Source organism: Pristis pectinata, chromosome 22 (assembly GCF_009764475.1).
Source record: "Pristis pectinata isolate sPriPec2 chromosome 22, sPriPec2.1.pri, whole genome shotgun sequence".
Lineage (NCBI taxonomy): Eukaryota > Metazoa > Chordata > Chondrichthyes > Rhinopristiformes > Pristidae > Pristis > Pristis pectinata.
Window position 1 is genome coordinate 15,094,949 of NC_067426.1, and position 144,179 is coordinate 15,239,127.

General features: G+C 42.3%; 2 protein-coding genes across 2 annotated transcripts; one reads left to right on the top strand and one right to left on the bottom strand.

Annotated features, from left to right (window-relative positions):
- The first annotated feature begins 10,263 nt into the window (after positions 1-10,263).
- LOC127581653 (prolyl endopeptidase-like) lies at positions 10,264-35,824 on the top strand. The gene is made up of 15 exons (XM_052036225.1): positions 10,264-10,524; positions 14,725-14,799; positions 15,783-15,916; positions 17,117-17,247; positions 18,870-19,079; positions 23,332-23,453; positions 25,643-25,748; positions 27,116-27,307; positions 27,390-27,587; positions 28,998-29,101; positions 31,018-31,154; positions 32,100-32,194; positions 32,910-33,041; positions 33,850-34,006; positions 34,502-35,824. Exons 1-15 carry the CDS (start codon positions 10,483-10,485, stop codon positions 34,791-34,793), a joined length of 2,127 nt encoding a protein of 708 aa, XP_051892185.1. The 5' UTR covers positions 10,264-10,482; the 3' UTR covers positions 34,794-35,824.
- Positions 35,825-43,583: 7,759 nt separating this feature from the next.
- LOC127581892 (protein lin-28 homolog A-like) lies at positions 43,584-107,496 on the bottom strand. Its single transcript, XM_052036721.1, has 4 exons — positions 107,377-107,496; positions 94,677-94,846; positions 51,998-52,182; positions 43,584-43,956 (listed from the first exon to the last, which is right to left on the bottom strand). The coding sequence occupies exons 1-4, from the start codon at positions 107,477-107,479 to the stop codon at positions 43,584-43,586; spliced, it is 831 nt and encodes a 276-aa protein (XP_051892681.1). The 5' UTR covers positions 107,480-107,496.
- Between the last annotated feature and the right edge of the window lie 36,683 nt (positions 107,497-144,179).

The following is a 144,179-nucleotide window of genomic DNA, read 5'->3' on the forward strand; positions in this document are numbered from 1 at the left end:
GGAGGTAACTGGAAGCTGTCACAAAGTGTCTACTGCTCTCAAGGTGTTAAAGTTATCAACCTGGCCGCACGCCTTGGACAGCAGCAAGAGAAAAGGCTGGCAGGTGCAGTAGGAATGCCTAGCAGAGTCACGGTGCCCAGCAGAGTCATGGTGTCCAGGGGAGTCACGTGCCCAGGGGAGTCACAGTGCCCAGGGGAGTCACAGAGCCCAGGGGAGTCAGAATAAGCAGATCCTTCTCAGACTCGATAGATCGCCAAAGATCAGTTCTCATCCCTCAATTATTTATAATTTACATCAATGATCAGGAGGAGGGGGCAGAGTGTTACGTATCCAGGCTTGCCAATGTCACAAAAACAGGTGGGAGGGCATGTTGCAATGAGGAATCAGACAGGTTGAGAAAGTGGACGAAAACTTGGCAAATGGAGTTTAATGTGGGAACGTATGAGTTCATGCACTTTGGTAAGTGGAATCTAAATGGAGAAAGATTGTAGATGAGCAAAGGAATCAAGGTTTTCTTGTGCACAGAAGTTAACAAGTGATGCAGCAAGTGGTTAGGTAGGACAAATGGCACGTTGGCCTTTATTGCAAGAGGGTTAGAATTTAGAAATAAGGAAGCATTGTTACAATTGTACAGGATAGTGGTGAGGTCACGCCCGGAGTACTGTGCAGTTTTGGTCTCTTCATTTAAAAAATAATATACTGGCATGGGAGGCAGTCTGAAAAGATTTGCCAGGCTAATTCCTGGGAAGAGAGAGCTGTCCTATCACCAGTGCCGAAAGAAAGCAGATCGATATTCTTTGGAATTTAGAAGAATGAGGGGCAATCTTACCGAAACATGTAAGATCCTGAGGGGGCATGACAAGTTTCCACTCGTGGGAGTATCTCGAATCAAGGGATATGGTTACAAGGGGGTAGTTTCCTCAGAGATGGTGATGAATCTCAGGAACTCTCTACCCTGGAGGGTTAAGGAGACGAGATCACTGGGGATAGTTAAAGATGATGTAGGTACATTTTTGAAAGATCAGGTGAGTGCTATGGGGAACCTGCTTTGAAGAGATGAGACCTGGGGAAGATCAGCTATGATCATATTGATGGCAGGGCTGGTTTGAGGAACCAAGTGGTTCACTGCTCCTACCATCTGATATTCTTATAAAACCCTGCTTGGAGCTTCAACACCAGGATAGACCCATCTCACCAACCAGCCTGTCATCATCTTTCCAAATTCTATACATTCTGGAACTGTTCCTGTTGGTTGAAGAATAGCAAATGTGACCTCAGAAGAAGGGAGAGAGAAATCGGGAAACTACTGACCTGTGAGACTAATGCCAATGGAAGGGAAAATGATGCAATCTATAACGAAAGATATAATATCAGAAGAGCTTGAAAATAATAAGAGGATTGAGCAGAGACAACATGAATCTATGAAAGAGAAATCATGTTTGTTTAACCTCTTGGAGTTCTTTGAAGTTGCAGCTATTGGAGTAGATAAGGGAGAACCAGTAAATGTGGTGTATTTAGATTTGCAGAAGGCTTTCAAAAGGATTCAAGCAGGAGGTTAGTCAACAAGGTTGGACCACATGGAATTGAGGTAATGTACTGGCATAGATTGAGAACTGGTTAATAAACAGAAAGCAAAGAGCCAAAATAACTGAGCGGCACGGTAGCGTTGCAGTTAGTGTAACGCTATTACAGTGCCAGCGACCCGGGTTCAATTCCACCGCTGTCTGTAAGGAGTTTGTACATTCTCCCTGTGTCTGCGTGGGTCTCCTCCAGGGGCTCCGGTTTCCTCCCACATTCCAAAGACGTAAGGTTAGGAGCTGTGGGCAGGCTATGTTGGCGCCGGAAGAGTGGTGACACTTGCGGGCTGCCCCCAGCACATTCTCAGTAACACGAAAAGACACATTTCACTGTGTGTTTCGATGTACATGTGACTAATAAATAAATTTCTTATCTTATCTTCATCAGGTTGGCAGGCTGTGACCAGTGAGATACCACAGGGTCAGTGTTTGGAACCCAGCTGTTCACGATTTAGATGAATGATTTGGCTGAGGAAAGCAAGTGTCACATTTCCAAGTTTGCTGACGATACAAAACTAAATGGGATTGTGAGAGGAGAATGCAAAGAGGCTTCAAGGAGATATGGGCTAGCTAAATAAGTGGGCAAGAACATGGTGGGTGGAATATAATGTGGAAAAATGTGAGGTCATCCATTTTAGTGCATGAAACAGAGAAACAGAGTATACGTTGAATGAGGGACTGAGTAATGATAATGTTCAAAGGGACCTTGGTGTCCTTGCACGTGAATCACTGAAAGCTAACATGCAGGTAAAGCAAGCAATTAGAAGGAAAATGATATGTTGGCTTTTATTACAAGAGGATTTGAGCATAGGAGTAAAGATGTTTTACTGCCATCACATAGAGCCTTATGAGACTGCATGTGGGTTATCAATTATAGTTTTTGTTTCCTAGCCTAAAAGAGGATACATTTGCCTTAGAGGGAGTACTGCAAAAATTCAATAGGTTGGTTCAGAGATGGTGTGTTTGTTGCACGAGGAGAGATTGAGTGTACTCGGCCCATATACTCGAGAGTTTAGAAAAATGAGAAGCACGATCATTGAAACTTACACAATTCTTACAGGGCTTAACAGGCTGGATGGAGGGAGGATGTTTTCCTGTCTGAGGGGTCTTGAACTAGGGATCACAGTCTCAGAATAAGAGGCAAGTTATTGAGGGCTGAGATGAGGAAATATTTCTTCACTCAGAGGGTAGTGAATCTTTGGACTTCTCTACCCCAGAGGGCTGTGGAGATTCAGTCATTGAATTCATTCAAAACTGAGAAAAAATACATTTCTAAAAATGAAGGGATTTGAGGGATAAGTGCAGAAAAATGTCGTAGAGTAGTAGATTCATAGAAATACAGCACGGTAACAGGTCTTCATCCCACCAAATCTACACCATCAACCACCCATTTACACTAATACCACATTAATCCCATTTTTTTTCCCACAGTCCCTACATTCCCATCAACCACCCCCCCTCCCCACCCCACTAGATTCTAGGACTCAACTGCTCATTAGGGACTATTTACAGTGGCCAATTAACCTTCCAACCTGTGCATGGCAGGAAACCAGAGCACCCAGAGGAAACCCACATAGTCACAGGGGAGCAGGCAAACCCCACACACATTGCATCCAGAGTAAGGATTGAACCCAGGTTTCTGGCACTTTGAAACAACAGCTCTACCAGCTGCACCACTACGCACACGTCACTGAGGTAGAAGATCAGCCATATCCTCAATGACTAGTGGATCTGGCTCCAAAGTTTGGCTGGCCTACTCCTGCTCCAACTTTCTCGTGTTCTTTTGTTTCCAGGTAGTAAACTGAATGGAATTCTTTGAGCCAACGTTGAACACAGAGTCAATGGTACCATCTCCAGGCAGAAGTGGAATTACATCAGACAGAGCCAGACAGGATCCTCTGAGGGAATGTAATCTCACAAAGTCGCAGCCTACAAGACAGCAACACACTATGAAAGAAAGCTTACACAGTGAGAACATGCTGTGGGAAACAGACTGCAATTGGATCAGTGTCAATTTCTGGGAACAGAGTCCTCTTCTCTAGAAAGAAGAAGACTGAAGGAAGACCTGAAGGAGCTGTTTAAGATTATGAAAAGGTTTGAAAGGTCAGATGTACAGATGCTTCTACTGGTAGAAGAGTCCAAATTTGTAGGACATAAATATAAGCTCGTCATTAATAAGGAGAATTTTCTTTACCTAGAGAGTAATGAGAATATCAGACTTGCCACCACAGGAATCTCTGAGATAAATATCATAGGTGCATTGAGTGGATAAGTACATGAGGAAAAAGGAACAGAAGAAACTATTAATAGAGGGAGACAAGTGAGGGGGAGAATACATATAGATTTGATCGTTTCTGTGTTACATTGGCAGATACTTGGCAGGCCAATTCTAACTGCAAGATATGTTGATTGATCCTCAGGTGAGAACCTTCTCCTTCGCAGCTCATTAGTCCTGGTGGAGTGTGGCCCTCCCTGTTATCTCCTCCAACCCTACAACTCAACTGTTTCTCAGCTCACCACAAATTTTGGACGACTGCACACCCCAGTCTTAAGTGCTCCACCATTGGCCACCGTGCCTTCAGCTGCATGGACCCCAAGCTCTGGAATTCCCTCCACAGATCCCTCCAACCCTCTCTCTTCCATAATAAAAATTCATCTGTTGCAAGTATTTCATGGGGTCAATGACCAATTTTGGATAACAATCTGAGGTGCTGGATGTGTTTTTACTACATCAAAGGTGCAGCATAAATGTTGTTTGTATTTTCAGCCACACCATTATACAGCCCTAAACTCATGACTCAAGGGACAAAGACTGCATCAGAGACAGGTGGTGGGAATTCTCCAACTAGACTCTCCCTTCTCCCCACTTCTCCCACATCCATTGTTGATGAATAATGAAGCGATGTGGAAACCCTGGGAAACATGACAAATATCTCAACAGTATAATTTTTTTGTGGCTTTTACTACATCAGAGGGAGAGAACCATATCTCCCACACATGTGCCTGCTACATTCAGGCAGTAATAAACACTAATAAAGGGCAAAAAGTCCCTTATTAGAACCTACTACATTAAGACACTAATAAACAAACGTCCAAGAACATTTTCTCAGATATCAAAATAGTTACATTTCCATGAACCTCTTCTGCAGGTTTGTAATAATGGAGATATTCTCCTCAGGTTTGAGAGTGTGGATTTCAGGTTGGGTGTGACTGCTGTCTCGTATCCAGTAGTTAAGCATTAATCCACACACATCACGGTAAAGTAAACTGCCACTTAAACACATTTATGAGTGAGGATTGAGGGTCCAAGACCCTTTCTAGAAACGTAAACACACAATCTAGGCTGACATCCCCTAACAGTACTGAGGGAGAACTGCACTTGTGGAAGTGCCGATTTTCAGGTGTGAGGTTAATCCATTCTGCCTTCTCGTCTAAATGTAGGAGATTGCAGAGTAAGATTTTTGAAGAACAGATTTCTCCTGGTATCTTTCCCAATATTTATTCCCTTAATAAACTTAAGCAGATAAGCTGTTTTTGAGCTATTATCATATTACTATTTCTGGGATCTTGCTGTATTCTAATTGGATCCCAACGTTATACAACAATGACTACAATTCAAAAGGAACTTCACTGTAAAATGAATTGGAATGTTATGAGGATGTGAATGGGGCTGGATGAATGCAAGTTCCTATTTGCTTTGATCTTTCTTGCATTTCGCTATATCATGAAGGGTTGCCCTTGAATATGTCAAAGTTTAAGCATTAAATGAGCTAAAAACAAATAGCCTTCATTTGGCCTGTTATATTAAGATTATGTGGAAAAAAAACTCAACAGTTTTCCAACAGGATAATACCCAGCACAAAGCGACAAACTGTTGTAATGCTGCTCATGGCCACATGATGTCACCACACCACCATCTAAGATTTGCAGATAAAATAGAAAATCTTCCCTCACCACCAACCTGTGGCCTAAATCATTCTCATCTCTCACACACATTTCCTCCACCGAGAAAGAGAGAAAATCTCACTCCCTCAACATCTCACAATGATTTAGTGCCTTTGGTATGGAAGACCAAGGTGAGGCTTTTTACAGAGATGGGCTATTTAAACAGCACTCAATGACAGTTTCCTACATTGAAGTTGGAGGTTATAGCCTAGAAATAAGATTGTATAGTGCTCAGGTGATGTATAAAATTCCTTCACATCCAGCTGTGCAGGTCCACCTGGACTGATTCTAACACATCAGTGAGTGAATCCCTGATCCTATTAAGTACCTTACTACAACATCTGTTCTGCCTGTTAAGTTTGACCCTACTTAAAGAATAATGACTTAGATCATAAGACATAAGAGTAGAATTAGGCCATTCGGCCCATCAAGCTTGCTCCGCCATTTGATCATGGCTGATTTATTTTTCTCTCTCAACCCCATTCTCCTGCCTTCTCCCTGTAACCTTCAACACCCTTACTAATCAAGAACCTATCAACGTCCGCTTTAAATATACCCAATGCCTTGTCCTTCACAGCCGTCTGTGGCAATGAATTCCACAGATTCACCACTCTCTGGCTAAAGAAATTCCTCCTCATCTCTGTTCTAGAGGGACGTCTTCTTATTCTGAGGCTGTGCCCTCTGGTCCTAGACTCTCCCACTACTGGAAACATCCTCTCCATGTCCACACTATCCAGGCCTTTCAATATTCAGTAGGTTTCAATGAGATCCTCCCTCACTCTTCTAAACTCCAGCGAGTACAGGCCCAGAGCCATCAAATGCTCCACATATGTTAACCCATTCATTCCCAAGGTCATTCTCACAAACCTCCTCTGGACCCTCTCCAATACCAGCACATCCTTCTTTATATATGGGGCCCAAAATTGTTCACAATACTCCAAATGTGATCTGACCAATGCCTTATAAAGCCTCAGCTGTACGTCATTGTTTTTATATTCTAGTCCTCTCGAAATGAATGCTAACATTGCATTTGCCTTCCTTACTACTGATTCAACCTGCAAGTTAACCCTTAGGGAATCCTGCACTAGGACCCTCAAGTCCCCTTGCACCTTTGATTCCTGAATCCTCTCCCCATTTAGAAAATAGTCTTCACCTTTAGTCCTTCTACCAAAGTGCAGGCCGTTCACTTCCCTACGCAGTATTCCATCTGTCACTTCTTTGCCCATTCTCCCAACCTGTCCATGTCCTTCCACAGACTCCCTCCTTCCTCGACACTACTTGCCCCTCCACCTATCTTTGTATCATCTGCAAATTTGGCCACAAAACCATCAATTCTGTCATCTAGATGATTAACATAAAATGCGAAAAGTATCAGACCCAACACCAACCCCTGAAGAACACCACTAGTCACCGGCAGCCAACCAGAAAAGACCCTCTTTATTCCCACTCTTCTGCCAGTCAGCCAATCTTCAATCCATGTTAGTACCTTTCCTGTAATGCCACAGGCTCCTATCTTGTTTAGCAGATTCATGTGCAGCACCTTGTCAAAGGCCTTCTGAAAATCCAAGTAAACAACATCCACTGACTCTCATTTATCTATCCTATGTGTTACTTCCTCAAAGAATTCCAACAGATTTGCCAGACAAGATTTCCCCTTAAGGAAACCGTGCTGACTTTGGCCTATCATATGGTTCCAAGTACCCCGAAACCTCATCCTTAATAATGGATTCTAAAATCTTACCAACCACTGAAGTCAGGCTAACTGGCCTATAATTTCTTGTCTTTTGCCTCCCTCCCTTCTTAAAGAGTGGAGTGACATTTGCAATTTTCCAGTCCTCTGGAACCATTCCTGATTCTAGTAATTCTTGAAAGATCACTACTGATGCCTCCACAATCTCTTCAGCTACCTCTTTCAGAACCCTGGGTCCATCCGGTCTGGGTGACTTATCCACCTTCAGACCTTTCAGCTTCCCAAACACCTTCTCCTTAGTAATAGTGGCTACACTCACTTCTGCCCCCAGACTCTCTCGAATTTCTAGCATGTTGCTGGTGTCTTCCACAGTGAAGACTGATGCAAAATACCTATTCAGTTCGACTGTCATTTCTTTGTTCCCCATTACTATCTCTCCAGTGTCATTTTCCAGCGTTCCAATGTCCTCTCTTGCCTCTCTTTTACTTTTTATATATCTGAAAAAACCTTTGGTATCCACTTTTATATTATTGGCTAGCCTACCTTCATACTTCATCTTTTCTTCCCATATTGCTTTATTAGTTGCCTTCTGTTGGTTTTTAAAAGCTTCCCAATCCTCGAGCTTCCCACTAATTTTTGCTTTTATGCTGTCTTTGACTTCCACTCTGCAGGTGTAAACATGGATCAAGAGCTTGAGCACCTTGAACTGCTGCTCAGCAATAATGATAGCAGCTGAAAGTGACACAAATCACAACCTATTGATAAGACTGGCAGCAGTGGACAGGCAGATGTGTTAAAGGTGAATTTAGCAAGCTAATGAAGTTCACACTCACTCAGTGATGAGAATTCCCTGATGGAACAACAAGTGATGCCCACTTTAAGCCATTACACCAATTACTCGTTTCAAGTACACAATGGGGAAGAAGTAAAGTCTCAGCAATAGGAGCACCACATTTCACTCAGCTCAAAACTGGATGTGATCAACCTACTGCAATGAGTTCCTGCACAGATAACTACTTTTTATTAATGTTCTGGCACCTATTCTTATCCTTACAATGCTGCACATAACTGGGTCTGCTAGGGAACAGTAAACATAGAGCAGATGTTTCAGACAACTAGGTAACAATAATCCTACACCTCAGCCTTTCTTGGAGGTTGCCATTATGGGTACAGAAGAGCAGATCAAGCAGGGAGAAGTCAAGAGACAGGAGTCCACACTCCACTGGAGATCACATACCATCAATGCCAAAATAGCATGACAGCCATGGCACTAGTCTAATTATTTCACAATCACATAATCCACTGCAGTAAGATTATCATTTCCAATGGGAAAGCATCACTCAGTATCTAGAAGGATCAAGGTTTTCCTTGGGTATTGACACGAAATGCAACCTTTATATGCAAGGCACTGCAGAGTATGTATCAATGCCAGCAGGAGCCACACCTATGTGACTTACCTCTGCATACCAAAATGTTATGTGCTCCCAATGAGAATGGATTGAAACACTTCTAGTAACTTGAGAGGCATTTGTGACAAAGCAAATTAAATAATGCTTAAATGGAATACATTTTTCCCTAAGGTTGCACACCCTAGTGCCTATTCCCACTTGACAAACTTGTAGGTAGGTCTCAATGCCCAAACACTGTGTGACTACTGTTTACTTGCTGGAAGACTGCTCCCTCCCGCTTTCAGTCTTCAGTAACCCGTGGGACTGACTGCTGCCCAGGGCTAACTGAAGGAAGCTCAGATGGCAATGGAGGACAGGGAGTGGGTTACCTGAAGCCATACTGGAGGCAAGTTGTTGCCCAGGTGACCTCTCAGGTACTGGGTAGACAGTGGTGTTACGATCTGTTGGCACTCAGACCGGTCCACCCCCAGATACAAGAGCCGAGCCAAATCACTGGTACCTGCCTCCTGCTGTTTTCACTCCTCCTCTTAGAGTCACTCTCTGTGCTATCTCAGCACAATGAGGGTGGGTGTGAGGACAAGGGCATGCATCTGCCCCTATAGAACAGTTCCCGTGTGCCACGTCTCTGCTCCTGCAGGAGAACATTCTGCTAATGTGCAGCATCTCTCTGTTCCTGGAGAAAGGCGAGCTGCAGAAATGCAGCAACCCATCTCTGCAGGAGAAATGCAGTGACCCACCGCTGCAGGAGAAATGCAGGGACCCACCGCTGCAAGAAAAATGCGAGCTGCCCAGGGGCAGTCTGTCTGTCCACTGAGAACAACAATCTGCTCACTAGATTTCCTACACTTCATGCCAGAATGCTCCCCATGACCTGCATTACTCTAACCTAATGTTGCTCTTCCCTCCGTAACGATCGTTGCGATGGGGCTGTGGGGAGTCAGGTGCAGGAATGCACCTTTGTCATCGACAGCCTTCACCCCCTGCTCCAGTTCATGACGCTTTAATGAGAGGGAGCCAGAGGGCCTCTCCTCATATCCTGCAAAAGACTAAACAGCAGCTAGTCGCAAAAACAAGCTGTGCTCATAACTCCTCCAGCATGTGGACTGCCGAAGAACTCAACGATAGATGTTTTTGTAGCCAATGAGGAGGATTGTCTCCTTCAGACTGGTGAGACACTGAACTAGAGTCCCTCTCTAATGTTGCTTCAAACTTGTTTTGCCCAATTTCCCAGTATTCTTGAGGGACTGGGTTTAGCACTATTTGACCAAAAAACGTTGAAGACCAGTCTTTAGAGGTAAGCATGTGACTGGGTGAGGATCCACCTCAGCAGAAGATGCTCAAGGTTCGGTCTCATGTCCCCTTAAGTTAAAGCAGGAGGGTTGGTTACCTGGTGTGACCCCAGCCTCACCAACCCCATGTCCCTATCCACCCCCAGCCTTCCGCTCTCTCCTTCATTCCTTCCCCACCCTCACCATCACTTCCACTCACCTTGCCTCCCCCAAGGTCAGTCTCTACACCCCACCCAGGTCATTAATTTTGCCCAAGTAAAAGCAGAAACATGTGCCCCCCCCCCCCCGGAGAATGTGGAGCCAGGGACGCAATAACGTCACTCAACATAAAGGTGATCCATGGAGGTAATGAAGGGGGCAGATCTCTGGGTCAGGACTCACACCTGACATGTCCTGGGGAAGGACGAAATAACCGTGTCCCGTTCTAGCCCGGCTGGGACGGTGCTGATCTCAGCATCGGATCCCGGGTCACAGGGGGCGGTCCCGTTCCCGGAAGGCGGTAGCCTGGGCCGAGCTGAGCCGCTGTGCATCGCTGAGAGTTGGGCTGATACCCCCGGCTGAAGTGGGTGGCAATGGAAATCCGGTACCCGGAGCCAGAGAGGGACGAGAGCCGGGTGAGAGGGGGATTCGGGGCGGAGGAGGGTGCTGGGTCGGCGAGGTCGCCCTGAAATATAAAGGGCATGGTGCGGGATACTTTCACTTTCCATTCTCTGCAGTTACTGAGAGGGGGGGAATGAAATCTCCAACAGGAACAATGTAACATGTGGATATTTTCAGCTGCTCACTCGGTGAAAATATCACAACCTGATCCGAAGGTTTGACGCCCCAAACTTCACCGTACCCCTACTCCAATTGGCCACGCCCTAGCCTAACGCCAGACACGAAATTCGCTGCCCCAACTAACCCCAGGCCTGATCCTGACTCCAATCCCAGCCGTAAACTTTAACCCCCTACACCCGACGCCCAGCCATCACAGACTCGTGGTAGCAGCCCTCCTGTCTGCCGGTCTCCCTGTGTTGGTCCCAGACCCTGAAAGGGGGAGCAGGGTCTACCATCAGACCCAGCCCAATAATCATTGTGGTTGAGGATCCGCAGATAATATGTTTCATGCGCCCCCAAGAAACTGGTCCTATTTAAACGCCGGTGCTTACTCCTTCTGACAAACGTTAGCATTAGTTGGCAGTAGTGGATGTGGTAAAAACACCTCAGTGCAACTCATAGAAAGATTCTATGACCCATTTAGTGTAGTGTCTGTAGGTCTTGTTCTGTAAGTGTCACCTGCTATAATGAAGATGAAAAGAGTTAGCAACCAAACATCTTTCATTGACGGAAATCAATAGTCAGCCAACAGCAGTGGCTGCTGTTACAAGATATTGAAAGTTCTTAAAGATAAACTCATTCGTCTATTCCACACTGCTTCCCCTTGCTGAAGGAAAGACCCATGCTTATCACCAATTATAGCCTCCATATCTGTCTGCATACATGCAATGAGACACAGGTATAATACTTAGATATAAATATGCTATTATAAATTAAATTCAATTAATCTATGTTTTTTTTAACCTCTAAGATGTCACTAACTCTAAAGGCATCTTTGTCAACTTTTTTGTCTTCACTCCAGTTTTGAAGGATCATCACCAGCAGACTGTGTGCCATCTCCTTCGTTTCAGGTCTCTGCTGCTTCCTGATTCATGCCCTGCCCACCAGTGGCTTCTTCCTAGAACTAATCCAGTAACGTAACTCCAGGGTCATCCTACACAGGATCTCAATCACCACCTCCTTGGAAACTGCTTACATGCACCAATTGATCAACATAAACATATTTGACCTCTGACACCCATCTAGACCATTTGGTCCCTGACTCTCAGTACTTCTATAATGTTTACACGGCTCCATTCTGCCAATCCTTGGAGCACGCTCACAGTGCCCCCCCCCCCCCCCACCCAAAACCATCTCTCCTGACTTTTGACGTGTTTATCTTTCTGGCTGCTCTCCCTCTGTCATCCTATCAGGTTAGGCTGCATGAAACTCAACTGTGTCCACGTCCAGCACCCTATCAGCATCTCAGCTGATGGTGGAGTGCAGGCTGGTTCCGTACTTAAGCAGAAACAATGCCAGCCAATGACTTGACTAATAGCAGTCACTTCATTGTGTTCTTCACCATGTTTACATATGGTTCAACTACCCCATTTGATATTGAATAGTATAAAAACATTAAGATATGTAAGATTCTATTAAAGTAGAGGGATGTAACAAATTGTTCCAACCTGGACTGGCTCATCATTGGAAGCCAGTTCCAGAGAGAGGCCCTGTGTCACAAAACCTAACCTCAAAACTTTAATGACCCATTGTGCAGACAGGTGCATCACCCAATTAGCAAATCCCAACCGTTTCAAGTGACTATCAGCCAGTGCAAGAGTATTATCCATTCCCAGATGAAGGCAGTCAATAGGTACCTACAGGAATGGATGGGCTGGCCACCCATGTGATAACCCGAGCAGGACTTCACCAGATAAGTGCTTTAATCAATCCCAGGACAATACATGCAACCTCTGGCTATCGGTACAGAAACGATTCTCATGTGTTGAGCATCAATGCCCTCCAGTGAACGTGCCTGTAGTCTCTTTAGGTGTTCCCTCAGGATGAAGGTAACTTTCTTCCACTTCAGATCTGTGGGTTCTGGGGTGACTGACAAGGCCACTGTAAGAACTGCAGACAGGTGGAGCCATTCCACATATGGGGCAAATGGCTGAGACTGTTCATATCTCTCAAGTTTATTGATATGTCAGCTAACAGCAGTGGCTGGTACAACTGTGTACCAAAAGTCATACCACAAGGTAAACAGTTCTTAAAGGTACACTTGTAAATACCTCGGGATGCATTTTCAGAGCAATGCAAGTTCAGTCAGGTTCCAAGTGAAGAAATCTTCAGAAAATAATTTTTAGTTGCACTAAGACTTGGTGAAGATCCTCCCACAGTGCTGTTGATAGTCATCACCATCTCTAACTACCTGTTCCTACTCTGCCTCTTGGAGTTTTCAAACAATTAAAGAAATTATTAAACTAGAAAGGCACTGTTCCCGAGGACATAACAATGCGGCAGATGTTCTGCTGTCTGGAGATCTTCGGTCATCTGTTCCAGCATAGTCTTCGGCTCCAGGCACATCAGAAAGCCAAGAGCAGCACAGGGCCTTTCCTGATGCAAGTGGCCGGCTGCAGTAACAAAGGCATTGAGGGCCGATTGTTCCCCAGCGCAACGGCTGTCATACCTGCCGTTTGCATTGAATGTTTGTGAACGTCTTTGTCATTCAAAATCACTCATGCTCTGTCAAAAATTAAAATATTAAAAATATTCAAATATTTTAATAGAGGGATACGGACCATGTGCAGGTAGATGGGATTAGTTAGACTGGTATCATGGGTTGGCACAGATATGGTGGGCTGAAGGGACTCTTCCTCTGCTGTTCTGTTCTGTGTTCTAAAATGAATAAGAATAGCAATGAACTTAAAGACTAAATACTCACACACTTAAAACAATTAAACCATTCAAACTAAATCAAATGAAATACTCTATTTATCTTTCTCCCAACAGCCAATTTCTCCCTTGGAGTGGGCTACTGTTTTTGAGCTGTTAACCTGACACAGGTTCAGTGGGTCAGTTTCCCAGCCTAAGAGCTGGGAAATCCTCAGAGGTTTGTGCTGCTCCTCTCTTGTCCAGAGCCAGTGGGACCCACCACAAACTCTGCTCAGCAGTTGCCCTGATGCTGGCGTGGCCATTGGCAGATCCTTCAAGGATTGCAGCGGGAGATTTGCCCCAATCACATTAGATAAAAGGTCATTCATGAGTAATATCGGGAGGTTTCTTCACTCACAGGGAAGCAGCAATCTGGAACTCAACCCAAAAAGAACATTGTGAGTCAATTGACATTTACAACATTGATATCAGAGTTTTGTTAAACAAGGGCTTAAGAGTCATGAAACCAAGCATATTAATGAAAATAAATTGCAGATCAGCCATGATCTGATTTAATGGTTTGCGATTCAAGTTTTTTTTACATAAGAGGGTGGTAGGTGCCTGGAACACGCTGCCAGGAGAGGTGATAGAAGCAGATACAGAATCAGGTTTATTATCACTGACATATGTTGTGAAATGTGTTGTTTTGTAGCAACAGTACAGTGCAAAGACATAAAAATTACTATAAGTTACAAGAATAAGTAAATAGTGCAAAAGAGGAATAACGAGGTAGTGTTCATGGGTTCATGGACTGTTGAGTACAATAGCAATGTTTAAAACACATTTAGACAGACAAGTGAACAGGCAGGGAATGGAGGGATTAGTTACATGGGATTAGTTAGATTGTCATCATAGTTGACACAGACATGGTGGGCCGAAGGGCCTGTTCCTGTCCTATACTGTTCATGTTCTGTGTGTTACGTCAACAGGTTTGGGAGGCTGAATGGCCTCCTCCACTCTCTCTTGTTTGCATCAAGTGTCTCCTGAGATGAATCAATACTATTTGTTTCACTCACTCTGACAGTGAATGCCACATTCTCACTGTTGTAGGTGTAAGTCAACTTCTCCCAAATCCTTCCGTTGGTTAATCCATTAGTTAATATCTCATACTTATAGCCCTTGGTTTTGGACCTTCCCAGATGTGGAATGAGTTTCTCTGAAAACATTCATCATTTTAAAGATCCATATTAGTTCTCCTCTTCAGTCTTTGTCTACCTCTTAATGCAGGGTTGGGGAGTGGGGTGTATTGTTTATATGTAATGATGTAATGATGCAACTGAACAAGACTTATAATTTTTCAGGTGGATGATTACCATGGGGTTAAAGTACCTGACCCCTATGTCTGGCTTGAGGATCCCAACAGTGAACAGACCAAGGTGAGCAGAAACCCGGCACCTTCAGTGTGGTCCTACTTCCTCACTCTTAGAGCTGGTTCCATTCTATCAGTCCTTCTGTACACATGCCATATGTATGTATAGTATATAGAGTATATGGGGCCAGATCATCTTTGATCCATTTACCCACCTGCACTTCATCTCCCGCATTGGTTAAGCAAATGCATTAACTTTTTGTTGCGACACGGCTTCTTGAAGCCTTGGTTCCACTGTCATTCCGTGAGCGGACTGGAGCACCACCTGGCGACCGGGCCTCTGGTTGATAGGTCCTTAGGCCTCACCACCAGTACCACCTTGGTGGCCTTCAGTGCTTCACTGCTTTTAAGTGTCTTTGATAGTCAGAGACATTCAGAAAGTTGGAATTGATTGAAATAATAAACAAAAAGAAAGAAAAAATAAAAAGTAATAAATTTATTTGAAATCACAAGATTACAATTAATTAGTTAAAACATAAATTTATAATGAAACAAAGAGAAATAAACTTAGCTGACTTTAGACACAGAGTCCTACTGCATAATCCAGGAGGCTCGTCAGCTCAGTAAGGTACAGAACACCCCTGGTTTCACTATTGAATTTGGGGGGTGGAGGAAGAGGTGGCAGATGCACCTGCATCAAATCACCAGGGGTTTCCATACTTCAGTGCTACAGTGTACAGTCATGCAAGTCCAAAATGTGCTTTGAAGATAGCTATTGGCTCTCTGTGGAATCCACCATATTGTGCAAAGATTTTGTATGCTTTGCAGAGTATAAATGGTGCATAATGTGTGAATAGTACATGGAATGCGTATTTCAGATAGAGTACACATGTTTTTCCCATTACTTGTTCTCAGGTCAGGAGCAGAAGTTGGTTAAGTGTTTAAAAACTGGCCCCAGTCCACCAATAGGAATGCCTCTCTGTTTCTTCCATCAGTGAGAGAAACAGATTGACGTTCTATTCATAACCTGCTGATCTCTTTGCTTTTCAGGCATTTGTTGAAGCCCAGAACCAGCTAACCATGCCTTTCTTGGAAAAGTGCAGAGTCAGAAAGAGACTCAAGGAGCGCATGACTGAATTGTTTGACTACCCCAAATACAGCTGTCCTTGCAGGAAAGGGAAACGGTGGGCGTTATATCAGAATGTGTTGTAACTGCTTGAGATCGTCTCATTGGTGACATTATTTATTGTTGATCATGTTGAAAGCCACAAGCAACTAGAGTTCCTTCACTCTGGGTATGACAGTGTAGTGGGTATGATATTGTAGTGGGTATGCTATTGGGTTAGAAATTCAGAGAGCAAGTGTTCAATTCCCACTATGGAGTGTTTGAGAACTTGAATTCTGTTTTTTAAAAAAAAATTCATTTGGGACCTACTGAATTATCATAAAGCCCAGATGATAGCTGAATGAGGTTCAGAACTGGAAACTGACATGTTTACCCAGGATAGGTTTATACGTGACTCCAACCCCACAACAATCTGGTTGGCTCTTGGCTGGACAAGCCAGAGCTCAGAAATAGCAGCAGGAGTAGGCCATTCAGCCCTCAAGCTAGCTCCACCATTCAACAAGTCATGTCTGATCTTCTAGCTCAGCACTATTTTCCTGCAGAATCCCTATATCCTTTTATTCCTTTAATATCCATTCGATACCTGTTTCAAATGCAATCAGTAACTGAGCCTCTGCGGCCCTCCAAAGTAGGGAACTCCAAAAATTCTCCATCATCTTCATAAAGAAATTTCTTCTCATCTCAGTCCTAAGTGGCCGACTCCTTATTCTGAGACAGTGACCCCTAGTTCTAGATTGCTCTGCTACTTGGTTGTTTTGGATTGGTTCAAGATGCACCATATTCTCAGGACAATAAGGGATGAGCAACAAATGGTGGCTTTGCCAGCAAGGCCCACACCCTGTGAAGCAGTTAAGTAAAAAAACATCTGGAGACATGGAAGGAGTTTGGTGCCAGGTGGTGCTAGCTGTTGGTCAGCTGTTGTATTCTTCCTCTGACATGCACTGTGAGCACCAGCCTTGAACTGGTGCTCAGAGCTCCATAGTGGGACTTAAACTCAGATCTTAAGGGCTCAAGAGACAACCCACTGAGTGATGGTCGGTTCCTCAGGTGATGTGAGGACAGAATTGTGCTCAGTTGAGATGCCCCAGTTGGCTAAATAGCCCACTGATAAATGAACCTAGGTGCAATACTGGGGTCAGGGTTCAACAGGAGGTCCAATTCTGGGGACAGGGCTGACAGCAGGGAAGGGAAACTTATTGGCTAAGTCTGCTCTGAAAATGCGGCCAGATGTGCTGAAGGTCATTTTTCTTATTTCCAGATATTTTTACTTCCACAACTCTGGGCTGCAGAACCAGTACGTGTTGTATGTCCAGGATTCCCTGGATGGAGAAGCTCGGGTGTTCCTGGATCCCAACAAGCTCTCTGAGGATGGGACCGTAGCCTTGAAGAGTAGGTTATCACCAAGGATGGGGTCTCAATCCTGATGCTAAATTTCACTCTTTAGAATGCAGAGCATTAGATCAAACAAGTTTTTCAGTGCCTTGTTTATTACTGAGGAGAGGTGTGGGATTTAACTGATCATAAAAGGTGCTCTACTAACAATAGTATGTCTATTTCTGTTCCGGGGTCAGGAAGGATATCTGGGCTTTGGAATCCATGCACCGTAGATCCACCAGAATAACCCTAGGGCTAAACGATGGGACAAGTCACATAAACTTGTTTGTTCTATTTCCTCAAGATTGGAAGAATAAAGGGTGACCTAGACCAAGTGTTTAAAATGACAAAAGAGATTTTGTAGATCAGATATGGAGAAGCTTTTGGTGGAGGGTCATTTGGTGGGAGACAATCTTCAAATTAGAAGTACTTCCAGGAGCGCATTTAACAAACAGTGAAAATGCCGAGTATATTTGGAATTTTGTCCCCCAAGAGGAAGTGGACGTGGGGTTCAGTTGGAACTCTGAGGACTGATGTCAATATACTTTTGAAAATCAAAAAAAAATCTCACATGCTGGAAATCTAAGGCAAAACAGAAAATGCTGGAAATATTCAGCAGGTCAGTCTTTGGAAGAAGAAATAAGAGTCAATGTTTCAGGTCAGAGACCCTTCGTCAGAACTGTTAAGTATTTCCAGCACTTTCTGTTGGTGTCATTATACTTTTCTTGGATGTGGATATGTAAGGGACATGGGGCAAAGCAGGTAAATACAGTTGAGGAACACATGGGCCATGATCATATGTAAGGATGGAACCAACTCGAAGACCAAATGGCACCCTTCTGTTTCTGTGCTTGTTCACAACTGTTGATCAGAAACTTAAAGAGCAGGGAATGTCCAGTTCATGTCACTAAACACAAGGCTTTGACTGCGAGATAAAGTTCAGTTCAGAAGATTGTACAAACCTCCCTTCAATGTCAATGCAAAAGGAAATAAAGAGAGTAGAAATAGGCTTCCAGATCGCCACTGGACATTTCATATGAGTGATCCACACCAGTTTATAACCCCATGTAGCTGTTAAATGTTAGCAAACTGGTCTTTAAATTGTGTCTATCCAGTTCACTTTGTTTAAAAGTTTACATGGGAAGCAGAGAAGGGAGAATAATCGGGGGGATTTGTTCAAGCAAGCAAGTAAGGAAAAATGTGTCTCCTCTAGAAAGTGCATCTGTGACCGGAGACCCTAGGTTTAAAATAATTGGAAAAAGAAGCAGAAGGGAAATGAAGAAGCCCCAAAGGGTCATGGAGCCGGGAATGCATCACTGGAAGGTCATGGAATGGCACTTTCACAGGCCAATTCACTGAATATCTGATGAGGTCTAAACTGCACAGTAATGGGGAAAAGCTATTGGATGAGACGAGATTGAGAAGCTCTCTCAGTGCTGGCACATGCCCAATGGGCCACATGGCCATCCTCTTTGCTGTATGATTCTGTGATTCATTCTATAGTTATTGTAAAATAGAGGTCTCCTCCTGTTCCAATGATTAGGAAGAATTTGGTTAGCACTATGAGATGGATCCTCTGATAGTCTTGAGTTCAATTGACAGCAGAGTTGTCCTGACCTCTGATTGTGTTTGTGTAGTGCTGGCCTTCTCCGAGGACAATGAGTTCTTGGCATATGGACTCAGTAAAAGTGGATCCGACTGGGTCACAATCAAAATCTTAAAAGTCGAAGGTCCTGAAGATCTACCGGACACTCTGGAAAAGGTGAAATTCAGCTGCCTATCCTGGACTCATGACGGAAAGGGAATTTTCTACAACCGCTACCCAGAACAAGAAGGAAGAACAGATGGTATGTGGGAAGAGTGTTGTGGAGAACATTCAAGATAGAGAGTGAAAGATTTTTGGGTCTTAAGGGAATTAAGGGATATGGGCTCAGTACCGGAAAGTGGTGCTGAGGTAAAAGGTAAGCCATGATCTTACTGTATGACGGAACAAGGATAAGGGGCTGAACCTATTCTTCTATATTGTGTGATGTGATCTTATAAACACCAAGGAATGTATTTGAAAGAGACCCTACTGCCCTGACACCACATCAGTGGACCAAGTAAACTTGGTCCTCTTCAACTAACATGGAAGGAGCCTCGGCTCTCCAGTGTGAGGCCTCAAATATGTAAATGCATCTTTCCCAGATACAAGAGAATGTGTGCTGCCTGTTCTTTGACCTCGCTGCAGGTGCCCAGTAGCCCCTGTGGATCACACACATCATTGGACCAATGGACCCAAATTTATGTTGTAAATACACAGATACATAGGCATAAAAATGATTTCAGATAAAATGCAGCCACATAACACACACTTGAAGGAATTTTTCAACCTGCGTTTTACTCTGAGAAATACATGAAAAATGGCATTTTATGTCCTTCAAATGAGATCTTAAATTGAGACCCTATTTGCCCACTTTAATGCATGGAAAATACCCCATGGTATTAGTTAAAGAGAGTGAGATAGTTCTTCCCGATCTCCTGGTAAAATCTACAGACAGATTATGTAGTCATTCTCTCTTGCTGATTTGGGAGCTTGCTATGCAGAGATTATCTGTTGCAATTCTTATATTTTTAACACTTTGGTAAAGTACTGGTTGTAAAATGGTTTGGTATTTACTGATTTCATGAAAGGTGCAGTATAAATCTGAAGTCCTTTTATTAATGTCTTTTGTTGTGTTAATTATATTATTTCTTTAAAACATCATGCATGCATTACTGGTTCATCTCCAAACTCTTCTTGTCTTAACTATCAATCACATTACATTTTCCAGCCCAATTGTCTTTTGCTTTCAATAGTTAGGGGGACAGATAGGAGGTTCTGTGGGAGAGATCGAGAATCCCCAATGATCTGTTGCCTCCCTGGTGCCAGGGTCCGCGATATCTCAGATTGAGTTCTCGATATTCTCAGGAGGGAGGGTGAGCAGCCAGACGTCGTGGTCCATGTAGGGGCCAATGACGTGGATAGGAAGGAGGAGGAGGTCCTGCAAAGAGAGTTTAGAGAATTAGGTGCAAAGTTGAAGGACAGGACCTCCAAGGTTGCAATCTCAGGATTGCTACCCGTGCCACAAGCTAGTGAGGCTAGAAATAGGAGAATCTTGCAGCTAAGTACGTGGCTAAGGAGACGGTACAGGAGGGTTCATGTTTCTGGACAATTGGGCTTTGTTCCAGGGAAGGTAGGACCTGTTCCAACAAGGCGGTTTGCGCCTGAACGAGGGGAACTAACATACTTGCGGGTAGGTTTGCTAGTGCTGCTCCAGGGGGGGTTTAAACTAGATTTGCAGGGGGAGGGGAACCAGAGTGTTAGAGCAGATAGTGAGGTGGAGGAGGAAAAAGGTCATGCGAGGACTGCAGGTATAGACAGAAATCAAAGGTTTGTACGTGATAGAAATGTTCTCAGGTGCATCTATTTCAATGCAAGAAGTATTGTAGGTAAGGCAGATGAGTTTAGGGCGTGGATTGGCATGTGGGATTACAACATTATTGCTATTAGTGAGACTTGGATGCCGGAGGGGCAGGACTAGCAGCTTAAAGTTCTGGGGTTCCATTGTTTCAGACTTGATAGAGAGGGAGGGATGAAAGGGGGAGGAGTGGCATTACTAGTCAGGGAAAATATCAAGCTGTGCATAGACAGGACAGCCTGGAGGGCTCGTCTACAGAGGCCATATGGGTGGAGCTGAGGAACAGGAAAGGTGTGGCCACACTAATAGGGTTGTATTATAGACCGCCCAATAGAGAGAAATGGAGGCACAAATCTGTAGTGAGACAAAAGACTGATGTAAGAAACAGAAAGTTGTAATAGTAGGGGATTTTAACTTTCCACACATTGACTGGGACTCCCACACTGTGAAAGGGCTGGATGGCTTGGAATTTGTCAAATGTGTTCAGGAGAGTTTTCCAAATCAATATATAGAGGTACCAATGAGAGAGAATGCAATACTTGATCTCCTATTAGGGAACCAGACAGGTCAGGTGACAGAAGTATGTGTAAGTGAGCATTTTGGGTCCAGTGACCATAATGTCATTAGTTTCAAATTAATTATGGATAAGAACAGGTCTGGTCCTCGAGTAGAGGTTCTAAATTGGAGAAGGGCCAATTTTGTGGAAATGAGAAAGGATCTAGGAAGAGTGGATTGGGATAAGTTGTTTTCTGGCAAGGATGTGCTCAGTAAGTGGAAGGCCTTCAAAGGTGAAATTTTGAGAGTGCAGAGTTTGCATGTTCCTACCAGGATTAAAGGCAAAGTTAACAAGCATAGGGAACCTTGGTTTTCAAGGGATATTGGCGATCTGGTTAAGAAAAAGAGAGAGGTGTATAGCAGGTATAGGCAACTAGGAACAAATGAGGTACGTACTTGAAGAGTATAGAAAATGTAAGAAAATACTAAAAAAGGAAATCAGGAAGGCAAAAAGAAGACATGAGGTTGCTTTGGCAGATAATGTGAAGGTAAACCCGAAAGGTTTCTACAGGTATATTAAGAGTAAAAGGATAGTAAGGGACAAAATTGGTCCCCTAGAAGATCAGAGTGGTCGTCTATGTGTGGAGCCTCAGGAGATGGGGGAGATCTTAAACAGCTTTTTTGCATCAGTATTTACTCAGGAAACTGGCATAGTGGATATGGAAGGAAGGGAAACAAGCAGTAGTGTCGTGGAACATATAGAGATTAAAGAGGAGGAGGTGCTTGCTGCCTTACAGCGAATAAAGGTAGGTAAGTCCCCCGGGCCTGATAAGATATTTCCTCAGACATTGAGAGAGACTAGTGTAGAAATTGCAGGGGCCCTGGCAGATATATTTAAAATGTCCTTAGTCACGAGTGCAGTGCTGGAGGCCTGGAGGGTAGCTCATGTTGTTCCGTTGTTTAAAAAAGGATCTAAAAGTAAACCAGGTAATTACAGGCCAGTGAGCCTGACATCAGTAGGGTGGGTAGATTATTGGAAGGTGTTGTTTGTTGTCTATATCAATGATCTAGATGATAATGTGGTAAATTGGATCAGCAAGTTTGCTGATGATACTAAGATTGGAGGCGTAGTGGACAGCAAGGAAGGCTTTCAAAGCTTGCAGAGGGATCTGAACCAACTGGAAAGATGGGCCAGAAAATGGCAGATGGAATTTAATGCAGACATTTGTGAGGTGTTGCATTTTGGAAGGACAAATCAAGGTAGGACATACACAGTAAATGGTAGGGCACTGAGGAGTGCGAAGGAACAAAGGGATCTGGGAGTTCAGATACATAATTCCCTGAAAGTGGCGTCGCAGGTAGACAGGGTTGTAAAAAAGGCTTTTGGCATCCTGGCATTCATAAATCAAAGTATTGAGTATAGGAGTTAGAATGTTATGGTGAGGTTGTATAAGACACTGGTGAGGCCAAATTTGGAGTATTGTGTGCAGTGCTGGTCACCTAACTATAGGAAGGATATCAGTAAGATTGAAAGAGTGCAGAGGACATTTACTAGAATGTTGCTGGGTCTTCAGGAGTTGAGTTACAGGGAAAGATTGAACAGGTTAGGACTTTATTCCTTGGAGTGCAGAAGAATGAGGGGGGATTTGATAGAGGTTTACAAAATTATGAGGGGTATAGACAGAGTTAATGCAAGTAGGCTCTTTCCACCTAGATTAGGAGAGATAAGTACGTGAGGACATGGCTTTAGGGTGAAAGGGGAAAGGTTTAGGGGGAACATTGGGGGAACTTCTTCACTCAGAGTGGTGGGAGTGTGGAACGGGCTGCCATCTGATGTAGTAAATGTGGGCTCACTCTTAAGTTTTAAGAATAAATTGGATAGATACATGGATGGGAGAGGTCTGGAGGGTTATGGACTGGGTGCAGGTAAGTGGGACTAGCAGAATAACTTTTCAGCACAGACTAGAAGGGCCAAATAGCCTGTTTTCTGTGCTGTAGTGTTCTGTGGTTCTATTTACTTTGATTTTTACTTCACACTCTGAGCTGACATTTCTCTTCACTTAAGAGATCCATTTGAATATTTCTTTATTGTATCTCAGACTCTCCTGCTTTTGTGTAGTGATTATATTTGATGCATGATGTACTGATGGTCCATCTTTACCAGGCACTGAAACCACATCTAACATCCACCAGAAGCTCTATTATCATGTGCTTGGCACCAACCAGACAGAGGACATCCTGTGTGCAGAATTCCCAGATAACCCCAAATGGAAAAGTGCAGCCCAGGTAATTTATTAATATCTACAGAGTGTCGGCTTGGCAGGGTGGCCTATTCTCATATCCAAGAATCATAAAGTTGTGGATTGACTCCCACTCAAGAGGTTTTAGTAGATAACCTAAGCTGATATTCCCACTGCAGTACTAAGGAAGCACTGTGGTACTGGCCATGTCATCTTTAAAATGGGATGTTAAGCTGAGGTTTAGTCTTTGGATGGGGAGATAAGAAATCCTGTGGGAGTATTTTGAAGAAAAGACAAGCCTTTTCTAGTGATCACTCTACATTTTCTTTAACAGAAAAATTCGCTGGCCAATTGCACCATTGACCCTGTGCAGGACCTAGGAACCTAGCCTCATTTTGATGATAATGAACTCTTTTGAGATGGCAAAATGTGTTCAAGTTCTGTATGAAGGCAAATTATTTTTAATCTATATTGTCACCAGTGGGGACATAAGTATCAGATAATAACCAATAAATTTAGTCAGGAACTCAGGAGAAACATCTTAGACTGTGGAAGTCACTGCTGTATAAAGTGCATAAAGCAGGCATTCAGCATAGAAGCAAAACTGGACAAACACATAAGGAAGAAAGAAATAGCAACTTGTGCAGATAAAATTAGATAAAGAAGGCTGATATGAATACAAACAGCTCCAGTGACTGATCAGATGAAATGGTTTGTTTCTCCACTCTATTTACTTAATCTGTCAGTTTTGAGTTATTGTTGTGAACACTTTTGCTTAAGTAACAATAAAAACTGTATTTCAAATAATTCTCTGATTATCAGCTGTTTGCTCAAGGCACAAACACTGCTCCTCCCTTCAGCAAAATCCCAGTATGTTCCTGGACAAATACAAAGCAAGCAAAAACTTAGGGTCACAGGGTTATCCCTCTTGTTTGTGCCTGCCACACTGGAAATGTTTAATCAGTCCACCTGGAGGATGGGGGGAGGCGTGCGATCATTTCCAGTTGACCAGTTAATGATTAGTGATTTGGATGAGTATGATTAGTATGTTTGTGGATGACATCAGAATTGGTGGTATGGTGGACAGTGAAGAAGCTTGTCTAAGGTTACAACAGGATCTAGGTCAACTGGGAAAGTGGGTAAAGGAATGACAGATGGAATTTAACTCAGACAGTGTGAAAGTGATGCCTTTTGGGAAGTTAAAACCAGGACAAGACTTGCACAGTGAATAGCAGGGTCCTGAAGAGACCTTGAGGTACAAGTACATAGTTCCCTGACAGTGCCGAAACAGTTATAAAACGAAACGAAGGAGAATGGCACACTTTCCTTCTTCAGTTGGGGCATTGAGTAAAAGAGTTGGGAGGGCATGTTACAGCTGTACAAGACATTGGTGAGACCGCACTTGGAATATTTTTATAAGATATCTTTACTAGTCACATGTACATCGAAACACAGAGGGAAATGCATCTTTTGCGTAGAGTGTTCTGAGGGCAGCCCGCAAGTGTTGCCATGCTTCCGGCACCAACATAGCATGTCCACAACTTCTTAATCCGTACGTCTTGGGAATGTGGGAGGAAACCAGAGCACCCGGAGGAAACCCACACAGACACGGGGAGAACGTACAAACTCCTCACAGACAGTGGCAAGAATTGAACCCGGGTCGCTGGCGCTGTAATAACGTTACACTAGCCGCTACACTACCGTATATTGTGTGCAGTTCTGGTTGCCATGCCATGGGTAGGATGTGATTAAGCTGGAGAGGGTGCAAAAAAGATTCACAAGGATACTGCTGGGACTGGAGGCCTGGGGCTGTTTTTCCTTGGAACGAAGGAGGCTGAGGGGTGACCTTATGGAGGTTTATAAAATTATGAGGGGCATAGATAGGGTAGATAGTCACAGTCTTTTTCCTAGGGTAGGGGAGTCTAAAATTAGGGGGCATGGGTTTAAGGTGAGAGGGGAAAGATTTAAAGGGGACCTGAGCGGCAAGTTTTCACACAGGGTGATGGGTGTATGGAACAAGCTGCTAGAGGAAGTGGTAGAGGGGAGGTACAATTACACATTTAGACAGGTACACGGAAAGGATTAGAGGGATATGGGCCAAATGCAGGCAAATGGGATTAGCTCAGGTAGGCACTATGGTCAATATGGTTGAGTTGGGCCTGTTTCCATGCCCTATAACTCTATGACTCTAACTGAGAATTCAGAAGTCGTTCATTCCTTTTTGTCTTCATTCAGGTTTCTGATGATGGTCGCTATGTACTGTTATCAATTCGAGAGGGTTGCCAGCCCAAGAACCAAATCTGGTACTGTGACCTGCACCAGCTACCAAGTGGCATAACTGGTGGGTACCTGCTTCTCCCAAATGCTGATCAAATCACAAGAATGAGGCAGGAAATCTGCTGATGCGGTGAATCCCCTTCTACAGGCACACTGACTTTCATACAGTGACAATACTTTGGACTGGACCCAAGATCAAACATGGCAAAAGAGACCTCCAGAGAAGGGGCAAGTGGAAGTAAAATTGTGTGTCAGGTGCTCTCCCATATTTCTTTATGACGTAGAAGGCCATTCAGCCCATGGAGTTTATGCTGGCACTCAGAGCATTCCGATTCCCCCAATAATTTTCCAATTGACCTATAACTTCCCAGATATCTGCCAAATGTTATGTGACTCAATCTCTTCCATAACCGCTTCCCAGCAGCAACCCATATATGTGTACTGCTTTACATATGCGTGGGGACAGTACTTTAGTGGTTATGTTACTGGACTAAGTCCAGACCAGAGGCCCAAAGTATCAATTAGATAAATAAGTTCAAAGAGCACAGCAGCTAGCTACCAGAAGTTGTGATGTCACAACATATATTCCACCACCCACGTGAAGTGGCTGAAATTTTGCTTTGTGGATAAGTTCAAAAGCCCTACTTAATGGCAAGAAGGTGTGGAGATCAGACAGAGGACTTTTGGCATTGGGATTGCAGAAACAGAAGGATACCACTTGGCCTTTTTCACCATCCCGTGAGATTATGGTTGATCTATATTTAAATTGGATCTGGTCTGTAAAAAGTTTGGTTAGAATACTTGTATCCATTCTCAGTCCCCATGAAACCCAGTTCACTGATCACCCTTGCACTTATTGAGCAATGTTAGTCTACATTAATGCCCTAGTTTTAAAGCTCACTCCGTTTTGTTCAGATATCACACTATCTCTATTCAAAGGAACTGCAAATAAGAAAAACACCTAAAGCAAGATCTTTCCGCTGTCACACAACCCTGAAATGGAACAATGCAAATTAACTATCTTGAGTACTGAATGTTTTTCAGAATATGGACATCTGCTAACCGCAATAAACGATTATTCTTTAACCTCTTCCAGCTCCCCAGAATGACTGCGCACTTCCACCATCCTCTGAATCCCCGTTTTTCATTGCTTTACCATTGGTAACCATATCTTCAGCTGTCTGAGTTCTAACCTCCAACCTTTCCACTGAAAACCTCCCTGCCTCTCTTACTGCCTCTTCTCCCTTTAGATGGACATTAAAATTTATTTCCTAGTCTAGGCTTTTAGTTCTAAGCTCTCCTTTGTGTCAGTGCGGTATTTAGTTTGATAATGTTAACTCTTCAGGCTGTTTTACTGCATTAAAAGCAACACATAAATATGAGGTCTTCTTTGTAACTTCACCATTTTCAAGAGTTTTGTTATTTTTACAGGCCTCCTTCCCTGGGTTAAACTGACTGACAACTTTGATGCAGAGTATAGTTATCTCACAAATGAAGGGCCTGTGTTCACATTCAGAACGAACCTCGATGCTCCTCGCTATCGAGTCCTCAATATTAACCTGGAGCAGCCAGCTATGTCACAATGGAAGGAACTCATTCCCCAACATCAGAAGGATGTCTTGGGTAAGATCTTTCAGGGCACCATACATTGACTGAAAGTTTGTACCAAGAATGTTTTATCCAATCTTACTCTTCCACATTTCAGACTGGGCAACCTGTGTCAACTATAAGTTCCTGGTCCTGAATTACCTAAAGGATGTGAAGGATACCCTCCAGCTGTACGATCTTGCCACAGGAGCCTTCCTTAAGGACCTCCCCCTTGATGTTGGCAGCATTTCTGGATACAGTGGGCGGAAGAAGAACAAGGAAATCTTTTACCAGTTCACCTCCTACCTGACACCAGGTACAGTTCACAGAGGGGTTGACTGTGGACGGATTCACAAATCACAAAATTAATATCACTGGTGGCTTGAGCCACTAAAAAACATTAATCAAGCCATGTATTGGGGACATTTTCTAAAGAGACAGATTGGAAAAGTCGAGAGGTTATGTTAGTTTGTACAGAGACTTGGAACACTGAAAAATTCTGCTCTCCAGATTACAATAAGGATGTAGAAGCACTGGATTAGGTGGAAAAAAATAACTTGTGAGAATAACCCATCATTCTATGACCCTTCAGCCAATGGGAATAGCCCATCTACTCTGTATCCTTCATGATTTTAAGATACTTTCTATCAGATGCTGTTCCAAGGAGAAGAATGCCAGTGGCTCCAGTCCATACTCATAACTGAAGTCCTTCAATCCTGGAATCATTTTCGTAAATCTCTTCTGTCCCCTATCTACATCCTTTCCTGAAGTATCGTGCCAATACGCCAATTGTGGGTGAACCAGTGTTTGGTGAACAATTACCATTACACCCTAGTTCTTGGACTGAATGCTTCTGTAGAGAAAGCCCCAGATCCTGACCCTTTTTAACCACAATTTCAGCCTGTCCTGCTGCTTTCATTGCACATACACCCCAGATCTACCTGTTCTTGTACCCCTTCACAACTGTGCCCTCTAATTCATATTTCCTCGTTTCATTCTTCCTAACACAACGTAAGACTTTCTCTACCACCTATCTGCCTACTCCACTGTCTTTGTCTCCTTGTCATCCATTATTATTCACCCTTTAGTATACTACGCCTCCACATTTTATTACATCTGTCAATTTGGAAATTGTCACTGTGCACCCAAGTCCAAGTCATTACTCTATATTAAGAATAGCAGTGGTCCTAGTACCTATTTTTATTTATTTTTGTAACTTATAGTCATTTTTATGTGTTGCACTGTACTCCTGCCACAAAACAACCAATTCCATGACATATGTCAGTGATAATAAACCTGATTCTGATTCAATCCCTGGGTACTCCACTGTATACTTCCCTACTGACAAAAAAATACTTTCAATACAATTTTCTTTTTTTTGTGACTTTATCTGTTTGGTAGCACCTTAACAAATATCTTTTGGAAGTCCATATCAGGATCCTCTGACATGCAAAGTGCCCAAAACAGTATTTCAACAGAGTAATTTTAATAGCATTTATATAACATGTTTCACAACAGACAATAATACCCTTTTCCAGAGCAAAATCTTGGGATTCCAGCATCTGCAGTCACTTGTGTCTCCATACCCTTTTCTAGTCTAGTCACTATTGTAATCTAGAAACCCAACATCCTGTGACTGAGTAAAAGAGAAGAGAAATTGTTGATTGAGTGTATCCTGAAATGAGGCCCATGGAAGTTTCACAGATTATTTTACATTCTCTGCCAGGAATCATCTACCACTGCGACCTGACTCAAGAGGTGCTGGAGCCTAAAGTTTTCAGAGAAGTGGAGATCAAAGGATTCAACTTCTCCGATTATCAGACAGTTCAGGTGAGACACGAAGGTGCTGAGACCAGGTGAATAGTTGCAGGTCCCAGGAGATAAGGAAAAGAAATATCAAGTATCATTACTGGGTGGGTTTAGGTGCATCTCTTATGTGGCACAGGTAGTAGAGCCTGTACCTCACAGCTTCAGCTCCCTGGGTTTAATCCTGACCTTGGATGCTGGCTGTGTGGAGTTTGCACGTTTTCCTTGTGACCATGTGGGTTTCCTCTGGGTGTTCTGGTTTCCTCCCACATCCCAAAGGTGTGTAGGTGAGTGATTGAATCTGAGGGCTGTTAATAGGAATGTGGTGTGAATAGAATGTGATTAGTGTAACAGGGTGCTTGGTGGTCAGTGCGTACTCAGTGGGCCAAAATGCCAGTTTGCTCCCTGTATGATTTTTTTGGACTACTGAGAATTGCCAGGGAATTTTTTATTTACAAATAAGGTCAGAATCAAAGTTTGAATTCAATTTATTTTGTGACGCCTTTGGGTGTCTAATTTAACTTGAGGTCCCCGACCTCTGTAAGGAGGCCCTTCACTGTACTTGTTTGGAGCAAAGGAAGGATGCACTGCTCACAACCTTGGGACAATCCAAAGTCCTCTGCTCAGATATAAAATCCAAACCTGATCTGAACCCAATCTGAGTCCAAGTACTTATCACGATTTCTGCACCAGACCCATATTGATACAGACACATTTGCAGAAAAGTAAAGTTATGCTACATGTACATTGCTATGGGTCAAGAGAAAAGGACAATTGCAGAAATACCAAACCAATCATCCTGACCTGGATAATGTACTGAGCAGGGCTGGCACAACCCAATGTGACCCTAACCTCAACCCAGCTTAACTGTCTGTTAATCAGAATTAAATATTTTGATCTCCAGACTCTGAGAATTTTAGGCTCCAGAACCTCTTTGGTCAGAACACACACCCATCCTGCCCCGAAAATCATATTTGTAATCAGGTTCCATTGGGCTCAGGTCAAATAGCCAGACTGTATTCCAATCTGTTTTACAACTCGTGAAGTATTTTTTTGAAGTGTACTTAAGCTTGTAGAAAACACAGCAGGTCATTTGTGCACAGCAGTATTCCAAAAGGCAATATGATAATGACTATTCATTAATGTAGGATGGGGTATAAGTATTATCCAGGGCACCAGGAAGGACTGACCTTCAGAAATTACTACATTTGGCTCTGTGTGATTGATTTTTGAAAATAGATGATATATTTATGCATAACAGCAAACAAAAGCCATCAAAATAGTAGCATCTGAGCAGCTTCAGGGGTCTGGGATCCTCTTGCTGGACATTGACAAGGGCATTCGCCTGGAGCAACTAAATACTGGCTCCAGATCAGAGAGAAATGTCCACAATTAGCTTAATTATTAGATTGAAACTTCTCCCTATTTGTAAAGACCAGAATGCCCCCAATTTTGTACTCAGTATTTGTAGGCCATCCAATTACAGTCATGAGAGTAATAGGACTGTACAATTGGAACTAGTCCTGGCTTAGAAACAGGAGGGATTGGCCATTGCCTTATTACTTCACGGTGTCCCGTGACCTCCCATATGTGAGAAAGAAGTTTGCTAAAGCTGGATCCAACTATGATCTCCGAACTGATTAACAGTGTGTCGTCATTTAGCAAGAATGTAAAAGGAGTGATATTGAATCACTCAACTGTCATACACTCTTCAGCGTTAACTTTTCCACAACGTTTCCTTTTTGCTCAAGGATGGTCCAACTATTGGCGGGGCTCTGCCACATGTTGAACGGTGACTTGCCAAGGAGTTGGCAACGTCAGGATGGAGGGAAAATGTGAGAGAGTTGCTGGCAATACACAAGGCATGGCCATATAGGTGTCTGATGATTGGTTCCTTTTGGATGCTTGCTGTATCACATCTGTTAACTTTTCTCACAAAGGTTTTTTACCCGAGTAAAGATGGGACAAAGATCCCAATGTTCATTGTCCACAAGAAAGGGATAAAACAAGATGGTTCCCACCCAGTATTCCTGCATGGCTATGGAGGGTTCAACATCTCGATGGGTCCATATTACAAGTAAGTTACAGGTGCTGTCTGAAGATGGCAACTTAACACATCCCCTTTTGAACATGGGAAACCATGTGCAACAAGTTTTGTAGTATGTTTTTCCTTTAAAGGTGCACAGTAGCAGGTTGTTACTGGGTGCCTGGGATTATACATCAAGAACATTCATTTTTGCATTAATCTGATTTAACTTAAAAAGAATTCTATTTTTACCTGGGAAAGGCCCAGCACGGATTCACAGAATGAGACCGGTGATAAGCATTGAATTATAACTGATATGTTATGAAGGATTCCATGGTGTAAAGAAGGAATACATTTCCCACAGTGGGAAAGTTTGGACAAGGGTGTAAAAATCCTTAATTTTAAAGCTAGCTTGTTCGAGAGCAAAAGCAGGAAGCATCTTTGTCAAAAAGATTAGAAAAGGATGGATATGTGGAACTCTCTGCACTAAAGCACTTGCGTGATGTGCAGAAATAAGGAACCTGGCTTGATTTTTTCTGGCAAAGGGGCTGTAAGCCAAACGGTGGCACCTCCTAATGGCAACTGTCAAAGAAATACATGGGATTTCTCCCTGGTGTCCCAGCAGTATTTATCCCTCAATCAACACCACAAAGGCAGATTATCTGTGCGTTCATCTCATGTTTGTGTGTAGGAGCTTCCTGTGAGTTAAATCAGTTGCCACACTTCCTGCATACCAAAAGTGATGCACTTCGCATTAAGGATGCAGTAGATTTTTTTTAACTCGCCAATTAAGATTTAACAGCTTAAATATATCTCAACTGAAAGTAGTTTCAGTCATCAATTATAATTATTGATAGGCTCAAGATCTTCAAATCCAGATACTTGCATTTGGAAGTCTAGATTCATATCCAGTTACCCAAAGTAGTTCAAACACCTGTTGTTGATATACAATTCCTGTGGTTTATTTAATTGCTCCTTTCCTACCTGTGTTTCCAGTGTGGCATATCTGATCTTCATCAGGCACTTGGGCGGGATCCTTGCTGTGGCTAATATACGAGGAGGTGGAGAATACGGAGAAACCTGGCATCAAGGTAGGAGCTGCCTGAAAATCTGACCTTCACTTCAACTACACTTCTCTTAATTCTGTACGTTGCAGCTAGGTAAAGGAATATAATGATTGTGTTATTAGAAGTCTGGACTAACTCTCCAAACAATCTGAATATAGTTTCATATCAGAACAAGTGTTTTAAGCCATCAGACTGATCTAAAACTCATTTTAAAATCCAATCATTCTGGGGAGGAAACTACTGTAGCTGACTCAAGGTACAACATCTTGAGTCAGCTCCTAATTCAGTGTCTCACACAAGAATCTTGAGCTATTTGCTGTGGCAGAGCAATTGCAGTGGTTTCCATTTGCCTCCCTCGTGGCTTTCATCTGCTTGTATCTGGGAATGGGCTACCACCAAGGTTAGAGATCTTCACCTGTCCTTTACAAAGGTGAGTCAGTGGTTGCCTTACTCACATCCATTGGAACTCTGGTCTTCATTCACTGCATCTGTTTGATTCTAAAGGGTTCTGACTTAATATCAATCCTTCAGAATCAAGAGGTGAGATTAGTATTCTGAATTCACTGCATGGATGCAAGTGTGCTATTTTATGTTAGCCCAATGCTTAGAGACCAGATTCGAGTCTTTATTTGTTGAGAGTGTCCAGCTTGATCTCCTCACACTGAAATTCAGTGATAGTAATAATGCCAAACTTGTCCCCACTCTGTGTGTAATGAATTTTGTTTCTTGTTCTCTGCAGCTGGGATTCTTGGTAACAAGCAGAATGGGTTTGATGATTTCCAGAGTGCAGCTGAGTATCTGATCCAGGAAGGATTCACCTGCCAAGAGAAGCTGACCATCAACGGAGCCTCAAATGGAGGCCTGCTCGTTGGTATGGAGCCCCAGTCAGATATATTTGTGTGAGAGTTGCATTGATGATATTAAGGGACTGTATGACTGGTATATTACACTCAGCACTGCACTGTAACAGTTGCCTAAATACGATGTCTCTGGAATGAGAGCTAAATCCAAAATTCTGACCCAAAGTGCTGACCTGCACTACCAGATCAGTACGTTAAGACTGAGATTACCATGCTGATGTTGTTTGGTCGTCACATCATTACGATGACCAACTCTCACCATGGGGGCAAAGAGCAGTAGCCCAGCCTTGGATATAATGTGGAGAAGAAGCACAAAGTTAATTCCTGTCGTCAAGGAACTCAATTATGGAGAAAGGTGAGAGAAGTTCCTTTTGATAGGCAAAATTGTAGGTGTGTGCAGAGGCCCAAGTGGAGACGGTCACTGTATGGGTTACTGCCAGGCCACGTCCTCATTGTGCATTCACAGTTCTTAAACATGGCCCAGCAGGCGGTCATCATCAAAATACAACCTGATTTGTGTGTTGCCACAGCTTCAATCTGGGAATGAGTTCTGGGTCAAGAGGGAGGTGTGTAACTGAACACTAATTCGAGCCAAGGACAGGGAGATCATACAATGAAAGGCCGGCTCAACAACAGAAGCACCAGACACTGAAACTCAGTGTGATAGGGAGCAGATACTAAAGTCTGGAGTTGCTTCAGAGAACGTTGTGAACTGTGATGGATGAAAAGTAGTTTATGTGAAAGGATGTGATGGATCAAATGGCTCCTCTCATTAATTTTGGTGATGTATAAGCCTGATGACTGTTATCTCTCCCACAGCTGCCTGTGTGAACCAGCGGCCTGACCTGTTTGGCTGTGCAGTCATTGAAGTCGGTGTGATGGACATGCTCAAGTTTCACAAGTTTACCATTGGCCATGCCTGGACTTCCGACTATGGCTGTTCTGACAAAAAGGAGCAGTTTGAGTGGCTGATGAAGTGAGTAAGCTCTGGGATTGCTCATGCACTCTCAAGAGAATGGTAGCACTGACACATTTCACTAAACATGCACTAGCCACTGCAGGGAATGGCTCAATGTCCACTAATAGTACAGTGGAGTTTCAGGGCATCACTGCCCCATGGACACCAACTCTCACTGGCGTACAGCTCCATAACAACTGATGTCCTTCACTCACTGGTGTACATTTCCATGGGCACAAACTTGCTGGGGTCCAGTTCTCTGGCTACTATGTTCCAGTTTCACAAGGAACCCTGGAGAATGAGTTTCAACACAGTTCCTTATTGAAAGAAGTGGTCATAACCAGATCTGACCCCACTGGAATTTGCTCCATCTCCTACCCCACCAACTGCACCCAGAATAAAAATTCAATGAATCTTTTTTACCAACTCACTTGGCCACTGACCCTAAAGCCAGTTATAAAGCTCTTGCAAAATAAAGAAGAAATCTTTTAATAATGATTTTTTTTTCATCAGATATTCTCCACTCCACAACATCAGGGTACCAGAGGCAGGTATCCAGTACCCAGCCGTGCTGTTGCTGACTGCCGATCATGATGACCGAGTGGTGCCCCTTCACTCTCTGAAATACATTGCTACAGTGCAGCACATAGTGGGCCGCAGTCCCAATCAGAAGAACCTTCAAATGATACGTATTGATACCAAATCAGGGCATGGGGCTGGGAAGCCGACTAGCAAGATAATCGAGGAAGAGTCAGACATCCTCGCCTTCATTGCCGAAACCTTGAAGATTGACTGGCTGGAATGAGGAAGATCTCAGATATGATAGTTAAGGCCTTTTCTTTCTACATTAATCTCCTGAGCTGAACTTCAATTCCCTGAGCAAGTTGGAGAGGAATCTCTCAGACGACATGGCACTGGCAGTAAGTCTAGGTACTCCGTCCACCAGGGCTGATTGTTCGGAACACTGGTGTTCCCATCGGGATCTCCTGTTCCATATCTATAGCAATAATGGACCCATGAGGCTTACGGAATTTCATTTGAAAATCCCCTTTCCCCACTCTGCCCCTGCACACCAGCCCCTATAGTTTTTATACTGTGGTTTCCTTACTCAAAGAACCTTATTTCAGAGAAGTTTTTTTGAATAAGATTTTAATCCCTCTACATTCTCTTCTGTTTCTTGTTCAATGATCACCACTTGTCCAGAGTATGTAAAACACTTTGCATTGTTGTCATATTGAATGGTTGTGTGGACATTTAGCCTCCATTGCCTTGTATTATATATATGGGAATTTTTTTTTTAAAAACATGCAGTGGGTGATTTGCCTGAGGAAGTGTGGAAGTAGATACTCTCACAACATTTAAGCAGCATCTAGCCAAATACATGAATCATCAAGGCATAAGACTATGGCACTAATAGGATTAGTGTGGATAGGTATAATGGGCAACATAGATATTGTGGGTTGATGGGCCTGTTTTAGTACTGTGTGACTCTGGCTTGTGGCACTCTCTGGTGAATCAGGCAGCTGTTAAGATCCCTTGGCACTTCGGAGTCCAAAGCAGAGCATTTGCCCCTCTTGTCTAGGCCAGCATTTATTCCCCAACCAAACTCACTGTAATTCAGATCGTGGATCTTCCAGTGACTACGCTCAAAATACTCCATTAGTTGTGAGGTGCCCTGTTGCAAAAAGCACTTTATAAACATCTCTTTAATGTTTGACAGAATGCAGCATAAAAGTGTTTCATTGCTAACAGTTGTAATAATGAGGCTTATTCAAAAAAATTTTTTCAGAACCTTTGTGTAATGAATTAAATAAAAACAAATGATGAAAATGTGAATTAAGAGGAGGCTGTGATGAAAATATGGAACAGATTTTGCAAAGACCAAAGAGCTGGATAATGTCATGGATTAAGAGCAAACTGAGTACAGGACAAGATGAAGAGGTATAAGAGGTAAAGAGGTATAAGAGGTGAAAGCAAAAGTGGTACATTTTAACATTTGGAATTGGCTTGGTGAATCCAATGGTGTTGGTCAAAGTAGAGCAGGGGAGATCTCTTACTCTTTTTGTAAGTCATTACCCTTCAGCCAACACAACCAGCTACAACAGAGTATCTGGCCGGTATCCCAATTCCTGCTGAGGAAGCCTGATGTGCACAGTTTAGGCTATTTCCAGCACCACATATACTTCAAAAGTAAACACTTACTTGGCTGTAAAGCATTTTGGGATAATAGAAAGTCGTGAAAAATACCATAGAAATGCAAGTCAAAACAATCACATTAATGTCATTGTAGGGTTTCAAGCTAATGGGATCTATGTCCCTTATAAAATAAACGTACACAGAACTAGAAAAAAAATACACAGTGACAAAAAAACAGACAAAACACTATCCATTTTTAATCCAATTTCCATTTCAAGTCATGTTATGAATCACTTCTTGAAAATGTGGTTGTTACAGTTCTGAATTGTTCCCTGGCACTCAATGGCCTTCACACAGCCACCCTGTATATGGATTATAACAGCAGTTATAATCCATGGGGGCTGCATTGCTTTGGTTACTAGCAGTAAATAACACTACATTCTCCCGTCATTTCTTCCTGTACAATCTCAATTACATCCTTTGGTATATCCATCAATCTGTAAACAGTGTCTTTAAAAATGTGTTTCTTCAAAAAAAAAAGGTAAACACGACATATAAATATCACATTTTTAGGAGATTAAGTAACAAATTCTAATCTAGGTCACTATACTGTTACATACAACACAAGCACCAAAAAAATGTGTTCACATCTGTCTTATTCACAGGAGCAACTAGAAAGACTTGGGGGAACCCCAAGGAAATTGCATATTCCTTGTGCAAGTTCCACTCTTTAGTCACAGTAACGTAAACTATCCTGAGGTAGTTCTGTATAGTTATTTAAATTGAAAAGTGTACACACACTATGTATACACATTTCACTTCACTACATAAATGGCATGAACCATCCACTTTCTGAAGCACAGCCTGTGACTTGGGAAGACAAATGAACACTAAGAGTTCAAATGATTCATGCCTTTCTATCAAATCTATACTAAATGATTCTACATGTTGCATAATATTGCAGTGTTTACATTCACGCAATGGACACTGTAGAGAGTTACATAAGGGGAGTGCAACAGTGATTGGACCAGTGAATATTCATCCAAAAAAAAGTGATGATCCCATTATCGCAGGCACCTGCAATGTGATCCACTGCCACCTCAGCAATACAAACTAATTTCATCAGAACAAATTGACTCTAAACATTAATTCTGTTTTTCTCTCCATGGCTTCTTTCCAGCATTTTTTGACACTTCAGATTTCCAGAATTTGCAATTTGTTGCCTTCTACGGATTACAGATTATGTCTGCCACATAATCTCATGATTTTCCTCAGGATTGTTAGCTGCATCTGACGCTTACTTAGAAAAGAAAGGCTTGGACTATATCTCTGTTGACAGTTCCTTATCCAACAAGCTCATGCTACAGATTTTAACTGATTTCTTGGCTAGCTGCATAGACTATAGATTTTCACGAGCTCTATATCCATTACCTTGTAGTTTTACATCCCATGCATCTTGGCAATTTCTACCTTCTATAACCACATTCCCAACAAATTCTCAATGCAGTAGATTGAAGCCTGTCTGGTTAACCAAGCTCCTGTTTAGCCTTCCAAAGCAAGATTGGTTCTTCAATGTCCACCCATGCTCATGGCCAACAGTGAGGGACTACCCAAATTTATTTCACTCATTGGATCTCTACAAGCAACATTTTATCAAGCTACCTTGGCTGCAGGCAACCTATCATTTTAATCATATGTTTAAATTAGAGAGAATATATTCGTAGGGGTTTATCAGGATCGGTGCTGAAAGGCTACTTCGCCTGGTGGAATATTTATTAAGAGGGGATAATATCAGGCCATTCAGAGTCAACACTGAGGTTCCTTCACTCACAGCACTGTGACTGTTTGGAACTCTATGCCTGAGCACTACGGATCATCAAGGACAACCAGGACAGATCCATGAGGTTTTTACTGACTAAAGTGATAAATGAATGTATCCCACATATGGGAAATTGGAAGGGAGGTAAGAGATCAGCAATGACTTCATTGACTTGAGCAGCAGACTCAGCAGGCTATAGTTTTTAAAAGTTCTTTCCAAAGTCACCAGACAAGCCAAATATCAAACTAGGCATCATCAAATTGTAGAGTGGGATCCTCAATACCTCAACACATTAAGGAGCAACAGAATAGAACATTACAAAATGAATACATGTAGGAATTATTATTTTCTCCCAATGGGTAATTACCAAGAAGATTAAGGAATTTTAAACATGAGGCAATCAACTAATGGCATACAATAAACTCATCTTGATTTTATTTTCTTACTACTTTCTGAATTTGGTACTTAGCAAAACTTTCACTTGGAATTTAATATCAGTCAGATTGCAGGAGACTGGAAATCTGATGAATTTTGCTTGATACAGAAGTTAGGGTATTGACAATAAAGAAATCATTTCCCACTTGGGTGAATGTTTACTCTCCATGAATCAATGCAGGATGTCCCAAGCTGTTGCACTCCCTCTAAAACAGCCACTTGACACAGTGAGATCAACATTATTATTAAAAATGGTCATTAATCACTTTTTATAAGTTACAGATCACCAGACAGGCATAGAAAAAATGTCTGGTCTGAAAGACTTATCAATCAGAAAACTACCATCATACAAAAAATACTGAGAGGTAGATCCAAGGTATATCAGAATTGTACCATTGCAGTTCGATTATACATCAAAACACTACACTACCAAAATGAAATAGCTTCATACAGTCCCTGAGTAGAGCTTTTCATCCTGAGTTACTTGATTGCAGTTATACATTACAATATATAAAAATACAGAAATAATATATTAAAACATAGCCTGCAAGCACTGTATGAGCACACACTGATATCTGCATTCAGACTTTAAACATTACTTTAAAAAAAATATCAGTTTCAGCAGAGCTAGTTCTTAAGTTTGGATCAAAAAAATTCCCAGTTATCACAGCATTGGCTCCATACTCCCCAGCCTTTTTCAGCCTCAACTAAATGACTTTTACCTGTTAGCCTGCAGAATTTGACACCCAGAATCTGGGTCTTCAATTAGGAGTTTGTGCTGTTCCATGTCTTCCAGTGCTTTTGCCACATTTAACACTGAAATGTCAGCAGTTTAGAAAATGGGAGGGGTAATGCACCACTCTCCATTCCCCATTCCATCCCTGGTCTCAACTTGTAATTTAGGAAAGGATTCAGCAGTTTTTGACTTCATTACTGATTTAACAATTCTGACAGTTCACAGTAAATTTCAGTCTGATAGCTTGGCACAGCCTTCTATGGGCACAGAAATTCACTGATGTTGCATTCTATGTGTTTTATTGGCACGGCATGGCACTAGCACTGTATCATGGGCACAATCATCCACTGATATGACATTCCATTAGTACAATATTCTACTGGTGCTATCTTCCATTGGCACAGAGTTCAATACTGGAATAGGGATGCTGGTTGAGCTGGCCACTCGTTAGATAAGGGGACTCTTGCTGCATGAGGTAGCCACTGGGTGGAGATGGTCTAGATGAGATGGAAATTTTGTTCAGTTTGGGTACAATTATTCGAGTGGAAAGGAAGAGTGAAAGTTTGTCACTGTGGGCACTATGCCAGAGGTCATTGTTGAACATATATTTGTGCATTTTTGTGTCCAGTGTAGGTCTACATTCATTATTCTCAACAAACCCCATCTTTAAACTAAAGAACTGGCAGGTTAGAGAAAAAAGGTCCAATTTTAATTTTGTGGCAGGTGTCAAGGGAGATTTGAGCACTAAAATGGATATGCTGGTCGTGACTCCACTCTCCTGTCCAAGTTGAAACTAAAACTTGACACAGACTGATAATTGGAGTCCTTGATTCATGACTGTTCTTAAGCCTCTGTACAATGTAAATTTTTTCCTTGCCAATGTAACTGAATACCTCTACATGATACTCCAATCCCTTTTCCCACAACCATTTACAAATATAGATCAAGTTCAAAATATCTTGCAACTAAACAACACTTTCACTGTGCAGCGGGACCTCCATGTGTCCACACTTCCATGAGCAGCCAGTTGTTTCAGGTGCAGATGGAGCAAGACTGATTTGAGATTAGACAAACTCAAAAGACTGGGATGAAAACTTCTCAGAGATGGTGTGAAGAGGAATGAGATGCACCAGCATTCCTAGGTTACTTGTAGACTTGCACTCAGTAGCTGTCAGTAGGCAGATGGTATGAGCACTAAAATACTTTGTTTAAAATCAGGAAAAACAACTTGCTTCCTCCTAAGCCCAGAACTGCCACAGTGAACCACTGCCCCCTTTTCTCTCTCCAAATGTTACCTACTTACTATTGCTCAGTAATGCTCCATTACAACAGTCCAGTTCATGCCCCAAACAGCTGCCCAGCTGGGATCGGACTTGCACCTTTTTTAAGGACATTTCAAATCTAGTCAGTTGATTAGTGATTCTCAAAATCCCTGAGATCAAAATTTCTTCAGTAAAAGTGAGGCAGCATGAAGTAATTTAAATTGCCCTCCCGATCCTACGTGCAGGAGTAAAGCTTAAGGGCATCATTTAAACTTGGTTGAAAGAGAGCAAATAGAATCTCAGTGATGAGGATTTCTCATGAAGTTTAGAAATGGGAATAGCAAGAACTGGGAACAGGATCTGTGAAGACTCCCAAGAGTCCTCCATGGCTCTGAGTATTGGTAAGGTGCAGCATTGGATCAGAGACTAGATGGATCACTGGCTCACTCTCCATCTCTGCTGGATACTCTCCAAAATCTGCAGCTTCCCAATGATGGAATCTGCAGGACCATTGATATCATAGGAGCTGGAAATGTGAGTGGGCAGGATCCTCCCTACCCTAGCAGTTTCTGTACCAGGTAATGCTCAAGCTTGGTACACAAAAGACAGGAGTGTTTTGGCCTACAAGGGAGCCTACTAGTGGCAGAAAAAGGGGGGTACAGGGTCGAGCTGGGAAGAGTTCCACTTAAGTTATTTGAGGTCCAAGCCAAGAGGAATAGAATCTCCGAGTAGTGTGACCCAAGCCCCACCCCCTGCCACCCCAATGATGTAAGAGCAGTGCTTCAATCCCTTGGGACAGATGGGGACTGAAAATGCACCCAAAATGCCTTGCATGCTCTAATCCCCCACAACCAAATGATGACCCTTCACCAATGACCCCACAATCCCCCAAAGGGCCAGCAAGGGAGGGCTCGACCTCAAGATGGTTCCTGGAATCATAGCCCCTGGATCTGTAGGGCATTTCTTCTTCTGCAATGTTTAAGTAATGATGGGGTTGGTTCCCTTCTCTAGCCATCCTAGTGCAAAGCTCCAGGCAGCGGAAGCCTCCCAAAGAGCTGGCTGTGTAGTTAATCTCTGTGCCTGGAACAATGAAGGCAGATATTTACCCCTTTACCACATTCAGGCCACAGATTAGTTGAGGTGCCAATAATGTTTCTGGCAAGCTGTCCAATCAAATCCTAGTATGAGATTTTGATTTCAGTCAAAATAAAAAGCTGCTAATGGAAAAGTGATCATGAAGTTGTTGGATTGTCATTTTAAAAAGTCATCTGGTTCACTAATGTCCATCTACGGAAGGAAATCACCCATCATCATACAGTCTTGAGTATGTGCCCGACTCCCATCCTCAGAAATGGTCACTGCCAGGGGAGCTTGAGATGGATGATAAAAGTCAGCCTCGACAGCACTGCATGTATGAGTTAAACAACTAACTGCGAGACATCAGCAATCCTGTCAATTGATAGTTAGTAGTGATGAACACAGGGTGGGGAGCAGTTTATGGGGCCATAAAATTAAACACATTAATTAAATTCATCTTTTAGTGAAAACAATTCCTCATTCACTGCTGGGAACCATTCCCCCAGCAAGTAACCCCAACAGTAGAAAAGGGATTTCAGTTATAAAACATTCTACAACAAACAAGACAGAAATAACATTGTGCTATGTAGAATTGGGTGGAGCCTTTTCCTGGGTCTGTATGAAAATTCTCTATCTCCCACTAAACAAGCAGTTGCAATAAACACTTAGGGGCTCTCCAAGTAAAAGCCCCATAATACCTTCATCAGTCATTTCACTGCCTGTTATGAATCAGTGTTTGGGAATGAGGAAAAAATTACCTTCCTCTTACTAATTGGACAATCTCCCTACTATGGGAGCTCACAGTGGGTTTTTCACCACCCAACCAGTGAGCAGCAGGTTTGTGTATTTGTGTATCATGCTTGATCTGTAACAGGTCGTTCATCAGAGTCTCCTCTGCTGTGGATTTCTCATCTCACACAGGCTGAGAAAACACCTTCCTGGCTTATGGGGAACACAAGGAGAGAAGGACTGCAGTGGAATGGATGGAAACTACAGAGAGAGAGCACGTGAGAGAGTGCGCGCGACAGAGAGAGCTCAGTTCCTTGTTCAGTCAATTCAAGGAGTTTCTATGGACAAATGGCTTCAAAGTGAAATTGGACAAAAATGTTAGAGAACTGTACTATTGATTACAACTAGCCCAAAAGAACCTCACAGCCTGATGCACAATGTCCCTTCCCAGCTTTGAGATGTTCTACATTTCTGTGTAACAGTAACCTAGCATTAATTACAGTGGCCTATTGGTCTGTTGCAGATCCATGGGCATGAGAAACATTGAGGCATGGATGAGAAATTATCCAAGTCCTTCATGGTCAGGTCTAGAAGCACTGATATTTTACTTCCATCTTGTGGTTCTAAGAGCATTGTTGTTAAGCCAACTTGTATTGGCAGAGGAATAGGATAAGGTCAGATCTTCTAGACATGAAGCACATCAAAGTTTGCCCACCTGATGAGAAGAGGAAGCTTCCAGTTAAATGGAAAATTGACTGCTCTAGATAATGAGGACTGTCAGTTATTTGAGTGTATGGCGTTGTGTATTCAAAGTCCTCAAGGGCACATTAGTTTATCTTCGTGATGACAATGTGTTTGGGGAACTAAATTTTGATTTTGTGTAGTGGGAGGAAGATTATGGGCCAGGGGTTAAGGAACCATTGCTAGATTGTCAATAGTCAGAAAAATCTTATGCACGTTAGCTTCAGAAGGGTCAATAAAATGGTTGGCTAGTCTAACCATTGTTTGCAATACCTAGGAGAAACTGGAATGATGTAAGAAAATGGATGAGAAAAAAAAAGAACCTCTTGATCTTGACTCCTTGGGAAAATGGACGTAAACAATATAAGGTCTCAACATTAAGTGAATTGAAACGAACCTCCAGAAATATCTGTGGTGTGCGATGCCTGGTGAGGGGAGGGGTGGGATGGAGTAGGGACCACTGAGGAATCTGATATCTAAAAAAGGTTTCAGTTTGAAGAATATCTATCCAAATCCTATTCATGATCAGAATGAGTAGAAGTTGGATTCATGATCAAGTCTTTAGATTGTTTTAGAGAACTGCTGGGTTTAGGACTCAACAGAGGAGGTGAACCTGAGGTAGTTTTAGATCCTGAAATGGTTCCCAGCCCTGACAGTGTGTCAGGTCTTTTTCCTTTTCTGCAAACATGAGCCTTGCCTGCTCGGCTCCTCAGCAGATTCTTGCAGGGCACTCTCTGCACATTCAGGAAGCAGCTTCTCCAAGTGCTCACCCGTCTCCTCCAGGAGCAGAGCGGTGCTGTATTCTCCTCCCGTCTCATGTGGCATGGTAGGTGAGGGGGAAGATGTTAATGGCCCCGTCATCGGTTTGTTTTCCTGCCTTCCCTGAGAACCGACAGATTGCTGTTGCTGGGCAGCTTTGACTGTGCAATTGGCCACCATGTGGCCAATACTTTGGCAATAATGGCACTTCTTAGGCTGGGGGGCTAGCTTACATTCCTTTGCATGGTGATCCAAACCGCCACAGTTATAGCATCTAAAGCAAATCAAAAAAACACAAGGATTAATATATTTCAGCAGGAATCTCCATTCTTTTACACCATGTCCCCTCAACACAATTTGCTCAAAATCAGAATTTCAAATTATAACCTTTGCCATCCAAGTTTACATGGGCTTTTGTGCAAGTTTAAAAATTATGCTGGAGCTCCACATAAAGAACTGGCCATGTCCCCACCATGAACTAATCATCAAGGCGTGATCCTGCTCATTGTACCGGGTAGCAGAACTTGGAGTAGGCTTTTAAAATTAAACCACGACACTGACAGGTAAGTTTTGAGTTTTTTTTTAATTTACTCCTTTCCACAGAGCATTGTAACTAATAAATAAATGGGTCTGTGTGTGTGTTTTTTAAAGCCAGATTAGTTATTTATGATTGGGTTAATCATGGGTGAGCAAGACTGATTGAAAACATTAATATGAGTGAAAAGCATATTTTCAATTGTACCAATCAACTACATTGTTTTAAGTGCATTGAGGAATGTTCTTAAAGCAATTTTTTAATCTTATCTTCTAAGATGTATTGCTGCTTTATGGCAGATTTTTCTATTTTTGGTAATAACTGAACATGTTAGAAATGAGGAAGCATGCCTTGGCATCTTGTAGGTAAATGAGACCTTGGTCTAATGTCTTGCCTGATAGATAGCACTCCTTCAGTACTGCCCCTTCTTTAGTTTAGTATTCCACCAATACTGCCCATCTGCCAGTTCAGCATTCCCTCAGTAAAGCCGCTGTTACAATGATTTACTAAATGAGTTCTAATGTCTCCAACAATATTCTTAGTCCTTTATTTAAAACACTGATCTAAAAAAGATATTTTACAGACATGTAGCTGTCTGAGAGAGTAGGAAAATATAAAACTAATTAAAAAGAAAACAATGTTTATTAATTCAGCATGTATTTCTTCATTGCACATTGCACAATTCCGCTTCATTGCGCATAAACAGTAGGGGGCAATGTCACACCATTAAACAGTAGGACACTGTCGTGCCATAAATAGCAAGGTCTTCAAGTTACCATTTACCTAAAACCCATCTCATGCATTTATTTGCTTTTACTGACAATGTCTGTGGCTACTACTGCCAGTAACAAGAGTGCTGTAATTAATTTGTAAGATGACTTGCACAGAATGCTGTGGTTCAGCTTCCACTCTCTAATCCCTATTGACATATCAGAAGTGAGAGAAACAGCTTACTGTGCTTACAACACACACAAAATGCTGGAGAAACTCAGCAGGTCAGGCAGCATCTATGGAGAGAAATAAACAGTCGACATTTCAGGTTGAGACTCTGCCCAGTCCTGATGAAGGGTCTTGACCTTATACGTCAACTGTTTATTTCTCTCTATAGATGCTGCCTGACCTGCTGAGTTCCTCCAGCACTTCATGTGTGTTGCTCCAGATTCCAGCATCTGCAGAATCTTTTGTGCCTCTGTTACTGTGCTTACATACAGTTTCATTTATCCATCATATACAGACACTTTATTGGTGATTGTACTTCAACAATGGGTTCCGAGCTATTGTATTCACTCTGCATTGTCAAACTCACCAACAAATACTTACACACACTAGAAAAACCATCCACCTACTCATATGGAACATTCACATACAAACTCTACACACTAACAAATTTTGCCAAGCATGTAATGAAAGATGTGCATACACTCAAAAATATCAACTCACACAGAGGTCTTGTTTAGAGCATGGCTCGTGGGCTTAGCTGTTATACGCGTACCTCTTGAGCAATAGAACCCTCAACTTTCTGACCCAAGAGAACTACTGGAACTCCATTTCTGCAGCTAAATGGTTTTGAGTCTGAACTATAATAATACTGTTCTGCCTTTGATCATTGTGGCCTAGTGTATCTAGGCATTGTGTCCTGGGATAGGAAGGGAGAATTGGCAGAGCTGAATCATCATAGGAACATTAAGAAATAGGAGTGGGTCATCCAGCCTTTATTTTGGATCAACCATTAAGCTCATAGGTGATCTTCTACCTCATTGTCCAGCACTATCTGCATATTGCCCTATTCCCTTAATGTCCAGAAATCTATCGGTGTGTGTGTTGAATGGCAGAACAATCCCATAGCCCTCCAAGGTCAAGAATTCCAAAGGTTCACCACCCTCGGAGTGAAATAATTTCTCATTTTACTCCTAACTACTCCTTGTTCTGAAACAGTGTGCCCTGGTCCTAAACCCCTTCCCTGCATCTATCTTGTTTTGCATGTTTCAAAGAGATCTTTCATTCTTCTAAACTCTAGAGGGTACAGCACCAGTCTACTCAATCTCTTCCCATACAACAACCCACCATCTCGGAATCAGTTCAGAACCCACCATCTCCCACTTTGCGAATCTTTGCTGCACTCCCTCTATGAAAACTGCATCTTGGATAAGGAGACTAGAACTTTACTCCAGGTACATTCACACCAAGGCCCAATACAATCGCAACAGACTTCCTTACCCCTGTTTCATACTATTTCTTAATAAAGGTTAACATAAGATTTGTCCTCCTCATCCCTTGCTGCACCTACATTATGCCGTTCAGCAACACCTTGGCCATGAAGCACAGCTCGACACCTTTGAACATCAATGCTACCCAATTTCACCATTTAACTAATACTCCACTTTTCGGTTACGTGAACCAAAGTGGATAACTTCACTGTTTTCCACATTGGACTCCATCTGCCATGTTCTTGCCCATTCCCTTAGCTTGTCCATATGCACTTGAGGCCTCTTTACATCCACCTCCTACTCACAATCCCACCTAGTTCAGCATTATCAGCAAACTTTGAAAGATGACAAATTATTGATATAGATTGTGAAAAGCTGGGTCAAAGACCAATACCAGCATTAGCTCACAAATTACAGCCTGTCAACCGGAGAATGATTTGTTTATTCCCACATTTTCCTTTCTGTCTGATAACCAGTTCTCAATGTATGTCACCCCTACTTATATGTGCCTTATATTGGTCAACATCTGTACTGGACCTTAATGAATGTCTACTGGAACAGCAAATACACCACATCCACTGGTTTCCCCCTCATCTATTCTGCTGTTCACATCCACAAAGAATTCCAGTGGATTAGTCAAACTCACCAATTTCTCCAGTACTATTTTTGACTCATACTTAGTTCTTCAGTTCCTCATTCTCACTGGACCCTTAACTCTCAGAAATGTTCTACAGGTTCTGGGTTTTCTTCCATGAAGATGGATCCAACGTAATCATTTAATTCCTCTGTAATTTCCTTATTCTCCATTATAAATTCTCCCTTCAAAATGCTTGTCTTTATCTGTCCACACTTACCCTCACCACTCTTTTCCTTTTTACGTAACAACAGCTGCTCTTACAGTCTATTTTCATGTTTATCATTATTTTCTATCTTGCCTTTATCAATCTCTTAGTTCTACTTCAATGATTCCAAATTTTCCCAGCCCTCACACCTACTGCAGGCAAGTGCGTAGATGAGGCGCGTGTAGATTTATCCATGGCTTCAGTGCGCTCAGAAATCAGATTCTGTTCCCACATGGTGAGATTTGGCTGAGGCATTGTAAATGGGGTTACCACAGAAGAATAAAAGGACATTCATCCCATCGAGCCTGTTCGGCCATTCAAATAGATTATCGCTCATATCATAACTCCACTTACTTGCCTTTTTGCTTATCCCTTAATCCTTTATGCAATAAAAATCTAGCAATCCCACTCTTAAAAGATCCCATTGACATCCAGCATCTAGAGTTTGAGAGAGAAATTTCCAGATTTCCTTCTCACAGGAAATTGCTCCTAGATTTCACCCTGAATGGCTTGGCTCTAATTAAGATGATATCTGATCAACATTTCTCCGACGTAGCTTCTCCATTCTCAATCAAGTAAAGCCTTGGTTGCATAAGCATCTCCATCTACTCACTCTTCAGACTTGAGCACAATATCTAATCTGGCAACTTGATATTAAGGGAGTACTTCCTAATTTCATATCTGAATGATGCCAACTCATTTATGTTAGCCCAAAGCATCCCAGTAATTAGAGATTAATATCCTGGACAATGCTGCCAGCAAACCAACAGAAAAATCATTGGGACATTTTTATAGTAGAAAATCTCTGGGATATTTTCTGTTCCAGTTCTGGTCCATCGAGACAGTGACAGACAACAGGACCCGTATACTCCCAGAGTTGAGTATTGTCCATCAACATACAAGCTTTGGTAAAATCACAGAGGACTGAGTATTTTCTGCAAAATCATTAACAAATTTTTGAGCTACTGACACTCCTGCCCAACAGTGCTGTGGGAATATCTTCACCAGAAAGACTGCAGATTCAAGCAGTCAGCTCACCACCACTTTCACAAGGGTAATTTGGAATAGGCAACAAATATTCTCCTCGCGGCAATGATCCTGAAACTCAATATTATAAAAAAAATCTCCAGTGCAGTTCTGAGGAAGTGCACTAGTGTTAGGGATCCATCTTTCAGATGAGATATTAAACCAAGGCCCCATCTGACTTAAAAGGTGGACATCAAAAAAATCTTATTGCACTATTTTTAAAAAAAGCAAAGATGTGTCCTGGCCAAAGTTTATCCCTCAACCAATGCCACCAGGTTATGTGGTCATTATCACATTATAACTGGCTGCCACATTTCCTACTTTACAGCAATGTCTACACTTCAAAAGTACTGCATTGGCAATAAAGTGCTTTAGGGTGCATTGAAGTTGCAGAAGATTCTAAGTTTTTCTCTTCACATTTCTGCGATGATTGACATGTCAAGCAATGAATGCCCTGAGGCAGGGGAGAGCAATTGGAGATGGGAGGTCTTAGAATAAAGTCTCTAAGGCTGCTGGTGTTAGGGCTGGAATAACAGGAATCAGCAGCTTTTCTGGAAGTGGCAGGAAATCAGGAAGGAAAATTTCCTGTTCCATTCAGCTCAATGATGGGATCACTTCCATTACATAAAACTCAGAGAAAATAGGAAAATAGAATGAAGTGCAGAGCAGGAAGCAAAGTATCGGTGAACTGACATTCCCGAATGGGCATCTTACTTTAATCATCACCTCCTGACCTTTGAAGGCAACTAAATAAGTGATGCATAATAAATAATTCATGAGATTCAATTGGTAAATAAACACAAAGGAGACTGAGGCTCAATTAATCAATGTCATCAGTCTCAATCACCATGGAAATATTAAATGAAAATCAATCACACTGATAAGAGGGGATTAAGGTCATGAGGGCACTTCCCAAACAAACTACACACCCTCAGGGAGTTAACCATCCTCACCACTCTCTAACCTATTCTTGATCCTCTCAAACTATTGTGTATTCTCCAACTTGCCTCTCATACTCTCTCTCCTCTGTATCATTTTCCCCTTCTCTCTTTCTCGCCTTTTAATCCTCTTTCTCTGACCCATTCTGTACTTTTGTGTCTTATTGACAGCAAAAAAACTTTTTAACAGAGTGACACCCATCACAAGACAGCTTGCAGGTTCTTTAACAAAATTTGACTCCAAACCACTGAAAATGATAATAGGCTATATTATTGAGGGAGGTTTTAAGGTGCATCGTAAAGGTTAAAAGGGAGGTGGAGAGGCAAAGAGGCTTAGGGAGGGAATTCCAGTGTTTAGGGGCTTGGCAGCTGGAAGCACAGCTACCAATGGTGAAACAATTAAACCAGGGATGCACAGGGGACCAGAATTAGAGCAGCATGGAGCTTTTGGAGGGCTGCAGGGCTACAGCATGTTAAAATGAAAGAATTTTAAATTGATGCTCTGCTAAATCAGTGAGCACAGTGGTCAGGGTGAATGGGATGATGAGAGTTGAGATTCAAGCAACAAATGAGTTTAAAGTTAATGGATAGTGAAAGATTGAAGACTTACCAGCAGTGTGGGTTCACAGTAGAGGTAACAAAGTAGTGGATAAACGTTTCTGTAGCAGATGAGCTGTGCCAGGGGACAAGCAAGTAACAAGACCAAGATGGAAATAGTGATGATAAGGATATGTGCCAGGGTAGAGATAATGGCCAGGGGATGGTGTTCCCTCCACCCCCCAGACAGCAATCAAAGAAACTGGGTTTAGGTTTTTTTCTCTCTTCCTCTACGTCTGTCCATTTCTCTCCCTCTACCTGCTATCTCAGTCTCTTCCCGTCTTCATTGCTGTTTTTCTTCTCTCTTGCTCTTCCTATTCATCTTTTGCCTCTCCAGATATTTATACATACACCAGGCTATTGCAGTTTTCACCCTCAGTTTCATTGCTGAATCAATGACTGGATCATAGTTGTCCGGCATGCACTTCACACCTATACCCCCCTACCTCAGCAGAACCCCACAGCTGCACTAACCTTTGGCACCCCTCAAAGGCTCAGGCGTCAGTCTGTGGACATCCTACTCCCTGAGCTCAGGCAGCAGAGCCCAAGGCCCTCTCCCTGGAATGCTCCAATGGTCTCAAGATATTACATTTAACATATAAAAAGTTAAAACAAAATGTAAAAAATATTTTAAAAAATTATAATAGACTAACTTAAGAGAACATAAGTTACCTATAAACAATCAAATAAAGCACTTTCTTTCACCTACCTCTCCATCCAGTTCAGTGAGCCACTGGATGGGGCAGAGACAGTTACACTAGTTACACCCGACTAGCTCGGGGGTGGGGGGAGCTGGTGGGGGGTGGGGGGAGCTGGTGGGGGGAGGTGGTGGCGGGGTGTGGTTGCAGATATGAAATGCATCTGGTCCCTCAGCTCAATCTGAGTCCAGCTGTTAAGCAGGAGCTCAGACATAAAATATAGAGCAGTACAACACAGAAACAGGCCCATCAGCCCACAATGTTGTGCCAAACTAATTAAACTGGCAATTAAATGCCTAACTAAACTAATCCCTTCTGCCTACGCAATGCCCATATCCCTCCATTTTCTTCACATTCACGTGCCTATCTAAGGGCCTCTTAAATGCCTCTATCGTATTTGTCACCACTACCACCCCTGGCAGCACATTCCAGGCACCCAACACTCTCTATGTAAAAATACTTGCCCCTTTGAACTTTCCCCCTCTCACCTTAAATGCATGCCCTGTAGTCTTAGACACTTCAACACTGGGGAAAAAGATACCGGCTGTCTATCTCCGCCTCTCATAAACCTCTACCAGGTTTCTCCTCAGCCTCCACTGCTCCAGAGAAAACAACCCAAGTTTATCCAACCTCCCTTTATATAGCACATACCCTCTAATCCAGGCAGTATCCTGGTAAACCTCTTCTGCACCCTCTCCAAAGCCTCCACATCCTTCCTAAAATGGGGCGACCAGAATTGAATGCAATAGTCCAGATGCAGCCAAACCAAAGTTTTATAAAGCTGCAACGCAACTTCCTAACTCTTGAACTCAATACCTCACTAATAAAGCCAAGCATGCCCCCATCTGACCTTCAGGTGTGTTGTTCTTTTGTGTTGCAATGGGAGTCATGAACCTGCTGACCTTTGAGGAGCACCTCACCAATGGTTCTCCTCCGGCTGCCAGTAAAATGTAAGTACATTTCAGCTCATTAACTGAGGCTTCAGTAAAGCTCACTGAGTCAATCCTGAATCTCACTGTCTGACATCATTACAGCTCCCCAGTGTTTAAAATTCTAGCCTGCCTCATACCCTGCATCTAACCCACTGTGTCTAACACCTCCAGCCCACGTGATTCTGAGTGAAATAGATCCCAGCCTTTACAATATTGTGCTTCTGAGCCCGTCCTTATTTCAGATGGATTAGAAGTTTGAAATCGCTTGACCTAATATGAAGCTGGATGACTCGAGCATCCTTAATCATCCTTGGTAAGTAGAGTTTTGCCTTACTGCCGCTAACTCAGCAGTGATGACCAACTTCTCTTCATTTTTCACACCATCTTTCCTCTCCCCATTTCTTCCCATTCTTCATTTGGGATGCAACTGCAAACAAGGCCCTGGTTCTGATATACTGCTTCTTAAGGACTAGAGGTGACTGGGATCACTTGCTACTGAGATGGCTCCCCCGCCCCCCACCACCCCTCTCCCCATCTCACCTGTCTCCTTTGGGTCTCCGCTTTTGCACATTCTTCCCTTTAGGCCTCCTTTCACTCCCAATGCAGGAAGTGCCACCTGGACCTGTTACCCGTATCGATTCCAAACCTTTGGAGGATTTCTTGAACGTAAATTCCACTGGCTCTCCCTCTTTCAGACTGCGGAAGCCTTCCATGTGCAGCTTGCTCTGAAATAAACAGCACTCGGTGGTAAGGAAATTGATTCCACTTAGAATGAACTCAGAAGCATCAACCTCCCAATGATTTTACCAAAGAAATTCCCGAAGCACCTAGACTAAAAGAAAATAAGGAATGCAACTCAGGGCAAGGTGTAACAAATGCTGTCACAGCACGAGGCCACTGTCATTGTGAACACTTGGTCACTAAGGTTCACTACTCTGCTGTTACCAGAACTTAGGTTAACTGGACATTGGTTACAAAGCTTACCAATAGTGTCGGCTGTGACTCACATATCAACACTCTTGCTTCTCAGTAACTTGCTTCCTGACTCACTAAAGCCTCCACCATCACCAAGGCTGGAGTGCAGTGAAAAACTCTCCTACTTGCTTGAATGACAGCAGCTCCACCAACACTCAAGAAGCTCGATAGCTTCCTGGACAAAGCAGTGCATTACATTGGCACCTCATCCACCACCTTAAACACATTTGCCCGTTCCACCATTGGCACACTACAGCTGCATATACAATCTACAAACTTCTATTCCTTACACATCAGTGCAGAAGAGGACAGAATTCAGTCACAACTTTGACAAGTTAGCCATAATGTACTCAGAGTGAGACTCAGCAGCAGGTCAGATATAACTTGCTGAACCAGAAACACCTGTGCAGCTAGCATCAGTCCCACCCACTGACTGACCAGATAAGCCTAACCATGCTAAAGTGTTCACCATTTGTCGCAGACCTGCCAAAATGGGGAAGGTCGTTGAGAGGAGTTTGTCACAATTTGCAACTTTCCCCACTGGCATCAGACCCGAAGGATTCGTAGAGTGAATGCTTTCATGTTATGCTTCACCCTAGCTATTGTCCCAACCCCCACACTCTCTCCCAATGCAGGCAAATCTGGGACATTCCAGAGCCACTGATACTGCAGGAGGTGAGTTAGTGCTGTAAATAATAGCCTGATGATGATGGTGGGGCCCACTTTGAAAGTCAGAAGGAGGCCAGTGTGTCAGATCCTCTAATCACAGGAGCCTGTCTAAGTGAGGAGCATGCTGAGAGTACAGAACATCCCTACCCATACACAATGCATTCTCAGGCTCCCTACAGGTCTGTCCATTGCATTTAAAATGCCCCTGGATTTATTTCTCTCTCTATTTGGAGCAATAATTTAAAAAGCAAGGCAAAGTTATTCCAAAATAGTGGTACATTTTACATCAAAACTCCTATTCGTGTCAAACTTAAACTGCCACTTCTCCTGCAGTCCATCCTCGTCTACCCTGAACAACAATCTGCATAAGCAACTGAATACAGAATAAACAAACAGGAAACAAAAGGCAAGCCTCAGCAAGCCACCAGAAACAGGGAACTTCTCTACATTCTGAATCCTGAGGACGAATCTATTATACATGCACCTCATGTCCGCACACACCTCTCTGCCTGTCACCCACAACCAACCCCACCCAAGAAGTTCAGGAAGTTTGCTGATCATTTTAGGAAAGTATTTCTAGTCAATTCTGTGGACATTCAGGATGAGCTCACCATCCTTGGCATTTTCCTTGGGGAAGGGGTAGAGGTAGTCTAAAGTAGTTCTAGAATTCAGAGTTTACTTATTTAACCTTTACAGTAATCCTGTGGACAAACAGATAAAATAAATAAACAAATGGAAAGTCAAACAGATAGAAACAATAGACAGATAGATAGATAAAGAGATAGGTAAATAAATGGATTAAACTTGCTTCATCTCCAATAAAGTTCTTTTCAACAATAGTCACTATTTTGTTGTACAAAATGTGACTGCCATTTATACACAGAAAGCTCCCACAATCAGCAATTAGGTAAAGACCATTAAGGAATAAATATTGTCCTGTATCCATGATAAATTTTCCCATCTTCAAAATAAATGTGATTGATCTCACTGCCCTCACCCCAGGGCCATGTGATTAACCTCATGACTGCACCCAGATGTGATTGGCCCTAATGCTGAATCCAGATAAGTGACCCCAGGACTCTGCCCAGCTGTGATGGACTCCAGGGCTGATAGGAACGATCAGAGATCTTCGTCCAGCACACAACCCAACCTGAGTGGGATGACGGTGAGAAAGGGTAGGTGAGGTGTGGCTGTAGCTGTAGAATTCTGATACAAGAATAAGAGAAAAATGAAGAGAGAAAAGGAAGGGGAGAGGGGAGAAAGCAAGAGATGGAGACGAGATTATGCTGAAGTGGGGAAGGGAGAAGGGAGGAAAGGCCCACGGAAATTGCAAGAAAGTTCAAAATATCATGTTTATCATTGTATTTCTTGGCAAATGGACATTGAATTGCCCATCCTTTCTTCCCTTAGGAAGAAGCTGGCAGCCTTCATAAACTGATATAGCGGTTTGATTCAACTACGTAGCTTACAAAAAGTCAACCCTATTGGCATGCAGTTGGATTCACACAAGGAAACTGTATGTTATTTAGTCATTTCGCGTTGGCAGCATTGACAAGCCTTTACTTCCCACTTAACTAACTGGATGATAGTTTCTGCAATAATATTCTACAATATTATTTCTACAATAATCCAGTACTTTTGTGATCACTTTTAATGACACCAGCTTTTTATTCCAGATATATTTATTGAATTTAAATTTCACAGCTTAATAATTACAGGAGGATCAATATCCCCAGTTTTGGACTGCACAGCAGGATGAGCAGACACCAGCTTTAGAGTCATAGAATATAGCACAGAAACTGGCCCTTCAGCCCACCATGAACATCCCAGCTATAAAAAGTGTCCATCTATACTAATCCCATTTTCCAGCACATGGCCTTGGCAACTCAAGTACTCATCTGGATACTCATTAAATGCTGTGAGTGTGCCTGCTCCACCACTCATGCAGGCAGTACATTCCAGACTTCAACCACCCTCTGATTCTTCCTCAGATTCCTTACAAACCTCCTAGCCCTTACTTTAAACCTGTGTCCTCTGGTTTTATACACTACTCTCATGGGGAAAAGTTTCTCACTATCAACCCTATCTATGCCCCTAATTTTGTACATCTCAGACATATCTCCCCCCTCACTCACCCACCCCCCACTGCTCCAAGGGAAACAAACCCACCCTATTCAATCTTTCCTCATAACTGAAACTCTCCATCCCAGGTAACATCTGCGCCTTCTCCAGTGCAATCATGTCCTTCCTATAGTGTGACAACCAAAACTGCATTCCAACTCTGACCTAACCAAAGTTTTATAAAGTTATACCATAACCTCCCTCCTCTTACATTCTATGCCCCAGCTAATGGAGGCAACTATCCCATACACCTTCATCACCTTATCTACCCTACTGCCACCATCAGGCATCCTTGGACTTGTACACCAAGATCCCTCTGTTCCTCAATGCTCCCTGGGGCCCTACCATCCCTTGTGTCAGAATCAGAACAAAGCCATGCTGACTTTGATTAATCTGCACCTTTCCATGTGTAGAATTAATTCTGTCCCTCAGAACTTTTTCCAATAATTTCCCTGCTACCAACATTAGCCTTCAAAGACCTGAAATTACCACGCATATCGTTAGTGCCCTTCTGAATAAAGGCACAACTGCTTTATAATGTACAGGAAAAAGACATATGAGCTTTACAATTTACTGAAGTATTAATATACATCAACTTTATAACCTATAGTAGGATTGATAGACAGCAACTTTGATAACATATGGGAAATTCAACAAGTATGGATTTCTAACGTACAAGAGGACAAACAGAAACCAGCTAATATATCAACAAGATGAAGGGTCTCAACCTAAAATGTCAACTGTCCATTTCACTCCATAGATGCTGCCTGGGCTACTGAGTTCCTCCAGCACTTTGTGTGTTGCTTATATATCAACAGAACTAGCAGATACTAGCTTTTCATTAGACTCAATTACAGTTCTGTAATTCTACAACATGCATTATCTTTATAATCTACTGGTTGATCAATAAATACCAGCTTTCTAATGTACAAGAAACTTGACAAACTTGACATATGCATGTTTTATAATGCACAAGACGATTGACTTGCACCATATTCATGATGTACCAGAGGCTCTACATAAACCATCTAGATAATATAGAGGGGAATCAACATGGATGGGCTTTGTAATCCATAAGTAGATTGACAAGCACTGGCATTATTAGGTACAGAGGAATCAATTATAATGTTTAAGTGGATTGACAAAAACAGACTTTATAAAATATGAGACAATTGATAAATACCAGTTTATTTGGTATTTAGACAGACTTTATAAAATATGGGACAATTGATAAATACCTGTTTATTGCTGCATAGGTTGACATTAAATAGTAAATCTTAGTAAAGCACAAGGGGATCGACAAGGAATAGATTTATAACATCCAACTTCATATCGTTCAGGAGGATAAACATACACGACTGAGCAGGGCCATCAGCATAACACCAGCTTTATAATGTATAGGGGGAAATCAGAAATTCCAACTTTATAACTTGGCAGAATCAACATCACCAAAATTATAATTTACGGAGCACTGACATCCCCAGTTTTATAGTGAACCAGAGCAAAGAAATATGAACTTATTACCATATGAGCTTTATAACATACGGCTTATCAACATACCCAATTCTATATTCCACATTGACACTCCAGCTAATTTCTACACTGGAGGAACAACACATCACAGCTTCTGAATGTACACAAGGATCAAAATATTCATCATATACAGGAGGACTGACATCCACGGGTTTATAATCCACGGTCCTCCAGCCCCCCACCCGCCCAGAGTCGGAGGTTTCCGCAAGGTCCTCCAGCACCCCCTCCCCTGCATGCCTGGACACCCCCGCCCCACACCACTCTCAGCTCCTCCCACACTTCCTCACCGGAGCCTTCCCCTCTCCAGGATTCGTCTTCTGTTGTCTCTGCTCTGTTTCTTCCCCCATCTACTTCTAATTCTGCATCCCACCTTGCACCTCCCCCAGCTCCCTCCCCCCATTATCCCCTCCCCCTACCCTGACCTCTCCTCCCACTCCCCTTCTTGTTCCCTCCCCTACATCCACCTCCTAATCTGCATCATACTCTTCAACCCCTGTACCACTCCCAACCTCTCTCACCCCTTTCCTCTCACCAGCCCAGCCCCAACTCCAACCCCTGCCGGGTCTTTACCATCCCCCCAGACCTCCTCCTCTGAGGCTGAGCATTCTGTTCTCTATGCCCCCACCTCAATGAATTCTGAGCTCTTTTTCCACCGCCTTCATCTTCGGTAAGGAGTCCCCTCCTCCTTCTGATGACCCGTTCTCCCGCCTCCAGCCCTCTTCTTCCACCTGGACTCCCCCACCAGGCCTATTACTTTCCCTGGACCTATTCATAGCCAACAGTCAGCGCAACATCAGCCATCTTGACTTTTCTGCTCCCTTTTACCCACTCCAACCTACCCTGCCTGAACGCTCTGCTCTCCACTCCCTCCGCACCAACCCTGACATTGTCATCAAACCAGCCAACAAAGGTAGTGCCGCTGTAGTCTGGCGTACTGACCTCCACCTTGCAAAAGGCCAGACGCCAACTCTCAGATACTTCCTCCTACCTACCCCTGAACCATGACCCCACCAAGGACCACCAGGACATTATCTCCAGCACTATCACTGACCTCATCACCTGGGGAGATCTGCCTCCCCACAGCTACCAACATGATAGCCTGGCACCCTAGGAATGCCCGCTTCTATCTTCTCCCCAAAATCCACAAGGAGGACTGTCCCAGCAGACCTATTGTCTCTGCGTGCTCTTGCCCCACAGAGCTCATATCCTTGTACCTGGACACAATCCTGTACCACCTGGTCCAATCCCTTCCCACCTATCGCTGTGACACATCACACGGTCTCCAACTCTTCCATAGCTTTAAGTTCTCCGGTACATACAATCTCATCTTCACCATGGACATCCAGTCCCTATATACCTCCATTCCCCATCATGACGGCCTCACTGCCCTCCACTTCTTTCTTGACCAGAGACAGAACCAGTCCCCTTCCACTAACACTCCCCTCCACCTGGCTGAACTTGTCCTCACCCTAATAACATACACTAGGAATAAAATACACCATCTTTCTATCCTACTTAATGACCAAATTGATACCAGCTTTTTATAGTAAAGGAGGATCAGCATGTCCCAACTTCATTATGTTAGTGAATGAATTTCCTTCTTTATATTGTACAGAAGCAACAGACAGCAGCTTTATGTTGTACAGGAAGATCAACATACAAGTTTATAATTTATTGTGGAGGATCATGCAAGAGATTTTTCACGTATGGAATAATTGACATAAAACAACTTTATAATACGCGGGAGGACTGAAATGCACCAGCTTTATAATTGGATAGTGGATTTACTAAAAAAAACAGCATATTAATGGACAAATTGGCTGACATAAACCAGAAAAACAAAGGAGGATCAGTATAGTCTAGCTTGATGATCTTGACTTACACTAGCTTTATAGTATGCAGTATACTAAAGGGCCAAGATTATAATGTACAAGAGGACTCATACAGACCAGCTTTATGATCTGCAGGAATTCTGAAAGAAATCTGCTTCATTGTGTACAGAAGAATTGGTTTTGCCAGCATCATAATTGACAAGTGGATGGAGACCCTCATAATGAACTGGAGCATAGCCAGCTTCAAAGATGTACAGGAGGATCAAATTCCCTTATTTTGTAATGTGCTTGCAGACCAACAGAAACGTTATAATGTACAGGAGGTTCAACATGCACCAGCTTTTTAATATACAGTCTGATTAATTTAAAACAACTTTACAGTGTTCAGGATTATAATGCATAGCTTTATAAAGTACACCAGGATTGACAGTTTTATGATGTACAAGATAACAGACACCAGCTCTCAACCCTGTACAGCAAAAGACATGTACCAGCTTAAAATTGTACAGGAACCAACATCTTTATAATATATAAACAAAAACAAGCTTCATACACAACAGAACACCATCACCAGAACAGTAATTTACAGGAGGGTAGAAATCCCCAATTTTTAATGAAACAGAGCCAGGAGATAAACTAGATTTATAAAGTGCAGTAGGATATATCAACTGCATATGATATAAGTAGGATATAAGCAACATGCAACATGCACCCACCTCATATTCTACAACATGTTGAAATCCTCACCTTTTCAAAGTGCAGGAGGATGGACATTCACCTGGTTCATAATGTATGGAAGGGTCAACATACTCCAGCTTTACTATGTATGGGAATTAAAACCTCCAGCTTTATAAGAGGACCAAGAAACTCAAGCTTCATAATGTACAGGAAGTTCAACAATCTGCATTTTGTAGTACAGGTGGATCAACAGAAACTGGCATTTAATGTGCTGGAGAATTGAAACTACCAGCTTTCACCAGAACCAGGGCAGCACCCGGGTGCAGCAGTTAGTGCTGCTGCCTCACACATCCAGTGGCCTGGGTTTGATCTTGAGCTCAAATGCCTGGAATTTTGACATTCACCCTGTGATTACATGGCTTCTCCCAGATATTACGGTTTCCTCTCACATCCCAAAGATCTGCCAGAAGCTTAACTGGCTACTGTAAATTGCCCCTAGTGCAGATAAGTGGCAAAAGAATAAAAGAGCAGATGATGAGCATGTGAGAGAGAATAAATTGCAAGGTTACAGGGAAATAAGAGAGGGAGTGACCCAGTTGGGATTGCTGTGTTGGGAAATGGCATGAACACGATGGACTGAATTAATTCCGCATCATAATAAGTTAAAAGATGGCAGGATATGGGCATCCCCTGTTTTACAACATACAGAAGGATTAACAGTCAACAGCTTCACAACTGAATTGGACGAAGACCTCATTCCACATGGTAACTGATGCGTACCAGCCACACCATGTTTAAAGAATTCATGCACTGCCATCACCACTCCCCAAAATTGGAATGGAGCTAAATCAACCTTGAACACAAGAGCCTGCCAAAGAAGAATCTACCATCATTTGCAGGAGGAGCAATATCCCCTAATGAACAGAACAATAAACATGCATCAAGGTTTTACTGTGCAAGGCTTTCAATGGACACCAACGGTTCCATATATAACAAACACTTAACAGAGTCCAAGTAGTTACCATTGTAAGGAGCCAAGGGCCAGATACAAATTATATTTGGCCCTGCAGCTTTCCACCAGCCACAGTTACCACAGAAAAAGTGACCCATTTATTTGAATGAACTCACTGACCTTTATTACAAACACAAGTGAAGGTTTTGGGGGGTTTCCCCTTTATTTTATTACTATTAACATTTTTTGGGGGGATCTGGGCATCACTGGCAAGATGAGGATTTATTATCCATCCTTAATTCCATCTGAAGTGGTGATAAACTGCCCTCTTGAAAAGCTTAGTCCTTCTGATGAAGGTATTCCCACCATGTTGTTCAGTAGGAAATTCCAGGAATTAGATCCAGCGATGATGAAGAAAGTGTTATATATTTCCAAGTCTAAACGATGTGAGAGTTGAAACAGAACCTGCAGGTAGTTGTCCTCCTGAATCCCTCATCTCTCTTGGCGGCAGAGGTTACTACAGATGGGATGTTCTCAGGTCTTGTAGCCTCTGCTGTTTCTAATGCTCTCAGTCATTTCTTGTCATCACATGGAATGAATTGAATTGGCTGGAGGTTGGCTTCTGTGCTGGTGGGGATCTCAGGAGGAAGTCGCGATGGATCATACACTCAGCATTTCTGACTGAACATGATTGTGAACATCTTTGCTTCAGCACCCACCAACATTCACAACTGGATGTGATACAGCCTCAGAGCTCTGATCTCATCCTTTGACTATGAGACAGCATAGCTCCATCCATTGCTATCTGGCATAAATGGTCCTGTGTTGTAGCTTTTTTTGATGTGCCTGGCACTCCTCCTGACATGCCCTTCTGCACTCTTCATTGAACCATGGTTGATCACCTGGCTTGCTAGTAATAGTGGAGAGCGGGACTTACACATTAAATGTGCTTATGAATGATGATGGAAAAGGCTTTCTAACAGGACCAACAGTGAGAAGGCCAGAGACATCCAACACTGGGACCTCAGCTTGGACAACCTACAGCCTAGTGGCTGCGATTGGACTTCTTATTCTGCCTCACAGGATAGTCACGGCAGCCAGGGAAACAGGTACTGGGAACTGCACTGTGGTAAAAGAACAACCAAGAACATCTCACTGAGAGCAAATGTAAGGAGCCTGTCAAGTTGAGCATCACCTGCTCCAATGTACTTGAGAATCACCTCACACTGGTGTCTGTTGTTTGGCTGGGAGATTATAATGTACAGATGGATTGATAAGGCACTAGCCCCAAAACTAGGGCTTGAATTTTTTGGTTTTAAACAATAAAAGCTGAACATTCTTGACCAGACCCCAGTCCTATGCCACCACCCACCAAATACCTGCTGGGAAATGTATCTTTTCTCCCCCCACTGACGAAACTCCATTCCCACAATAAATGTCAACTGTGCAGAATTTATATCTTCCTTTCCAAATGCTGCACAAGGCTTTCAATACAAGCATACAGACTTCTGGCTGATCTATTTTATCTAAGGGAATGCACTGGTCAATGGCATAGTGGTGGAAATGAAAACTGCAGGAATAAAGGCTCAGGTGCCAAATGAAATGAAAGCTCCAGGAAGGGGAGAATGAAACATACGAACTTGTAATGGTGAGCTGAGTGACTGTGTTGAATCGAGCAAATGGACCCCTTTGTGGGATGATTGGCAATGTCGCGCCTGCAGCAAGAATTCTGTCACACATACATCAGCCTTACTGCAGGTATTAGAGAAAAAAATTCAAGCCATTGCAAACATGGTAACAAAAGAAGTTATCACTTTGATGGAAGCTCAGAGATTCAATGTGATCAGGCTGTAAGGATCTTATTTCCATTCTACCACAAAATGATAGTAAGAGGAATATTATGGCCAAGATGAAAACTGAGCAACTTTGCAATCCCTCTCTGCAACAGATTTCCTCAGGTATTTTCAACACATCGACATATAGAATCCAAAACAAACAGAACCAACATTGAGGAAGAACCTTTTAGTAAAGGCAAGTAACTGATTTTCCCAAATCTAACTAAAAGCTGATACAGTACCTTAGAACTTAGTCACAAAAAGAGAAAAATTCAAGCCTTATTTATAGTGTACAAGAGGACTGATGGACAACACATTATATAATGTACAGGTGGTTTGAGAAACATCAGCACCACATTATATAGGCACATCAATATGTCCCAGCTTTAAAATGTTCAGAAGCATTGTCATCCCAGCTTTAAGGTGTGAAAATGATTCAAACCAGTTTTAGAAGGTATCCACAACTTGGAAATATATAGGACAATCAACATCCTGAGTTTTTAATGTTCAGGAGGTTCGACAAGAACAGAGATTAATAATGTACATGAGAATAGATAAGCAATGATATCTTTAGTTTTGTAATGCCCATCAGAATCAATACACTGGTCTATAACATGCACCAGCTTTATAATCTATTGCAAGAATTACATCCTGAGCTCTATAATGTAAAAAAAATTCAACATTTACCCTAGGCGCTAACTTAAATGCAGTACTGTATAAATTGTGGATTCTGCAGTAACTGCCCTCTATTGCAATGAGACAGATTGTCTCACCTAATCCCACTTACAAGATCTTTGGCCTTCATCTTGGTTGCCCACAGAGTTTCTGATCTTCCCTCTTGGCCACTTCTGGGACCTGCCGTCTCTCCACCCAATCATAGACCTATCCGTCTTACCCGTCTCTGCAGCAGACCCTACAAACCAAACCAATCACATCCCTGGTTGCAGTAACGAGCTATGGTTCACCAAAACATGTGCACTGAAAAGAAAAACAAGTTATAAAAAGGTAAAATATTCCACAGCAATGATTCAATGACATGATCTCACCTGGCACCCCACAGGCTGGCATCAGGCAGTGAGGTCTCAGCAGCCAGCTTGTCCTCAGACAACGTATTGCTGAGACCCCAGCCCTGATCCCCAAAGATCCCCTTCGACAGAAGGCCAGGCCTGTTTGGAACTTCAGCTTCTGTTGAAGGCATGAAGCTTTTTAACTTTCTAAATGTGGTCTGACATTTAGAGACCATTAAAAATGTCTAAAATTATGTAAATAAATAATAAAAATGAAAACTTTAAAAATTAAGAAATAAGTATCATTAAAATCACATTAAATACCTAGAAATAAATTGAAGGATTAAACTGAAGTACTTTAACATACTTCTACATTCCACAGGCTGAATGGGGTCTCCAATCCTGCACCAAAAATTTGACCTGGTGTAAAACTGTAGAGGTGATTCCCTAGCAGAATGCTGTGGGACCCAGCTAGTCCAGGCTCTGCTATTGGATTCATTGTGGAACCCAGTGACACAGCATAGTGATAGTATGGCATTATCTATGACTCAGTAAGTGCTGCATAAGTCTGGGGTGTACTTCCATCCACATAGCTGAATGCTGGCAATTCTCTTTAGAAATGTTAGGCACAGCCAGTAGGTTTTAGCCTGTAACGTACAGGAGACAATAGACATCAACTTGGTCATATACAGGATAATGGGCATGCACCAGCTTTAAATGTACAGGGTGATTAACATGCACAAGTTCATAATGGAGCATCAGCACACATTAACTTTATAATTAGGTCTTGAATTTTGTTCTTATCTGATAAAGCAAAATGTCCCTGAAAGGCATTGTGGAAATATTTTCCCCCGGTAAAACTGTGTCGACAATAAGCATCTCCAATATAGAATTTCTGTTTTGTTTTCAAGACGTTGCACTGGAATTTCAAAACGTGCTTATCAGCTGCTGACCAATCCTTTCTGGCTGCACAATATACTGATTAGTAGAGTGACTGGTGTTAGAAAAAGAGTAAAAAGCATGGGCAGAAATGAGGTGTAAAAACAAAGGTGTGTGTGATTACCTAAAAAAAAGGTTTTGTCAAAGTTGTTCTGTCTGATGGATTTCACTCCAGAGGCTGTCACTTAAAAGTTTGTGAACTGCCTCCACCAAGAAGCCAACAGCTTCGGTAAACAAAGGGATCATTTGCAGTGCTAAACCCATTTTGTGGCAAAATTCAGAAGTAGGCTCATTCCAGTTCCTATACATCTTGTGTTAACAAAAAACAGAATTAAGGCCAGCCTTTTACACTATGTTCAACAAGTGAGTGGAGTACTACATGTGTGTTCTTCTAAAATCAGGGTAAGTAGATTTCCTATGATTTAATGGCTTCACCAGAAAGCTTGCAAAGTTAGTGCAGACATATCGCATCATTGCGGTTACTGCTGTTACCTTATTGACTGAAATTTCTTTTTAAGTAATAAATCAACTAATTTTGCCAAACACTAACAAATATTATTGAAACATGCCCAAACTGAACCAAACAATGTTCATCCCCATTATGAATAGTAACACCTATAACTAACAGTTTTATAATGGACAAGAAATCGAATAGAACTAAATTTGTGGTATTCAGGAAGATTGATACACATCATAATTTATACACACTTTATAATTTATAGGACTGTCTACGAACAACTTTGTGATAAACATGGTCATCCCCCTATAGCAGCTCTGTAAACTCCTGTACCAAGCTCATTCATTAGATTATAATGCACAGGTATGTCAACATACACCAGCAACCAAAACTAAAATATTGCAGTGCATTGAAGATTCCATTGAAGCATTCCTCCATTTTATATTTATACATTAACTTAGCCTCCAGTTTATTTTATAATGTACAGTTATTTATAATAAACCAGATTATCTTCGTATGCAGGAATATATGCATCACTGGCCAGCTAACATTTATTGAACATCTCTCATTTCCCCTTGTACTGTGTCGCTCATTGGTCCATTACAGTGGGGAGTTAATCATTAACCACTTTGCTGGGTCTGTAGTTACATACAGGCCAGATTTCTTGAAGGACATTACTGAACCAAATGAACCAATCCACCAGATCACTTTTTCTGATAATACCCTTTTATTCAAGGTTCATTTAATTTACTTGAATTTGCACTGCCCAGTTCCATCATGAAATTCAAACTGGTGTCTTCAGGCAATAATCCAGACCCATGGATATTAATGTAGCAACTTAAACCACAATGCTATTGTACAAGACCATTCTCTTACACCTGCATTATAAAGCAGCTTTAAGATATATGGGGCCATCTCTATGGAGTTTCAAAGTGTGGAGTCATCCAGCTACTCCAGTGCCTTCATGCAAATCACCATCCACATACAACTTTACATAAATTGGAAAACTCACTTTATATACAATGACAAATGCACACGCACCATAGTGTATGCATACAGTAACTTATACAGACGTCTCCAAGTACAGACTGTTTATAATATTTAAGGATATCAATACATCCCAAATTCTCAATATACAGAATAATCTAATAACCAGCTTTGCAAAATGTAGAATTTTAAACATACACTAGATATTTTGTATATAAAAGACCAGTAATCTACAGCCAGTTTATGATTTTTTGAGCCATCTTTATAAAGGCAGATTTATAACAAACATCACTAACAATATGCATTGTCCATTGTACCAATCTCCATAAACATTCTCTCTCTGCGCCATCAGAACACTGTGGCTGCAGTGTGAGCCAAATGCACTGCAGCTATTAGCCTAGATTACTCACAACCCATGATCTTTACCAAGTGCATCAGGTGTACGGGCAAACCACCTTACACTGATGTGAATATATCACCGTTCCTTTACCACTGCTAGGTCCAAATTATGAACTCAACAGAGCTGTGAGAGTTGTAGAATATAAAGGCAAGGATGTAATGCTGAGGCTTTATAAGGCATTGGTCAGACCACATTTGGAGTATTATGAGCAGTTTTGGGCCCCATATCTAAGGATGTGCTGGCATTGGAGAGGGTCCAGAGAAGGTTTCCAAGAATGAACCCAGGAATGAAAAGGTTAATGCATGAGGAGTGTTCGATTGCTCTGGGTCTGTACTTACTGGAGTTTAGAAGGATGTGGGGAATCTCATTGAAACCTAATAATGAAAGGCCTGGATAGAGTGGACGTGGAGAGGATGGTTTCCAGTAGTGGGAGAGTCTAGGACCAGAGGGCACAGCCTCAGAATAGAAGAATGTCCCTTTAGAACAGAGATGAGGAGGAATTTCTTTAGCCAGAGGGTGGTGAATCTTTGGAATTCATTGCCACAGACAGCTGTGGAGGCCAAGTCATTGGTATATTTAAAACAGAGGTTGATAGGTTCTTGATTAGTAAGGGCATCAAAGGTTACGGGGAGAAGGCAGGAGACAGGGTTGAGAGGGAAAAATAAATCAGCCATGATCTAATGGCAGAGCAGACTCAATGGACCAAATGGCCTAATTCTGCTCATATGTCTTATGGTCTTCACCAGAAGTTCTGCAGTGATTCAAGATGGTGACTCGCCACTTTCTCAAGGATAAATAGGGATGGACAATAAATATTGGCGTTGCCAACAATGCACACATCCTGTAAAATAATCAAGTGGAACTTTATAGAACCACCAATTATACACAGTTTGTCATATAAAGGACCAACTACAAACATGAGCTTTAAATTAAAAAGGAAAATTCACATTAACCATATTTATAGAGACCAACTATACACAACAGCTTTATTTCAATACGCTACTGAGTATAGGAATAGATCAGATGAATTTGAAAGAGGGATTTAGATTTTTAAATCATTGGGCTTGTTTCTGGAGTGGGTGGTACCTGTACAAGGAGGACAGGTTGCACCTGAACTTGAATGGGTCCAATATCCTTGCTGGGAAGTTAGTTTGTGCTGTTGGAGAGGTTTTAAACTATTTTGGCAGAGGATTGGGACATAAAAGAGATACAATTTGGGGTGAGACTCAGTCAAATACAGAAGAAAAACAAAGTCAGTCCAATAGGCAGCACAGATGTGGACATAAGACACATGGGGAGAACTGCAAGGCTAAAATGAATCTGTTTTCTTTTTCAATCTTTTTATTAGTTTCCAAATTAATACAGATTAATATATAACGTCGATGTTTGTACATGTAATACAAAGAGATCATGAGAACAATCATGGCATAGATAATCATAAAGAATAATAAAATATAAAAAAAATCTGTAGATCCCACAATCTCTTAGTAAATGAATATAATATAAAAGAAGGGAAAGAAAAAGATTTATTGTGTATATAAAAGAAAAAAATCCCCAAATCAATAAGAAAAATTATAAATATATCAGACCAAACTAAAAAGAAAAATTTCAAAAGAAAAAGACAAAAAAAAAAATTTTTAAAAACTGGACTGAAATTTCTCAATAGAAACAGGGCAATATTATGTCATCAACTCCGTTCCTCTAAATTGGAAAGTTATTGAAGAGGGATGATGAATCTGTTTTAATGCAAGTAGCCTGACTGGTAAGGCAGATGAGCATTGAACAGCACATGGCATCATCATATTGTTGCAATCACTGAGACATGGATGAAAGGAGGGCAGGACTGGCGCTGGTAAATTGGGCAGATCAATGGTGGATGGAACTTAATCCTGATTAAGTGCAAGGGGATATATTTTTGTTTTTGGGTGGCAGTCAAACAAGTCTAGGATATATACCATAGGGCGCTCAGGAGTATTGAGGAACAAAGGGACCCTGCCGTACAAGTTCAAAGATCCTCTGAAGTGAATAGCACAGGTTGATAAGAGTGGTGAAAAAAGCTTGCCTTCATTAACTGGGTATAGAGCATAAGAGCAGGGAAATCTTGGTACAACTTTATAAAACATTGCTTAGGCCACAGCTGGAATACTGTGTGCAGTTCTGCTCACCACATTATAGGAAGGACATGATTACACTGAAGAGGATGCAGAGGAGATTCATCAGGATATTGCCTGGGATGGAACGTTTCAGTTATGAGATGTGGGTGCCTAGACTGGGTTCCTTTTCCTTGGAGAGGAGGCAGCTGATGAGTGACCATCTGAGGTATACAAAGTTATGAGAGACATAGATAGGGTAGATATTAAGAAACTTTTCCTCATGGCAGAGGTGTCTGAAACCAGAGGCCACAGGTCTAGGGCAAGGAGTGAGAGGTTTAGAAGTGAAAATAGAAAGAATTGTATCACCCAGAGGGTGGTTGGAATCTGGAATGCACTGCCTGAGAAGGTGGTGGATGCGAGTACTTGCAGAAGCAACTCGACAAGCATTTCAATCACCAAGGCACAGTAAGCCAAGTGCTAGTAAATGGGATCAGATTTGATAAGTACTTGATGGTCAGCATAGACATGATGGACCAAAGCATCTGTTTCTATGCTATATGGCTCTATGACTCAAAATAAAAGGGCAAGCCTCATATATGTTACAGGATGATCCACAGACACCAATTCCGTAAGTTTACACTCATTCTCATACAGCAACTTTATAATAAGCAGAAACACCCTCCGACTATACAGGAAACCCCAGACGTATCAGCTTTCTAATATAAATCTCACATGCGTTTTGGCCTATCTGGTATAGTCGTACATTGAATCCTTCACCACAACAATAACAACCCACTTATATCACAAAGTAGCAACATCCCAAGGTGCTTCAGAGGAATGTTGTCAAATGAAAATTTGATTCTTCACCATACAAGGAGATGTTAGGGCAAATAGGTTTTAAGTAACATCCTTTAGGAGGATTAAGTAGTAAAGAGGTGGAGGAGAATTGGGAGGGAATTCCAGTGCTTGGGACCATGGCAGCTGAAAGCAATGCCTCAAATGGTGTCTCAATTAAATTCATGAAGCCAGAATTGAAGGAGTACAGACATTTCAGAGGTTTTCGGTTCAGAAAAACTTTAACACAGAAAGAGGACATTTGTTCATCAATTAAATGCTAGCCAAAAAAGACCTGCTCAGACCATCCACTTCCCAGCTCTTGCTGAGCAGCCTTACAGGTTACTGCGCATCAGATTCTCATCCAGGCATTCTTTAACTGTGCTGAAGGTCTCTGCCTCCGCCACCCTTAAGGCTGTTAACTTCAGCCTCCCATCAATTTGGGTGAAAAGTATCCTCAACTCCTCTATAATCTTTCCGCATTTTATTTTAAATACATGCCCCTTAGTTGCTGACCTCTCTGCCCAGGAAAATAGCCATTTCCTATTCATCCTACCTAAGCTTCTCATAACTTTATAAACAATTAAATCTCCCCTCAGCCTCCAATGTTCTAAAGTAAACTAACCCAGCCTAGCTGATCTTTCCTCATAATTAAACTTCTCCAGTCCTGGTAACGTCCTCGTAAATTCTCTTTGTACTCTCGCTGGTGTTACCACATCCTTCCTGTAATGTGGTGACCAGAACAGTACTCAGTCCTCTAGCTGTGCCCTAACTAGTATTTTATACAGTTGTAGCATGACCTCTCTGATCCTATATTCTGCGGCTCGGCCAATAAAAGTAAGCATCCTGTATACCTTCTTATTCTACCTGCTCCTGCCACCTTCGGGAATCTCTGTACATCAGATCAATTCTACACTGCTTCTCAGTATCCTATTCTCTTACTGTACTTGCCCTCTCCAAGTGCCACATGGTTCATCAAATGAGTACTATGTACAATATTTTGCCCATCCAACCAGTCGTTCGATATCTTTAACTTACTCCTTCACAATGAATGACTGAATTTTTGTGCCATTTTTAAACTTCATTATGTGCCTTAAATTTGCCTCACTAATTGATACATAGCATGAAAAGCAGGGATCCAAGTGCTGTGAAGCCCCAAAATAAACAGAATTCCACTCAGTAAAATATGCATTGACAATTGCCTTTTGTTCCCTGCCACTAAGACAGTTTTAGATCCAACTTGCCATGTTTCCTTGGATCAAGTGAACACTTATGTTTTGATCAGTCTGCGATGTGAGATCTTGTCATCAACCAGGCTAAAATTAATCACCCAAAGCAGGTTGACTGATAGCCAGCACTTCAGAAGGGAACTGCTAACTGTCAAAGATCCATAGAGTCATAGAAAGGATAGAGCATGGAAACAGGCCCTTCAGCCCACAGTCTGTGCCAACCCATTTGCACTAATGCTACATTAATCTTTTTTTTAAAATTCTCTCAAACTCTCCTCCAATTCTACACACTAGGGACAATTTACACTAGCCAATTAAGCTACCAACCTCTACACTGGGGACAAGATACAGCAACTAATTAACTTACCAACCTACATGCTAGCGAGGCAGCGGCTCTACTAGCTGCACCACTGCCTGCTGTTTACACTGCTGCATGTCTCAGACTTGTGCATACATGTAGTAGAAAGTGGAGCCCTCAGCATTACTCCAGGGTGAGCCTGCATAGGGACAGTGACCAAATTCATTTGGATGGGGTCAAAACCTTGTGGAATAAGATTAGTGCAGATGTTTGTTTTAATATTTTTGATTACTTATTAATCCTTAATTGTGTTTTAATTAAATTTCATTTAATTAAATAATTTTCAGGTTAAATCTATTTATAGTTTTTAATTGTTTCTACATTTAAAACTTCATTAAAAGACTTTGACAGCCAGCAAGCTGTCACAAAGCTGTGAGGATGTTCCGAGGCTAGGCTTTGGGGTATGCTGCCTGAGACCCAATCACCATCCAGAGCCCACTCCACTCACCGGCTGCCTGTTGAGTGTGCAGGGTTAGTCCTGTCGTTCCCTCTGGAGTCAGATAAAGCTAATGCACATGGGCATTGATTGTAAAGCCTGCATGTGGGGCTCTGTGATTATGCACCTTATGTCTTGGAAAGTTTTTAGTACGTTACAGGTGTTATACAAAATCAAATTATTGTCTCTAGTGAGTTTACCTTTGACTTGATGACATTATACCGCTTGGCATAACCCAGTCACAACGGGGCCACATAAAAACTTATGGCTGAGAAAGAAGTGATGAAGTGTTATTGGAAGTATACTCATCATTTGTGTCATAGGGTCAGAGTCATATAGTCATGCAGCAAGGAAACAAGCCCTCCAGCTCTCTATAGCTTGTGTGTCAGGCACTGCAATAATGCAGACTTCAACATTCCAATCTCCCCCCCGAACCTGCCCACATTCAGATGGTAATACCAAACACAGAGGATGGACACCAAACATACCACATCCAGGGGGATAATCAAAGTGTTGGATAAATTGTTAATTTTTCTTTCAATGCTTTCATTTACCAATTACTGGTTAATCATTAATACTGCAAAATGAGCCTTTTGAAAAGTAGCAATGCTGGACATTGGAGGTCAAGAATATGGCAACCTCTGCTGTATAATGCCTTGCCCTTCCCCCATTCACTCCAAACCCCATTCCTCATTGAGCAGCTTCCTCTCTCCCTCCCCACCACAACAAGGCAGCGGAGATTTTTAGGTTGCCCCACTCAACATCAGGAATGCCTTTGCACTGGTTTCAACTGGATGAAGCTGGCTTCTGACAGTGGCAGTAAACCAAAAATCAGCCACCTGTTTTCCTGTTGGAATAAAGTATTTTGGATATGGTGTAAAAAAACTGGGAAATGATTTACCCTCACACATTTTTGTGCTACTGCCCTAGACCAGTTTCACCACCCTCCCCCCTCCAATCTGCCTGCCTAAATTGTTACTTTTCTATCTGTAATGAAATTACTTCTCACGTGTCACTGCTCTGCATGGAAAAATTTCCTTCTCCTTCCAGTGGGAATCATGGAAACTCTGGAAGAGTCACTCACCCCTGCCCCTCCACATTTGAGAGAAACAAGAGTGGTGAGGGGGTGCTGGACAGCAGAGAACAAAAATACACATGCAGAAAAGCAGCAACAATCCCAACCCAATTAACAAACTTTAAGCAATCTCTCGTGTAATTAACAACACCACTAGAATCATTTAAAAATCCTGCCTTGGGTTACACAGGTTTTTAAATTGTGGGTGGGGATTTGAACACTTTTAGTTCAAGTTATGTGTCAGTGAATGGAAGGCAGCCAGAGACTGATCAGCCTAACTACTTATCATCAATGGGGGCCTCCCATCACAGGGAGGAAACCCACTGAGTGCTGCACCTCCCCCAACACCACCCCCTTCCCCCACCATTCTCATCCCATTCAAAGTCTGCAAATGTAATTCCCAGGCTAAGGATGTCCCCGTTGGATAAATAGGGGTATCCAGTGACCAAGGTGATGGGTGGTCTGGCAGAGGCCACCCTCAGTCTGCTCTGTGTTTGGGCACACAAGATAAGAACAAAGTAGTGGTCAGTCCCTGCTGGTCATTGCTGCCACATTCTTGAAGTGCCTGCACCATCAGGTCAGATTAGAAGTGGGCGATCAGTGATTGCATCAAAGGCAGCCTGGGAACGGAAGACTGAGATAATTAAACTCTGATGGAAGTTTCTCCACCACTCATTGTATTTTTTTGCCTGGACTGTTCACTAGCCTGTGGTTTCAAAATGCTTGGGTTTGGGAAGAGAAAAATCAAAGTCAATCAAAAATAAAAAGAAAGGAATATTATATTCCCAAAAAAATCCTTAAGGATCTTGATAGAATAAATAAAGAGAATCTGATTCGAGAGACAGGCGGTCAGTAACTAAAGGCCACAGATTTAAAGGTAATTGGTAAAATGACCAGGGACTACATGGAGGGATTGTTTCTTAACTCGGTGAATTATGCTCAGGAATGTACTGCCTGAAAGGGTGACGAAAACAGATTCAGCAGTAACTTGGAAATTGGAATTGGATAAATAATTGAAGGAGAAAAAAAAATGCAGGATTATGCAAAAAGAAACAAGGAAATGGAATTAATCCAATAATCCTATGGAAGTATCAACAGGGGCATATCAGGCTGAATGATCTCCCTCTGAAATGTAACAGTGAGTTTAATCCTGCCTCAACATGTACTGTCATACACAACAGTCTTCTGACAAAGTTCCACTCAGCTGCTTTGCTGACTAACATCCACCTCACAATTCACCTGTTTCTCCTACTTAGAGTACAGGAACACAGTACTTCTTAACCTGTACCAATTAGAGTATTGTATCACTTGCCCACATTATACCTCAGGTAGGATATCTTGGTCTTGGAGAAATTCAAGTGTAAATGCACCAGAATAACTAAATAAATGCAGGTAATACTGAAATAGTCAGCAGATCAGTTTCTGTGTAGAAAGAAACATAATTAACCTTTCAGGTCAATAACCAATCAGAACAGGAAGACTGGAAATCAAACATGCTTTAATTTGCAGGGAAGAGAGGGGTGGGAAGAAACCAAGGGGAATACACTAGGGTCGATTCCAAGAGAAACTGAATGACACGATTGATGGTGGTGCCGGCTGCAAGGTGGTTCTGAAGGCTTGTTAATCACAGCTGATCTGTCTGATGTTAAATGAAAACAGAGAGAAAAAAAGGGGGGAAAATCAGCTGGAATTCTGAGACAGAGAACACTGCAGTTGGTAGAAATCTAAAATAAAAGAGAATGCTGGGAATACTCAGCAAGTCAGGCAGCATCCTTGGAAAGTAAAAAAAAGTTAATATTCCAGTTTGATGACTTTTCACTGGAACAAGACAGATCTGATGCATTCTGGAAAGGCTGGGAATTCAATGTCGAGTCCCAAGACCAAAGTCTTGTTGGAAGATAGGGTGCCGTTCCTCCAACTTTACACTGTTCTAATGAAATCCAGTGTGAAGCCCAAGAACAGAGAGGTCAGTGTTGGAGTGGAATGGAGAATTAAAGTGAGAGGCAACTGGAAGCTCAGGGTTGCCCTTGCGGAAGGAAGAGATCTGTTCTCCAGTGTAGAGGAGACCCACATTGTGAGCACAGAATGCAGCAAACTAAATTGCGAGAAGTTCTGACAAAGCCACAGTTCAAATAACCATCTGAACTGGGCAGTTCTGATGTAAGATCATCAACCTGTGATTATAATTCTTCTCTACAAACGATGCCTGACCTGCTGAGTATTTCCAGCATTCTTTTATTTCAGACTTCCAGCAACTGCAGCATTTTGTCTTTCACAGTTCTGGCATTCTTCTTCTTCTCATTCAAATTGTGTTTACATCTCCGCCAGACAGATCAGCTCCAATTAAGAAACCTTCACCAAGTTCTCTGGGGTGGCATCTCCACCATCACTCGAGTTATTCAGTCTCCTTTGGTCTCCACCTTATCAAAGACGTTATCTTTATTATCTCCACTCTTCTCCTTCACTTCAAAAATGTTTGGATTTCTCACTTTTCCCAGATCTGATGAAAGGTCATCAACCTGAAATGTTGACTCTCTCTCTCCCCACAGCCACCTGACTTGCTGAGTATTTACAGCACTTTCCAAGTTAACTTTTTCTTCACCAGAATAATGCTGAGGCTTAAGTGGTTACATTTAGGAAAGATTTCCTGTAAGTCCTGAAGATTTAGGGGTGATCTAACCAAGGTATTTAAGATGATTGAAGAAATTGATAAGGTGGGTGGAAAGAAACTATTTCATCTTGAGGGAGTCTAAAGATGCTGACTTCTGAATGAGGAGTTAAACCAGGATCCTACATGGAATATAAAATCCCCAATACCACTCATTTCAAGGAACAGCCAATAATTTCCCCCTCAACTCACATCATGAAAAGAGGTTACCTGTCATTATTCTCACTGCCAATTGTGGGACCATATTATATACAAATGTCTATTCCAGAAATATGGTAGTGACCACAATTTAGGAGCAATTTATTCAAACAACCAGATTAGAGGTAGCAGAGGAAATGCCTAAAATACACACAACACAAACTCATATTATATGAACATGCCCCGTTCCAACTGAAAGGTGCAGGGTACAAGGCCCTGGAATCACTGAAACATGAAACTGATTCATGCATTTAGAATGTCACGAACTCACCACTGGCATTATAATGCATTGTTTCAGAGCTCTTCAATGGTCCAGGTATGCAAGCAAATCCCTAGAGCAATGTTCAATTAAATGTGGAAACAACTACATTGGATTTTTCTGAGCAATATCACACAGCAGGCACTTTGCTAAAGAGACAGCTAAAAACATAATGAAGTAACCTCATATGTGAGGGGGATGTTTAAACATTGCATCAACATTTAGTCACTTACAGTAACAACTTAATTATAACCACAAAATTTAATTCACTGTACAAAAATTTATATATTCTCTATACATATGCTATACATTCTTTACCATGTATGACATTCTAAATCCTGTGAAATATCCCCTATAATTACATATTATGTACTGCAATTATATAATCTCATGTAAGTTATATAATCTATTAATACATTAACTTTTGCTATCTATATATTGTCTATTAAATATCAGCCATTCAATATCTATACTCAATCAAACCAACATCCTGATTCCACTCAGAGGACTTCAATGAACAGGCTATATGAAAATTTACATTCCCAATACCAGACTCCCAAAACGTACACTCTATTCAGAGTTTCAACTTGCTAGGGATTCCCAGGCAGACAGAGGAAAAGATTCAGGAATGTTTTCCAGTCTTTCTTGAGAAAGCACAAATGATATCCCCATCAATTTGTGGGATTTGCTGGTCCGTGAAACTCAAAATAGAGAAGGCATATTCAGAATGGCATTGAGAACTACTCATTGGGAGCACACAGACCAGGATAAATGGCAGAAGGAGTGCATAACCTCCCAAACTACCCACCCATCCACTCCATCATACACTTCCTGCCCCATCAGTGATGGTGTCTGTCAATTCCACATCAGCCACCTGAGCACATAAAAACTGGAATAGAACAACTCATTCCCAATCTTGAGGGACTGTCTTAGAAGAGAAGATACAATCTTTATACAAAAAATAAATTCTTTATATTCTATTCAACACATGTGTCCATAAATTGGCACTTACAGATTATTTTCATATTGGGAACTGAAGACAAAGGGCCAAAATTATTCCCAGCATCTGTGTTCTTGATCTCTGGGTATACACAGTGACATCAAACAGTATTCAATGCTTGTCTGACATCAAAACAAAATGTCTACCATGTATAAAAAGCCTATGAGAACACTCGAGCAGATCTTACCTGGAGATTTGAGGTCTGCTTGAACTGGAGATTCCAAAGTGTCCATCAATGCCTATCACACTCCTGTGCTCTTGCTACAATCATCCCCAATCATCTGACCCACCCAGGCCCCATTTATTCACCCATAAGCTGGGTCTCAAAACTTGATTTGACTCGCCCACAAACTCATGAGATCTCCTCTCCAACTCACTCCCTCCACGTTCTCTGTAATGTCAGGATGTCACAGAGGAAAGATCCATTCTACCAACGGACATAACCTTAAACCTTTCGCAATGGTAGAATATCAGAGCCTCCTCTTCATCTCCATCAGTGGGCCAAGGCAAGAGCTGCCACAGGTCATGGCTTGGGGGTCCCTGCTGTACACCACAATATACCATATTCCAAGCATTTGCCTCTTTAACCTCGAATATGCCATATAATGAATAAACCATTTAACTGTTTGATACATTGTATCCACTTAACATAGAGCTAGAGCCTCTGATTTGGATTTTCACAGAAAAATTAGCAAAATTGGGTCTGCACTCCACATAGGTAATATTCCTCACTTTTTCATTCTTTTCATTTTTGCTTATTACTCAATCTCTTCCCCTCTGAGTCTTCCCTGATAAAAGATTGAGCTATTTCCTATGCCTTTTGAGAGGCCATTGAGATATTTAACTTCTTCTAACTGCCTTCTTATATCTACATTTACATCAACTTCCTGTTCTCATCACTGCTCACTAATGCATGCCTGATAGTCAGCATGGACTTGGTAGGCCAAAGGTACTGTTTCCCTGCTGTTTGACCCAATGGGTCTATGACCCATGACGCTACAACAATCCAATGCAATGCCAACAGCATTTGTCAGAGAACTGGACACAGGCAGCATGCTTCCAGTTTGAGTTGGTCCAAAAAGATATTCTGTGTCATTCAGGTCTAATCAAAATATCATCTACATACAGGCTTTCTGCTCAGGTTCACAATGTCACTATTTGGGTTCATCCTCTTGAGTCAAAATGTGACACCGAAGCTCTCTAGCTGTTAACACAAAAATCTTCTCTGGCAGCAGATGCAGGTAACAACGTACTTGCAAGCTCCAACCATCAGTTGGGTAAGTGGGGCTAGCTTCACTCCAAATTTTGTTGCCATCTTGAAAAAGAAGAACATTTAATTTAATCAATCAAGTCAGAAGGTCACGAGTTCAAGTCCCATTCCAAAGTCATGAACACAAAATATATACTGACACTCCCAGAGAAGTACCAAAGGGATACAGTGCCATTACTTTTCAGATGAGACATTAAACAGAAGCTCAGTCTGCTATTTCAGATGGGCACATTAGATGCTTCGTAGAAGAATCCCTGCTGGCCTAACCTATATTAATCCCTCAACAATGTCACTGAAACAGATTAGCCTGCAACTTACTGAATGGAAGTTGGTGTTAACTGCTAGGACACACAATTGTCTCAAAGTACCTTGTGCATTTCTGTAAGGATACATTTGCTGGATGAGTGTATCCAAATCCTGTATGGCAGGACCCTGAATGGAGCGAGGTCCAGAATAAAACTCACCCATAAAATGGGTGAGAAAACATAGGATAGACTGCAAAGCTACACCTCCAGCTTTGCCAACTGTCAAAGCTATTAATTCAAAAACTATTAGTTAAAAACTGCCATAATTTAAAAAAAATAAAAATTACTACAAATCTTTGAAACAATTTGAAAACCAAAACCTACTTTTAATCATCCTGCAAAGTCCCGAAAAGAATAAGTTTACAAATCTGTCACTGGTCTCATCTGGTGCAGGATCAGCATGAAGATTCCCCAGTGTAAACGCTGGGGAAGTCGAACAAGTCACTGCTCCACCACTGGAATCCAATGGAGAAACCCAGCCAGGAAATCACCAATGAGGCTCAGACACCAAGGTCCACACACTGAGGTTCACACAGAGGTTCACATGGGAGTTCTGAATTTACCAACACTTATACTGAGATATGCCAACACAATTTTCCTCTCCATGATTTTGCCTGCATTTCTTAGCAAATTCTGCCCCATTATTAGAATTATCCTTGTTTTTATTTTTGTTCTGTGTAAATTGTCTGCTATGCTTACAATGTTAGAACAGTTCAAAAGATTTTCATTGGCTGAAGAATAATTCAGAATGCCTGGAGGTCCTAAGAGTCATTCAATAAAGCAACACTTTCTTGCAGCTGTTCCTTGAAAGTACCTCAGCCCTTGTGTTTGTACATTACCTAACGTATTCCACAATAATATAGAATCATAGAAATTTATAATGTAGGAGGCCACTTGGCCCACCGTATCCATGGCAGCGATAAATGCAGACAACTGGATTATTCCAATTTCCAGCTGTCTATCTATAGCCTTATAGCTCAAGTAATCACCCTAGTACTTTTTAAGTCCGCTGGGTGTTTTACCTCCATCACCTTTCATCAGTGAATTCCTGATACTTTTTTTAGGTGCAAATTATTTTGCTCAACTCCCCCCTAATCCTTCTACTAATTAACTTAAGTCCACATCCTCTCTAATTTTAAACACCTTAATTAAAGTCACCCATTGGTCTTCTATGTTCTAAAGAAAATAAGCCTAGAGGAGCCAGTCTCCTGTCAGAATATTGGAGAATTTTAGTTATATTTCACCAGAGAGACAAGCACAAGACCCTATGGAAACACCCTAATTGAGTACCCGTCAACTTACAAGGTCATCCAGGTGAGAGATCCCACAGATGTCACATCACCCACACCATGATGGGCGCAGATGACCATTGGACTGGGGCCACCAGCTTATCCATTCTATAATATCCATCAACTCAGTGACAGAAACATTGTTGCAAGGAAATCAATGTTGAGAGGCTCCAGGGTCCTGCAGAGATAGCTCTGCTTTTCCAGTACTCACAGACAACCTGCTGATTCCTCGCCATGCCCCCAGGTAATGGGTACCCTGATTTCCATTATTAGCACCTGTAAAGAGACTTCTTTGTTTGTCTGCCAGAAAGAACTGGGACTGGCTTGATGAGAATGACCAGGAGATCCAGGATCCATTAAGTGCTAACACAAAGGTGTTCCTTGATTGGAATCTTTACTATGTCTCAAGGAATACAAACTGCTCTACAGACAACTGAAGACAGAATCCGGCAGAAAAACTCAAGACATCAAGACTGAGGGTGAAGAGACAGCATGTCAAGAACTGGCCAATATGATGTGCTTGAAATCTTCAGCTATGCCACAGTCATCTACAGCCCAAACATCCAAGGCTCCAACACACTGAAAGCCAAGAACCTATTACGGGCAATGGGGCAGTCAGTGACTGCTGGAAGGAACACATCAGAAAAACATCCCCACTATGTTCTTTACATGAATGCCCTCAACTCTACCCCACAGCAAACTATATAGTCCAGCCTCACTGCCACCCATGACAAACAAGAAGTTACAAAGGTTATTTGCCAACCAAAAAAGCAAAGCCTTGATACATGTTACAATAATAAACCAATTTACCAAATCACCACAAAGTGCATGGCCTACTGGGCAACAGTGATCACTAGCCTCTGAGTCAAGAACCTTGAAGCAATGGAGTAATACCACCAACACTGTCTCCTCAAAATCTGTTAACACAGCATCCTTAATTCCAGTCAAGTCAGCTGTGATGGGCAGACCACATCATTCATGTACCTGGCATCAGATTCTGAAAAAACACACTATTCCAAGCCCTATTACAGCAGGACGATTGCAGATGAACAGAGGTAAAGATGCAAGGATGTTCTCAAAACCTCCTTGAAAACATGTAACATTCCCACTGACTCCTGGAATTCCGAGCCCATACCACTCAAAATAAGACTAGAAGTATTCAGGATGCCACTGAGAACCTGGATTCCATTTGTCGGGAGCACACAGAATCCCAGCATAAACAGATGAAGGAACACAGAACCTCCAAAACCTACCCACTGACCTACCCCACCAAACTTCTGCCTGAACTGGGGAAGAGTCTGTGGGATCTACATTCACCTCATTAATCCCCTCAGAACCCACCAAAATAGAGAGGAAGCAAAGCCTAAGAGTCGATGAAAATGTTACATTGTTCCAAGAAGGCCTTGAGGAGATCCTTGAATCATTTCCTCTTTCCACTTGGTAACTTTTTTTTCATGACAGCGTGTCATTTTTGAGTGTCTTGTGTTAGGCTTGCAAACATGACCTGCCCACTGGAGCCCACTAAGACAGTATTGTGGGCCACAATACCAGGTACTGGCACATAGAGTGATAGTAAATTTCATTATCAATACCCACCTTTGGATTAAAGGCGGCTCCTGAGATACGAGAAGTGGTCCATGTTTTATGGGGTCCTGTCACCATTCTTTATTGTTGAAGTGTGGTGCTGGAGTAAATTGTGGAGGACCTTCATTTTGCAGATATTTAATGCAAGGCCCATTCTCTCATATGCTTCAGTGAACGAGTCAACAATGACTAGGATTTCGGCCTCAGAACACATGGGTAAGCAAGCATCAACTGCATACTGCACCTCAATGACTGAAACTGAAATAAACTTCATTCTGTAGTAGAGACAAATCTAAGTTGAGCAGTTTTTCATTGGTCTTAGAAGTTAGTTCCACTCTCATAGGAAGTTTCTTGGAGATAAAGTATAGCAAAATAAAAAGTGAGAAATGTGATAGGGTGTTAGTACTGCCTTGTATGACACCAGTCTGCATTGTGATTGGGTTCATTGTAGACACAACCTACCATGACATAATAGAACAATACAGCACAATACAGGCCCTTCAGCCCACCATGTTGTGCTGACCTTCAAACCTTGCCTAAGACTATCTGACCCCTTTGTCCCACATATGCATCTATTTTAAATTCCCCCATATGCTTATCTAACAATCTCTTGAAATTGACCAACGTATCAGCCTCCACCACCACCCCAGGCAGCGCATTCCATGCACCAACCACTCTCTGGGTGATAAACCTCCCTCTGACATCTCCCTTGAACTTCCCCCCCATTACTTTAAAGCCATGCCCTCTTGTACTGAGCATTGGTGCCCTGGGAAAGAGGCGCTGGCTGTCCACTCTATCTATTCCTCTTAATATTTTGTTTTAATTGTCATAATGTTTAAACATTTATAATCATTGCCCCTACATGTAATTGCAAATCATAATTAAATACCAAAAGCACGTAATCTGGTAGGGAACCTTGTAAAGCTCCACAGCTACAACCCTCCAGTCTCTAAGACTCAATTTGACAACTTCCCTTCACTTTTTCCTGGTGAGTCTTCTTTTTAAGTCTAACTTGTCACTTCCCTTGAATTGCATGTCTTCATTTTCTGTTCTTCTGCAAAGTGAGACTTTGTCAACTACCTTGCTAAAATTTATGTAATGCACTACATTCGTTACCGCTCCTTGTTACCTCTCACATTATTGAATTCAGTTATGTAGACACAACCATGCTTTAACAAACTTATGCTGTGTGTTCTCAATTAACCTGTGCTAATTTGTGCTATATTTCCATTAATTTTTCCAAAAATATCAGGCTATCTGGCTTGTAGTTACTTCATATATCCATTTCTCCCTTTTTAAACAACAGTACCACATCAGTAGCTTACTAGTCTTCTGACACTATACCTGTGGCCAAGCAGAAGTTAAAATTGAAAGTCAGTACTCACTTGCTTTTTTTTAAAAAAAAGAGATTGGGCTATATTTTATCTGGGCCTGTTGATTTATCAACTAGTAAAGACCTCAATCTAGGTTTATTACTTTCAATGCTCTATATTCCTCAATTTCCATGTCTTTATCATCCTCCTTTTCCACCAATATTGATTATGGAGAGAATTACAACCATGAGGAATAATGATATGCCAGAAACATCAACAAATGAGGCCACTCAAGCTGAACTGATGAACAAAAAAAATTTGCAATTATTCATTTGGAACTATATTGGATGCCTCTGCCCCTGAACTCAGGCTACCATTTTGGGTTTTTAATATGACCTATTTTTCCTTTGTTATCCTCGTTCTCTTCACATTTATAAAACTAATTAGGGTTTTCCTTAATTTTATCTGGTCATTTGCACTCTTCGCCTTTCCAATTTTCTTTTTATTTTGATCCCTATGCCATCTCAGCTTTCTGCAATGTTGAGCTCTTGGAATCCGTCATAAGCTTCCCTTGTTTGTCTTATTCAGCCCTAAATGCTCCAGATCATTCAGGGTGAAGTGACGAGATCATTAAACCCCCTTGTCTTTTATTGGGAACATAGTTGGTTAGAACCCTCACAATCACCTCCTTGAAGGCCTCCCACTGCTCTGACACAGATTTACCTTCAATGAGCTGTTTCTATGAGTTTTACTTTATCATAATTCAGCCTAGTAAGATTAGCCTTACCCATTCTGGTCTATCTTTGTCCTTTTCCATAACAACACTAAGTCTAACTAAACGATGATCACTACCAACGTCCTGCCTCTGTCACCCACTCTCCCACTGCCCCAAGTTTATTCCCCAAAAATGCCAAGTATCGCTACACTCTTGTAGGCTTGTAACACACTGATTGAAAAAAATTTTTTTGTGTGCATTTCAAGAATTCTGTATGTTCTATGCCCTTCACTCTGTTACTATCATTTCCCCGGTATTTTTGCATTTCTCAGAGGCTTTCCTGCATATTAGTTCTTCTAACACCCTCTCACTATCAGGTGACCTACAGCTACTTCTAGTGTGATGATAGACCCAGTATTGAACTGTCATCCCTGCCCATTTTAAACCATGTTTTAGCAATCATCACAGTATCATACTCCTACATGTCATTGTGTTCTCAGTTCATCATCTTAATCTCCCAGACTCCTTGTATTAGGGTATTATAAGATAAGATAGCAAGTGATCAATGCCAAACTGCATTGCTTCCTTTCTCCCCATTCTTTGTTGCCCCAGCCATCTGTACTCATTTTTTAAACTCCATCCCTTCCACATCCAATCTTGCCTGCATCCTTTCCAAAATTCAGACCTCATTCCCTTGCCAAATCTCCCCAAATGGCACAAGCAAACCTTATGTGAAAGAGAACATACAAGTTACTGAATCTACATTGCACTATTAAAGTAGAGGAATTAGACCAAAATTTGTTTGCACTTAAAGAGCAACTTTAGCATTAAAATATCACAAAGCACTTCTTAGTAGTGTTCTGAAAGAAACCTTCCTCTCTGATCATCCAGCTTGGGCAGTCCTTCCCTACTGAGTGCTGTGGTTCATTTCCATTACAACAATGCCACGTAATTTGCAGATTTATGATTCCTACTCCCTCAGCTGCATTCTGGGTGTACAGGCCAATGAAACTGTCTATCAACAAACCTAACCAGTGGATTAGGGCCTGTAGTCATAGCCAATTAAATCCAGGAGCCCTAAAATAGGTGCTTTCATACTCAGTCTGTAACCTATGAACTATAGGGATTGACACCGAAGAACTACTGTTATAGAATATGCCTGTTAATGCACTTGCCTGTAATAAAATCCATTGCTTTAAGGATCCTCCCATTTTAAAATCCATTATTGATAGGTTCTCAGTTATAAAATTTGCTCTAAAATAAAACCATTCCTCATGGAACAAAACCACGATAAAACCATTCAATATAGAAGCTTCTCAGCCCTCCTGAAATTAAATAAAATCTCCTAAAGTCTTCTGAAAGCAACCCAGGTGATAAATCTATCTGCTATAACATAGGAGCTATTGCATACTCAAACCACAGGTTAAACCAACCTGAAGGTCGGATGCCTGAGGGAATTGAACCAGCCAGATTAACAAATTCAAGATGGGGGTGTGTGGGTGTGGGGGAGGGGCCTTTATGCATGCATTGATGCTGTGGTATGGCTCCACCTATATGGAGATAATCCCCCAAAACAAGGGCATAAAGTGGTGCTGAGGGCGTGGGAGGGGTGGGGGAGATGCTGTAGTGCAAGTTCCCAGGTGAAGTTGATGCCTAATTTAAATTGGAGGCCAGGTCAGGATTCACTCCGGATCCACTCGGGCTGCTGGTTTAAGAGAGGTCAATCTCAATGCAGTTTCATCATGTGATGTGTTGTGTCAGGCAAACATGATGAACCCTCCCAGAATATTAGAGAGCTGGCAACCCTAATCTTACTTACTGCTTATAGAATCCATTTGTTATAAAAACAACTCCACACCAAATCCACTTCTTATAAATGTCATTCTAAAACCCACCCCGTTTATAACACGATTGTTACAGAATGCACTCCATGTTTTTTTCTTAAATCTACCAATTAAGACCCCATTTGCCGGTACAGAACCTGCTTCTTGAAGAACATGCCATTTAAAGAACCGAGCCGTTAGAGAATCTAATGGACTTAAGATGGGAATAAGTTGTTGCCCATGCATATTAAAGCACTGCAAAGTGTGCAATTTATCATAATGATTTGCTATAAAATTACTTTACACACTCAAACAGAAACCAACATACACACACACACACACATTGACATATTCAATCACAGATCTGCACATTGATAAATACAAACATACATACACTGACACACACTAAAACAGACCAACAACTAGAGCCACATGGGCCCACACAGATTCATACATCAGAACATGCATACACAGTCACAAGCAAAAAGACACATAAGTTCATACAAATACACACAGAATCATATATACTCTCTCACTAACACAGCCCACACCAAGCCATTGATAGTCAGGCTCACACAAATACAATCACACAGCCACACAAACACAATCTGATATGCACTCATTCTAACAAGCACTCACACTGATATACACATTCACTCACGTACACAGGAACTCTTCCAAGAATACACAAAGATACAGCTCTTTCCTGTAGTATGGCAGGGTCAGAGGTTAAAGACGGGAATTTGATGTGGGGCAGTGCAACATTCTTTCAAAGGAAAGGTCGCAGAAATCACTGAGAAAGTTTTCCGCTCCTGTTCCTCCTCACGCTACAACTCAGCTTCAGGCTATTGTGAGCTGCTTTGGGGCAGCATTGATGCCAGTGGATCTGCTATCCTGGTTATTTACTCTAATCTTCTCTTAAAGTGACACCACACCCTCTGGGAGTGTGATGAACCAGCAAACTTGTAAAACATATTCTGACCAACTAGACTTAACTCATACCACTCTGTAGAGAATTGAGTCCCATAACCTAAACACTCCCTCTAGGGCAGCTAATGAAGGCAGGTTCCACTGGTGGGACTGTCATCTTTTGGCTGGGACATTAAACCAAGGCCTTATCTGCCTTCTCCAGTTAATATAAAAGAACGTGTGATACTGTGTGGAAGAACAGCAGGAGCATTCTCTTAATATTTATCCCTTAAACCAACATCACCTAAAGATCATCTGATCATCATAACGTTGTTTGTGGAACAACACACTCAAAAGTGGCCATTGCATACCTTACGTTATAGCAATATAAAACAAAATTTTTTTTTAAAGCTGCCAGGTGTTTTGTTACATCTTGTGGTTGTGCAAATGATTTAACGCAAGTCTTTCTTATCCACATTCCAAACTCACTCCAGCACTTACATCCTGTGGATCAGCTCCGGATTCATTCCAGTACACATGCCACAGAACTCCTCAATACATCCCAACATCCCACCTTCCCAATCCCTATCACTTCCACCCTTCACCCCTAGAAACTTTTAGTCCCCTAATTACTTGATACAGTCAGAAAAATCGCAAGATGTTGTTGCTCTAAATGTATCAGCCATGCAGAGGCACCAGCTAACAGAGACAGAATGGGGGCGGGGGGGGGGGGGGGGGGGTAGGGTATTCCTAGCCTCTTCTACAGGATGGCTGCCATCACTTTAAGCATTTACATATACTAATTGCATCACAGAGGGAAGTATCTGGATGAGTTTACAACAGGAACAGTTTGGAACAGGCTGAAAGCAGGGGAAGTGGATGATTCTTTTATTCATTCCATCCTCATTCAGTCAGGATAGTATGTAATTCTCAGCAGATTGCTAAATGTGAATGTCACATTTTTGCAGGAGTTCTATCACTGTGGCCAGAAGCCATTCTGAAAACAACAGCAACAACTTACAGCCACCAAACATCCCCAAGCACTTCACAGCAAAGTCGTCAAACTAAGTTTGGCAGTGAGCCTCATAGAAGGATATGGGGTAGGTGATTAAACCTTGGTCAAAGAGGTAAGTTGTAAGGAGAGTGTGTCAGCAAGAGGGAGAGCTAGAGAGCAGCAATTTAGTTCAGGGAGGCAAAGTTTACTGCCTAAGTAGCTGAAGGCACAGTCTATGTATTATTTTGTTCTTGTTGAAAGAGCTATCCAATTAGTCCCACTCCCTTGCCCTTTTCCCATAGCCCTGCAAAATTTTCCTTTTAAGTGTATATTCAATTCCCTTTTGAAACTTACTATTGAATCTGTTTCTCTCCAGCAGTGCAATACTGATATCGCAACAATTCATTGCATTTTAAAAAATCCTAATTCCCTGCCCTTCCCCCACCAATGACTTTTTCATCAATTATTCCCAAATCTGTGTCCTCTAGTTACCAACCTCACTGCCACTGGAAATACTTTATAAAAACCCTCATTTTTAAGGTGATACATTCCACACGTTGAGGCTGGAGAGAAAAAAAGAAAATCTCTGATTTGGGGACTAAAATGCAGATATTGGCTGACACTGTTACGTTTTTTTTAAGGTTTTTCCTTGCTGTTTCTTCTATCTAACAGCTTCGAGTTTTGGTAGTGGAGGAAGATTTTTTTTGTAATAAAATATTTCAATTTTTTCTTTCCTTATTAACTAACTACTATATGTGATTATTGATTTAGAGTATTGTAATCCTAAGTACAACTTAATACAATGTATTCAGTAGTATTTTTACTTTCTTTTTTGATGCATGTACTCTGTATTTTTTTCATGGATTTAATAAAAATATTGTAAAGAACAAAGAAAAACCCTTAAGATCTTGAACACATTTTGTTCAGCTACGAGCTTCGGCTGTACTCAACTCCTCACTACATGAACTGCAACGCCTGAACCCCATGCAGAAGAATTACATTTATTACAATAAATTAGTGCTGCCTCAAGGTAACATTGTGTGAGCATGTGCTGTTTTGCAACAAACACTGCATACAATACTGTAGTAACCATCCCAACAGCTATTTTTGAGCTCTTTGAAAACAGGCTAATGTTTGTCTGTGAGGGTCCAATTCTGAGGGCTATAAATAAAGTAGTAAGTCATACTGAATGTAGACACTGCCCAAAAAATTGCCCAAGCCCCCTCAGGATAAATTAACCACCACCAGGTTCCACTAAATCCATTCAAAAATTAAACAGAAGTTTCACGAACAAGGCAAATAAAATCTGCTTGTTAAATGTGTCTTTTGTTTTAACTTGTCCCAAGAAAAGAGATTTCTTTTTAAAAAGTAATTTACTTCAGGCAATGGATTGATATTACAATTCAAGATGATTAGTTTTTTTTGAGATAAACTTATTTTCAAAGGATTTAATCAACTTCACCCAATTATCTCTCTTAAATATATCAAGGAAAACTGATGTATTTAAAGAACTGGATCAGCACAGATTTTGCATTTGATTGTGTGAAAAGGAGTTTGAGCAGGAACTTGGGAGAAAAGCTCATCAAAACCTCAGTTTGGACAATTTATGTCTGAATCATTAACTGCAGCTGAAGCAGCTGCTGAAGGAGCCATGCGTACCTGGTGAATTCGGGAGAACCTTCTTCATCCAGAAAGTAGGGTTCAATAGAATATTGAATATTAACTGAAGTAGCATCCAGAAGCCAACATTCTTAGTGCAGTGAGCTTGAGTACTACTTCAGCAGATGTGCAGATTTAAATTAATAGTAAATGAGTACCAATAATCATAACCACAAAAATCACAAGCTGTTGTCAAAAACCCACTTATTTCATCAACAATTTTTAGGGAAGGAAATCTGCCTTCTTATCTAGTCTGGCCCATTTGTATCTCCAGACCCACCAAAGTAGTTAAATCTTAACTGCCTAGCAAGCTGCTCAGTCCAGAGAGCAATTAGGAATGGACAATAAATGCTGGCATTGCCAGCAATGTCCACATCCTGTAAACGAATAAACAAAAAAAACACGGAGCTTGTTTCCACAAGAAGCAAAAAAAATCACAGATGCATCTAAGGGGAAGCTAGATAAGAATACGATGCAAGAGGAATAGCATGATAAAGTCAGATGGAGAAGGCGGGTGTGGAGCATAAACGCCAGCACGGATCACTTGAACCAATTGTAAACACAGTGTGGCACACAGGTTGGAGTGCTCCTTTAGTTCAGTTACAGCCATTCCCACTTCCACATTCCAGGATGCTGAGTTTGAACCCCACTTCGGAGAACCCTGCTCAGAGTTCCAGTCTGGCACCTAGTAGGCACTCCTCCATCACAATTTGGATTGTGGGAGCCCATAAAACCCTCCAGCTGTATCGATCAACCTCCACTACCATCGGCTGGGATAAAACTGGTTATAGTCAGGACGCGGTAGCATGTCAGACTATTAATCAGCCTGTGAATCCTTTTGACACTTCACACCACCCTCCACAGGGAAGAGTGTGAAGATATGAAATTAACACTAACCTCGCAGGTTAGTGAAGGAGCTGCATATGCCTGGAAAAAAAATCCCCTTTAATTTTTAATATCCACATTTCTCATTCCTCTTTACCGCGTAGAACACATCCCAGGTGAAATGTGCTGTGAGGATCATTTGCTGAGTTCAGTCTTGAAGACCTCACTGTCTGATAACAAATCCTTCTCCAGGGTCTCTATTAGTGCCCCTCCCCCAGTGCAAACTGAGCAGGAATTGGGGGAGGGGAATCAAACATCAAACTGAATTTGCAATCCTTTCCTTATCTTTCTGCTATGTGCTCATATCCTTCCCTCCTTTTGTTCAGCTTTTGTTCACATTCCATTTTGCATGCTTTTGTTTCTCATCCTCCTTTCTCTGCTGTTATTCTTTCACCTTCTCTCAAACATTGCCTTCCTTGCAGTTATCTTTTTTTCATTCTTCCTCCCCAATCAGCTTCTAATTGTTAGCTCATTTCCTGTTATCCCCACAACCTGAGCTAAAGTTACAGCAGGAAGCTGCTTGTCCCTTTGCCTCTGTACTGGTGCTCACTGCCCATCAGATTTCTCTGCTCCACTTACACCTTGCTACATTTTAAATTGGTACTCTGCCTCCTCCAACCCTGCTGTTATACTTGGGCTTTACTCTGAAGTTATCTGCAGAGGATCCAAAGGAAGCTGGTGCATTTCCCTTTGTTGCAATCTGATACCGCTGCCCAGAGACCATCTAAGTACAGATAGTTTGTGTGTCTTAACTCTCAGAACTTCACTTATCTACAAGGATCCCATATTCTGTCCAGCACTGACCCTACCCACTTTAATCCACAGAAGATCACCTGTCTATTCCCTGCTTCAGACCAACTGCTGCAGAAACTTTTATCCTTGCTTTTGCCAGTTCTAAATTTGATTATTCCACTGTTTCAACCTCCTTTCTTCTGCCCTTCACAAACTTCATCTAATCCAAAAATCCGACACTCACGTCCCAGCCCACACATACATTTCAATTGCACTCATATACATATATTATCCAGCAGTTTGGCACAGCCTCCATTTCGAAATTCACATCCTTCTATTTAAATTCATTCATGAATCATCTGTTCCAATTGCTGTGATCTCCTCCAGTGTTACAGCTCTCCTCCAGGATCTAGAACCTCCTTCAGGTCTGCTGGCAGCCATGCTTTCGATGATCGACTCCAATCTCTACAAGGCCCTCACTAAATCTCTCCACCTCTCTCTTCATTGCTTAAAACTTCTTTGTTTGAAAAAAATTATTTGGTCACCTGTCCTACTATCTCTTCATGTCAAATTAACACACCAAGGTAAACAAGGACACAGAGTTTTGGATTATCTGATTGTAGCCATGATCTTATTTAATGGTAGAGCAATCTCAAGAAACCATGTGGTTCACTTCTGCTCCTACGCTATTGAAAAGCAAATTCTTTTGAAAAGTCTTTGATCTGAAAGATCAGTCTTTTCTCTATCCATAGATACTCCCCTGACCTGTAGACTATTTCCAGAAATTCTCTTGCTGCTAGTTATTGCTGTTCCTCAATTTCTCAGCCTTAAATTAAGTTTAATAAAACAAAGCTTTGAGAAGCATGAACAAAGAGATACAACCACTCGCGTCACTCAGTAGCTTTTTCCTCACATGGAACAGAGCCTGCCTGACATTCTAATACAATAATAAGGGTTTGCTGCTGTGGGTTTCAGCACTAAAGGGCAAGTACTAAGGGAATTGTCCTGTGGAAGAGTCAGTTCTGATGCAATGCTAGATGGTCAATACAAAAAAAACTTAGCTGCAATGCCAGAAGTGCTGTCATGAAGATATGACATTAAAGCTCCACCTGCTCCCTAAGCCACTTGTAACAGATTGAGTGGCCTGTATGAGAGTAAGGGCAAGGGACATTTCCCCCCATATCCTGGCATATATCTCACAACATCATTAACGCATATTCCTGGCTGTTTGTGGGAGCTTGCTGTGCACCAATTGGCTGTCACATTTAATATTAAACAACAGAGATTGTCATGTTTTCTGAAATATAACGTTCTTTTGGAACACCCTGGCCTGTATGAGAGTAAGGGCAAGGGACATTTCCCCCCATATCCTGGCATATATCTCACAACATCATTAACGCATATTCCTGGCTGTTTGTGGGAGCTTGCTGTGCACCAATTGGCTGTCACATTTAATATTAAACAACAGAGATTGTCATGTTTTCTGAAATATAACGTTCTTTTGGAACACCCTGAAGTCATGAAAGGTGTGATAGAAACACAAGTCTTTGATTCTGAGGAAACTGTTCCACAGCAAGAATCAGCCCTCTTTCAGGAGAGGGGCAGAAGATGAGACACCAGAGTGAGAGAAGATTGACAAAAGAAAACACTCAGAGCGGATCCAACTTTAGCAAACATCTTCAAAGGTAAACAAATAGGAGCTGGCATGTTAGTGTTGCTGTTTGATGTTACAGACCAGAGCATTTGGAGCAATAAATAAACCATTTGGGGCCTTCCTGGGAGAAACAATTGCAATGAAACTGACACCAAATGGTGTGTTTAGCAGTGAACAAGACCATGATGTTAACAAGATGATGACTTTTGTAGAAAAGCTGTTTGCAATTGCCTGTACTTCCCTGATCACCTTTTGTCGTTAGTGTGTAGAATTGCTAACTCCAGGCCAACATATTCCTGAAGACTTCATCACATGACTTCCTGACACTCACATTTAAAACATATCTTACTCTGCTTTCACTACACCCATCCAACTGGCCCCCTCCCTTACCAGCACACATTCCACCACACACACCCTAATAGATCACCAACTTTCTTTCTTAGAACTAAGAAACAAAAGTACTCACAGAAAACAATGAAAAGACTCCAATGATTTTTCACACAGATTTGCTAGCAATAGTCTGTTATAGACAAATCAATTCTTGGAGATTCTGGGGATGCCTAGGTGTTGGCATCCCTATCGAAGGGACAGTACACTTCACTGAGACAATATTCTTATGTTGGAAGTAGGTTCACTGAGCTCCTAACTTAGACTCTGACAATGAGGCTACCACATCCTCTGGAGAGTATATTCTGTAACCACAGTGCGCTACTGAAGGAGGGAGTGAATGTTTAAACTGGTGGATGGGATGTCGATCAGGCAAACAGCTTTATCCTGAATGGTGTCATAATTCTTAAATGGAGTAATGATCCCTGAGTGCTGCTCCATCCAAGTAAATGGAGAGCATTCCATCACACTTTGGATTTGTGGCTTCAAGGTAAACCATTCACATCACTACCCAAACCCAAGACATCCACCATCTAGAAGGCCTTGAGCATCAGCCACATGGAAATACCATCATCTTCAAGTTCTCATCCAAGATGTACACAATTCTGATTTTTATGCATTAACACCATTCCTTCCTCTTTGCCGGAGCAAGGGCCCACGTTTCTACCCAACAGCATTTGGGAACACCTTCACCACCCCATTAATAGTACTCCAAAGTCCACCATCACCTTCTCAAGGGAAGTTATGAAATCAATTAAATTCAGGTTGCGCCTACAGCATTCACAATAAACCTCCAAAGCCAAGAGTTAACAACATACTTGCAGTACAATCTCTTCAACAAAGTACCAGGGAGATTCTTTACAAAAGTTGAGAGCAATCCTTTTGGGAGATGAAAATCCATCCAAATTCAATAACTGATTAAATAGCATCAACTGTCCCCAAGAGTTCTGCCATAACCAAATCGGTAGCAGTCTTATCTTGGAGTTAGAAAGTTGTCAGGTCAATTCAGTTCAGTTCCCACTTCAGAAACTTCAAATTCCCTAGGCTGACATTCTGATAAAGCACTAACACAGATTAGAAAAGGGACGGCACTCAGAATAGTACCACATTAGCTGGGAAATGCTTTGGGACATCTTGAGGTTGCCAAATAAATGCAAGCCTTTCAGTGTTGGTGATGCTGTTTCTGGACAAAGCACTCAATGTTCTGGTTTGCCCTCTCAGGTGCATATCATAGATCTCACAGCATTATTTACTAGATCTGGGGACCTCTCCCCAATCTGGTGGTCAATGCGATGCTTTGGGATACTGACGTCATGCTTAAAAAGTCTTCCTAAGCCACAGCATTAACTTTGTTCCTCTCTTCACAGGTATAGCCTGAACTGGTATATCAAATATTTCTGCTTTCTTAAAATATATATGCTCTTAGTCTCTTGCTCTGACCTCCAACATAACTGAAAACACGTTCTCTATAAAACTCCTTTATAATTAGCTCACTCAAACCCCCCCTTATCTGGGGGAAGCGTCTTCCTTGTGCCTTCCCAATAACTGTACAGTCTCAGTTCTGGTGCCATAATAGTGCAAAAACGATGTACAATCTCCGGTGCCGTTGGCCTTTCGGAATATTAAACCCAGAACTCTGCAGAGCATCATTACTCAGTTTTGAAAGTTTCAGTTGTTTCCTCAGCCTGAGCAATTGCTTGGTAGAGAGTTAGAAACTTCCGTGATCCTTTGTCTGAATATGTGCTTCCTGGCATCGCCGCGGCTTGCAATAACTTACCAGGTCATCAGCGCTCAACCTTCCCACTGAACATCTCCACTTAGAACCCTAACCGGAACCAACATGAAAAACTGCATCGACAATTTATAACAAAAAGGTCATCTAATAAATGGTTGCTGTCGCAATCAAAGGGGATTAAAAATTGCAATCCCTTCGAAAATCACATTGGCACTTTTTTTTCTACTGACTTACTGAAGTGGGGTCTCTGGATATCGATCGAATTACGAAGTATTGTCTTCTCTTGTAGGAACTAACCCGGGAGTGCGTCAATGAAACATTCACGATCGCATTAACACATGAAAAAGGCACCGTTCCCAGTCTATTTTAAACCCAATGATTAACGGCGGAAATCAAGAAAGCTGTGAATTTCTAAACAAGTATCATTCACGTTATTCCAGTTCATTCCTATTTCTGGAATCTCGCTTAAAGAGTTGGGAGATTTTTTATGAATGAAATTGTAGGTGACGTCACTGGACGAATTTTATTAACTAGGGCGGAAGAACCAAAAGCATCGTTTAATAATTCCACTGGAAGCCCATCGATCTGTGTGGATCCCCGCCTCGAGTTTGGGACTCCTACCTCTCACCCGTCATGCAAAAAACACCACAAGCAGCTAGCTCAGTGAGCATCCTGCGCTCTCCTTCTGAACTTCCAGCGGAACAAGGGTCAAACAGCTGGAAAACAGGCTCCGGGGAAGGGTCTTAGAGCAAGTCGAGAGAGAGAGAGAGAGAGAGAGCGCACAGAGAACGCTGAAAGTTTCAATCTATCTGATGCAACGCTCAAATTCCTAGAAAAAGAAACTGGTATCGATTATCGATTAGGGAATATTCACAGCCTGCAGCTGATTTAACTCTGAACTAAACTCATGATAAAAACGTATAACTGACTTAAAGCAACCCCCGAATTATTCCCACTCGCAAACTCACTATCCTGGGAAGAGCTGCATTCTTCCCATTGAACCAATGTGTGTCCAAGTTATCCTGCTCAACCGATTTCCAGTAATCGGTTCTTCCATTGCCCCAGGCCCACACTATTTCCTCACTCCAAATCCCTCGTTCGTCCCGATCTTTTAATTAAAGCATAGTGTTTTTTTTTGTGCTCGGATCTCCGGATACAACATGAGAGATGCAGAAAGAACAAGTCCAAAGACACCAGATACAGCGAGACGAGGTAGTTAAAGATCAGATACAGGCGGAACAGGTACAAGGAGGTCAGGTACAGGCAGAGCAGATACAATACATCAGGCAAAATGAGATCAGGTACAGTGAGACCACGTCTGTGGAAACCGGGGATGAGGAGACGAGGAACAAGACTCGGAGAGTTCATCAACCACAACAGACTGCCCAAAGTGAGGAGGCGCGAATCGAAAGATCTGCCATTGGATGTACCTGGTGGACAAAGACATCGATGGGAGATTCCAATGGGGTTCCGTCCCGGCCAGTCATGGAGAGGAAACCAAATCCCATCCGGACGTTGAACCATTTACATTGACCGGTCCCAAATGATACCGCCGCCTTGGGAGAGTCCCCGAGCTCCTGGTCACCGCCTCGCCCGGAACCTGCAAGGGGACGCGAAAGAAAGAAATGAAAACCTAGCGTTCATTAAAAAAACACAATTGTTCACAGCCACAAACCGCATTCTTCACTCGAACACCTTCACGCACACGGCGGCGCACACACACAATCGTCCAATCCCCCACCGTTCATTAGCATCTGTGAAACTGAAGAAATTGTAAAGGAGTTTTTGATAATCGATACAGAACCTCCAAACTGCTGGTTAGAAACCGATCCCATTCCGGAGTCGCGGCCACCACCTCCGCTCCTCACAACTGGACTGATTTCTTAATCCGCTCTACCTCCCTCACTTTTCCTCGCTCTCCCCCTGCTCGCTCTCTCTCTCCCCAACAGATCTCCCGTTTTCAGTTGTAAATCCTCAGAAATACAAAACGTGAAACTTGCTGCAGGTCCCGGGAGCTGCTTAAAGCGAAAGGGAAGAGGATGAGCGGGATGGGAGCTATACAAAACATGTTCCCTTTTCAATGAAGGTGGGCGGTACGTGAGGCTGAAGAATAGGAGCGGATAAACAATGGACAGCTAGCCCGAGCTCCCTCCCCCTCACCACACCACACACACACACACACACACACACACACAGCCATAAAAGCAACGATTCAAAGAAACGGGAACAAAATGACCACCCCTCCTCCTTTCCCCACAAAAATAAACCTTCGGCCATTTTGGCAGGCGGTGTTAATCCCGGGATAACTCCGGTGGGTCCCTTTTGGAACGGGCTGGCAGCTGTCCAGATTCGGGAGAAGGGCAAATTGCAGATTCCCCCACTCCCCGCCCCCCTCCCACCCCACCCCCGGCCCGCCTTTGGCAAGTTTCGTAGAGGAATCTGTCACTTGCAGGTAACCAGTCTCTCCCCTCTCTCTCTCTCTCTCTCTCTCACTGCTCGGACCACCTTGTGCCTTTTTGGCCTCCTTCCATGTGCACAGAATTCCAAATTAAACCCTTCCCCGGATCGATTACTATCACAAATCACCCACTTCGATCCATCCATCATCTCAAGCAGAAAATATAAAATGCACCGTTGATACATTCGAATCCTGCATCCCATCACGTTACCAAGATTCAAGGGGTTGCATTGTAACTTATTTGGAGTCTACTTCTGTTTTAGTTTTCTGCGGAGGTCAACGGCAAAGTTCTTTTTTTAATATAAACTGCCAGAGGTTGAAAAGAGCTCAGGGAAAATTCGCGGAGCCTTCATTAATCGGTCATTTAGCCCGCTGCAATGTTTTACAGCACAACCAGCTCACGGCTTAGATATAACACTCAAGGAAAATTAACTCGCCTGTCTCGGGTTACAGGCGCACACATATTCTATCACATGCACTCCCACAGTTACACATTCCCCCTCACACACACACACTCTCTCTCTCTCTCTCTCTCTCTCTCTCACACACACACACAGAGTCACGGACAAATGCTCTAGTAAAACAAACTCACACACTCATACTCTCAGGAACACAAATCACTTGTGTTGCTACACTCAAATACAATCACATTGTTACACGCGTGCACACACTCAAAACACACACAGTTACACTCACTCTCAAATGCACATATAAAAGCACACGCTCATACAAATCCTCAAACATATGGACTCATAAAACACACTCGTGCTCTCACATCACACAAACATTCACACTCACACACAGTCCAGCAAACGTCATCGATTGAACTTTTCACTGATATCTGTGAATCATGGATATGCCGAGTATCAGTCCCCATTGACCATTGTCTCGTCTCCTACGTTAACTCGGTGCTTTGATGACATTAAGATCTTGAACTAACTTTGAATGGATGGGGGTGGGGTGGTAAAGAAGGTCTCAGTGTAGCTGTTATTACAATGCCTTGTTACTAGATTTTCCCTGATAGTCCACATACCAACCCCAGTTTAACCTAGTGTTGGCCAGTGGCTACTAGAAACAGCCTGTCAATGAAAAAAAAATGGGTGGGAAGCTTAGAGGAGGGAGAGACAGGGAGATTTTCACCCCGGTTACGTTGCCTGCAAGGTGGTCAACTGAACGGTCTGCTCAGGCCTAGGTCATTTGCAATTATAGTCCCTTCACGGCACATTCCTTTTACATCTCAGGACCTCCCAAGCGTCGAACTAATGTCTCGACAAAGTCTGAAATGCCAGATCTACCTCAATTGCATCTTGGCCAAAATTAAAATCAGTGGAAAAAGGGAAACCTACAAAAAGTAGAAACGTTGTTTGTGTCAATGAGTGTCTGCGAGTCTTTGTATGAGACCGTGTGGTAATGTGTGTGTGTGCAGAAATGTGCCTGCGAGAGTTTGTGCAACTGAGAGCGCAAAGAACATAGAATAGTACAGTGCAGGAACAGGTCCTTCGGCCCACTTTGTCTGTGCTGACCATGATGCCAATTTAAACAGCACATCTGCCTGCACATGGTCTACATCCCTCCATTCCCTGCCTGCTCGCGTGTCTGTCTAAATGCCTCTTAAACGTGAGAGCGTTAGAGAATGTGCAACTCCGAGAGTGTGTAACTGTGTGAGACAGACAGTTTTTTGTCCGAGAATGCGCGTGGAAGTGTGTGCGTGCGTTGGGGAGGTGTGTGCGTGGACGAGTGAGGGGGTGAGAGGTTGTGTAACAATTTACTGACCTTAACAATGGGGCAGGGGAAAGAAAAAAAATCTTTAGAGAGAAAAAGATTAGGTAGGATTGTAAAATCCTGATCTAACTTCAGACAATGACTTGGTCACTTAAAGATCCGATGAAAGCACAGCGAAGCTTATATGGAGGAATGGTTTCAAAAATCTTTCCCTCCGGGGTGTAACCATTTAAATTATCGATTTGCTTTAAAAAAATAGAGGGGGCGACTTTTGTTGGATTTAGTTATAGTTTCCCTGCTCCAGAAACGCTTTCGTTCCATTCCCCGTCTCAGAAGGTTTAATGCTGTTTCTGGGAGATGGGGAGGCGTTCACTGGACAGTGGGGTTTATGTGAGCTCTCTGCCCAGCTTGGGGCGATGAACTCACGGCCTTAAACCAACCTCGTCTCACTCGGGGTCATTTAGCGAGATGTGTAAAATAGGTGAACATCTCACGTGCATAAAATATTTAAAAATAAATATCTTCCAGAACAAATCGTTTAGGGAATCATTTTCCAAAGAAGAAAACATTTTAAAAGAAATGAAGTGGATTTAAATAACTACAGATTGCATTCTGACCTCCAGTGACTCGAGGGATATTGTAATGTTAATATCACTAAGAACGCGGGAGTCAGAGCAGGTTAAGTGAGTTTAAAATTACAAGTTAAACAGGTCCATTGGCGCCGAGATATTTTACTGTGGATTTCGATCCGCCGAATAAAAGAAATACTTTACAATATAAAATAAAAACGGAATCAAGAAAAATAACTTCCAAAATTCCTCCTGGGCATTGATCCGCGAAGGGACCGCAGGTCGTTCAAACTAAGTGTTGTCGGATTATCCCAGGGCTATGCCGCTATCTGGGGAACCCGACCCATGGAAACGGGATTTAATATCTCTCATTATAAAGATTGATTTGTTTTCAAATCGATGCATAAAGCGATCGAAATAATGACAATCAACGATCCTAATCGATCCGAGTCCCTCTCTCCACATCGATTGTTCAAGTTGCCCCATCCCCAGGACCCCGAGGGCGCGGGATATTTAAAGGTTCCGACCAAAGACCGATCTCTGCAGGTCAAATCTTATCGGCTCATTCATTTCCTGTGGGTCCCAGGGCTGGACAATGGCAGGAATTCGGATTGTGCGGTTACAGGACGGACACTGAGACCCACTGTACACAGGCCCCAGGACTGAAGAGAAACAAGCAGCGTATTCACAGCGCTCTTAATAACAAACAGACTGCGGGCAGCCAGAGGAAAGCTGACCACAGCAACCTCCACCCACCGAAACACTGACCACAGCAACCCCCACCCACAGAAACACTGACCACAGCAACCCCCACCCACCGACACTGACCACAGCACCCCCCCACCCACTAAAACCCTGACCACAGCAACCCCCACCCACCGAAACTGACCACAGGCACCCCACCAACCAAAATTCTAACCGTGGCACCCCCACCAAACCAAACCCCGACTGCGGCACCCCCCACCCAACCAAACCCCAACCGCGGCACCCCCCACCCACCGAAACACTGAAAGATCAGTCATCCGACGAGTGAACCCACGGAAAGCATTTGTCCCGGATGGTGTCCCTAGCCGTGTCCTTAGATCCTGTGCAGATCAGCTGCCTGGAATATTTGCAGATATTTTCAACCCCTCCCTACCTCAATCTGAGGTTCCTACCTGCTTTAAGAAGACCACTATCATCCCAGTACCTAAGAAAAACAAGGTAACGTGCCTTAATCACAACCGCCCGGTGGCTCTGACATCCACCATCATGAAGTGGTTCGAGAGGCTGGTCATGGCATGCATTAACTCCAGCCTCCCAGACAACCTCAACCCACTGCAATTCGCCTACCACCGGAAAGGTCTATGGCGGATGCCATCTCCCTGGCCCTACACTCATCTCTGGAGCATCTGAACAGTAAAGACACCTAGGTTAGAAAGTTGTTTATTGACTACAGCTCCGCCTTCAATACTATAATTCCAAGCAAACTCATCACCAGTCTCCGAGACCTGGGACTCGACACCTCCTTCTGTAACTGGATCCTTGACTTCCTGACCAACAGTCCACAATCAGCAAAGATAGGCAGCAAGGGCAGGCACGGTAGTGTAGCAGTTAGCACAACGCTATTACAGCGCCAGCAACCCAGGTTCAATTCCCGCTGCTGTCTGTAAGGAATTTGTACACTCTCCCCATGTCTGCGTGGGTTTCCTCTGAGTGCTCCGGTATCCTCCCACATCCTAAAGACGTACAGGCTTGGAAGTTGTGGGTATACTATATTGGCACCGGAACCGTGGTGACACTTGCGGGCTGTCCCCAGAACACTACGCAAAAGATGCATTTCACTGTGTGTTTCAATATACATGTGACTAATAAAGATATCTTAAAAACTCCTCTGCCACACTCCTTCAAATCATTAACCAATTCCCCTGGTTTTAACAATGTCTACAACTGCGGTCATGCACAATGACCACTGCACCATCCAAAACACTGACCACACCACCAATACTCCAACAGACAACTGACCACTACACTCCAACAGGAAGAATAACTACTACACCTTGCAGACACACTGATCACACCTTCACCAAATGTTACCATAAACCATCACCCCCTGAAGGAGATCACAAGCACGTCATTTACTCCAACTACAAACCCCACACCAACAAAACTGAACACAATCCCCAAGGGAGAAACACACACAATCCCCAGCTGAAACTGACCAGAAACCTACACCCTAGAAACACTGTCCACAACACTACACAGACACACCATACCACCAGCTCAACAGAAACACAGATCACAATACACCTCACACACACTGACCACTGCATGTTCACTAGAAACACTGACCAAAATGCCTCAGAATTGTTGATCATAACACCTGCTGAAAACCTCTGATCAACCCAGAAACCTGAGCACAACCCTCCAGCCAATGAGAAACATGACCACAACATTACCACGCAGGCATTGGACACAAACTCCACACTGACCAAAGTCCATGTGTGTAAAACACACCCATCAACTCCCCAGCAGAAACAGACAACACACAACCCAAAAACACTGACCATGACATCCGACCATAAGCATAGACAACAACCCATTTGGGACAGATTGACCACAAACCAATAAGGAACACTAACCACAACAACCCTCGCATACATTGAACACAACCCCACCAGAAACAATGATGATAACCCACCTCAAAAACACTGACCACAACATTCTTCAGACACACAAACCACAAACCCTTCAGAAACACTGGCTACAACACCACAAAGGAAACACCTATCACAAGCCTATGAGACACTGATCACTACATTGCAATAAAAATATTGACCACAAACACCCCATCAGCAAAATCTTACTACAACCCCTTCTATGGACACCAAACACAACCCTAAATATAGCGACCACAATCCATCCACAGGAATATTGACCACATGCCTCACTCTGGAAACACTAATCACAACACCCTCACCACAAGCACAGACCCCCAAGCCCTCTGTCAGGAACACTGACTGTAAACCCCTCATCCAAGAATGTTGACTGCAAAGTACCTGGCAGGAGTACTGACCAGAAACTCGCACGCCAGACAAACAAACCAGGAACCCTATAACCCCTAGAAGACTCATTGACCGCAATTCCCACCATAAACATGGACCACAAACAATGTGCACAACACAATGCTAGACCAGAAATATGGGCTACAAACCCAAGGCCATAAACAATGACCATAATCCTCTCAAACAAAAACAGCAATCAAATCACCACAAAAATCATTGGCTGTAAACCCCAGCAGAAATATTAACCACAAACCCACAACCCTAAAAATATTGAATATAATCCCAACTCACACCCCAAAACCACTGCCCTTAATGATAATCGTAAACAATCCCCTCCAGAAACACTGAGCCACATCCCACACCAAACACACTGACAAAGACAGACCACCACTCCAGAAACACTAATCACAAAATCTGCCAGAAACTGAGATGATGACCACCCCACCCCAATAATACTGACCACAAAAACAGATTGCTGGAAGAACTCAGCAGGTCAAGCAACATCTGTGGAGACAGAAGGTGTAAGTCAATGTTTCAGGTTGAGACTCTGCATCAGGACTAAGAGGGAAGAGGAAAGATTGCCGGTAAATAGCAGCATGTAGGGGGTTGGGATAGAGTCTGGTAGGTGATAGGTGGAAGCAGATGGGATGATGGACAGATGGAACCAGGTGAAGGAGGTGATGGGAGGGATGAACAAAGAGAGAAGAAAACCAAGAGAACAGGCAAGTATGTGTGGGAGGATAATACCTGGGGGAGGGGAAGAGGGTGAGTCACCTGAAATTGGAATATTGAACTAGCAGAATATTAGACGTTCTTCTGCCTCACTTGGAAGAGCTATTTAGGTCCCAGGATGAAGGTGAGGGCAGTGGTGTAGGGACAGGTGTCACACCTCCTATGATTGCAGGGGAATGTGCCAAGGGACAGAGAGGAAGCGAGGGGTGGGTGGGGGGTGGACAGACCAGGGAATTCCAAAGAGAGCAGTCCCTGCAGAAAGCAGCAAAAAGGAGGTGGGGCGGCAAAGCAGAAGATGTGACTGGTGGTTGGATTGCATTGGAGCTGGTGGAAATAGCAAAGAATGAAGTATTGGATGTGTAGGCAGCTGGGGTCAGGTGGGAAGAACCACCTGTGAACAACACTGAATACAAACCTCCAGCCCTGGAATACTGAGTGTGAACCCACCAGAAGAAACAAGGAAACTCCACCACCACCCTCACCCACCCAAGGATCATTGACTACAATCCCCACCATAAACATGAATACAACCACCACCCCCTGAAAACACTAACCATAAATCCCCCAATCGAAACAATGACCAAACCACATACCTCACCACAGAAACACCAGCCACAGCTTCTCCAACAAAAAGCATCAACTTTCAATCCCCCACCAGAAAAACTGGCCACAAAACCAAAGGAGAAACCAATAATCACAACCCCAAAGCCTCAAAAAGACCAACAGAAACCCTACCCCACTGGAGTCACGGACTACAAATCCCCCTCCATGCACTGGTGCCCCAAAAGACTACGTCCTCAGCCCCTTACTCAACTCCCTATACACTCATGACTGCATGGCCAGGTTCTGCTCTAACTCCATCTACAAGTTTGCAGAAGAAACCATTGTAGTAGACTGTATCTCAAATAACAATAACTCAGAGGACAGGAAAGAGACAGAGAGCTCAGTGACATGGTGTCAATGACAACAACCTTTCCCTCAATGTCAGCAAAAGAGCTGGTCATCGACTTCAGGAAGGGGGGCGGTGCACATGCTCCTGTCTACATCAATGGTTGCTGAGATCAAGAGAGTTGAGAGCTTTAAGACCTAGGAGTGAACATCACCAATAACCTGTCCTGATCCAACCACATAGACACCATGGCCAAGAAAGCTCACTAGTGCCTCAACTTCCTCACGAGGATAAAGAAATCTGGTGTGGCCCCGTCAACCCTCACCAATTTTTAATCAATGCACCATAGAAACTATCCTATCTGGATGCATCACGGCTTGGTATTGCAGTTGCTCTGCTCAGGACTGCAAGAAACTGCAGAGAGTTGTGGACACAGCTCAGCACATCATGAAAACCTGTCTCCCCTCCACGGACTGTGTATATTTCTTGCTGCCTCGGTAAAGCAACCAGCATAATCAAAGATTCCACCCACCCTGGACATTCTCTCTTCTCCCCTCTCCCATTGGGCAGAAGATACAAAAACCTAAAAGCACATACCACCAGGATCAAGGACAGCTTCTATCCCACTATTATAAGTCTATTGAATGGCTCCCTAGTACAATAAGATGGACTCTTGACCTCACAATCTACCTCATTATAACCTTGCAACTTATTGTCTGCCTGTACTGCACTTTCTCTGTAACTGTAACACTTTATTCTGCATTCTGTTGTTTTACCTTGTATTACCTCGATGCACTGTGTAATGAATTGATTTGTATGAACAGTATGCAACACAAATTTTTCACTGTACCTCAGTACATGTGACAATAATAAACCAATTCAATTCCTAATGACCAAAACTACTTCCTGCCACCCATACTACCAACCAAAACTGACAACAGTCCCCACCATAAACAATGACCACAAACTTCTCACTAGAACCATTGATCACAACAGCACAAGCCTCCAGTGACAATGATAACAAACTCCCATTCCAGAAGCAATGATCACTAAAACTCAGCACAAAACACAGACCACAAACCCCCTGCCATGAATAAAGATCAGACACGAGCCAACCCCCCCTGCCCAACAGGAGTCATTGACTGTAATCCCTGCTATATACCACTACCTACCCACCAGAAACGTTGACCACAACAATCACTCACTCCAGAAACAGCGACCACAAATGCACTCCTTTGAAACACAGATCACAAACCTTCTGGCAAAAACAGGGATCAAAACTCCCAACCCCAAACAGAGTGATCACAATTCACCTGTGCAAAAGACTGACCACAAACGCCCACTCAGTAATGCTGAACAAGAAGTCCCCATTCCAGCAATACTAACCACTAGAGACTCTGACCACAATAACTCACCGCAGAAACACCAATCACAACCTCACCACAAGAGGAAATGAACGCAAATCCCATCCAAGAATCATTGCCTTTAATCAACACATAGAAATACTCAACATAAACCTAATCCCAGCAGTAAAGACCATTGAATCCCTCCTAGAATCACCAACCAGAAAACAATCCAAAGAGAAACACCGACCATCAGAAACACTGACCTGCCACCAAATCCTAAACTCCAGTGAAAATACTGACCATGTCAGAAACACCAACCAAAATTACCCATCAAGAAGTACTGACTATAATCCCCACCAAAAACATCAATTACACAACCCTCCCGGAACCCTAATCAGAGTTTAGCAACACTATGACCACTTTGATCACTTTGCACTAAAATGGACCGTGGTTTTTTAAAATTCTAATCATGTTCTTTCTAGTAAAATGTGTTTAATTTATGTTTTTCTTGTGAATGCTGCATATATGGTGCTATATGCCAGTGATGCTGCTGCTAGCAAGTTTTTCATTGCACGTACTTGTGCATATGACAATAAACTCAACATTGACCACTGTCCACAAAATGACTCTCAGAAACACTGAACAAAAACCTGCATCCCAGCAACTATAACCATCACATCCCCCCATGAGAAACGCAGATCACAAACCCCATCCAGAAACACTGACCTGCCCCCTAAACATTGATAAAACCCTCAACCAGAAGTATAGATCAAAAAAGTCCAGCCCAAAACATGGAGAACAAACCACCGGTTGGAAATACAGACCATAGACCTCCTCATGGAAACACTGAGCACAAACCCCACCACAAGAAGATTGATCACAAACTTTTATATTGGAACCATAAATCACAAGTCCCCACTCATGCAAAAGGGACCACAAAACCCCAACTCATACACATCTTTACATTACCACAGAACCCCACACCAGATGCATGAACCACAAGGTCCCACCTGGAAACACTGACCACAAGCACCAGAGACAAGGGTAATGACCTCCACCTCTGCAACACAGACTAAAAGTTCCCCCAGCAGAAACCATGAACACAAACCACCCACCTCAGAAATGCTGACCACAAATCTTTCAACTGGAAATATTCACTACAAATCCCCATCCCAGTAACAATGACCACAAACCTTTACGCAGGAAATATTGACCAGAAATCCCCACAACAGAAGCATGGATCACAAACCATCCACCAGTAGTAACAGTGACCACAAGCCCCACCATCCACAGTCACATATCCTTATCTACACCCCGGCAACACTGACCAGGGCAGATGTGGAGTCTTTGCCACTTGTGGCCAGGGCTAAGGTTTGTGGCCAATGCTTCACAAGTGCGAATGTGTGATCTTTCGGGTGTGGGCTCTACACTTTGATTCCGATGTTGTGGGTTATGATCAATGTTACCCTTGGGGGGGGGGGTAGTTATGTCATGTTTTTGGGGTGGGGTTGAAGTCATTGTTGCTGGATATGTGGTTAAGTAGTTAAAGTTCTTGGTGCTGGTTTGAAGGTAGTGTCCCTGGGGTGGGGCAGTGGCAGGGATTTGTCAGTGCACCTTCCAAGGAGTTGAGATCAGTGCACCCCTTGTACGGGTTGAGGTCTGGTGGAGGTGTTACGATCAGCGTTTGTAGACCCAGGCATGAGCCTCAAAAAATGATGCCAGTCAATCAGAGCAGAGCAGAGCAAAGTGAAATTTCTTCCCCCCAGTTGGTCTTGAATCTTTGGAATTCTGCAGGGGCTGTGGTGCCTCAGTCATTAAGGATGTTCGAGGGAGGTCAATAGATTTTGTGACATTAAGGGAAGTAAGGGAAGCAAGGGATGCAGGATTCGTGCAAGAACATGATGCCTCCATACCAGAGATACTGATCCCAGATCCCCACACCGGAAGCACTGAGCTCAGAAACCCACCCTACAAGCACTGACCACAACACTTCCACCAGAACCACAACCCATACAACAGCTGCACCGATCTCAACTCCCTGGCAAAACAAAGGACTGCAAATACTGGAATCTAGATGAAAAACACGATGATGCTGGAGGAACTCAGCAGGCCAGGCAGCATCCGTGGAGAAAAGCAGGTGGTCAATGTTTCGGATCAGGACCCTTCTTCAGGACTGAAGATAAGAAAAGGGGAAGTCCTGAAGAAGGGTCCTGACCCGAAACGTTGACTATCTGCTTTTCTCCACGGATGCTGCCTGGCCTGCTGAGTTCCTCCAGCATCATTGTGTTTTTCATCAACTCCTTGGAAGATGCACTAACCAAACCCTGTCCTTGCTCTATCCAGAAACACTGCCCTCAAACCACACACGGGAAACATTAACTACATACCTCCACAACACTGACTACAACACCCCCCCCCCAACACACACACACCCCGACTCCTAACAGTAACACTGACTATAACCCACAGCATCAGAGGCCAGAGCCCACCCCCACCACACGCACTGACCACACGTTCACACCCGTGAAGCTCTGTCCACAAGCCCTGGCTCCAAAGCATTGATCACAGTTACCAACCCACAAAACACTGGTCGTAGCTGCACCCCACAAAATACCTGCCACAGGCACCCCCAGCCACATAACACTGTCCGGAGACACGCCCACCCCCACCCCACAAAACACCGGCGGCAGCCACCCCTACAAAACATCAGCCATAGACTCCCCCCTTCCAGAAAACGACCACCCCAACCAGCTACGGACACCCCGCCCCAGAAAAGCTGTCCTTCGACCCTATCCCCCCAAAAAATGACTACAATCCCTCCCTTTGAGAGAATGACCGCAGTCCCTCTCCCCAGAAAGTCTGAACATCATCTCCGACCCTTAAAAAATTGACCATGACCCCACCCCAGAAAGGAGTCATTTTGTTTTTGGTTTTCCCTGTTAATTAACACACCCTGACCAGCCCTGTGTAACACCTCCCACTTCTATATCCGCCTCTAACCGCCCCACTAATGACCCATCCCCACAGCAACCTCAGCCTCACCTTATCTCAGATATTCCCCTTTGTCCGATCCATCCCGTCCCCACCTTGAAACTAGCTTGTTTTTTTTCCCTCTTGGTTCTGATTTACAATCTTCAAACTGAAATACTAACTCCGTTTCTCACTTCACAGATGCTGCCTGACTAGCTGAATGTTTCCAGCATTATCTATTTCTATTTCAGATTTCCGGCAGTTTTTTAAAAAAAATACATTTACTGATGATAAACACATCCTGTTAAAATCTGCCCAGAAGCCCCACCCTCGGAAAATTCACCACAATCCCCATCACCAATAAAACCATAACTTCTCTCCCAGAAAATAAACAACTTACTCCGCCTTCGGGAAAACAGATACCAAAACTCTCTCCCCATAAAGTAGTCACCACAACTCTCTTCGGGATAACTGCTCAATATCGTCAATCCAACACTGCCCATTTTCTCCCAGCTGCAGACCCGAGAATGGGTGGGTGTGGAGTAGTTGACAATGGTAAAGTAATACTGAGAATTTCTGCAGATCCGTTAGGGTGGGTGGGGTAACGCGAGCAGAGAATGGTGTTAGTAAGTACACAACTATCTAGTTAATTACATAAATCGAAATAATTGAATATTTCTAAATATATAATTTTCTTCCGTGAGTTTATTAACATTGTTTCTTTATGGGGGTGGAGATTATTATTAAAATAACACTTTCTGAGCAAGGTTGGTCAGCTGATATTAACACGAGTAGGACTCCAGCTCAACAGCAGTTCTGAATCACTGGAGTGTGGAGAGGGCCGTGAGCGCCTCCTGGTGGGTTGCTTCACACAGCGCCCTGGCTGGGCATGCTAATGCGGACACGTTGCTTCGCATCGGCTGTCCTCCCCTTGAGCTCGGCATCAGTATTGCAACGCGGGTTTAGAAAGTGCCAGAGCGTTTCAATTGTTAGTAAATTTGCTTCATTTTTGGGTCTTAAGCACTGGGTGGCTGGTATGTATATATTGGTATGCGTGAGTGTGTGCAACTACAATGCAGTTAATCAGGGCATTCTTATTGCAGCTTGCATATGTACAAACGTGCACACGCTACAAGCAGACAACTGTTTCACTTGCAATTTTGTTTTCATAGTGTTCTATTGTTATATTAGCCAGTGGATTGCGTTCTGATTTGGACGGGAGGTCCCGCGTGTCTAATGTTCAAACACGGCCACCCACTGAAGCCCAAGATTGGAGTTGCCATCTCCCTCCCAATTTGCTGTCGATTGTTGCTCTGCCGCTTCCCCCTAGCGTGTGGGAGCCTGGTGTAGGAGCCTGCCCACGGGACGTGCCAGGAGGCACGGTGTGTGTGTATCACAAAACCGAAACAGAGCCAGTCTTCACGCACGGCAACACCTCTTGCACTTCTTCATCAAAGAAAGAGTTGGCCTGTTAAACACTGGGGGAAAGATCAAAGAATCACAGAAAGGGCAATCGTGCAGTCCCCGGCTTCTGCTTATAGAGTCGGACAACACATAAACGGGCCCTTCGATCCACTCTGTCCATGCTGGCCCCTTTTGCCCAGCTACACCAATCCCATTTGCCCGCATTAGGACCCTATTCTTCCAGGCACCAGTTGCCTTTCCCTCCATTTGAGGTTATGATTCCATTCCCTTTTGAAACCAATAATAGAATCTGTCTCCACCATTCCCCACAGCTATCTGTATACTCCTGATCAAATAACATTTGACCCCTGGATTTTATTTTTGCCAATTATGTTATATCTAGGCCCTCTGGTTAGTGACTTTTCTATCAATCAGTTTCTTACCCCTGCCCCCACCCACCTCTCGATCAAACCCCTTCACAAAGAGCAAAGCTCCCTGTACACAGTCCCAATGGGTACTCTCATGCAGGAACAGCACAGGTTAGAGACAGAGAAAAGCTCTGCAATAAAAACTGAAAATGCTAGAAGCACCCAGCGGGTCAGGAAGTATGTGTAGAAGGAGAAACTGAGTTAAAATTGACTGAGAAAGAGAGAAATCAAATTAGTTTTCAGTAGCAGATAAGGTGGGGTGGGGAGGATTGGGTTGAACAAAAGGGTATCACTGATAGAGTGAGACCACATATGGCAGTCAGAATCAAATTGTACTTCTTTGTCTGACAAAGAGCTCTGGAATTCTTAAACATTACTGACTTTCCACCCTACCCAATCATTTCCAGGAACAAGCCTCTGAAGTGACTCCGCTGTTGCATTATGTTGGGCCTAGTTTATACATGGAGATTGTAAGGGTGGGAAAACAAAAAACTCAGGCTAACAAGCCAAAGGCCAACTCCTGAGCAACTCCACCCCTAAAGGAACAAGTCACAATGAAAATGAATGTTGCAAAATATCCAGTCCCCACAACAAGCTCAAGTCCTCAGCACGGAACACCCTATCTTGCTGCTTCAGTGCTAGATCAGACTCTGTCACATTCACCTATCGCCCACCAATTTTATGCCAATTTATCTCAGCTCCTGAGCCAACAATGCCACTGTTATAATATCATGTCCGTATGTTCATGTTCCTCATCCCTTCCCCATTGTAGAAACTTTCATCAGCTTTAGAATCCAGTGAAATCTCAGTGCTTCCAATTATCATCACCAAAACATTGCCACAGTTCCTTCTGTTGTCTTGATCCAAAGCCCTGAACTTCCTAAATGTCACCCAACTCTTCACCTCTCTCTCTCTCTATTCCATAATGTAGATCCGAAAGCCTCCCCGTTGACCAAATTTTTGGACACCTGTTCTAAAATTTCTTCATGGGGTTCAATATCAACTTTTATTCAACTCTTCTATGAAATACCTTCGGACAATCTACAGTGTTAAAAGCAATGTATTATTGTTATAATTTTGTCATACGCTCTCCCATCATGAAGTGCCATCATTGCCTGCTCAATCAGCACACAAGTTTAAATATTTCATTGCTGTGTTTATTTCCTCATCCCCTCCCTATCTTTGTAATGTCCTCCCAGCCACTAAGCTCTCCTATCCTGTGACCATGGGTTCTTTTGCATTCCTCACCCCTCCCCGCTCCATCATTGGCAGATTGACTACAGCTCCTTCAGCCTCCTGTTTTGAATTTTTCTCCCTAAATCCCCAGTATTTCCCTGCACCTCCATCTCCAGCTCTACCCACCACAACCACCATCACTAAGCTCCTCTTTAAAACCCACCTCTTTGACCAAACCTATGGTCAACCCTTCTCTGCAGGCTGCTCATCTGTTTGTTGATCCTTCACCGACGTGAAGCCCCTTGGATCTTTCAGTGTCCTTTATAATTCCAAGTTGTTGTTATGGTGATTTAGGAGATGTCCAAGCCAACCTAGTAAAATGCACAGCGAGATTAGAAACAAAAGAACCAAGAAAAGCTGGATATACACAGCACCCTGAGATGACTCAGGCCTGATCAAAACAAAAGTGGGAGGCCACAGTAACATCCATCACAGCAGGACAGTTAATGGGTTAAATGACTTACGCACAGCCAATCACCTACCTTCCACTTCTCTCAAATTATTTTTGTCTACAAATCGGTTTGTCTTTTCTCTCACAGGTGCCTTTTCTAAAATAACCCATACATCAGCACCAAAAGCAAAAACAAAGTGACTGACATTTATAAGAGAGTTTAACTAATAAATATTGTAATAATAAATTAAATAAATGTATAAACTTAAATAACAATATTAAGACCAATGACCAAATACCGTCCAATGCCAAGAAGGTCCTTAAGCATCCCAATGCATCTCCTTCTCCAGAGCCACCTGAACTGGATATGGATGTGAAGTAAGGCAGGCAGATGAGGTGAACAATCCCTCAACTCCACCAGTGCATGGCTTACAGCAACAGTTAGTGCACCTTAAAGCACTAATTGTTCTTTCCTTATTCTCATTTCTGAACTGCTTGCTCCATTTTGTTTATTTTGCAAATTTAAAAAGAGAACAATAGAATCTTACAGCCCACCATGCTTATGCCAGCTCTTTGAAAGAGCACTTCTGTTAGTTCACAACACTGTATCCACCCACTCTTTCCCCATTGCAAAGCAAGCTGTTTCAAGTGTTAAATCAGTTCATTAACAAATATGGGAGTCAATATACATCAAATGATTTTGCTACCTTGCTTGTAAAGGAACGACATACTCATGAACAAGCCAGACTTGTAACCATACTTACCAATTCTAAAACCTGAGGCTTGAATTTTGCTAATAACAAAATAAAATGTATATCAGTAGGTTCTGTACCTCTTGATCTCCCAATCTACCTTGTCGTGGCCTGTGCACTTTATTTGTCTATCTGCACTGCACTTTCTCTGTAACTGTTACTCTATGTTATTCTACATTCTGTTTTCCTTTTTACTCACTTGATGTATTTATGTATGGAATGATCTGTCTAGGTGGCATGCAAACAAAAGCTTTTCACTGTATGTATGACAATAATAAACCAATATCAATACCAAATCCACTTGGATTTATGACAGACTCACAATACTACCTGATGGTTAACAAATAGCTTTGGGATTATGCTTTTGAATTCACAGTGTCTCTCTGGCTGTTTGCTTCTTCCCTTTCCAGAGTATTGGTGCTCTAACTTGACATATGCAGTTCTCTTGCAAATGTTCAATACTTCTGGCCTGAATCACCTTCAGCCTTGTAGATTATACTTTTGTCCCTGAGTCAGAAGCTTGTGGGTTCATGACTGATATCTGTTACATAAACACTATCAGTGACACATTCAGTGTTGTTTTGTCAGTTATGCCATCCTTCTAAATAGATGTTAAACAAAGGCTTTCTTTGATAAATGCCTAAGAATCATAGCCTGTACACTTCCTTCATTATGTCTATGACTACACCTCAGAAGTACTTCTTTGACTGTAATGCACGTTAGGATGTCCTGAAGTTGTGAGAAGTACTATAATAAATTATTCCTTCAGTTCTTTAATACATACTTCCTAGTTCCCAAAACTACCTAGATGGAGCGCATGATTCATTCAGTGGATGGAACCAAGTTTTTAAGAATACTGGTTGTCTCTGGTTATACATGGGGCAGAAATTCCTGGAGAATTCTCGCTGTGTACATTAAAGTTATAATATAGAAATAGGCTGCTTCTTCATCTAATCCTAAATGTCTCATAGTCCTAACAGGCACCCCTAACTATCTGTTTATCAAAGACTTGATAAATGTGGGAATAACCACAGTTTGCTTACTAGGTTATTATGCTGGTCTCTTGATGAAGGGGTCAAGATACACCCCATGGTCCAATAACAGTTATCAAGTAGCATATTGACAGGACAAACCAAATTAACAGTGTGGAGGAGGAATTCTTTGAGTGAATAAGAAATGGTTTTTCAGATCAGTTATATAGGGGATCAGATTATTTTCGGTCTAGTATTGCATAATGACAAAGGATTAATTGATGATCTGGTAGTCAAGGGGCCTTGAGGGAACAGGGATGATAATATGATTTTATATAACATTTGAAGGTGATTTAGTTCAGTCTGAATGAAGCAAACTAACAAAGGCATGAGACATAGAAAACTTACATTAAATGGTAAAGGAAACTCAAAAAACTGCAAGTGCTGGAAATTTGAAATAAAAGCAGAAAATGCTGGAAATACTCAGCAGGTCAGGTAGCATCCATGCAGAGAGAAATAGAGTTAATATTTCAGCTCAAAGTCTCTTCATCAGAACTGGGAAAGAGAGAAAACAAGTTAGTTTTAAATTGCAGAGAAGATGGTTGAGGGATGGATAGGATAAAGAACCATCTCTGATAGAGTGAGGCTGGAGTAACTGAAGAGATAAGTTGAAGAGATTGGTATTGGTTTATTATTGTCACTTGTACTGAGGTACAGGGAAAAATTTGTCCTGCATACCAATCGTACAGGTCAATTCATTACACAGTGCAGTTACTTTGAGTTAGTACAGAGTGCATTGAGGTAGTACAGGTAAAAACAATAACAGTACAGGTGAGTAAAGTGTGACAGCTACAGAGAAAGTGCAGTGCAATAACGTGCAAGGTCACAACAAAGTAGCTCGTGAGATCAGAGTCCATCTCATCGTATAAGGGAACCATTCGATAGTCTTATCACAGTGGGGAAGAAGCTGTCCTTAAGCCTGGTGGTACGCACCCTCAGGCTCCAGGTCCTCAGATCATCCAGTCAATGGGAATAATGGGGGCAGTTTGAGAGAGAAAAATGGAACGAAAGCTATGAGGTAAGGGCAGATGGAGAATGAAAATGTAGATACAGGAATGTGAAAAGATGTGAAATTCAGGGCTCTAGGTCAAACTGTGCTGATGAAAAGAGAAAATCTGCACCAATAACAACAAATGGATAAAATAGCAGAAGTGGTCTCTTCCAGTACAGACAAGGAAAGCAAGTTACCTTAAGTTATAAAATTCAGTGTTGAGTCTGGAAAGCTGCAACATGCTCAGGTGGAAGACGAGGTGCAGTTCCTCGAGCCTGGGCATCATTATCACAGTATAGGAGACACATTCAATGGTATGACAGTAAACAAATAATGGATAACATTTAGAAAATTAATACATTACGTACTTAAAATATATATCCCCTCAAGGCGACAAACAATAACAGGAAAGGTGTTCCGGCAATAATGCTCAAGAGAAGTTAAAGGCATTAGTAAATCAAAGGGAATATAATATTGCCAAAAAAGCAGTAAGTACGAGGACTGGGAACATTTCAGAATCCACTGAAGGAGGATCAAGGTATTGTAAGGGAAAGGGGATGTATAATAAATGACAAATCCAGCAAGAAACATAAAAACAGATGGTAAAATCTTCTATAAATAGGTAAAAAGTAAAAGTTTAGCTGAATTTAATGTTGGACCTTTACAGATTGAGTCAGGAGAAATGATATGGGAAAGAAAAGAAAAAGTCTCTGAGCTTATACTCAAATCCTCTTGCAATAAAGGCCGACATACAATTTCCTTGCCACACAACACCAGAGGTCAGAATCAAACCTGGGTCATTGGAGATATGTTGCAGCCAACTGCTGCATCACTCTAGCCAAAATATTCATTATTTCATTCACCCATTTTTTTGCACCTGTCTTTTTCTTTTCTTGAGTCATATGGCATGTATGACCTTTTTGGTGCTAAAATGTACCAGTTGAGCAGACGTGTGCCCACCATGGTCCAGTTGAGATTACCCAGTCTAATTTCACTTCAGGCCCAACTGGCAGTCAAAGCAGCCAAACTGTGAGGTCATTCACTTTGACCCAGGAACACAATAAAATATAGCAATGTATTTTAAAGAGGTGCTAATGAAGAAGATTTGAAAACTTTGCTACTTAAGGTATTATTGGGTAGGTAACAAGAAGCTTGGTCAAAGGTAGGTTTTTCACATGTTTCCTAAGTGGTGAGAAACTGGGAGCTGCAGAGAGGAGATTTTGGAACGTAGGTGTACAAATAGTTAAAAGATGACAACAAGCAAAAGGTAATCTAAAAGCATAATAAAATGGTACCTCTTATCTTAAGGGACTAGAATACTGCAATTATACACAGCTCTAATTATACCCTCCCTTCTCCCATTTTGAAATACTGCATTCACTTCTAGGCACTTCACCTTAGGTAGGATTTGCAAGGGTGGCAAGACTGACTCACCAGAATGATACTGATGGTAAAATAGTTACATTATAAAGCAGATCAGAATGTAGTGTTTGTATTCCCTTAGAACGTTACGAGATTATTCAACTGAGGCACGTAAGATGAAAAAGAAGTTATTCAGATGGACAGAGAGAATTTATGTCCAGCAGAAGGAGTTGGGGAATAAACAAAATTAGAGTAAGGTTATTCTGGGTGATGTCAGGAAGTACTCTTCATGACAATCTGGAGTCCTGCTGAGGGTGGGGCCAATTAGAAATTTCAAAACTAAGAATGATAACCTTTTATTAGGCAAGGCTTTTTGGGATGGGACTAAGATGGGTAAACAGAGTTTAGATACAGATCAGCTGTGATACAATTGAATGGAAGAAGAGGAGTGTTCAAGAGACTGATCTCCCATTCCAATGTTCTTTTCCAAGTTACAACTCTAGAAAGCTCGAGTCAGACCTCCATTCAGAATAATGCACCCCATCTCAGCATTGTACCTCAGCAAGAACATATTAACCTTGAGTGGGAATATTGCAGATTCACCAGAATTATACCAGGCATAGAGGGTTAAGTTATGGAGAAAACCACTTGGATTAGGTTTGTTCTTATCTAAACGAGAAGACTGGGGTGGATTGATGGAGATGTTTAAAATGTTGAAAGGGTTCAGTAGAGGAGATAGAAATAATTTTCCCTGCTGGTGGGGGAACTCAGAGAGTAACATTACAGCTAGAGTGAGATAATAAAATGTGTTTCACACAAAGGGCAGTCAAAATGTTGAATTTCCACATAGAAGGAGGCCATTTGGTCCATTGCCACCTCACAGTGTAATCCCCTAAACCCCGTCCCCCCGGCACACATTAATTTCTCCCACATTCCTATCAACCCCCCTCCCCCCCCCCCCCCCCCCCCCCAATTCTACCACCCACCTACCCACCGACACTGGGCAATTTACAGGGCCGGGAATCACTCCTTAAGACTCTACAGATTCTGGGGAGTCAATTAAAAAGACTAAGTTTGAGTATAATCGATACTTGTTAAGTAGGGATGGGGGGAGAGCACGTGGAGTAAAGTCAGGTAAATAGGATTAAAGTGAGGCCCCGGGGCTTTGGTAATCATGGTTTAAATGAGAGAAACTACAGTAGAGGAAGAGAGGACCAGTTTTGTCCCCTTGTCTTCTGGAAGCGGTGACTCCTCACTATTGCAGAGACACCAGCCGGCAGCCCAGCTGCGGTGTGGCTCGACTTTTTCATCACAGACCAACACAACTCACTGGGCCTGTCTGAACTGAGAGCCGAGTCCCACTGAAATCCCTGGAAGAACTCCGGATGCTTCCCCTAAAACCGAGAAGTCCCGAGCTCGACCTCTGCACTTCCCACTGCTCCGATAACCAGCTGTCACTATACTGTATTTTATGCCAGATTTCCTCCCCGCTGGACTACCTGTGTACGGGTTCAGAATCTTGAGCATCTGTCTTGTTAATTCTGCGGTTACTTTTAAAACGATTCCTGAACCAATAACACTTTCAAAGTAAAACCTTATCCAACTGCTGTCAAACTGGATATAAAATTACCGGGAGTTACAGTCCCTCGTGAATATTGTTCTAAGGATTTTACAGGACGTAAGCGACGGGTCCTTTAGTTTTTGACCCGTTTCTGAGTTGGGAAAACACTCACCTCTCTCCTTCCAGAATCGATTTAGACCGATATCTCGAGCTGCAAAATATTGAAGGTGGTTGAAATGGGAAGAGTTTGCGCTCACGGTGTGTGCAGACACTCTCTGTTGATGATGTCTCACCTGGTACCTGTAAGAACTCTACACGCAAGACTCTGCTCGAAACAAGCTTTGCAATGTCCGGCGCGTCTAGGGAAGGGATGGGGGGAAATTCTATTTATAGATTGCATCTAAGGACATAAAACGGCCTTCATAAGGCCGGTATAAAAGTTTAATTACATAATTGTAACTAGAGATCGCTTTCATTCGTTGTATCAATCATTTGGATTGTAAGGTCAGTGGGACGCTCACAAAACAGGTGTCTGCCCATATTTAATAACGGCTTCCACATTCTTGTGATACTCGGTGATATTCTGGCGGCATCTGTTCGGGTTTGGGATGGGAGAGAGTAGGGTTGTGTTTCCAAAGAGCTATTAGTGAGACGTGTGGTTAACAAACTCACCTGTCGATCAAGGAAAACAGATCCTATGTCTGGTCAACTCATCCTCTGATTCAGCTCTGAGTCACTGACCCAAGGTGCTCCAGGCTAACACCAAATACCACATCACAATACGCCCAGCAGCGCCGGCAGGCTCTGAGATGGGCTCTCCGAACCTCCTGAGCATCTGGTGGATAACAACCACATACGACGGCTGCCCAAGAGCAGTGTGCGCTGTGACTGCTACCGGATTGGTATTGTGTTACAGATCCCTGTTAGGTGCACTTGCCTGATATAATTATCTCTGGCCGTGCAATGGATTAACTGGCATGGGTTCAAAGCAAAGTTAATGGGTTTCTGTTTACTCTCCTATCTCGGGAACCAACTCTCAACGAGGCAGACATCCATGATGAATTTCTTCAGCACCCTAGCATAGCCTTCGGTCGACTGAGGAAAAGGGTGTTTGAAGATCAAGACCTCAAAGACATGTTCTACCGGACAGCAGTGATCTTTGCCACCCTGAATACTTTTAAGACTTGGACCTCAAAACTCCGGAGAGATACTACACCACCAATTATGTCCCTGCAAAAACCTCCAAATCCACTGGGAGGATAAAGACACCAAATGTCATTGTCCCCTCCCAAACCAACATTCCTGATAGTGAGGTCCTAATTACACTCAGCGCTATTGGGCAGATCATGTGATTTCATGCCTGACACCTGGCTCCCTGAGCAGAAATTCTTTCCTGAGCTTTGTGATGGGAGGAGATTACTGGGCAAATAAAAGAAAAAAAAATTGAAGGATATTTCCAGACCCTCACTAAAAAAGTACAGCATCCTCACTGATTCCTGGGAATTCTTGGCCCATGACCACTCAAAGTGGAGAAGGAACATTGAAGATTGCATTGAAAACCTCAACTCCATATGTCCAGAGCCTACAGAAACCCAGTGTAAATAGCAGAAGGAGTGCACCACCTCACCAACTACCAGCCTGCCCCACCATGTGCCTCCTGCCCCATCTGTGGAAGAGAGTACAGTTCCTGTAGGCTGCATCAGTCACCTCAGAATCCACAGAACCTTGAGTGGAAATAAGTCAGTGTCAATCCAGGGGGACTGGCAAGAAGAAAGAAGGTGAACTAATTCCAATATTACTACGCATTAAAAACACTTTATAAAAAGCCTCACTTGCCCCAGTATCGCACCAGAAATATGATTATTAAATGCTTACTGTGTAGAGACACACTACTGTCTCCCAATTGGGCACCAGGACCAGCAGGAACTCTCTGTTCTTGTATGTCCTGTATACTTGATCTTTATCTGTTCTGTATGGACCACAAGTCCCATTTGTGTCTCAGGACTGCAGGGAAGCTAGTAGCCTGTTGGTGAATTAGCAAAAGAGTGAAGGAATGAAGTACAAAAATGACAAAAAGGCCCACAGTGGGTTATTCTCTACCAGAATCCCTTGGAGAGGGCCCCAGAGGGTTGGAAAATCGCAAGTGTAATGTCACTATTCAAGAAAGGAAGGAGACAAGAAGCAGCAAACTATAGGCCAGTTAGCCTGACAACTGAAATTGGGAAAATGCTGGAATCCATCATTAAGGAGGTAATAGCAGGACATTTAGAAAATGATAAAACAATCAAGCAGAGTCAACCTGGTTTTACGAAAGGAAAATCACGTTGGGCAAATTTGCTAGAGTTCTTCGAGGATATGACAAGCAGGGTGGATAAAAGGGAACACTTTGACACCGTGTATTTGGATTTCTAGAAGGTGTTTGACAAACTGCACATAAAATGTTACTACACCAGGTAAGAGTGCATGGAAATCTGAAAAAAACTGCAGATGCTGGAACTTAGAAATAAAAAAAATGTAAGAAAGTCTCAGCGAGTCAGGCAGCATGTGTGGAAAGGAAAACAATCAATGTTTCAGGTGCTGGGTCCAATTTGGGTCACCATAATTAAAAAGTAAATCAAATCCTTGGAGGAAATTCAGAGGAAATCCAGAGGAAATTTACAAAACTGGCAACAGGGCTGAAGATTTCAGTTATGTGGAGAAGTTAGAGTAGCTGGGGGTCTTGTTGGGGGAGAGAAGGTGAAGAAAGATTTGATAAAGTTACTCCAATTTGTGGGCAGTTTTGATAAAGTAAATGTTTTGTTTGGGAGGAGAATTAGTCATCAAAGGACATTCTTTGGCAAAAGAACAAGAAGGGATGTATGTTTCCACACAGTGAGTTTTTCTGATCTGGAATGCTCTGTCTGAAAGAGTGATGGAAGCAAATTCAACAGAAACCTTCAAAACAGAATTGGACAATTACTTAATGATAACAAATGTGAAGGGCAATGGGGAAAGTGTAGAGGAAATTGGAGTATTTGCCTTGCAGTTTCATAAAACCAGTCCAGGCACAATGGACTAAACAACCTCCTTCAGTACTGTATTCTTCCATGATTCTAAATGCTATAATCACTATTTATGCCATTTTTCTGTGTTGTCTGCCATGGGGAAAACATATTAAGAAATAGGTGCCAATGAAGTGCAGATTCCTTTTCAAGTAACCATGGATTACACAAGACAGAGAGAAAGAAAAAGCATGAATTTTTACTGTGCCAATCCGAGCATCTCTTCCAAATGGTTACTTCTGCCCATAATGCCAAGACCTTCTTGTGCTGACAAAGAGAAACATCTAACAACTTTGTAAGAGTGCATAAAACACTTACTTCTAAGCCTCATCTCCAGGTGAGATTCCACCTCCCACTGAGGGGATTGTTCTCAGTCAGTATCCGGGTAGTGTTCTGTGGAGGGGAGGGGAAACAAGTCTTTCCCATTCATGCTGGTACTAAAGAAGGAGATTCTGGGAAAGGAAAGGTGGAGGCCATTTTAGGGAGGGAAGAGAAGAACTGGGAAGATCCTGATGAGAAAGGGTAGGAATGGAGCCTAAAGGAGGAATTTGTGGGATGGATTCTATAAGAAAAATGGAGCATGGATGGTATTGAAAGAGTTTCCACTATTGAGCTCAAATCTCTTTATTCTAAGAACAAATGTCTGCTTCTTAAATCCTGCATTCTATAGAGAGAGTTACAATGGCAGTTGGCACTCAGTTCTCCTATGGGTAACTCTTTCTCTCCCCCGAAAGAGTAATCTCCTGAATTCCATCCCTTCTGCTCAGAGGGCTTTGATGCAGAGCAAGAATCAGGTGAGAAGACATTTAACGTGTCCTTTAGTACACATACAATTCATCTCTGCCAATGTTTGCTCCATCAACTAGCTGGGTCAACATCCTGAAGTACCTGACCTTGCTGCTCTGATTTCCTGCTGGATTACCTTGTTTTTCTCCCTAATATATTGGAACAGTTAATGCTATTATCAACCAGAAAAATAGCTCCTCTAATTTCAGTTATGCATAAGTCATGATATCATGCAATCAGCTCTGCTCTTGACAGGAAAGGAGCTTCATCCAGGGTCAGTCTGTTGGCTTGGTACCTAAAAGGATTTTAATACAGAACTTATGCTGAGGCCTAAGTTAATGAGATTCATACTGCCATGTCTTCAAACCCAAAGGCAGATTTTCTTCTTCATCTTTTACCAATAAACTGGCCTTTTGTGCATCCCTGTTTATCATCCCTCCCACTACTAACAAAGACGTTTTTGCCTACCTAACCCTGGAATTCTGGAATTCCTTCATTAAATCTTTCCACTTCTCTATCTCTCCTTTCTCTTTTAAGAACATCCTCAAACCTAAGTCTTCGGTCAAGCGGTCACCTGTTCTAATGACCCTCTAATTTGTTTACGTTAAATTTTGTCTGATAATGTTCCTGTGAAGCACTTTGGGACATTTTACTGTATAAATGACAGCTTTTGTTGACAACTCTGTATCTGGAATATTTTTCCCTTTGTTTCTGTTTTCCAAAATTTCTCTCTCCATTGATCCCTGCCCAAATATGATCTGGTATATTACAATAACCCATGCTGTGGGGTGCTATAGTTAACATCAATTCACACAAGGAATGCATGTATGGGAAGACTCATCATTTTGTATGTTAGGCCAAAGATTTCCTTATTTTTCATATTTTTGTACAAAGGAGGCTGTTCATCCCAACGAAGACTATGCTGGCTCTCAGAACAATTCCATCAATCCCATTCCCCCACTTATTTCCCTGTAACCTAGTCTCTCACACATGCCCAGTAACACCTTCCTGATTCTCCTACCAGCTACCTACACTTGGGTTAATTTATAAGAGCCAGTTAGCCTAACAACCAGTAAGTCTTTGGGGTGTGGGAGAGAACTGGCGCGCCAGGGGAAACCCACACAGTCACAGAGGGAATGTGCAAACTGCACAGAGACAGCACCAGAAGTCAGGATCATAGTCAGGTCATTGGAGCTATGTGACAACTGCACTACATGCTGCACCCCATTGCCATCCTGCAATGGTCACTGCATTTGTCAAGAGCAAAAAATTCAAAGTTCAAGGAAGGGTAAGAGTGTAAATGTTTTCAGTAATTACTAACATGTCTGGATACTCAATCTACTGTGGTTTAATGGTAGCATTCTTGTATCTGTAAGAAAATCCTGGGTTCATATTCCATTTAATGACATCAGTACATAATTCATTGTAGCGTAGCACTGAGGGAATGCTGCACTGTTAGTGCTGGTGTCTTTCAAATGAGTGATTATACTAGAACCCCAACTTGTCTCTCATTTGGACATATTAGTCCCTAAGGCACTATTTCAAGAAAAGAGCAGATGGAGATTCCAAGGCCTTTAATTATCCCTCAATTGGCATTTAAAAAAAACAGGTAACTTGGTATTTATCACTTTGCTTCTTGTGAAACCTTGCTGTGTGCAGATTTATTGCTGTCTATCAAACATTTCAAGAGTGACTACCACTTCAAACACGATGCATTCATTTTGATTATAAAAGACACAGTATAATGCAAGTTCATTGATAACTACCATCTATCCTGGTAGGCATAGTGAATATTTCTGATTTAGTTAAGTTTCTAGTTCTTTTTGAACCCTAGGATGTTGATTGTGGGGAACTCAACAGTGATGTTGCTATTGGTCAAGTGTGGATGCTTGGCAATTTAATGATCATGGAGTCACAGAGTCATAATGTTTCTTATGCTCTCTTGACATCTCAAAGCATTTCAATTATTGCATTTTTCAGAGTTTTCATTACTGTTGCTACACAGATCTGACAAAATGACCAGTTAATGTTTTCTTAATTGGTTGGTCTGGAGAATAATGCAGGTAAATTTATTGGAAAAACTCACCAATTTCATCACAGTGCCATGGGATATTTAACAGCTGGACAAGGCAGTTGGTCTTCAGTTTAATATCTCAGCCTAAAGTTGGCAGTGCACCAGCCCCTCAGGACTGAACGAAGACCTCAGCCTAGATTGGGAGCTAAAGACCCTGGAGTGTGGAGTGAAGCCACATAATTCTGACTGAGCACCTTGAGTGCCAAGATGGAGGTAAATCATATTCAAACTGGATTAAAACCTAACATTATATCTTCAAATTTGATAACCTATTAACAAATTGAAAGTGTAGAATGTCAGTTTATAGAAAAGGTCGAGACATTTGTGATTGATCCTGCACTCATTCCATCAGCTTCAAATGATTGACTGTCCAATGGTTGGATTGCATTTATTATAGAAAATTGAATGGCCCAATGCATGCAAACAAATTTTGACACTGAGTTATGCAAGGGGAAATTACAAAAAGTCTGATTAAAGAACTAAGTGCCTCAAAAGAAGCAAAAAGATGGAATGGACTACAGAGGAATTTCCACTGCTTAGGGCCTAAAGAGCTGAAGGTGCAGCCACAAATGATGGAAGTGAGGAATTTGGGGATTTCAAAAGAAGGAAGATTTGGAGAGCTGCAGTGATCTTAAAGAGATTTATGGACTGCAACAGAAATAGGAAAAGGTGAGGCCATGGCAGGATTTGAAAATAAGAATAAGATTTTTTTAATTGAGAGGTTGTATGCTAATATAAAGTGGTGAGATTGACCAAAGGGTTGTAGCAGAACCTTTAAGGTCCATCTGTAACTCTGCTTGACTCCTCATGAAAAGAAAACTAATTAAAAAGAAAGAGAAAATAAAAAGACAGGGTAAGGAGGGGTGAATGTGGACTGAAGCTGATAAATAGGTTTGTAAAGCTGGATTAAGGTACAGTTAGTGATGTGGTATCCAGGCCTGCTGGATATCAACAGATACCTGTCAAAAATTGTAAGACATCTTGTTGCATTAGTCACCAACTGGCATCTAACAAATACCCTGTGCACAGGAGTAGAATAAAGGTGTGCAAGGAACACTATAGGAAATGGAAATGGATGTTACAGTCAACAGTGATCCTTTCTGACCTCATCACAAGAAAAATATTACAGTTACTGAAAAGTGTGGGGAGGGGCAAATCTTCCATGCTGTTTCTTTAAATAAGTGACTGGCTTGTCAGGCAACTAAAGTGGTGCTTAGTAATAGGAACAGTTCATTTCCATCTGTATAGACTTATGAAACATTTTCAGTCGAGACTGCAACTTAAAATATTGAAGCTAGCATTGTGTGAGGTTACTGGGAATACAAAGACCCCAGTAGCATTGAGAGAAGAGACGAGAGCAGCACTGTCTCCAGCTTGTTTTCCCCACAGTACTCATTTGCTGATTCTTACACCAACCTTGTTGATAACATCACAGGAAAATGAGATAAAATGAATAAACAGGAAAAAACATGAGTTATTGTTAACACTTCACAAATGCTATGATTTTAGTTGCTTTATTTTTAGTTCCACAAATCTTGTTTCAAAGCTTCAGCAGTGATTGTGATGTTAACATGTTGATAAAATAGGGGTCTGAATAGCAAAAATTGTCTGAATAGCTTCCTTCTGCAGTAAAAATTAGAGCAGATTAGAGAAGCAAATATTTCATCATGGACCCAATAGACTGAACGTCTTATTCCTGTTCAACAAATTCTGCTACTAAAATCCTAACTTAGTAGCAACCTCTCCAATAATAGTAAAGCTGACAAAATAGTAAATTCTGCTTTGATCCCTCCCAAATTTTGAATAGACTCAGATAATTGTTACCGCAGAAGGAAGCTATTCAGACAATTAAATCTATGTTGACCCTATTTTTCAGCTATTTTGTTGAGACAGTTGATCATAATGTTAAAACAAAATGACATCAATCTCTTTAGCAACTCGCGAGTTTAATCGATTCACAAATACCACTTCTTCTTGAATGTTAATCAAAGGTTGGCAATGAATCATTTGGAGTTGGTTGCTTCCAGATCAAAAGAGGAAGTGTCCATGAGTTTTCTGGGTGACCCATATAAAATGGCACTGAAAAACTAACAATATCTGTAAGCCAGGGGATAAAGTAAAGCCACTTCCAAAGACATTGGCAGGATCTCATTTTGAAATTAGGGTGAAATCGGCTTTTTTCAGTGATACCAAATAAACTCCCTGCAAATTGCTAACCAGCCTAAACCATTTTAATTTGCTGGTGCACAATGGGCAGCCAATTGACCATGAGCCTGTTTTACACTGCTGCTCTAGGGGCATTGTGTCCAGTTCTGTACAGTCTTACAAACAGCTGTGAATCAGTGGGAGAACTCCTTATCTTGAGTCAACAGATTACAGTGCACGGCCCATTCCAGAGACATAAACATAACGCAGATTGACACTCCTGAGCAGTACTGGGGGAATGCCCCACTGTTGGATGTGCCAATAAATTCAAACCAAGACGCTGTTTGCCCTCTCGTGGATGCAAGAGATTGCCAACATAATTATCCCCAATAAGATAAATGATTATCTGCTGGAAATCTATTTGTGAACAAGTTGGCTTCTGAGTACTGGTTATATTTAAAAGTGAAATTAGCTTCCATTTTGAGGGAATTTATATAAAGAACCTATGATCTGCACATTGTTTTCTTCTCTGTTTAGGGATATTTGAACAGTCTACTGGGGAAGAGCAAGGATGTTAGATAAATTAACCAAGGAGGTGGCACAGACTTATGGGCCTTTGGTGCTGAAACTTTCAATGAAAACAAAATGGAAGGTTGGACAACTACCTGGCACAGTGACATAAATGTTGCCATGGTAAGCTTTAAGGATTCATTGTGACCTTCATTAGATGTTGAATAATACCAAAGGCATCACTGCTGGTGTCCTTGAATGTAATCCTGATATCAGCAAAACAACTGTCTTTGGAAAACATAGTTCCATTGAATTTTTATCCTTACTCATTTTTATTTTGCTGGTGTCACTGCTTTGCTTACAGGGTCAGAAATTAACCACAAATCATTATGCAACATTCAACTCATCAAGGTGCGCCATGAATTGAACAAAAAATGTATGGAAAGAACATCACTTACCTCTACACCAAAACAAAAGTCTCCACTGGAGGGCCATTCTGGCCAGAATATACCAAAGAAGGGAATGGAACCCAGCTGGTAAAAAGAAAAGTAAAATTAGTGAGAAAATCTAGGAAAAGTGATCACCCTATAGCGCAAATGTTTAAATGCAATGGATCAGACCACTTTAATGAATTGATTCTTCCAATTTTCTTGGAAGACTAATTGTACTCTGAAAAAGCCAGGAACTGCAATACCAATGAGACATCAACTCCAGTGTCGGATATCAGCACACCCATTCCAGAACCACAGACTGGGAAATCACTTCCAATACAGAAGATTGTGATATCACTTCCAATACAGAAGATTGTGATATCACTTCCAGTACAGGAGACTGGAGATTCATCTCAGTTGTATCACAGTGTATATCCCACCCCACACTGGACAGTGGATATACTTCTAATAGACAAGGGCATATTTCCTCCAGAACCAGAGATTAGGAAACTTGCCCCTGTATTGGAAATAGATATCATCACCACTGCTGCAGATTGGGATCTCATTGCAATTGCTGGATATTGTGGTATATCAGTGAAAAGTACTGGACAATGAGAACTGTCCTTCATTCCTGGATAATGGGAAATTTCCAGTACTAGACAAAAGGAAAACTCCAATATTGGACAATGGGAACTCTCTTTATCTCCTTCAGTATTGGACAATGGGAAACCTCCTTAGTACTGGAGTATGGGAAATCTCCTCCACTTCTGCATTGTGGAAAAATCTTCAGTATTGGATAAGGAGATCTCCTTTAGTGCTGGAAAAAGGGAAAGTTTCAGTAATGGGCAATGGAAATTTTCAGGGGATGAAATGGACAATGGAATATCTCCATCAGTACTTGAATGGAAGTGTAAACTGTAGAAAGCAATGGAAATTGACAGGGAATATATTACTTGAACATGCACTTTGCAGCAACAGACAAGACTTTTAGAAACTTGGTCACTAGATGAAGTAATTTGCCACTTCTACAACTAACCATGAATCAATGATACACAGTGTCAAATCTGCTATCAAGAGATCTATCTCCAATGCACATACTCTGTCAATGAGCAGATCATCCATCTGGATGTGAACACAGGCTTGGGAACATGACTCTCCTGTACAACCTCTTGACAGTTGCAAACAACAAAAGAAAGAGTTCTGTTCTCAAATGAAAAAAAATCATTCAGAATGCCTCCATAAAACTGGCATACTGTTCTTGCTGATTTCAATGCCTTTAGTAAACAACTGTTAGCACTGTGGTCAACAAAGCAAAATTACTATCAGCAAAAGTGGCCAGTGTGTCCTTGATTTATGCCTCCTGTAAGCTGATTTTCCTGGAATCAGCCTCAGCAATGTCATATAGTAGCACTTATTAGCATCATTGACTATATCCAGATCTATCGCAAAAACATTCCTGACCTACTACAAGGTTGATCAATGCATAGTCCAGTTTGTAACACTGACACTTGGCAGTACCAAGCTCCAATTATCCCTAAAAAGATGCATGATATGAAACAGAAAGGGACAAAATTCTGGTGCTTCTGCAAAGTTTCAGTGTGCGTTTGAGCACTTTTCCAAAACTGGTCAACCAGATTCACCCAATTCTGACACTTTGTTCAACAATAGGCTACAGTGATGTTTTTGAAACAACCTAAATATTTTGAAGAGTGACTCTCTCCCAGTGATAAAAAAATAGCTTGTTTACCTAATTTTACTTGAACAGTCAGCTAAGATCAGAAACCTGAAATTCTACAAGAATATGGTTGCAGTCCAGAAAATCTCTGGACAATGTATCCAAGACCTGTTCAAACCTGTGAAGAAAGGGGGAACCTTCTTGGTATTCCTGAATCGAAGAGATATTTGGTCAATCTCATAAACAGACTGCAAACCTGAATGCAAAACATGATAGAACATCGAATGGCCAGCAAGAACATGTTGACCATCAGATGGTGCAATACAAAGAATTCCACTTTAAGGATGCCTTTTTCTAAGATATTGCCTTAGCCGCTACTCCTACAGTTTCCAACAATGCATGAGCCAGACCAAAGGTCTGTCAGACATATGTCCATAGCACTCTGCTCACTGGCTGTGTAAACTGGGTCACATTCTCCAAACAGGAGCAGAGACCAAATAATTTTCACCTTCAAAGTTTCAGAAAAATCCTTGGGCTTACTATGGATTAACATATTGCCAACAAAGTAGTGCTTAAGAGAACCATCCTGCAATCCAAGCAAACAGTGCTGGACATGTGTAGACTTTGTAACTTGGAAACCTGGAGTAGATGCCTTAAGATCATATGTCAAAGGCTGTGCTCCACAGTCAACTCGAGAAACACCCACAGTTGACCAAATCACCAACATTGCAACAAGGTTAAGCAAAATCTTAAGAAATTCAGCCTTCCCATGAATAACTGAAAGAACCCTGCCCCATGATTACCATAATAATGTGATAAATGACCAGATACGACATACTTTTGGTAAAGAGTTGTCTATTGACTAGAACACTCAAGGGCTCTTTGTTCTTCAACTCCTATCTTCAATCTTTAATGCCCAGCACAATAGGCAGCTTTAGCCTCAATTTAAAATCTTATTGAATGACCTCTACTTTAACAGTGTAGCCTGCCCTCTCCAACTGTTCCGTCAGTCCTTACTACCGTCTTTCTGAAGGAATAGCACATCCTCAGTACTGCCCCTCCAACCATGCAGCATAACCTCAGTATTGACCCTCTAGCAGAGAGTCCTACACCTTTGGCAGGGCAGTACTGAGGGTATGTTGCACTGTTGGAGGGACAGAGGAGTTTTCATTGAAGCATTTGGAGGACTTGACAGGCTGGATGGAATGAGACTTCTTCCCTTGACTGCAAAGTCTGGAACTTGGAGTCAATCTTAGGATAAGACTGTTAGGATCCTTCCTCCCTCAGAGTATACTACCCATCCAACTGCACAGAATTCAGGAAGTCCCACTAGCAAACGGGTTCCATTTTATCAGATGTCCTAAAGTCAATTTTGTCTGCAAATGAGAAAATGCACAATAATGGTTTGATATGGTAATCAACACCTCCACAGTATTGTAATGAATGGCATCAAAAGCACATAAAGCTGCTAAGAAAGGACACCTACTAAAAGTAGAAAGAGAAAAATCTAGTTCTGCTGTTCGTAGGAATGAACATATTACATACATACAACAGACTTCTAAAATTAATAATATTCTGGGATCTCGTTTGTACATAGGGGGTGTCCATAGTTGGGCATTCATAACCTGGGGGTAGCCTGTCCTCAATACTGACCTCCAACACCCTCCATATTGCCCCTCCACCAGTGCACATACCGTCAGTGCTGCCCCACTGACAATGCAGCAAATCGTCCAATAATGCAGCACAGTTCTTCCCTCTGATATTGCAGCACTCCCCTGAGACTGCACTTTCTCAGCACAGTAGACCTTCAGTACTTGACTGAAGAGACAGCCGAATTTATGTTCTTCAGTCCTGGGTTTGGGTTTAAGTCCAGAGCCACTTTGCTCAAAGGTCAAAGAATGAACATGAGAGCACAAGGTTCAGATGAAGTTTAACTAGGTAACCACAAGTGGTTACTAGCTTGCTAATCTAGCTCCCATCCAACTCAGTAAAACTGTTCAGTCTGGTTACCTGAAGCCAAGTATGAAGAATCCCAGCCCCAGTGAACTTTGATAGTTGCACTGAGTAAGTGTTTATTGTCCTGGGTACTATCCTTTGGGTGAATGTAAAAGCATGTCCCTATTACAATCCCAGGTACAGAACTCCACTCTAATTCAATAAAGTGCTGTGGTATCTTTTAATTCCACTTTAGGAAGCAGAAGGATCCTAGGTTTAATGTCTCATTTGAAAGTCTCTATGCAAATCTGTAGAAATCCCCCGTGTCCAGCACAGGACACGAGCTAGCTACATCTAGTGGCAGACATAGAGATCTACATGAAATATTGCCATTGAGAAAATTAAAGTACGTCTCTGATAGGATGCTAAAACATCTAAAACTCACACGTATGATAAATGTACCACAAATATACCCTGTGGATGTTCGTATAAACTGCACACACATCACACACACACACACACATATAAAAACACAATATACCACCTATATACAGCATATTTACCACATTTTCTTTGAATACATCTGCATCGACACTTTTGTACTACACATATTGCATATAAGCCATATATGCGCTGCATATATCCACAATAAATCATATGTATTTACACCATGAATCTACTACAGAAATCCAAATCAAAACAACATGCATGCAATATACATACCAGATATATTCTGCATATATGACAATATAAACCCAAAAAATACTGGATATATATCACATGTCATATGCACATATACCACACACTTACATACCACTGTACAATGTAGGTGAGTGCAAGGTTATCTGGTAGCAAGTATAGAAGGCAATAATTTTCTTAAAAACATGAGTGACTTAGAAATCTTGGTACCTGAATGTCTTTGACAACAAATCACAGAAACCTAGCATACAATTACAAGCAAGGACGAAGGTAAATTGAACATTTACCCTGCAATGGGGATGAAATCAAAGAATCAAGAAGTCTTACTGTATGACTGAGTTTTGGTGAGACCAGTCCTGGAGCATTGTATTAGCATCTCCTTAGCTGAGAAGGAGATGCTAAAAGGAGATAGCACAAAGTCTGATGAGATTGATTCCTGGTTTGGTTGGGCTCTTCTATGAGGCAAAATTGAATAGACTGTGTCCATGTTGCCTGGACCAAGCGGTGTTTTTATTGAAACTTATGAAGGACTTGATAGGTTGGATGGAATGAGACTGCTTCCTTTGGCTGCAAAGTCTGGAACTAGGAGTCAGTCTTAGGATAAAGGGCCAAACTCTTAGGAAAGGAGAAATTCCTTCCCTCAGAGGGTTCTGAGTCTTTGGAATTCTACACCAAAAGGAGTTGTAGATATTTAGGATTGAAATTTTCAGTGCTGTGGGAGTCAAGGGATATGAGGATACATCAGAAAATCGGGTTATATAAAGTTTCAGCCATGATCTTTTTGAATAATGGACTAAGCTCAACTCTTGCTCTTGTTTCTCATGGTCTTATCCTATAGCAGGCAAATATCACACATATACCTTACATTACACATATATGTACACACAATTATTCACAGGTATGTGCTGCACAAAGAATTTCTTTGGCATCATCACATAGATCTCTGCACAGTTTCACTGGCTCATCTTCCCAGAGTTTCCCCTGTTCCCCATCTGCACTTTCCTTTACAGTCCACATTCTCCATTCCCACTGCCACACTCCAGCTTTTCCCTTCCCCCACTCACTCTCTGCTTTTCCCCCCTTCCCCCTTCTGACACACAGCCTAATGCAACTTAATGCAGTTAAGACTGAACCCAGTGTAAAGGGGATGAAATATGCAGAGTGACTGGAGAAGAGCGAGTTCTGTAGTCTCTGGAACTCTTTTTGAGGAATGGAAATATTAACTGGTATGCAGATAAATTACTTACTATAAGGCAGGTCAGTACAGGAAGAGCAAGGGATATAAATGGAAATGAGTTTAAAGACACTAGCCTGTCCCTCCTGAGCCTTTTCAACCAGCACATTCATCATGCAGCAGTCACAGGCATGGCCAAGCACAGGCAGCTGAACATTTAAAGATTTCATTAGCCTGGGGAGAACTGAGAAACGGCAACCCTGATAAAATGGGCCTTTTGACCTATCTCACCTCTGACCTCTGAACTGATGATCCTGCGAGTCCCACTGCACTGTTTATAGAGGCAGGCTGAGAGGCAAACTTTGACCTTTGTGTGTTTTTAATGGCAGAGTCTGTAACAAATTCAGTCAAGCAGAAAGGATGGAGATGCAGGAGTGGAACCTGGTGCCCAGGAGTCACTGAGGTACAGAAAGTAATAGGGCTTTGCATCAGTTCATAGTCAGGACGCACTGTTAGTATTATGGAATCATTACAGCACAGGAGAAGGCCATTAGTCCTCTCCTGGCTGTGCCAGCACTTTGAAAGTGCTATGCAATTTGTCCCATTCTCCTGTGCTTTCCCCTAAGCCTTGCAGACTTTCCCAACTGGAAACATTTATTCATTTTTCATATTGAGTCACCATTGAATTCAGTTCCATTATCTATTTCAGTTGTACATTACAGATCATAACAACATATAGGCTACACTATCAAACTCCTTTGTGATTCTGAACAGCTCTATTAAATCTCCCCTGGACTTTCTCTGCTCCACAGAGAACAACCCCAGTTTCTCTAGTCCTCCACATAACTGAAGTCCGTCAATTAAGATTCATTTACATAAATCACTTCTAGTTCCACTCTAACACTGAATCTCCTTTATTAAAATCTAATTTTTCTATATTCCTGAAAGGTGAAATATAATTCAGTGTATGGTGCCTGCCCTACTATTCCTCACTTTAGCATCCACTCACCACATGTGAATCTATCACCAAGTGTGAGTTGGTATGAGAGAAAGGAACATTCTGGAGATAATCTTTTCAAAAGTGGGGGAACAGGCAATGCTGGGATGGTAGACTGTAATCCAATCAGAAACAGGAATCTTGAACAATCATCTGAGGGGTGCTGAGGCCAAAATTCAATCTCCTATGTTCATCCTGGTTGAAATCAGGAAGCTTTATAGCCAAGGGAATTTGAACCTGGCATCTTTTGAGGGATTAGTGGATGGGGTGAAGACAGTGGAGGGGGATTGGTAAGCAGGGTTGGGGCACAGGGCTGTCTCTGCTGACATTCTCACCACAAGCTAACAAAATATTTTCAGAGGCTTTTGGTGAGTTGTAATGTAATCAAGGCTCAAGTGGTAACATGAGAACTATTGAGAACATCTAAATGTTGTACCTTCCAAGCTTCCCACATCACTGTGTGCTATGATATCCCTGTAACTTTCCTTCAGATACAACAGACCTGGACCTGCTTCCAAGTAACTACTCCCCATACATGAGCCTGGACAGAGAGTACCTAAGAAATAACCAATCACAGAAACTCACAGCGTTTGACCATTTGGCCCCACACGTCCATGCTGATGTCCATGCTTCACGTATGCTTACTGCCACTGATTGTCCTCTAAACCTACCGCATCATCCTTCTGTTTACTTCTCCCTCTGTTTATCCAGTGAATCCTTAAATGCGTCTGTACTATAAGCCTTAAACATTCTTTGCAGCAGAAAATTCCATATTTTCATGTTCTCTGAATGAAGACGTTTCTCTCAAATTTCCTACCAGTTGCGCTGGTGAAAAATTTGCATTTATGCCTTATACTACTAGTGGTCCTTGCACCCAACTGAGATCAGACTATTGCAATAACAAACTATTAGTAGAGTAAATGAGCTGACTATTGTTCTCTTTTCAGTAGCTTTGGATAAAACTGGGATGGGTTCCAGCTGAGAAAAAATGGATTGCTGGAAAATAAAGCACAGGACCATAGAAGGTCACTTAATACTGCTACTTAACCAGCTCACAAACACTCTACACTATCAGTAGGAAGCTATCCTACCAATCTAATTTCCTTCCAGAGTCCACATTTGTCATCTGAGGCCTACATACTGTATATGTCTGTAGAACTGGACTTGAAATCTTGGGAAGTTTGCTGTCAACCATAAATGACTCATTGTGAGCTCGAGCTTCCCATTTAATCTCCTACTATTGCCCACGCACAATCAATCCTATTATTGACTACAATATTCACTTAATCTCCATGTGTGCTCACTTACACAGACTTTATCCTTCCCAACTAATTTCCTTCCACACTGATATACACATTGCCTTACATGGACTCCACTATGCAAATAAACTTCCCGTATCCATTAATAAAAGTTAAAAAAAACACTTCTGATCTTTTTGAGCCCTGTTAATTATACTGCTTTGCAGTACTGTGATAAAAGGAACCACCAGGATGCAATGGGTGTGGCCAGCACGAAATGGGCACTTTTTTACTTGGCATTTGTTTAGCCAGTGTCCACTTGCCACTCATGGAGTTGGCATTGTTCAATCCCACTCCTCACCTCATGGAGTGCAACATCTGCATCAACTATAGCTTTGAGTGGGGGAAGAAAATTGCAAAATTCCGTCCATAACTCCGTAAAGCACTCCATGTTTGAAAGGAGGGACTTAAGGAAAAATCCGACATCAAGCCACACATGGAGACATGAAGGCAGTGAGGGGGGGGGGGGGCAGGCTTTAAGGCCTGTCTTAAAGGAGAGGAGAGGTTTAGGGAGGGAATTCCAGAGTCCGGGTCTCAACAGCCGAAGGCACAGCTGTCAGTGGTGCACTGAAGGAACATAAAGTTACACTTGAGTTGTGATATCATGGATAGCTGTCCTTTAATACTAATATGAATCACTAAGCTGACCTCAACCACATTGAAGGCGCTGATGATTTTACTAGTAATAATTCTGATCTCTATAACAGTTGTCCTTGGTCTCCAGATCAGGTCATGGTTTGTAAAATCTAGATGATTTTAAAACAATTGATTCCCGTTTGTAACATTTCCAAACCTTTCCTGAGAGGGATGTAATATTTTGTGCATTCCTGAAGTGCTATTATAAAACTAATCATCCAGATGCTGACCATTCCCTTTTCATCACTCCCAATGACCACACCCCATTGATTATTTGCCAATGACCATTCCCACCAAGTACTGAGCACCTCTTGAGGACATTCTCCTCTGACCTCCCATCTATCCCATTGGCCATTTTCAATTGACCTCTTCACACTAATCTGCCTCACTGACCACTCCACATTATCGTCACCCCATTGACCATTCCACTCTCCACAGACCATTGGATGCAACCTGCTAGCCTCTCCCAGTTGACATCCACCTTGTGACACTCCTCACTGACATCTCAGTTGACTCCTCCTTGCTGACCTAATGCAATGACCACTGTTTACTAACCAGTACTTCTGATCACTCCCCTTTGACCCGATCCCCTCTGAGCATGCCTCACCTCTTTTACCCCACTGACCACTAACCAATGTCCTCTCACTACTGACACCACCCCATTGGCTAGAGTGGTCACTGATCTCTCTTCCTGACTCATCCAGTGATCACCAAGGCTGACAATGTGCAGCAACAATGGAGGAACTCTCTATGCTTGAGAATCACAGGACTCGCTTTCCTCTTGCATCATCCTCTGATCATCAAATTGCCTCATCACCCAACCATGCTATTTAGAAAAGTTTACCATTGACCTTTAAAAGCACACTGCTTCCTTTCTTTGTAATCAAATGGTAATTGGTAATTTTTTTTTATTGTCGCATGTGCTGAGATACAGTGAAAAGCTTTTGTTTGCATGCCATCCCAACAGATCATTCCAGACATGAGTACATTGAGGTAGTACAAAAGGAAAAAAAAACAGAATGCAAATATAGTGTAATAGAGAAAGTGCAGTGCAGGTAGACAAATAAAGTGCACGAGGTAGATTGAGAGATCAAGAGTTCATTTTATCTTGATCTAAATGTTTTAATTTAAATGACATCTTTCATTGACTGGTGTTTTGCTAATTTTCATCTTCCTCTATGTTTATGGGAATGGTTAATTTGGGAAAAAAAATGAATTGCTGCTTTTTCTGACGTAAAATATCATATTTAACTTTCTTCCCGATGACACTGTTATGACTCCATCCTCCACCCAGTTGCTTTCCATTTTTAATTCTCACTATTTGCCCAATACATCTGTTCACTACTGCAATCGATGACCAAACCTGTCCCGACCTCCATCAATTTCCACTCCCTAATTGATAACAAATGAGGATGGACTGTTAGGAAAGGGTAGCTGTGAGCAAGGATCACTGATTACCGCCCTGTGACAGTAATAGTGAAAGGCAGCTGCTGCAAGTTTACTCTCATCTGCCCCCCACAGCACACATACTAACAAAGAAACAAATCTCCCACTTTACCTCCAATGACCAACGGGGAAAAGATAAATAGAAAGATTTTCCTTACTGTTGATGCTCCGATCCTAGCCGAGCATCGGCAATTGGAGGTAAGACACCGAGGAATAATCAATATGGCCGTCCGCAGCCAGCACTGTGGTCAGTAATAGCATCACACTTGCTCAGAATAACGCAGAGACGTTTAGTTTTATCCCAGCACCTTGCTGACTGTGTATGTGTGATTACAAGGTAGAAGGGCAGGCTGCACATTGTGTGCTGGAGATTGTGACTCTTATTATTCTGCGGTGTCAGTGTGCTGAAGTTTATTGGATTATATGTGCTCAATATGAAATGGCAAAGAGTATGTGAACAAGTTTCCTTTATTTTCTAGCAAAAAACTGTTAAAATAAATAAACTCCAAACCCATTCAGATTCTATAATTAAGTCAGAGTACAGATTACAGTGTCTTGAATTGGTGCTGGTCAGTTTGAGCTGAAGGTGACTTACTTCCTACAAACAGCACTGTAGTTGTGCTGTGCTGTGTGATAAGCATCATTGATTAATAGATGGAAGGGGGATGGGATTGGGTAACACATACAGGAAAATGTGAAGCTGTACACTCCTCTACCATGGTGCAAATGCCTTAAAGGGGCAGCATTAAATTTTGATGCAAAATTCTTGCTGAGATGCATCACTAAAAACCAAGTTAATAATCAGTGCTCTCTCTTACGCAAGCTCAGGCTAAACGTCTCCCACAAAATGAATAAGGCACTTGAAGCAGGAGCTCATATCAGTACAGTATTTGCATAGGGGTGAAGCTGTGGGTCATTGATAGGGCAAGGGGAATACTGTAGACAGTACCGGTGAATAACGTGGTAGAGGGATCCACTGGGGCAGTGATGGGATTGGAGAGATTTTATGGTACAGGAGGGAGTTTATAATTCAGTACTGTTACTTAATGGGACAGGAAAGAGTCTGTAGGTCATCACTTGTTAGTAAGGAAAAAGAGGGTAACTTTGTATCCTCTTCAGCCACAGGTAAGGTCCCAGAGGACTGGAGATTAGCCAATGTTAGTCCTTTGTTTAAGAAGGGTAATAGGGACAAACCAGGAAATTATACACTGGTGAGCCTTCCATCAGTGACAGGGAAATTACTGGAGAAGATTCTTAGGGATAGAATTTACTCATCTGGAAAAGCATGGCCTTATTTGGAATAGTCAGCATGGCTTTGCATGGGGAGGTCATATCTTACAAACTTGATTGAGTTTTTTGAGGAGGTGGCAAAGATGATTGAAGAGAGCCGGGAGGTGGATCATTTCTACATGGACTTCAGTAAAGCAGTTGACAAGGTCCCTCGTAGTAGGCAGATCCAAAAGATTAAGGCACATGAGATCCACAGAAACTTGGTAGATTGGATTCACATCTGGCCTGTTGAGGGTAGTGGTGGAGGGGTGTTATTCTGACTGGAGGTTTGTGACCAGTGGTGTTCTACAGGTAGAAGTGTTGGGACTTCTGTTGTTTATGATACATATCAATGATTTGAATGAAAATGTATGTGGTCTAATTAATAAGTTTGCAGATGACACAAAAGTTGGCAGAGTTGTACATAGTGAGGAAGGTTGTCAAAGGATACAGCAGGATATGGATCAGTTGGAAATATGGGCAGAGAAATGGCAGATGGAGTTTAATCCAGACAAATGTGAAGTGCTGCACTTTGGGAGGTCACATGTAAGAGGAAAATATACAGTAAATGGTAGAACACTTAGGAGCATTGGTGTACAAAGGGATCTTAGGGTGCAAGTCCATAGCTCCCTGAAAGTGGCAACCCAAGTAGATAGGGTGGTAAAGAAGGCATATGGCATACTTGCCTTTATCAGTCAGGGCACTCAGTATTAAAGTTGGGAAAAAATGTTGCAGTTGTATAAAAATTTGGTTAGGCCACATTTGGTGTATTGTGTGCAGTTCTGATTGCCACATTACAGGAAGGATGTGGATGCTTTGGAAAGGGTGCCAAAGATGTTCACCAGGGTGTTGCCTGGATTGGAGTGTATTAGCTAAGGAGAGGTTGGACAAACTTGGATTATCTTCTTTGGAGTGTCAGAGGCTGGGTGTGACCTGATAGAAGCATATAAGATTATGAGAAGCATTGATAGGGTAGATAGAGTCTTTTTCCCAGGGTGGATATGTCTAACACTAGAGTGTGTAGCTTTAAGATAAGAGAAGGAAAGTTTAAAGGAGATGTGAGAGGCAAGCTTTTTTACACAGGGAGTGGTGGATGCCTGGAACGCACTGCCAGGGGAAGTGGTGGAAGCAGATACAATGGTAACATTTAAGAGGCATTTAAACAGGCACATGAACAGGCAGGGAATGGAGGGATGTAGACCATGTCCAAGCAGATCGTTCAAATTGGCATCATATTCAGCATAGACATCATGGGTGGAAGGGCTTGTTCCTGTGCTATACTGTTCTATATTCTATGGCTCAATATCTGTCAGTGAAAGGACAGGATGAATCTAAGAGTTAATGATGGGACTGGAGAAATTCATTGTTATTTTCTTTCCTTCTGCATCTACCATCAATAGATGGCCCATTTCTTCCTCATTTTTTTACCCAACAATCATCATCCATTTTCTTGTCCTGTAACAAAGCTCCATTGTAGGAGCAGTGCCTGGCTCACAGCTCCTGAACAGTTGGGGGGAAATGAACAGTCGACGTTTCCGGTTGAAGCCCTTTATCAGGACTGTTCATTTCCCTCCACAGACACAGCCTGACCCCCTGAGTTCCTCCAGCTTTTTGTGTGTTGCTCCAGATTTCCAGCATCTGCAGTCTCTTGTGTCTCCTGAGCAGCTGGATGTGGTTATGTCTCAATGGATGAATTTCATCTCTGTTTGTGGAGATCAAACCCATCTGGCCATTTGGTCTGACTCAGGGATTGGAAAGTATCCCTGAACCAAATCTCACATCCCACCGTCCTGGTATTTTTAACATCCTTAAGGTAAGTCCTCCCTCAACGACCAAAGATGAAAAAAGTCACAAAGTTTGCTTTGTATCGCTTAACCTACTTTAAACTTCACCCTCTCTATCTCCATTCTCCTCCAGCCCCACAGCTTTCTGTATCTGCACTCTTCTGACTGTCATCTTGCCCATGCCTGATTTCAATCACTCCACTTTAGCCATCCATGCCTCCAGCTTCCCTAACCTCCAGAATTTCCACCCTTAGCACCTCCACCACTCTTTCTTCCTTGGAGGTAACTGTTAAAACTTATCTCCTTGACCAAGCTTTTAGTCACCCATCATAGTGTCTCCCCATGTAGCTTGGTGTCAACATACTTATACAGCACTTTTACAAACAATACAAAAATTGCAGCCAGGTGTGCCAGTGATAGGGAGAGTGAGCTTGGGAGGTGCTATCAAAGAAGTCTTAATAATTTGTTATCCCGTAATAGTCCACAAACAAACAGAGAGACTTGCTTTTATAAAACACAATTTATGACCTCAGGGAGCTCAAAAGCATTTTATAGCCAATAAAATCCTTTTGAAGTGTAGTCACTGTTGCAATGTAGAAAGCAGTACACACTCCAGGCTTTCTCATCACTGGCACCTAGCACACTAATTTTCTTAATGCCATTAATTATTTTTCATCAGGTTAGTTCTTCCAGATTCAAAAGACTTTTAAACCACTCATATAAAAAAAGGACCTTTGTATAGCAGTATGCTCTTTCTCCCCTTCCCCCATGTCTATTGGGGAAAAAGATCTCATTAATTTAAAGACTTGAAAGGTATCACCAGTAATAATGCTCATGGGAGCTGATGTGCTGAGAATGTAATCAGCAAGGTATCTATTGATAAGTTTATTGATTTTTCTGTGAATAGCTCATTGCTCATCTGGTAGAGCAGATATTGATGGATGATTAGTGATTGATTTTCACAATTGTGGTATAATGACTTTCTTTTTCTTCAGCCTTTATATAATTCCTTACATCTGAATTTTATGTCACCAATAAATATTGGTGAGTTTCATTCTTCCAAACAGCCCATCCTGGTGTTGGAAGTTCACACCCATCTGTTCCAAACTGAATAATTAGATGCCTGATCCTAAGGCATTTTACTCCAGGCTACAGTCTGTAATCAAATGGCTTGCTGGGCTCATTGGTGGGAGCTGGAGGAGGAGGCTTAACAATCAAAAAGGTATCTCAGGATTGTTGTGGTTTAAAGGTGATGGTGTCCACATATCCTACAAGGTGGTGGAAGCTTTGGTGAATTTCTGTACAGATCTGGGAAAGCCTGGAATGCTAGGAGTTGGCCCTTGTTTACTGGGTAACAATCTCATCCCTGTGTCCAAAGGCTGAGACTTCAAGTCCTACAGTGGTGGTGTAGTGAATAAGTTGGCAGGCTGGTATTCCAGAGCCCTAGACTGATAAATCCCATCACGATAGCTGCAGAAATTAAATTTACTAATAATCTGGAATTCAGATGAGAAAACACTGACTATTCTCAGCACTGACGATCACGATAAGCTGCTGTTATGTTGTAAAACCCTATGTGGTTCAGTACAGCCCTTCTGTAAGAGGATATCAGCCATCCTTACCCAATGTGGCGACCGTGTGACTCCAGACGCACTCCATGTAGTTGACTTTTAAATGCCCTCTATAGTAGCGTAGCAATTGCTCAGTTATATCATTACCTCTACATTTAAACAGAGAAGAAATAAAACTGGATAGTCCACCTGGCATCAACATAGGCACCAAATTCAGGCCAGTCAACCTTACAAACATCTGGAGATTTGTCTCTACATTGCGAGGGCTGTAATCCAGACTAGTCAAACAATGCAGAAAATCATACCTTACAGACAAAGTGCCAGGCTCCTCCATCATAATCTCTGTGGATATCTTATCCCTTCGGCCTATCAGACCCACAAGACGTGATAGCACTCAGGCAGGTAGGTGGAAGGATTGACTTTTTCTACACGTTACTATATTGGCACCTAATTCTCCAGCCTACATGTACACTCCTTCTATCACTGGAGCTGCACTGTAATCATCCACAAAATGAATTTGTAGCATCTCACCGTGACACCAACAGCCGCAACAGCCAGGACCTCCCCATGGCCACCCACTTCAATTCCACATCCATCTTATTCTGGCTTCTGCCCTCTTCCTTTCCAGTCCTGATGAAGGCTCTCAGCCTGAAACGTCGACTGTTTATTTCCCTCCATAGATGCTGCCTGACCTGCTGAGTTCCTCCAGTACTTTTCGTGTATTGCTCCAGATTCCAACATCTGCAGAATTTCTTGTGTCTCAGATTTTGGCTCCACTTAGCTACACTGCCTCTTATTTTCCACGAGGTGGAGCCAAATCCTCATATATTTCACTCAATCCCTCTGCTTGTTTAACACCTTTGTTACTCTTCAGATTGCCAACCACTCATACATATCCTTAGTAACCTACCACCAAGAATAAGAGAAAAAACAGTTAGTGTCTTTGTTAATTTGCAGAAAAAAAAACTAAATTGTAAGCTTGTTTCCTGGTTTTAATCCTTTGATTAGATAAACCCAAGATTAATTTAGTTGTTACTATTTATTTAAATGACTCATAAAGTAAGCAAAAAATTATATTTAAATTTAAAATTATATTTAAATTTACTCCAAGGGCAGGCAGAAGGTGACTTAGGTACAGAGTAATGTTTCCTCTGCAATGTCTCATTAACTACCCCAAGGAGATGCCAAAAAGGGGCATGGAGTCAGTGGCCTGAAAACAAAGTTTATAGATTGCTTATAAGGTTTTAGTCGTCCTGATTTTTAACTGGATGGAATGTCTGCTCAGCTGGTCAAGTATTGTACAAGTCAGAAATAGTGGAAAGATTGAGGACGAGGCAGTAAGGTAGAGCTGAATGTCATCTGCATTCATGTGGAACCTGTTATCGTGTTTTGGATGAAATCGCTGAGGACCACACTCTCACTCTCACACACAATCATGCACAGGTATGTCAACATTCACACTAACATTAACAGAGACTTACATATATATGCACATACATAACATGGCAACATATACAGATGCATGGATTCCCTCACACTCAGTCACACAAATACATACACACATTAATATGCATATATTCTGACTCACGAACAATCATTGCTCCGCAAAAGGCAATAGATGGAGATGGATGAAGTATCAAGTAATTATGACAGCAAAGGGTTAAAATTGGTGACTTCAGTATGCAGCTCACAGAGCTGCCGTGTATCAGGAGGAGAGTTAAATCTGCCATGACCAGTCATGGAACAAAGGCATCTGTCTGTGGGGAAGCTAATATCTACAATCTCCTTTGATGATCACTACATTAAGATCTGAATGCAGAGGAAGTGAAGGTTGAGTTTCTGTTCGTAGGCGGTCCCTTCGGATCGAGGATGACTTGTTTCTTCTCTCATTTAGTGGTTCTGAGGTGGCTGATAAGGTCAGTGTGGGAACTGCAGACCCTTCCACTGTTGGATGGGACAGGAATGGATGGGTGGGTGCTTCTTCCACAGCTTACACAGGGTCTCTGTGTGCTCCCAGTACATGGACTCGATCCTTCTCCACTTCGAGTGGCCACGAGCCAGGAGTCAGTGGGGATATTTTGAGGGAGGCTTTGAGAACATCCTTTAATCCTTTTCTCAGGCTGCCTGGTAATCTTTTCCCTTGACAGGATAGAGGAAGTCTGGTGTCAGACATTCGATTAACATGGCTGTCCTACAGAGCTGACTGAGTGTCACTGGGGATGTTGACCTGGAAGAGGACACTGATGTTGGGTTGCTTGACCTTCCACTGGATTTGGAGGATTTTGTGCAGACAGCACTGGTGGTGCTTTCCCAGTCTCTCAGGTGCCTGTTGCAGGTATTCCAAGTCTCAGAGGTGTAAAGGAGGGCAGGGATCACTGCTGCCCATTAGACTGTGAGTTTAGTGACAGCTCAGAAACCTTGATCTTCAAATAAATTTTCCCCAATCAACCCAAGGTACACACTGGCTCATTGAAAGGAGCAGCGACTTTCATCATCAATGTCTGCCTTCATGGAGAGGTGGCTCCTGAAAAATGAGCAGCAGTCCACATTTTCCAGGGTCTTAACATGACCCTTATTATCAGAGGGTGGTGTACAGCAGGGGAGATTAGTAGTGGGCTTTTGTATTGAGGATGGTAAGTGTGGAGGCCCTTTCTCTCATTTCCTTGAATGAACTGAGAGTGCACAAGAGAGAGTGAGATCTGTAATGAGAACATGGGAGTTTAAAGGCTTGAGAGAAATGGCAAATAGAAACCAAGAGAGTTAATGGGAGATAGCAAGCACGGTAGTGTAGTGGTTAGTGTAACGCTTTACAGTGCCAACGACCCGGGTTCAATTCCGACCACTGTCTGTAAGGAGTTTGTACATTCTCCCTGTGTCTGTGTAGGTTTCCTCCAGGTGCTCCGGTTTCCTCCCACTTTCCAAAGACATATGGGTTAGGAAGTTGTGGGCATGCTATGTTGGCACTGGAAGCATGGCAACACTTGCGGGCTGCCCCCAGAACACTCTACGCAAAAAGATGATGTTTCGATGTACATGTGACTAATAAAGATATCTTAAATTAGAGAAATGCAAATAGAGAGAGAGTGAGAGCCTGCAAGGATGGTGGAAACAGAATCCACCAGTGCCTCCTGAAGAAAAGTGGATAGAGACTTGGACAGAGAACAGTTACAGGGCAATGGGGAGTGGAAATGATGGGTTTACCATACGAGAAGGCAGTACAGACTTGATGGGTTGAAAGGCCTCTTTCTGTGGCATAACAATTCTATGATTCTATTGCCCAGAAATGGGGCTTCACCCTGTTTTGCTGCACAGAATATGTGCTCTGTGTAGTAGTTATACCCAGATAGATCCCCTACATAGTAATTGCAAACTTAGCTATAAATATGTTCAAAACAGCACCCAGAATCATGGACTTAAACAATATCAGTACAGTTCCCAATGGGAGCTGCATGAAAAGCTCCAAGCTGTTGCTCTGTGTTTGTTTGTGTGTGTGTGTGTGTGTGTGTGTGTGTGTGTGTGTGTGTGTGTGTGTGTGTGTGTGTGTGTGTGTGTGTGTGTGTGTATCCTCCCCACCCTATTCTCATCAAGATCTCTGTCTCAAGTGGCTCCACACCAATGTGAGATACAGGATAATCAATGAGCCAGACCTCACAGCTCTGAGCTGCATAGGACGAAAAGGCTGCAACCAATGATGGAATAACTAGTGATGAAGTTTCAAATATCCCAAGTATGAAAACAGAGGATGGCAGATGCTGGGTGCAAGACATCGATGTCAGAATAGACACCCTATAATTGACATCTCATTGGCAATCTCAATGTAACGTGCTCCTTGCCTTTTTTGCATGAGTGTTCAATAAAGGTCACAAGTCAACCTAAAAGCTCCAATTCACATTGATAAGAGCAGCAACATGCAGTGTGTGGCTTTTCATCAGAATAATTACTGGTGCAATTCCCCCCCATTAAGAGGAATTGGAGAGGCAATCTCCCCATGGGCCCAATGGAAATGACCGCTAGCAGAATCTAACCTGGGTTAAATCACTTTTATACGCTAGATGTACATGACAAACAGATGCTAATAAATACAATTTCAAGCCTTATGATTGTACATGAGAGAGAGAGAGAGAGAGAGAGGAAGACAGAGAAACAGAGAAAGACAGAAGGGGTGGGGGGAAGTTAATAGAGAGCTAGACTGACTGGAAGATTGTGTGTGTGTGTGTGTGTGTGTGTGTGTGTGTGTGTGTGTGTGTGTGTGTGTGTGTGTGTGTGTGTGTGTGTGTCTCTGAATGATTGAGAACATCATTGACATTGAATGAACAAGGATGCGATACACCGCAAATGGAAGTGGGCCTTGAATTGCTCACATTGTTTAATTAAGGGTTTATTTGTCAACAGCCTTTATTGTTGGCCTGATCCAGTAATCCATTCAAGAGCCTGGACTGAGGTTTGCTGCAGATGGTGCACAGGACAACCAGTAAACCCCAGGCAGCAGGAATCCAGCTAAATGCACAGTGTGTTAGACCCAAATTGTTGGCAAAGTGTTGGAATGTGTGAGGGGGAGGTGCAAAGTGGGTCACTG

What these genes read in the sequence shown, in the direction of transcription:
- LOC127581653 (XM_052036225.1), top strand. Translation starts at nt 10,483, where the DNA reads ATGGAAATCCGGTACCCGGAGCCAGAGAGGGACGAGAGCCGG. An exon ending in CCGATTATCAGACAGTTCAG is followed by an intron (nt 29,102 to 31,017) that starts GTGAGACACGAA and finishes TTTCTCACAAAG; the next exon opens with GTTTTTTACCCGAGTAAAGA. An exon ending in CAGTTTGAGTGGCTGATGAA is followed by an intron (nt 34,007 to 34,501) that starts GTGAGTAAGCTC and finishes TTTTTTCATCAG; the next exon opens with ATATTCTCCACTCCACAACA.
- LOC127581892 (XM_052036721.1), bottom strand. Translation starts at nt 107,479, where the DNA reads ATGGGCAGTGTTGGATTGACGATATTGAGCAGTTATCCCGAAGAGAGT. An exon ending in TCGATGTCTTTGTCCACCAG is followed by an intron (nt 52,183 to 94,676) that starts GTACATCCAATG and finishes TGTTTATTTCAG; the next exon opens with AGCAAGCTGCACATGGAAGG. An exon ending in CGGAGACCCAAAGGAGACAG is followed by an intron (nt 43,957 to 51,997) that starts GTGAGATGGGGA and finishes GATTTGCTTTAG; the next exon opens with ATGCTATAACTGTGGCGGTT.